The sequence below is a fragment of the Oryza glaberrima genome, chromosome 3 (genome assembly GCF_000147395.1).
Source record: "Oryza glaberrima chromosome 3, OglaRS2, whole genome shotgun sequence".
Classification (NCBI taxonomy): domain Eukaryota; kingdom Viridiplantae; phylum Streptophyta; class Magnoliopsida; order Poales; family Poaceae; genus Oryza; species Oryza glaberrima.
In genome coordinates, this window is record NC_068328.1 from 5109351 (window position 1) to 5247515 (window position 138165).

General features: G+C 45.0%; 16 protein-coding genes and 1 non-coding gene across 23 annotated transcripts in view; 7 read left to right on the forward strand and 10 right to left on the reverse strand.

Annotated features, from left to right (window-relative positions):
* Window positions 1-4272: 4272 nt before the first annotated feature.
* LOC127766544 (calcium-transporting ATPase 2, plasma membrane-type-like) lies at window positions 4273-11198 on the forward strand. The gene is made up of 7 exons (XM_052291617.1): window positions 4273-4772; window positions 6905-6959; window positions 7064-9015; window positions 9100-9258; window positions 9472-9643; window positions 10008-10306; window positions 10538-11198. The coding sequence occupies exons 1-7, from the start codon at window positions 4596-4598 to the stop codon at window positions 10781-10783; spliced, it is 3060 nt and encodes a 1019-aa protein (XP_052147577.1). The 5' UTR covers window positions 4273-4595; the 3' UTR covers window positions 10784-11198.
* Window positions 11199-12461: 1263 nt separating this feature from the next.
* Window positions 12462-15020, reverse strand: LOC127766545 (cyclin-D5-3). The gene is made up of 5 exons (XM_052291618.1): window positions 14296-15020; window positions 14073-14159; window positions 13658-13940; window positions 13446-13579; window positions 12462-13334 (listed from the first exon to the last, which is right to left on the reverse strand). Exons 1-5 carry the CDS (start codon window positions 14623-14625, stop codon window positions 13128-13130), a joined length of 1041 nt encoding a protein of 346 aa, XP_052147578.1. The 5' UTR covers window positions 14626-15020; the 3' UTR covers window positions 12462-13127.
* Window positions 15021-28887: 13867 nt separating this feature from the next.
* On the forward strand, window positions 28888-34227 carry LOC127768981 (formin-like protein 8). Of its 2 annotated transcripts, XR_008016643.1 has the most exons (6): window positions 28888-30500; window positions 30590-30795; window positions 31832-32073; window positions 32175-33342; window positions 33433-33587; window positions 33940-34227. XR_008016643.1 is itself a non-coding variant. In XM_052294654.1 (4 exons), the coding sequence occupies exons 1-4, from the start codon at window positions 29053-29055 to the stop codon at window positions 32955-32957; spliced, it is 2679 nt and encodes an 892-aa protein (XP_052150614.1). In that variant the 5' UTR covers window positions 28888-29052; the 3' UTR covers window positions 32958-33402. The 2 variants fall into 2 exon arrangements, 1 of the variants encoding a protein (XP_052150614.1); XM_052294654.1 differs by lacking the exons at window positions 33433-33587; window positions 33940-34227 and having other exon boundaries at window positions 32175-33402.
* Window positions 33523-39057, reverse strand: LOC127769038 (uncharacterized). The gene is made up of 3 exons (XM_052294737.1): window positions 38440-39057; window positions 33673-33732; window positions 33523-33573 (listed from the first exon to the last, which is right to left on the reverse strand). The coding sequence occupies exons 1-3, from the start codon at window positions 39055-39057 to the stop codon at window positions 33523-33525; spliced, it is 729 nt and encodes a 242-aa protein (XP_052150697.1).
* Window positions 39058-43205: 4148 nt separating this feature from the next.
* Window positions 43206-46769, forward strand: LOC127765934 (uncharacterized). Its single transcript, XM_052290914.1, has one exon. The coding sequence runs from the start codon at window positions 43797-43799 to the stop codon at window positions 46197-46199; it is 2403 nt and encodes an 800-aa protein (XP_052146874.1). The 5' UTR covers window positions 43206-43796; the 3' UTR covers window positions 46200-46769.
* Window positions 46770-55636: 8867 nt separating this feature from the next.
* On the reverse strand, window positions 55637-56348 carry LOC127769067 (uncharacterized). Its single transcript, XM_052294772.1, has 2 exons — window positions 56253-56348; window positions 55637-56161 (listed from the first exon to the last, which is right to left on the reverse strand). The coding sequence occupies exons 1-2, from the start codon at window positions 56279-56281 to the stop codon at window positions 55870-55872; spliced, it is 321 nt and encodes a 106-aa protein (XP_052150732.1). The 5' UTR covers window positions 56282-56348; the 3' UTR covers window positions 55637-55869.
* A 1531-nt stretch (window positions 56349-57879) lies between these two features.
* Window positions 57880-60751, forward strand: LOC127767943 (F-box/LRR-repeat protein 13-like). The gene is made up of 5 exons (XM_052293433.1): window positions 57880-57958; window positions 58033-58406; window positions 58563-59450; window positions 59778-59927; window positions 60046-60751. Exons 2-5 carry the CDS (start codon window positions 58380-58382, stop codon window positions 60412-60414), a joined length of 1434 nt encoding a protein of 477 aa, XP_052149393.1. The 5' UTR covers window positions 57880-57958; window positions 58033-58379; the 3' UTR covers window positions 60415-60751.
* Window positions 60752-60994: 243 nt separating this feature from the next.
* Window positions 60995-61777, reverse strand: LOC127767944 (uncharacterized). Its single transcript, XM_052293434.1, has 2 exons — window positions 61627-61777; window positions 60995-61544 (listed from the first exon to the last, which is right to left on the reverse strand). The coding sequence occupies exons 1-2, from the start codon at window positions 61653-61655 to the stop codon at window positions 61238-61240; spliced, it is 336 nt and encodes a 111-aa protein (XP_052149394.1). The 5' UTR covers window positions 61656-61777; the 3' UTR covers window positions 60995-61237.
* A 1047-nt stretch (window positions 61778-62824) lies between these two features.
* Window positions 62825-68551, reverse strand: LOC127767685 (uncharacterized). The gene is made up of 9 exons (XM_052293098.1): window positions 68115-68551; window positions 67325-67484; window positions 67149-67210; window positions 66943-67037; window positions 66649-66762; window positions 66063-66125; window positions 65875-65972; window positions 65365-65792; window positions 62825-64427 (listed from the first exon to the last, which is right to left on the reverse strand). Exons 1-9 carry the CDS (start codon window positions 68503-68505, stop codon window positions 63061-63063), a joined length of 2778 nt encoding a protein of 925 aa, XP_052149058.1. The 5' UTR covers window positions 68506-68551; the 3' UTR covers window positions 62825-63060.
* A 1647-nt stretch (window positions 68552-70198) lies between these two features.
* TRNAM-CAU (transfer RNA methionine (anticodon CAU)) lies at window positions 70199-70270 on the reverse strand. Its single transcript has one exon. It is a non-coding gene; the product is annotated as a tRNA-Met (tRNA).
* Window positions 70271-70584: 314 nt separating this feature from the next.
* LOC127765808 (uncharacterized) lies at window positions 70585-73653 on the reverse strand. 2 transcript variants are annotated; one of them, XM_052290767.1, is made up of 5 exons: window positions 73399-73653; window positions 72498-72555; window positions 72353-72425; window positions 72192-72257; window positions 70585-71066 (listed from the first exon to the last, which is right to left on the reverse strand). In XM_052290767.1, the coding sequence occupies exons 2-5, from the start codon at window positions 72527-72529 to the stop codon at window positions 70998-71000; spliced, it is 240 nt and encodes a 79-aa protein (XP_052146727.1). In that variant the 5' UTR covers window positions 72530-72555; window positions 73399-73653; the 3' UTR covers window positions 70585-70997. The 2 variants fall into 2 exon arrangements, with proteins under 2 accessions (XP_052146727.1, XP_052146728.1); XM_052290768.1 differs by having other exon boundaries at window positions 72498-72565.
* Window positions 73654-74873: 1220 nt separating this feature from the next.
* Window positions 74874-76399, reverse strand: LOC127768839 (transcription factor RSL2-like). Its single transcript, XM_052294493.1, has 5 exons — window positions 75953-76399; window positions 75571-75867; window positions 75422-75487; window positions 75243-75308; window positions 74874-75131 (listed from the first exon to the last, which is right to left on the reverse strand). Exons 1-5 carry the CDS (start codon window positions 76397-76399, stop codon window positions 75033-75035), a joined length of 975 nt encoding a protein of 324 aa, XP_052150453.1. The 3' UTR covers window positions 74874-75032.
* Window positions 76400-85976: 9577 nt separating this feature from the next.
* On the forward strand, window positions 85977-94681 carry LOC127766579 (DNA repair protein UVH3). Its single transcript, XM_052291661.1, has 14 exons — window positions 85977-86575; window positions 87358-87554; window positions 87634-87769; window positions 87940-88017; window positions 88112-88165; window positions 88351-88535; window positions 88661-90254; window positions 90386-90580; window positions 90703-90788; window positions 91097-91370; window positions 91481-91617; window positions 92128-92212; window positions 92657-93145; window positions 93489-94681. The coding sequence occupies exons 1-14, from the start codon at window positions 86237-86239 to the stop codon at window positions 94050-94052; spliced, it is 4413 nt and encodes a 1470-aa protein (XP_052147621.1). The 5' UTR covers window positions 85977-86236; the 3' UTR covers window positions 94053-94681.
* A 183-nt stretch (window positions 94682-94864) lies between these two features.
* On the forward strand, window positions 94865-99638 carry LOC127766580 (membrane-associated progesterone-binding protein 4). The gene is made up of 8 exons (XM_052291662.1): window positions 94865-95152; window positions 95651-95727; window positions 96032-96103; window positions 96274-96311; window positions 96912-96955; window positions 97605-97651; window positions 97973-98147; window positions 98984-99638. Exons 1-8 carry the CDS (start codon window positions 95063-95065, stop codon window positions 99152-99154), a joined length of 714 nt encoding a protein of 237 aa, XP_052147622.1. The 5' UTR covers window positions 94865-95062; the 3' UTR covers window positions 99155-99638.
* Window positions 99639-106226: 6588 nt separating this feature from the next.
* On the forward strand, window positions 106227-111435 carry LOC127767050 (BTB/POZ domain-containing protein NPY3-like). 5 transcript variants are annotated; one of them, XM_052292259.1, is made up of 6 exons: window positions 106227-106360; window positions 106450-106588; window positions 107358-108235; window positions 108656-108725; window positions 109086-110246; window positions 110475-111435. In XM_052292259.1, exons 3-6 carry the CDS (start codon window positions 108174-108176, stop codon window positions 110997-110999), a joined length of 1818 nt encoding a protein of 605 aa, XP_052148219.1. In that variant the 5' UTR covers window positions 106227-106360; window positions 106450-106588; window positions 107358-108173; the 3' UTR covers window positions 111000-111435. The 5 variants fall into 5 exon arrangements, with proteins under 5 accessions (XP_052148219.1, XP_052148217.1, XP_052148218.1 ...); XM_052292257.1 differs by lacking the exon at window positions 106450-106588; XM_052292258.1 differs by lacking the exon at window positions 106227-106360 and having other exon boundaries at window positions 106393-106588.
* A 3858-nt stretch (window positions 111436-115293) lies between these two features.
* LOC127767428 (probable N-acetyltransferase HLS1) lies at window positions 115294-117360 on the reverse strand. The gene is made up of 3 exons (XM_052292768.1): window positions 116764-117360; window positions 116514-116671; window positions 115294-116385 (listed from the first exon to the last, which is right to left on the reverse strand). The coding sequence occupies exons 1-3, from the start codon at window positions 117046-117048 to the stop codon at window positions 115521-115523; spliced, it is 1308 nt and encodes a 435-aa protein (XP_052148728.1). The 5' UTR covers window positions 117049-117360; the 3' UTR covers window positions 115294-115520.
* A 6415-nt stretch (window positions 117361-123775) lies between these two features.
* Window positions 123776-138165, reverse strand: part of LOC127767427 (QWRF motif-containing protein 2) — an 18008-nt gene continuing 3618 nt past the window's right edge. Inside the window, exons 2-7 of the mRNA XM_052292767.1 lie at window positions 127215-128580; window positions 125440-125559; window positions 125209-125325; window positions 125032-125121; window positions 124355-124462; window positions 123776-124264 (exon numbers count right to left, since the gene is read on the reverse strand). Coding sequence (XP_052148727.1) covers window positions 124196-124264; window positions 124355-124462; window positions 125032-125121; window positions 125209-125325; window positions 125440-125559; window positions 127215-128399 — 1689 coding nt within the window. The 5' untranslated portion in view covers window positions 128400-128580 and the 3' untranslated portion in view covers window positions 123776-124195. The remainder of the gene's footprint in view (window positions 124265-124354; window positions 124463-125031; window positions 125122-125208; window positions 125326-125439; window positions 125560-127214; window positions 128581-138165) is intronic.

Consider the following 138165-nt stretch of genomic DNA (forward strand, 5'->3'; position numbering starts at 1 on the left):
ATGTGGTATTTATAGCTTAATAGTTGGTATAAATTTACATCTTTCATTTTTTTTTCACCCTCTATTTTGCTACATAATTATGTATGCAGTATTGATCCTAAAAGGAAAAAAAGAAAAATAAGAAGTTACGGGGTTCGAACCCTTGACCTCTTGTTATGAGAGGCAGCCCTTCACCACCAGGATAGACCTTCCAGAAGGTTAGGATGTACATGCATACTATTTATACAACTATACCATGGAGGTTAGCGCCAAATTCTTTAACGCTGACATCGCATCGCATGACATGTGATTTACGTGACACGTTGGATCGCATCTCAACGCCAAAGAAAGTGGCGCTAATACGTTGTAGCTCAGCGCCAAGTACGATGGCGCGAGAAAACGGTCTATTTTTGAAATTAGTTTTTGACACGGCTCAATATCAAAATAAGTTTTTTCAAAGGGTCAACTTATCAAAATTACGGTAATTTTTACTAGGCGTATATACTAGTGTGCTATAAGATGTAAATCATGTAATGTACTGTAGCTGCCAGTACAAGCGCTTTTTGAACACTAGCACTGAAACTCCAAAGTGATTAGCTAGCTAGTAAAGCGACTAAAGCGATGTCAGTAAGATCAGTTCTTTTCTGATTAAAACGTAGTAAGGGTTGATTGTGTCCGATTGTACATCGAATTCGACGGTCTGAAGGCTGAAGCGATGCGGAAAGGCTAATCCGCGCGCTGCCGCCGCGCACGCTGGCCCACAAGACCCATGCACGCGCGCTTTTGCGCTTCTCTCTTTTTTTTTAACGCCGCTGTTTCTTTTTTTTCTTTTTTTTCGCCGTATGTTGTTCCTGCCGTACGGATAAAAGAAAAAAAATATAATTAGTTTAGATTAGTTTCCTATTTTTACTAGTGGTTGGTTTACTAGTAATTTTTAAATTTTAACTTTAAATTTTTCAAATTTAGACATGAAAATTTTCAAATCTCGAGTTGAAAGTTTTCAAATCTCAAGGGAGAGAGAGGGAGGAGGAAGAAGGATAGATAGGGTCATAGGGATGACATGTGGGTCCTATAATTTCTTTTTGTGTGAATGACAAATAGGGCCCATGTTTTTAATTCTAATGCTACCTAAGCGCCACGTCAGCACCACAAACCAAGTCAACATCGCCACATCAGCGCCACGTCAGCAAAACCGCCGTTCAAAACCAATGAGGGAGTCAAATTGCACTGGTTTGAATAGTTCGGGGAGTCGTCTTATTTGGTTTTATGGTTGAGGGTCACGGATTAGATTCGGGTCACTTTTAAGGGAGTCAAAGTGGACTTATTCCAATGCACGAAGCACGAACGACTCAAGCCACCGGTTGGTTCGACCGGGCCTCGCTGCGAGGCGCTCGGGTTGGTCCCGGCACACCGTGCGGAGTGGAGGCCCGTCACCGTGATGCGCCGTGCACTTTCCGGCCTTTCCCATCGCAGAGAATGACGGGAAGTCCAGAACACGCAACGTGTGCGCGTGGGGGTGCAGACCATGCAGCGCAGTGGTGGGTGGCCTCGTCGTTTCCACCACCTTCCCCGCGGAGAAGACGCGGTGCACGTTCCTATCAAAAGCGCGGTCCTTCAATACTCCTTCGCATCTCGTCGCCATGACGTTGACCCTGGACCTTGAGAGTCCTGCTAAAACAGGATTGAGATCCTCAACATTTGAGTGCACCGTGACTTTATCACTAACATGTGAATCCGGAGATCATCAGATCCACATGTCAATAATAAAGGCACGGCGCAGTCGACTGCAAAAGATTATGTTCCGCTAAAACACTCCCCGAGGAAAAGGAGACAGGAACTGGTGTACTATGTCGTCATCGACACCTTGTAATTGTTTCCTGATTGTCTCTCGGATTTGCCGTACAGGGTATAGATGCCTGTGGCTGTGTGGTTAGCTCGCCTTGGAGTTTCAAATATAGGCCTTCCTAGGATGAGGAGGGGGAGGGGGAGGCCTGGAGGCCGGCCCCCCTCCGAACACGGTGATGGCTCGATTGAGTCGCCACATGCAGTGGATACAGTCATAGCGTGTTTGGTTACCTGCACATGGGTTGGCTCACAAGGAGCGCGAGTTTGGTTTCTCGCACGGGCTCCTGGACCTGATTCCACTTGTGCAAACCTACCTTCCTAGCTAGGCCCGAGGGAAACACTCGATTTGAGCTTCGCTCGCCATCCTGGCTGGGCGCGTGCACGCGCAGGTGCAGAAGGAGGCGGGGATGCGCGGATGCATGAGGCAGGGAGGGTTGAAGCATCCACTCACCTCCTGCTCACATTTGGTCCTTGAGGCCATGGGGTGAGTGTAGATTCGGGGAGAGGGGCAGTGACCTGCGTGCCACCGGATGACTGGATCTGGCGTGGCTGGGGACGCGAGCATCGAGCGGCGCGGCGGTGGAGGGGAATTGTAGAGTGGACCGCACTGAGTAGTTGACTAGCGACGAGATCTACTAGAGTAGTACCTCCTTAGGCTGACCTCTCCACCTGGCCGTCACCGCACAATGCCTAGATCTAGCAGTTGGTTGGCTACCTTCATCGAGAGCCAAGGGTGTGACGTGGCGGGTGCGTGACGCAGAGACAGAGCTGGACATGTTGCTATGGTTCCACTTCCACCTGATGGATGAGGAGATGGAGACGTGCTGCCTCTCCGTGCATGCCGCCGGCTACCCGACCCCCGTCCTCATCATCACTTAGATATTGTTTAGGCGTTGGGACTGGTGCCAAACCTGTCTAGTGGTGCACTACCTATGCATGCATGCCGCTGGCTGGCTGCCCCCGTCCCCATCATCGCTGAGACGTTGTTAGGGTATCGGGGGCAGTGCCTCTTCTGCATGCGCGACCGCAAGTACCCCAATGGATCCCACCCCAAACACACATTACCGAGTTGCTATGTACCAGCCACCTTCAGCATCGGCAGTGGAATCTGAATTAAGGGCATAGAAAGGGTAGAGACAAACACATAGAGAAGGGGGAGATGGGTGTGTCACTAACATGTTAAGGCCACCACCTTTTTTATTTTTCCTAACTAAAATGTCACATAGGCGGCCACGTAGGATGAACCCGTCATCGAAACCACTTAGGGACGCTAATCGATCTGGTACTCTCCCTATATCTGGTATCGAGGTTCATGAAAGTATTCAAACTCGACGTGTGGACGAGAGATCTAAAATGAACTTATTCCATATGTCGCGGACCTCCCGTTCGGCCGTTTGGTCTGGGCCTACGACCGTGCGGAGGGAGGCACACCACCGCGGGGGAACGACCGGCTCGTTGAACGCACGAGGCACGACACGGAAGAGGAGTGGGTGGGCGCGTCGCGTGGGCGTGGTGGCCTCGTTGTTTCTTTCCGCCTCCCCGCGCCCCGCGGAGAAGACGCGGTGCGCGTTCCTCTCGAGCGCGGTCCCATTTGCGTCAGACGGCGACGTTGACCGCTGGACCTGGATTCCGGCTAAAATACTCCGCGAGGATAAATGGGAATCGGTGCTCTAACCACATTTTCCTGTGTCCTTGTCTCTCTGATTATTTACAGAATAAGTAAGATGCTCGTATGGTTTAGCTTTGCTTTGGAGTTTCCAATTTATGCATTCCCGGGAGTCCTGTCCTGATCTCCTGGACCCTCTCTAGAGAAATGCGAAGTCATTTTCTATGGTAGTTGCACGTTTACGACAACGCGGATTCGAGGACCTCATCCGGCGAGGATTGTAAAATCGTGCCATCGTGGGACCATGTTCTAGTTACTTGAGGCCCCGTTTAGAGGGTTCACCTTTTCCTCTGTTTCGGTAAAAATCAAAAGTTGTTTGCCACGAGAAATAGCGTTCAGCCTTCAACTTATGTGTTCTCTCTCTCTGAAGACTTTATGTGTTCTCTTCAATAATATCCAATGTTAGGCGCGTCCGCACATGAGGCTAGAGAGCCGGTAAGGAATGAATTTTCCGTTGGTTTTTCCAATTTGCACACTTCTACGAAGGCAACACCTCGCGATGACACAATGATGACAATGGCACAAATATTGCCTACAAGAGATGCTCAAGTAATGCTCAAGTCACTGGAAAGTTGAAGGAAACGTTTGGGGCTTTCTCATCCGGCCGTACAAGAGACCAAAAAGACCGAACGTCTCTCCTACGCATGTACGTACGTGCAGCAGAGCTGCATGGAATGTCTTGAAAAGTTGCCCCCCAAGACTCGGTTCGAGTTTTGACCCCTGAATTGCCGGCGCATTGCCAGTAGCGAACGAAATAGGAGAGAGGAGCTGCCCCTGCATGCGCGCGATCATGCATGCACGCATCCCCTCCCGCTGCTGCTCCCTCCTCCTCCTCCTCGCATCCGTCCGGTCACTTCCTAAAAAAACACAGGAAACTACGCAAAAACTCCCATGATTCCGACCAGCCGAACACTTTCCCCACAAAAAAAATTGCGCTGAAGTTGCCGTCAGAGAGTCGCCTTCACGAACGCCATTGTGCGAGTTGACGCGTTTCTTCGCGGAAGAAACCAATGCCCGCGTTGGCTATATAGAAAGGGTTTGGGTTGGCGGTGGGGAGGAGATCGGAGGAGGGGGTCGTTGGATTGGGAAAGGTTGAAGAGGCGCAATGGAGAGCTACCTGAAGGAGAATTTCGGCGGGGTGAAGGCGAAGCACTCGTCGGACGAGGCGCTGGGGCGATGGCGCAGGTTGGTCGGCGTCGTCAAGAACCCCAAGCGGCGGTTCCGCTTCACCGCCAACCTCGACAAGCGATCCGAGGCCGCCGCCATGAAGCGATCCAACCAGGTAACTGCCGCCGCATTCAACGCCGATATATGTTATGTTCGTGTGTTGCATCGGCGTCGTAATTGCCATTGCCATTGCCACCGCTTTTCTTGGCATACTTCGGATGTGTAAACTATCGTAATATATATATATGTATATGTATATATATATATATATATATATGTATATATATATATATGTATATATATATATATGTATATATATATATATATGTATATAATAAATTTGTTTGGCGCTCCATGGTGTCCGGGCACCATGATTGAAATTTACTATATACCCAATTCAAATGAGTATGAAACTTTTTCAAATATTTAGGTATTAACGTTAACTACTTTACTAACTAGTTCAAAGCAAGTTTGAACTGAATTCAAACTTGCTTTTGTTATATTTTGATTCTAGGTATATAGCATCCAAACATATAATTAGTTAGGTATGTAATAATGGATTGTGAAATAAAGTTAAATTTGAGTTGTTTTGTTGCTAGGTATAGGTATGAATCGAATACTTATAACTAGGTATATACTCACAATTTGAAAATTTTGAAAAATTTGGACGAATTTGTGTATTTCATACCATGGTGCCCGGACACCATGGTGCCCCATATGAGTGTCCTATATATATATATATATATATATATATATATATATATATATATATATATATATATATATATATATATAATATTCTGTACATTATATATATATAATGTACTATAAAATTGTCACCATGAAAATCATTACAGGCTGGGGCTGTCAGGCCTTATTAGTTCATCTGTAAATTACTGAGTGTAAGCTGCAATTTTTAGGCCGTTCGATTAGATTTTACTGTTTCAGATGTGAACCTGATTCTGCATTGATCAAGAAAAAAATATTTTTAAAAAAGATGATATTCAAACGTACCTGTTTGACTGTTTAATCTTTATCCAGTTTGAATGTTTCACTGTTATCCATTGAGCTGTTTGTGAAGTTTGTATCTTAAAAAAAAGATCATTTTAACTGAAAACTTAAGATTTTGTTTAGCACCTCCCTTGAACATGGTAAATTTAAAATTTTCCATAACCTCTGGCAAACAAAATTTATAGTGAGTAACATGTTCCTCTGTTACAAACTTACAATAATACAATCCACACTATGTTTCTTCTGGCAAAATCGCAAGTATAAAGTATAAACACGTTACACGTCTGCTGCAAGTCTGCAACACATATACACATGTAAAAGGTGCAGCATTTGTGCAGTACTGAAGCTTCCACAACAGTTTCCAGGACAAAGTTCTGCATCACTTTGTAAAATCAAGTAGTACTAACGCGATTAATTAAGTATTAGCTAATTTTTTTTCCAGTTGGGAACCCCTCCTCCCATGCACGCAAAACGATGCTTGCATTAACACGTGATTAATTAAGTATTAGCTATTTTTTTCTAAAAATGAATCAATTTGATTTTTTTAAGCAACTTTCGTATAGAAACGTTTTACAAAAAAACGCACCGTTTAGCAGTTTGAAAAGCGTGCACGTGGAAAACGAGGAAGAAGTGTTGGGAAAATCGGGTGCCGAACACATTGCAGTTGAGCATAGTGGCCGTATTTAGATTCAAACTTTTTTCTTCAAACTTTCAAATTTTCCATCACATCAAATGTTTGGACACATGCATGAAGCATTAAATGTGGATGAAAAAGAAAACCAACTGCACAGTTTACATGTAAATCGCGAGATGAATCTTTTAAGTTTAATTACGCCATGATTTGATAATGTGGTGCTACAATAAACATTTACTAATGACGAATTAATTAGGCTTAATAGATTCGTCTCACAGTTTACAGACGAAATCTATAATTTATTTTGTTATTAGTCTACATTTAATAATTCAAATGTATGTCCGTATACTTAAAAAAAATTTGGCACATGTATTAAACACAGAAACTCAGCCTGTGTCCTGTGTCAGTGTGCGTGTTGACAAACCTTCAGCCAGCTCGACTATTCATTGTGTGCAATCTGCTGCTAAAACTGCACGTTCTTTGAGCACTGGAAGATTAAACGCCAGCAAACTCATGTTTTTTTCATGAATTTTCATGCAATTGTTCCACTGTAAAATTCACGAGGCTTACCATCAATGCACATTTTTCTGTACCGATTTCAGGAGAAGCTGCGAGTTGCTGTGCTAGTGTCAAAGGCTGCACTTCAGTTCATCCAAGGTATGAACGATACTGATACCAGTTCACAATCACATCCCAGAATGAAATCAACATTTTTTCTCTTTTCCATGGAGCCCAATCATGACATTGGCACGATCCTGCAGGACTTGCTCCGGCGAGCGAGTACACGGTCCCCGACGACGTCAAGGCGGCGGGCTACGGCATCTGCGCCGAGGAGCTGAGCTCCATCGTGGAGAGCCACGACATCAAGAAGCTCAAGTCCCATGGCGGCGTGGAGGCCATCGCGGCGAAGCTGTGCACCTCGCCGGAGGACGGGCTCCCGAAGTCGAGGCGCCGGCAAGCCGTCCGGGAGGAGCTGTTCGGCATCAACAGGTTCGCCGAGACGGAGTCACGCAGCTTCTGGGTGTTCGTCTGGGAGGCGCTCCAGGACATGACGCTGATGATCCTCGCGGCGTGCGCCTTCTTCTCCCTCGTCGTCGGCATCGCCACCGAGGGGTGGCCCAAGGGCGCGCACGACGGGCTCGGCATCGTGGCCAGCATCCTTCTCGTCGTCTTCGTCACGGCGACCAGCGACTACCGGCAGTCGCTGCAGTTCAAGGACCTCGACAAGGAGAAGAAGAAGATCACGGTGCAGGTCTCCCGGAACGGGTACAGGCAGAAGCTGTCCATCTACGACCTCCTCGCCGGCGACATCGTGCACCTCTCCATCGGCGACCAGGTGCCCGCCGATGGCTTGTTCCTGTCCGGATTCTCGCTGCTCATCAACGAGTCGAGCCTGACCGGGGAGAGCGAGCCCGTCGCCGTCAATGCCGAGAACCCGTTCCTCCTGTCGGGGACCAAGGTGCAGGATGGTTCTTGCAAGATGCTCGTCACGACGGTCGGGATGAGGACGCAGTGGGGTAAGCTGATGGCCACGCTGAGCGAGGGCGGCGACGATGAGACGCCGTTGCAGGTGAAGCTCAACGGCGTCGCCACCATCATCGGCAAGATCGGCCTCATCTTCGCAGTCGTCACGTTCGCCGTGCTCACCGAGGGCCTCTTCCGGCGCAAGATCATGGACGCCTCGTACCTGAGCTGGACCGGAGACGACGCGATGGAGCTGCTCGAGTTCTTCGCCATCGCCGTCACCATCGTCGTCGTGGCCGTCCCCGAAGGCCTCCCGCTCGCCGTGACGCTCAGCCTCGCGTTCGCCATGAAGAAGATGATGAACGACAAGGCGCTCGTCCGGCACCTCGCCGCCTGCGAGACCATGGGCTCGGCGACCACCATCTGCAGCGACAAGACCGGCACGCTCACGACCAACCACATGACCGTCGTCAAGGCCTGCATCTGCGGCAACATCAAAGACGTGGAGAGCGCCTCGGACACCAAGAGCTTGTTCTCCGAGCTGCCGGAGTACGCCATGACGCTGCTCTCGCAGTCCATCTTCAACAACACCGGCGGCGACGTCGTCTTCAACAAGAGCGGGAGTCGCGAGATACTTGGCACACCAACCGAGACGGCCATCCTCGAGTTCGGCCTCTCACTCGGCGGCGACTTCCTGGCCGTGCGCAAGGCGAGCACCCTCGTCAAGGTGGAGCCATTCAACTCGGCCAAGAAGAGAATGGGAGTGGTCATCCAGCTCCCCGGAGGAGCAATGCGTGCACACAGCAAGGGCGCGTCAGAGATCATCTTGGCATCTTGCAGCAAGTACCTGAATGATCAAGGCAACGTCGTGCCACTCGACGATGCAACCGTTGCTCACCTGAACGCCACGATCAACAGCTTTGCAAACGAGGCGCTCCGTACCTTGTGCCTTGCCTACGTCGATGTCGGTGACGGGTTCTCGGCGAATGACCAGATTCCTGAAGATGGCTACACCTGCATTGGCATTGTGGGGATCAAAGATCCAGTTCGTCCTGGTGTGAAGGAATCGGTTGCCATCTGCAGGTCGGCAGGGATCATGGTGAGGATGGTCACAGGTGACAACATCAATACAGCGAAGGCGATTGCGCGGGAATGCGGCATTTTGACTGAAGGTGGCATTGCCATTGAAGGACCGGATTTCAGAACCAAGAGTGCAGAGGAACTGAATGAGTTGATACCAAAAATACAAGTAAAGTTTTCGTTGCTTTTGCTGGTCAGTTTAACTGAATTTTCTGGATTTCATTTGCTGATGTGTTCTGGTTTCATGTATCAGGTGATGGCTAGATCTTCACCACTTGACAAGCACACCTTGGTGAAGCATCTCCGGACCACTTTTGATGAAGTTGTTGCGGTTACTGGTGATGGCACAAATGATGCTCCTGCTCTTCATGAAGCTGATATTGGACTTGCAATGGGCATTGCTGGAACTGAGGTGATTTTCCTCAAAGATAGTTGATAGTGTTCCCCTTGCATGAACAATATAATTAATGAATTGCATCACTTCGATTTTTTTTAAAAGTGTATTTTTGTGGCAATTTAGCCGCTAATTTAGTTGTCTTGAGTTGTACTACCATCCATTTCATGCCCTCATAGTTCTATGCCCTTTTTCACTCCCAAAATTTCTCACTGTGCTATCTGTTTGCAGGTGGCAAAAGAAAGTGCTGACGTGATTATTCTTGACGACAACTTCTCCACTATAGTCACTGTTGCTAAATGGGGTCGGTCAGTGTACATTAATATTCAGAAGTTTGTGCAGTTTCAGCTGACAGTCAATGTGGTCGCTCTGATAGTGAACTTCTCCTCAGCTTGCTTGACAGGTACAGCTAAATGTTGATGTTTTTTACCTCATTCTACTGTATAGAATTGATAGTTTCGTTCCGATTAAAATAACCTTTGATGTTGGTTTCTTGTAATAACTGCACTGCTGATACATGTTCATCTTTTATACTTCTCCTTCACCACTGTTCCTAGTCTGCTGCCTACTGTTTCTAAGTTCAAATACTGTTTAGTGTTAGTGCAGCAGAAATTTTTCGTTAGATTTCAAATGAGTGGCAGAAGAGATGTGCTAAAACTTAAAAAAATAAACTAACATAAAATTTATTAATGTGGAAAATCAAGAATTTCCTAGTTTGTTTCATAACTTACTCTTGACTGTTCTTTGTACTTCTGCTTGGCATTCAGGGAGTGCTCCTCTTACTGCTGTCCAACTGCTCTGGGTTAACATGATCATGGACACACTAGGAGCACTGGCATTGGCAACTGAACCTCCAAACGATGAACTGATGAAGAGAACTCCTGTTGGAAGGAAAGGGAACTTCATCAGCAACATTATGTGGAGAAACATCCTGGGACAGGCCTTCTACCAATTCATTGTAATATGGTATCTGCAGACAGAAGGGAAGTGGCTATTTGGACTAAAGGGAGAAAATTCCGATCTAGTCTTGAACACACTCATCTTCAATTGCTTTGTGTTCTGCCAGGTAATTTGAAAGTGCTTGTCACATCTATTTAGTGTCTAAAATAATTCTCTTGCATACATTTTTGCAAAAATAGACCTTAGCTCTTGAATAATATGTTGGCAAATATGTTTTCCAAGGATCAATACTCACATGAATGTAGTACTTCAGCTGTAAAATGATGAATGAAAAATTTCAGACTATATTTTGCCAATATTAGTGTGCAGTTTCATTAAAATTTTCATTGTTGTGCAGGTGTTCAATGAGGTGAGCTCAAGGGAGATGGAGAGGATAAATGTATTTGAAGGCATTCTAGACAACAACGTGTTCGTCGCCGTCCTCGGCAGCACAGTCATCTTCCAGTTCATAATAGTACAGTTCCTGGGTGATTTCGCCAACACGACTCCTCTCACATTGAAGCAGTGGTTCAACTGCATTTTCATCGGTTTCATAGGGATGCCGATCGCTGCTGCGGTCAAGCTGATCCCAGTTGATTTCTAAGTAGGAAAGCAGAACTAATTCAAGAGACGGGACTGAAGTCGGTAGGGATTAGAGACAGTACCATGGGCATAACAAAGTTCTCTTTATGCGCTTGTTTAGATGTGAACCTCTGCCCCCCCTTTTTTTCTTGCAGAGTATGATCCAAGATTGTATGGTGTTTAATGGACTCGTGTAGATCTTTCCTTCACGTCATTTTCCTCATGTTCTTTCCTTGGAATGTTGGAACTTGCAATTGTATATGGATCGCTTGATAAGACATTTGTTTGATTCTACACCCTTGAGTCCTTGACAGGGTGTATGAATTGACTCGTGTAAGTTTCTTCCCTTGTTGCCATCCTACTGTTTTTTTGTGGCCAATCTGGGACTGTAGCAAAGTTACTTGCAATAAAATCAATCGATTTCATTGTACTGGAAACTACAATCTTTGTTCTTTACTCATTGTACTGGAAACTACACTCTGGTTGTCACTAAAACGTGCTTTACTGGACTGCATGTCTGCAGATGCTATCTTTGGTTGTGTCATGATCTGCCATGTTCTCATTCATTCGACATACTCCGTATTACAGTCAGGGAATTTTCAGCATGGTTAGCTGTAGTAGGATTTGTGAAATGCCTCCGCTACCTTCCAAGATCCAAGATATAACGTCACATTTAACTTTGACCACGAATCTCAGTTGCAATCCAAATGCCAGCATCAGCAGATAATATGTACTGGTTGCATGGGCCTGGCAGGCTGTCAGTTACCTTCCTTTTGGCATCCCAGGCTTTTCTCTCTTCACACATCGCATGCAATTGACACACACAATCAACAGGCAGCTTGTGCTTCCATCACTACTGCACCACTTCACCAGTGCCAATACAAAATGCTGCTGACCAGTCAAGCCAGTGACTGGGCATGTTACTGCCCACTATAAAATTCCAACAGCGTCGGCCACCAGTAGCCATGCCCCTGTGAACCGCGGTGAACCCATTTTTTTACCTTGCTGCCAGGCACAAGACAGCCCAACACAACAGATCAGTACATGAAAAAAAAATTTACCATGTCTCTCTCTTTCTCATGTCATGCTTGTGCATCGCTTTTGGGTTTTGACCGCAATGCCAGTTGCCACCGCCCACGACGAGTCACCAGGGGCTAGAGGAATCCAGTGCAAGGGTTGGTCATCCACAGCCATCTGAATCAGATTCAGATCATTCATGGGGAGTTGTTTCTTTGGTCAAAAACTACAAAGATCCAGACCACACAAAACACAGCAGCTCTTGTACTCCACTTTCATCAGAGGTTTTCACAGTGCTACACTACACGCACTGTCTTCTTGGAGGCAGTTAAAAAATTGGAGGGAAAGGGGAAAGAAGCAGATCCACTCACATGCTCCCCAAGATGAGCAATCCATCAGAACCTCGGCAGCTGGTGAGAGGAAGCTGAAGAGTGAAGAAGAGTCTTTCTTTTGGCCTGTTCCACGTGTCCTAGTGGAGTGTACTACTACTGGAGTAGTGATTTGCATTGCATGATGCACAATTCAGAGAGAGCTAAAGAAGGCAGCGTTACAGCTGCTTTCATGCGAGAGAGACAAACCAACAGTGGCAGTCACCTCCAAGAAGGCAAAGAACAGCAAAGCCATTGCTGAGAAATAGCAAGGCAGGGTGATTTGATGACACGGCACAAAGGCAACATCAGAAAGGCACCGAGCAAACGCATTTCTTCCTTTCGTCCCACAGATATCAATAAACAATTCCCAACCACTCATGGTCAGCAATTGCACACGAGACACGAGAGAGTAGAGTGAAGTACAGTGAGAGAGATGGCCCCTGCCCCCTGGCTATCCAACTACTATCAATCAGTTCTTGCAACAAAAATGTACTACCACTGTTTGGCTTTAGCATCAGGAAATTGCTAATGAACCAAAATGGCATGACTCAACAGAGAGTAACAGATAACCATACAGTATCCACAAAAAATGACTTCTACTCAATACTTGGGAATTGGGATTCCCTCTCTGTCTCCACATCTCAGTGAGGACTTCCTCCCTACTTTGAGCAAGAGCTCTTTATCAGTTTTCAGGCCTTTTCCTCTGCTCTTTACACTAGTACCTTTCTGGGCCAGGGAAAGATCTCCACAAAACCAGAATCTTTCCATTGCTAACTAATCAATCAACTGTAACAATTGCATAATCAGAAGAAGAATCAAATGTTGGCCCCTCCATTTGGCCAACCCCCCCTGAACTTGCAAGAGCACTGACTAGGGCTCAGCTGAAACAAAAGAAAAAGGGTGAAAATGATCAACTAAAAATTGCAGAGCTGGACTCCAACCAACATGCTGTCCAGCTCCAGCCTCCAGCTCCTCCCTCTACTGGCGCTGAGGCGAGTGCAACCTTTTCCTCTTCTTGTCCGGGGTTGCCTCCAAGGTGGTGGCATTATTGGCGCCTCCCATGGCGCTGTCCTCCGATCCCCCAATGTGGGCAACAGAGACACCCGAGGAAGCTACCTCCGTCGTCGATTGCATCGACCTGTCCTCTTGAATCATCATCTTGTTGTAGCAGGAATACACATGCCCCTGCAAGAGAACAACAGCGTTGCAGAATTTACTCTCGACATTGTCATTTCTACCAAGAACTTAAACCTAATGGGATGAGATCTCGCAAAAGAGAAAGTTGGGAGTGCTTACGGTGTCTAGTTGCTGCCATAACGAGCCCACGACCGACTTGAGCTCGTCTAGATTAGGCGCCGTCTCCTTGTTCCGAGCGATGAGGATTGCTGCTAGAGCGATCGTTGATGGCTGGTACCCCACCGAGCTAATGACTGCGAGATTGCGGAAATGAAATGAGATTCTTGCGATCCGATTCGGTGAAATGAAAGCAGAGGGGGGGAATGATCGACCTTTGATCGAGGCGAAGATGCATTCGATGGCGCGCAGGACGATCGCCTTCCGCTCGTCGTGCCGGAATTTCGCGGTGAAGCAGTTCAGGTAGGAGAAGGGTGTCTCGGTGATCATCTGCCACTTGAGCGTGGTGAGGACGAGGAGCTCCATCCGCATCAAGGACGCGCAGTCGTACATGTCCAGCTTGAACTCCGGCAGCCGCGGCGGCCGGCGCTCCTCCACCTTCGCCGCCAGCGACAGGCACGCCACCGAGAGGAGCTGCAGCGCCCACTCCTTGTCCCTCTAAAACACCCCCACACACAAACACAAAAAAAATGGCAATACGGAGTCAGGCATTACGTCGAACACGCACTCGGCATCACGACAACAAGAGTGAGGCGGCGCATCAAGGCAAGCAGGGAGGATCGTCATTACATCGACACACCGGCGCGCCAAGAACCGATCGAGATACGTCACCGCGACATACGCCGTCTTCAAGCTGAACCGGAATCCCGCGTTCGTCTGCAACCAGCAAGCGAGGACGAGGAAGCCCCCCCCGAAAACAAGAGTCAATACAAAGATCCGATCTCCGCGAAACCGTGTGGAGAGTAATCTCAGGTCAAGGGGGCGACAAAGAGAGGAGGAGACGCGAAACGACCTTAACAATCCAGCCGACACACCAGGCGCGCGCGTTCTTCATCCACTCCTCCACCATCTCCTCCTCCTCCTCATCCCCACGCTCGCCGCCGCCGCCGCCGCCGGCACACCTCTCCTTGGACAGCATCAGCGCGAGGTACTCATCGTCCCGGTCCATGAGCAACACATGGTCGTCGTCAGCAATGGATAACTCCCAGTCGCCGCCGCTGCCGCCGCCGCCGCCATCGTCGTCGGCGGGGTCGGCGGAGAAGAGGTCGTTGCCATCCTCCCGGCAGATGAGCGTGGACGTGGGCGTCGCGGGCGCGGAGGTGGATGCCGAGGCGTCCCCCATGGTCGGCGTCACAGCCCGCTGCGCATGCAGAAGAAGAAGAAAAAGGAAAGAATCGAGAAAAGGGAGGCAGAAATCCACCGGGACGAAAAGGCGGCGTGCGGGTAGCGGGCGATCGAGGCGGCCGGAACAGAAAGGGATCGATTCCCACCACCTCCTCCGCCGCCTCCGCCTCGTGCCGTGCCTCCCCCCACCACCCGCGCGCGCGTTGAAAGGGGAGGGAAATCTGCAGTTAGAGAGAGAGAGCGAAGGAAAGGGGTGGACTGATTCAGGACTGGATTGGAATAGAGAGAGAGAGAGAGAGAGAGAGAGAGAGAGAGAGGTGTGTGCGTGGGGGAGTGGCCGCGTGGAGGGGTTGGATGGTGGTGGATGGAGAAGGCGACGCGCGCGCGCGGGGTTTCGCGGGAGAAGGGGGAGGGAGAGGTTTTTTTAGACGACGCGCGCGCGCGAGTTGGCGCCTGCCTGCTCTCTGCGGTGCTCGGCTGGCCTGCCTGGCTGGCTGCGTGCGTGCTCGCGTGCGTAGTAGTAGTAGCATACTACTCGTGGTAAAGCTCGTGTCGTGTGATGGCTGCTAGGACTCGGCTCTTCTCTCGTCTCGTCTCACCACATGTACTCCCTCCGTTCCCACAGTATAAGAAATTTTAAATTTTTCTGGTAACTTTTGACCACTCGTCTTATTCAAATTCTTTTTATAAATATAAAAAACGAAAAATTGTGCTTAAAGTTATGTAGATAATAAAATAAGTCACAAATAAAATAAATAATAATTTTAAAAGAATTTAAATAAGACGAGTGATCAAACGTTGCAAGAAAAACTTAAAATCCCTTATAGCTTGGGACAGGGGAGTACTCTGTACGTATGCATGCATCTTATGTGTTTCGCTTCACGGTCTATTTCTACTGTAAGATAAACTGATATATGTAAAAGTTTAGAGGTCCAAAATTGATAAAGAGGGTTTTCCTATAGGGAACGACACGCGAGTGGCGCCTCTCCTCTGCGTTGGCCTAGCCGTCTGCTCGCGTGTGTAGCAATGTACTACTGGTGGTAACGCTCGTGTCGTGTGACGGCCAGGATCTGCTCTCCTCTCGTCTCGTCTTACCGCACATACTTCATACGTTTGTACACATTTTATATGTGTTTTACTCCATGCTCCACACTACTATAAGATCAACCGCCGTGTGACAAGTTTAGATGTCCAAAATTAATAAATATACTTTAAGGTATTTTAGTAACACACGAGTAGCGTCTCTGCGCTGCTCCGCTGGCCTAGTTGCATGCTCCCGTGCGTAATAGCATACTACTGGTGGTAGTGCTCGTGCTGTGTGACAAGCTAGGTCTCGCTCTTCTCTCCTCTCGTCTTACTTTGTACGTATGCACGTGTCTTCTGTGTTTCGGTCCATAGTTCTACTCTACTCTGAGATCAACCGTCATATGTGAGAAGTTTAGAAGTTTAAAATTGATACATATACTTTGAATTATGATGTTATCTTCTATTATGTCGAGTAGCTTAGTCATAAGGTTTATTAAAAAAAATTCTCGGGTTTGCTTAACCTTGACGCTTGTATTGTAACCTTGTCCCTGATGCTGCTAGCTTCGCTAGTCAAGTAATCCACGACGCGCGTCTGTTGCTACCAAACAAGCCTGTACAGTATGGTGTGCAGAATGAGTGAGGGCTTCTAAAATTTTTGTTTAGGTCCACACCAAACCAATTTGTTCAAGTTTTAGAACTTCCTCACTCAATTTCTTTTAAGCTGTCCTTTCTCCTTCGGCGATTATGCTAAAAGCCTGAAATATGTTCGTCTAATAACAAGGTATAGCTAAAGAGAAGAACATTAGATTAATCGCTAGCTACTTTTCTGATGCGGATACATGCCACACCACCCATAATAGGCATCGAGTATAAAGAGCAACGTACAGCGGTGAACTGTACTTTTAATTTTATTTTTACAATATTTAAGGCACCGGCCGGGCCTCTAATTCGTAGATATAGCCATACTACCAACGTGTGATATATACATGACCAAGGTCATGCAAACTACATACATAAAAGTTTTTTACTTATTTGGTCAATCGGACAAAACACATATATGTGCATATCATGGTGGCCACATGTCCACAAATACACACTCTTTAATACACGTTTATATGACAAAGAGACAAAGACTAAGAATAAATGCGTGAATCTTGTCCATCGATTTAAACCTTAATAGTTAATAGGTAAATCGATTGTTTAATTTGCAATGAACCATTATATTGGTATTAATCAAATAATTTCGACGTAGGTGTGATTTTTAAAAATCTCATTAAGAGGATATAAGGGTTCCAAGGTAGTGATTATTCTTATTATCAAACTTTATGTACAAGTACTTTAGGCGTGATTAAAATGGAATCACGTACCAACTTTTGCTAAGGCTGGGTTGTGTCACATATTCTCCAACAAGTTCCTATAGAAAATTTACATGCGAATAGCTTTTGGACTGTAGAACTCAAAAATCAAAATTCATGTTAAAGTTTCTTGTGGGAAACAACTTTTTTTTTTCCTGAATCATATGACCAAATTTCACGAGATCCCGAAACCCTTATCTCATTGTTTCAGAAATGAGCTTGTCAAGGGGAAAGCACCGGTAGTGTGTAGAGTCATTGGAATACATGCGGTGTATTATTAATAAAGTTTAGTTAGAACAAGGACATGTAGTTTGGCCTTCACCTTTTTTTTTAAACGTTTGTTAGTGGAAACATTTACTACCATGTATAGTTATAATTGTGCTGGTGCATACACGTCTTTTGTGTAATGGAAAAAAAAGAAAAAAAATATGAATTATCCTCCTAAACTATAGCGGTCGATCAAATTACCTCCAAAACTCGAATACCAGACATTTTACACCCTTAACTATTAATACCGGACAAATAACCCCCTGAGCACTGTATTGAGTAGTTTTGACTTGAGTTTGCATAAATAGCCGGTAACGTGGCAATCAAGTCAGCAATAAAATTATTTTAAAAAAAAATCAATGGGCCCACTTGTATATCTTTCCTCAAGCCAATCCCTCCCCACTCCCCATTTCAGGTGCAAATCAATGGGCTCTCTCTCTCTCTCTTTGTGTGCACCTGTGGCTAGAGAAGTAGGACAGAGAGGGACCTTGCTCGAAAGGAGGCGGATCAATGCAAGCTCGCCTGGGCACGCAAAGCTGGCTCTCGGAGGTGGTGGGCCAAAGTGAAGCTAGAGCTATGCGGAGGTTGAGCTCGAAACAGCCACCATCCGCTACACCCTCACATGTCGCGGTCACGGTGGTTGGGATGGCAACAACGAGGCGAAAGTTGGGGACGAGGATGGCACACTGGAGATCGGAGGTGGGGATGGCGTAGTGGAGATTGGGGGGGGATAGCGTGGTGAAGATTGGGCACAGGGGTGGGGCAGCGCGGTGAGGCGGAGGTTGGGGGACAGGAATGGCGCACTGGAGATTGGGGGCAGGGATGGCACGGTGGAGATTGGGGGCAAGGGCGACACGACGGAGGTTGGGGGCAAGGGCAGGGCCACACGGTGAGGCGGAGGTTGGGGATGGGGACGGCGCACTAGATATTGGGGGTGGGGATGGTGCGGTAGAGATTGGAGGAAGGGATGGCACAGCAGATGTTGGGGGACGGGGTGGGGCAGCGCGGTGAGGCGGAGGTTGAGGACGGGGATGGCACCGACCATCGGGTGAAGGGAAGAGAGAGCAGCGAGGCAGAGGTTGGGGATGGGGGCAGCACGGTGCAGTGTGGCGGAGGTTGGGGGAGGGGGCAGCAAGGTGGAGGTTAGGGGCTGGGATGGCGTGCCGGCCACCGAGCGGAGGGAGGAGAGGGAGAGGGATAGTAGGGGGAAGGATTAGGCTGTGGGAGAGATGACATTGTTTTTTAATAATTTTATTGCTGATTGGATTGCCATGTTGGTGCCCATGTACGCAAACTCAAGTCATAACTATCTAAATGGGAGGTTAGGGGCTGGGATGGCGTGCCGGCCACCGAGTCGGAGGGAGGAGAGGGAGAGGGAGAGGGAGAGTAGGGGGGAGGGATTAGGCTGTGGGAGAGATGACATTGTTTTTTTTAATAATTTCATTGTTGATTGGATTGCCATGTTAACGCGTATGTACGCAAACTCAAGTCAAAACTGTCCAAAACGGTGTTCATGGAGTTATTCATCCGGTATTAATAGTCGAGGGTGTAAATGGCTGGTATTCGAGTTTACGAGTTTAGGGTAATTCGGTCGACTACTATAGTTCAAGAGGGTAATTCGTACCTTTTAAAAAAAACTACTCCCTCCGTCCCATAATATAAGGGATTTTAAGTTTTTGATTGCAACGTTTGACCACTCGTCTTATTCAATTTTTTTTTTTTGCAAATATAAAAAACGAAAAGTTGTGCTTAAAGTACTATATATAATAAAGTAAGTCACAAATAAAATAAATAATAATTTCAAAAAAAAATCTAATAAAATCCCTACTACCACTTCTCTACAAGAAAATGCCATGCCTTACTTGCTATGTTTGGAATCATTACTGTCTTACTGATCCGATCTTGCCATCCCACTACGAGGGAGCCTACAAAATTGTCACTCATGTGATCGTGCGCAGTCCGGTGTTACAGAAATAATTCAATGAGTAAGGAAATATTTGTATCGATGTGCAGTATATAATAGAGAAATCTTGGAGAGGACCACTGTCCACTGGCCAGATCGCCATTACATGCACGCCATTTGCTGCCTGGATAGAACTTCGCGTGGTTTCTGATTTCTTTGTGGTTTACCCCCGAGCTCGCTAGGACCACAATTCAGTTAGTGAATAGTTGCATATCTCACTTGCTCCAAATTGCAAAAAACAACATGCTGATGTGCAGTCCCCAAGATCTGTTCCAAGCTTATCTAGTTATATATATACTGTATCTCACTAGACTAGAGCAATTAGGCTGTGTTCGGGCATTCTTGTTCCCATCCGGAACAGTAATAATAGAAAACGGCGCAGTCCATTAGCACGTAATTAATTAAGTATTAGCTATTTTTAGAAAGGGTTAATTTGATTTTTTTAAAGTAACTTTCGTATAGAAATTTTTTGCAAAAAAAACACACCGTTTAGCAATTTGAAAAGCGTGCGCGTAGAAAACGAGGGATAGTTGTTGGGAAAAAGGGGTGCCGAATACAACCTTAGTATATATCGATTAAGACCCCCTCTAAACAATGGATTTACATATAAATTTTATAGGATTCAAATTTTAATGGTCTTTTTTCTCTATTTAGCTCTTTGAAACAAAGGATTTGGGCTTTTATATCCTCTAAAATTCCTAAGAAATGACTTAATGCCTATAAATTTTGAAGAAAGTTAGCAAGAGCTTTATTTTTTGAAAAAAAATATTTGAGTCCATCTATGTTATCTGATTTTTTTCTTTTTGTTTTTTATGCGGACTATTCAAATGGTCGTTCATAGATTTTCCGATGTTTTCCACTTATATATTCATATTAAAATTTCGTATTTTTCATGTATATCCTACAAAATTCCTAAGAAATGACTTAATGCCTATAAATTTTGAAGAAAGTTAGCAAAAGCTTCATTTTTTGAAATTTTTTTTAGTCTATCTGTGTTATCTGATTTTTTTTTCTTTTTGTTTTTTATGTGGACTATTCAAAAGGTCGCTCATAGATTTTCCTATGTTTTCCACTTATATATTCATATTAAAATTCCGTATTTTTCATGTTTCTCTGTTTTCTCAATCCTAAGTTTCAAAAAGCCATAAATGTTGTTGGCGATTCTAGCAACCACGCTGCTATGGCTACTTAATTAAGATTAAGAAGAGCGCACAGAGAGTTAGAGCTAGGCTGTGTTTAGTTCCACATCAAAATTAGAGGTTTGAAGAAATTGGAACGATGTGACAGAAAAGTTGGAAGTTTATGTGTGTAGGAAAGTTCGATGCGACGGAAAAGTTAGAAGTTTGAAGAGAAAAGTTAGAATCTAAATAGGGCCCTAATTGCAAATTTGCAATGTAAGTGCTGTACCGCATGCATTATCTAATCTGTCAATCAGATCCTACCCTACACAATACACTATCGGTCTATTTTGGAAACAATGTGTACTAACTTTGTAGAGTTTTAATCCTATAGAAAAATTTTCTACCTAGTCATTTGAAACATAGGGTTGAAGCTTCCTAAATACTATGAAATTCCTCAGAAATATCTCAGTAGAGGTTCAACCTATTAGAAACTTTCATTCTAGTCTGTTATTCTCTTCCGGTTCCTATATTTTTTTTCTATATTCTATTTAAATGGTTATTTCTTATTCCTATGTTATCTTGTTGTGTTTTATAATTTTCTGTTTTGCATATATATTTCTATTAAAATCACGTGTTTTACTATTTCAGTGTTTAATTGCAAATGGGGCTTGCTATATTATGTGATGGTTAATTCAATTACAAAAGAAACTGAAGTACGACTGTACTGCTTGCTAGTTGCAGAGACTTGCAGTCATTGTTCAGTCCGGCATGCACTGATCGATCTGCTACCTGCCCTCACTGATGTATCATGGATCAATCCAAGCACCAAACGGTTACAGTAGTATATGCATCCTATGACCGTCCTGTCAGTAACTAGGGACCATGCATTACTACGGCCAGTTCCCTCCCCCATTTTTCCATCCTAAAACTTAAGTGCACTGCATAAAGCGCATATGGTTCCGGTAAGACTGGTTTCCATAATTCTAACTCCATATATCGTCTTCTCTGTTCAGAGGCTTGCACAAGCTGTGAAGATGTAACCAGTAATCTATCTTATCTATCCGTCTAGTGCACTTGATATTCCTCCAATCTATCTTATCTATCGATCAAGTGCACTTGATATTCCTCCAACCAACCAGACCAGTACTTCTCAAAGAAAATCAACTGACAGTAATAAACGTATATGAACACGCACGCACCTGCAACTCATCAGAAAGTCTGAAGTCAATCCTTGATGATGCGAATATAGTAGTAAATGCAAACCAAACCGAAGAGCCAATTGCCACTCATGCATGCAACTGCAAAAACCTCTGCAAGGTTTTGTTGGGTCATTGGATCTTGCGATGTGTTACTTAACTCCCTACTTGGACAGCAGTTTTTACTTCTAGTGTTCACTCGATCCACTCGGCACGTGGTAATAGTAATACGCGCTTTGTGAAAACCTTTGGAAATTGACGGCCAGTGTGATCAATCACCCTGAAGGAAAACGGGAGAGCAGCCCCCCCTGATTGATCTGAACGAAAAACCTGCAAGGCTGCAGATGGAGACACATGCATGCAGCACCGCGCGGCGCGGAGACGTGCTCGCTACCGATGGATAGGTGGTACGACGTACCAGTGTGTTACTGTGTACATCTCGAGCCACCTGCGTCTTAGTTGGAACTCGTCGTGTACCTGCACTGGACGACAGATCACTCCGGCCGGGGCACCCAGTACTGCAGCGTCACGGCCAGGGATAGCTAGCAGCTAGACCCCCCCGCCCCCCCCCCCCCCCCCCCCCCTCGTAGCGGCCGTGGCTGGCTACGCATTTCTTCGCGTACGGCACCAGCGTGACCAGCTGCGACGACTGGTCCGGATGATTCACGGGGTCACAGGTGGCGCGCGCGCGCCTAGCCGAGAGGCGCACCGCGCACGCACGCCGGAGCTAGTCGGTCACCACGCCGCCGACCGCGGTGTTCGCGAGGGAAGAAGTACGTGTACGTGCGCGACATGACGCGACGCGACGCGCGCGGGCTCGAGCCAAAGCCAAAGCTTTCTCTTGTCGCGCGCGGCGCGGGGAGCGATTCCGAAGAATAATGCTCGGAGCTTAGCATATGCGCGCGGCGTTTTCTGGTACGTGGTAGGATAGGAGGCTCGTGCGATGCCGCCAGAGGCCAGAGATGGCTGCTGATTGATTCGCGAACTTGGCTGTGTGATCAGTTGTGTGAGCTTGTGCTAGTCGACGCGCCAACAGGGTCGTGATGATCTGGGTCTTTGGCGGATTGGGGACTTTGTGGCAATTGGCAGGCGGACAGAGTTGGATTTGGACGATCAATGTCGTCTCGTCGCTGCTTGGTTCAACAGGTACTACACGATTTGGACCTAATCGATCTGAACAATGCCGCTGCTGGCTTCTCGCTTGCTGTCAATTAAGATTGTTTCTTTATTCTAGCTAGGGACGTCAGATGTGTACTGCCTACGTATACTGTAGCAGGATCCGATGAAACTAGCAACCCCCAATTAAGGCCAAAGCCCGATTAAGGCCAGGCAACCAAGGCACAACACGAGTAATTATAGCCGAGGAAGAGTGTGCCGTGCAGGCGTCAACACATGCGGTTGCTTCTCCGATCGCCTGCATGTACGTACGTACGGTCGCTACACCGGTGCATGCACCCCCAAGGTAGTATAGTCAAGGGTATCTACCTGTTGGTTTTGTGCGTACTGTACGCCTGTACGTGGAGCGGCTGCGTGCGCGTGTGGAAGTTAGCGACGGATACGTATCTCGTGTCGTGCGCGCGCCGCCGCGAGACGGGCCGGCCGGATCGTGTACGTGTTCGACAGATCGGTGTTTTCTCACGGACAATGTCAAGTTTTTCGCTGGTTTTTGTACCACGTTTTACCAGCCAGCCAGTACATGTGCGTGAGTTGAATGAAGGTTTCAGTACAGTTTGAAGATGAGGTGCATGAGGATGGCGAGAGTACAGAAGAGGAGAGAATATGCAGTGCGTGTACGCGCTTACTTGAGCCACACGAGCTGCCCATTACATTAACGGATACGACAATGGCCAGAAGGCAATGCTATGTACATGTCGTAGAAAGTACTCCCTCCGTCTCATTATAAGTGCAACCATAAGTTTCTGCGTCTAATTTTAATCGTTCATCTTATTTGAAATTTTTTTATAATTAGTATTTTTATTGTTATGAGATGATAAAACATAAATAGTACTTTACTCGTGACTTATGTTTTTAAATTTTTTTCAAAAATTTTTTAAATAAGATGGACGGTCAAAGTTGGGCGCGGAAAACCATGGCTGCACTTATAATGGGACGGAGGTAGTAGAAAACATGTCACTGCCAGGCTTAAATGGGTACTGTACTAGTGAAGTAGTGATTCTCGCGATTGGGTGTTCAGCGTTCACGCGTTCTGATTGCGCCGATTAGTCCATATCGATGCAATCATGTGCAGTATCGTGCACTACCAGGAGAAAGGCCCAGCCCAGCATTGCTTGGAGAGTCCGCCTCGGCCCAGTTTCTTCTAATTTTGTGAAACGAATGGGTTGGGCTTTGCATTTACATTTGGAATAAGTTCACTTGAGGTCCCTCTATTTATCGCCCAGTTCGATTTTTCGTCGCTAGACCGCAAAACCGGGTACGACCCGTCCCCCAACTTACGAAAACCGGGCACACGAGGTCCTTCAGTGATTTTGAAGACAGTTTTGGCTGACGTGTCGCCTACGTGGTTTATTTGACTAGGTCTCCGTCCCACGTGGCATTGACGTGGCGCTTACGTGGCAATTATATCTCAAAAAAATAATAAAAACCATGGGCCCACCTATCAGCTACGCACAAAAAAAAATTAAAAATAGTGAGACCCACGTGGGCCCACATATCATTCCCTTTCCTACTAGCTCTCCCAGAGCGGCGCCGGCGGGAACTCCGCGGCGCGCCGCCCCGCTCCAGCACCAGCACGCGGCCGCTGCTAGGACCGGCCAGCGTCACGGTGAGCAGGCACCCGCCGTAGGGGAGCCATGGGGAGCTAGAGCGGGCACCCGTCGTGCTGCCCGTCGTCTTCGTCATGTCCCCCTCGAGGAGGGGACCGACCTCGCCGCTGCCGTTGCGCACGAGGGCTCCAGCTTCTACGTCCTTGCCGGCCTCCGCCGTGAGCGCCACGGCCACCGCTCTTGCCGTCCTCCACCACGAGCGCACACGACGACGGTGGTGGAGGCGGGTTGCGGCGGAGAGCTTGTGCTGCTCCCTCCTCTCCCGCCGCCGACGCCATCGCGCACCGCTCCCTCTTCTCCCGCCGACGGCCATCAGGGAGAAGGGCGGCTGATGGCTAGGCGAGCTCCCTGGCCTACCGGCGACCACTCTTCTCCATCTCCGCCGCCGTCGTCATCGCTGGCCGCATCCCCCAGCGCAAGAAAGATGAAGAGGGGAGAAGGGGAGAGAGGAAGCAGAAGAGGAGGGTGAGTTAGACTGACATGTGGGCCCACGTGGGCCTTGCTATTTTTAAATTATTCTTTTGTGTGTAGCTGACAGGTGGGTCCACGGTTTTTTTAAGATATAATTGCTACGTAAGCGTCACGTTAATGCCACGTGAGACGGAGAACTAGTCAAACAAGTCACGTAGGCGCCACGTCAGCCAAAACCGTCGAGGGACCTCGTCTACCCGGTTTTCATAAGTTGGGGATGGGTCATACCCGGTTTTACGGTCTAAGGGACGAATATCGGACTGGGCGACCAATAGAGACACCCAAAACGAACTTATTCCTTTACAATTTGGTAACAACCTGCCGAAGGGCCAAGGGCCAACCAAGACAAAGTTATTCTACACAATCAGATGGCCCAAACTTCTCGTCTGTTGAATTTGCTGGACTGATCTAAAAAATAGTACTAAACGACAACGAGGACAAGGAGCTGGAGCTTCAGGACGTCATTCTCATTGGGGGCACGCTTTGGAGTATGTTTGGGCGCATAAACTGGTTAATAGGAGCAGAATTTCGAAGCAAAGGCATACTGATAGAAAGTTCAGAAATGAAAAGATTGCCTCAAAGCATCGTACCTGAAGATAACCTGAGGCATCATCCATCCCACATACTCATACTACTGCATGAACACCAAGCAACGCATCGAAACACGTGGCTTAAATGCAAGGACCAGAAAGACAATATGACATGGCATCAAGCAGCGATTACTCCGTTGAGGCTCACCGATCTACTGTCCACATACGCATAAATGTGTCAGAGCGTCAGGTCGGTTCTTGGATGGCATAATAAACGCGTGGAATTAGCGAGATTGCGACGTATATACAGTAGTCATACTAGTAGCACGGCCGATCCACAGGATCGAGCTGCAGGCACAGGCTGCCACAGTGCCACGGTATCGTCAGTCATGCTGCACTGTTGATAGTACAAGTAGTAGTACTCCTGGCCACCGACATTTCTGCACTGTCTCCTTTCTGGGACTAATGCAAATGGGAATTGTGGAATTGGCATCTACTAGCTGGTATTTCGTGTAGGCAGAAATAATGCATATTGCTCCTAACCACCTCTTTAGTACTCCGGAGTACATCGGATGAACCAACAAAACTAGGATTCTTTTGAATCACACGAATTTTGTAAAAAAGAAAGACTTGGAAAGAAAATCACATTTCAAAATGGGTTCAGTCAGTCAGATGATCGTTTTAGATTGATGCCAAAACATACCCTATAAATTTATCGGTAGCTCAGATCATAAATGTGATAGTTTGATTTGATGTCAACTACTCCTATTTGGTAATGCCTATGCTTTATTTGACACAATCTTTAGGTGGTGTTTGGATCTAGGGACTTAACTTTAGTCTCTGTATTTAGATACTAATTTAGAGTATTAAATATAGACTACTTACAAAACTAATTACATGAATGAAAGCTAATTCGCGAGACAAATTTTTTAAGCCTAATTAATTCATAATTAGATAATGTTTACTGTAGCATCACATAGGCTAATCATGGATTAATTAGGCTCAATAGTTCGTCTCGCAAATTAGTCCAAGATTATGGATGGGTTTTATTAATAGTCTACGTTTAATATTTTTAATTAGTGTCCAAACATCCGATGTGATAATGACTTAAAAGTTTTAGTCCCATCTAAATAGGGTCTTAGAACTTTATTCACTCTATTATAAGATTTGGCTCAATATTGTTAACAAACCAAACATTGACAACAAAACTTTACCCCTATCAACGATTTGGTAGTGCAAAATTTTACTGCCAATATACTGGAATTTGGAAGGGTTGAGAACCAATGGACTATAAAGACATTAATTAATTAGATCTCCCTTGAAGTGTGGTTTATAAAACACATGAATTAAAGAGTTTGTGTTTGGAAGATATGTAGGAAATGAAATATAGAAATTTAGAAGACATTGTTTTTTTATGAGTGTGTGCGCGAGAGAGAATGCATGGGGCTTCTCATATAAAAATAAAAGCATGAAGTATGAATTCGTTTAGTTTGGTATGAGAAGCAAATTGTTAGTTTTTTTTGTCAATCATATTCCTTCGTTTCAAAGAAAAAAAAGACGTGGATATTAGGGAATGGCTTAATCATATTCCTTCGTTTCAAATAAAATGATAGGATTTTTTTTCCCAAACAATTGAGATCCACCAAACTTGTGTTGAAATCACTTCAATCCAAATGAGTCCTAAGATCTCCGATCACATATCTCCCTACAAGGATTTACAAAACTAACGAGAACCTGTTGGTTTTCATGAGAACTAGATTTCTTGGTCCAGCTCGAGGACACAAACTACTCGGTTTAGCAGAAGTTTTTTTTATAAAATAATCAAATTAATTTTAATTTTTGACAAAAAGATGGTTGTGTTTCACCTGTAGCCAAAATTTTTAAAACACACTGGACCAGGTTTTGTGAATGGTTTGTTTATGTGAACTCCACCCCCTTTTGTTCTGTGGTACCATCGTGAGAAACGGTGTACACGTTGATATTTATATACATGTCCATAAGTTCGGGCTACCAATTAACTCATGCCAACTTTCCAATTGAGGACATTGTTCAGGGTCCAGGGTAGCAGCCAGCCGGTGCTTGCTAAACGCATTTCCCAAGTTTATCACTAGCTAGACTAGTACAGAAGCGGGATTAACCGGACCTACCCGTGTCTCCTCCTCAGCACGCACACCTATTCGCCTAGCCAGACACGCGCGACCAATTGCGCCCGATCGATGGCCCGCGGACCGCGGAGAGGAGAGAGAGCACGAGACCACCACCACGCGGGACCTGCCGCGCAGCGTGTCATTGCCCACGTTTCCACGCCTGAAAAATCCCCCTCCGTTTTCTAATTCTACCGGTAAATCCCCCTGCACGATCTCACTCACATTCTCACCACCACCACCACCACGCAAGTGGAAGGAAGTACTCCTACACAACCTGCGCGCGCGGCGCCGGCAACCAAACCGGTCGTGCCGTGGCGTAGCCGCGGTGCGCGCGGGACGACCGAGCGCCGCTCCGGGATCGGGGCCGCTTTGCACGTGACGGCGCGAGCCAAGGCAAAGCAGATGCTTGACGTGCGGATTAGAGTATACAAAACCATCCATCCATTCCATCCATCTACCCGCAAGAGGACTGGAAAGCGGACAAAAGAGAAGCCGAAGGCCAAGCGACCAGCAGACCATGCTACACGTGGGACCCAACATGGGAAAACAAAATACTCCTCTATGAAATTATATTCTCCTCTTCCTAATGTAGTACTGCGTGATGATTCAGTACATACGGTACGCAGGAGACATGCAGCCCCCACAGTAAAACGCTTTCGACTAAAGCTAATCGAGCACTAACAAAGGAGGAAAAAAAATAAAGATTGGTATTTGAAGATCCAATCCCAGCAAGAGAAAGATACAGATTGTTAATGGTTCTGTAAAGAGAGAAAAGAAGCAGGTACTAAGCAACCCCAGGGCAGCATCCAACGACGGATTGCTTTGTGCATTGTCAATCAGTACATCCTCTTTAAATAAAAATGTACTAGTAATAAATCAGTACATTGCGCGCGCGACCCAAACACGGTAGGAAAGGCCCAGGCTTTAACCGGGAAGCCCCACATGTCAGTGAACGCAACCTGATTAGTTTAAGCCACCGGAATGCTGTTCGGCGACACTGATGTTCACATCAACTGGCTGGTTGGTACGCAAAGTATAGGATTCCAGTTCAGAATGTGTCTTGTGTGGAATATTTTCTTTCCTTCGCTGAGCACCAACCTACCACAACCTAATTGTTTAACTCATTAATTTCTCCAGAGGCAACAGGACTACATGATATCTTTATACCATCTAAGTTTTTTACACTACCAGCTACATAATGTTGAGTTTTTTTTAAAGAAGAAAAATAAAGGTCCATCTAATCTAAAGTATGGTTTCTTGGTGAGTGAGTGACTGAGTGGGTACCTACAAATAAAAAGAGGAGGAAATGCTGCGAAAGAGAGGGGAAAAGAGGGAAAAGAAGCAAAACGGAAAGCAGATTCCCATGCCACGTGTGAGGGAGACCGTTGATCTCCAACGATGGATTGCATATGGTACAACTCCGAAACCGAAAAATGGCGGCTTTCTTCCTCTCTCCCCTCCCTCCCCTTCGCTCACTCTCTCTCACTCTAGAAAGCAGCAGCAGCAGCTGCAGCTGCCTTGGTTGGCTCGATTTTAATTTTTTGTTTTTCTTTTCTTCTGCTGTCAATGCCTCCCGCCATCGCGCGATTCGTCGCGATCGCGGCGGTGTTGCTGTGTGGCCATGTCGCGGTGGCCGCTGAGTCCGGCGGTGTCGGCGGCGGCAGTGCGAGGAGGGTGCTGCATCAGCCGCTCTTCCCCATTGAGTGGACTCCTCCACCATCGCCGCCGCCGCCGCCTGCACCGGATTTTACCTCCGACCCCAGCACTCCGCCGGCGCCTGACGCGCCTTCCGGCGACTTCTTCCCTCCGGCGCCACCGACCACGACGACGCCGACGAGCCCCGGAACGACTCCCTCCCCGACCACCGTCGCCGCCGACGTCTCGAAAACTCCGTCGGGGTCCGGCTCGGGACACCACGGAGGCGGCCCTACGAAGGCGACCATAGTCGCTGCCGGGGCGGGCGCGGCTGCCGCCGTCGCGCTGCTCGGCTTCGCCTGCGCGTTCCTGATCACCGGCCGCGCCCGCCGCCGCGGCGACTCGCAGAAGCTGCTCGGCCCCGACCGTGCCGGCGCGCATCGCAGCGCCGCCACCTCCGCCGCCGACTTCCTCTACGTCGGCACGGTGGAGCCCACCACCCCCGCGCGCCACCACGGGCCCACCACCGCCGATCTCGTGGGGTCCCCGTACCGCAAGCTGCGCAGCGAGCGGGCGCGGCGCGGGGTGAGCCGCGACGAGGACGCCGACCACCCGAGCCCGGAGCTCCGCCCGCTCCCGCCGCTGCGGCGCGCCGCAACGCTGGGCTCCTCCGACGAGGACGGGTACTACACGCCGCGGCAGCTCTCCGGGGGCTCCGGTGGGGGCGGCGCCGCCGAGGCCTGGAGCTCGGCGAGCGCGTCCAGCCCGCCCACCACCACCACGGCCTCACGCCGCAGCCTCCCCAGCATGACCAGCGACTTCTTCCCCCCGGTCGCTGCCATCGCCGCGCCACCCGCCCCGCCCCCCGCGCGCTCCCGCCGCACGCCCCCGCGCACGCGCTTCTCCACGGGCTCCACCCCCGACACCAAACAGGTGACCTCGCCGTCACCGCGGCCGGTGCAACCCTCCAATGCACCCCCACCTCCACCTCCACCGCCACCTCCCCCACCACCACCGCCACCGCCGAAGTTGAATACAGCGCCGAAACCACCTCCACCACCACCACCACCACCATCCGTGCCGTCAAACAACAATCTCCCAAAGCCGGCGGAGCCGCCGGCCGTGCCGACATCGAGGCGCCGGTTGCTCAAGCCTCTGCCACCCGAAGGGCCGCGCATTGCCATGCCGATGCCGATCACCGCGGCGACGACGGTGGACAACAACGGGAGCACGTCAATGCGGGAAGGGGACAACGCCGCCGCCGACGACGGGGGCAGCGGCGAGCCCCGGCCGAAGCTGAAGCCGCTGCACTGGGACAAGGTGCGGGCGACCTCCGACCGCGCCATGGTCTGGGACCAGCTGAAGTCAAGCTCATTCCAGTTGAGATTTGGTCCACACTACTGAATGCCGTGATTGCTACAGGTTTGGTCTTTGAATTACGCGTGTGACGTTGAGGCGTTCCTTTCAGGTTGGACGAGGACATGATCGAGGCGTTGTTCATGAACAACTCGACGCCGGCCGCGCCGCCGAGAGAGGTCGGGAGGAAAGCCGCCGGAGTGCCGTCGTTCCGGCAGGAGGAGAGGGTGCTCGACCCCAAGAAGGCGCAGAACATCGCCATCCTGCTGCGCGCGTTGAATGTCACGCGTGAGGAGGTCTCGGATGCACTGTTGGATGGTGAGTACTTAGTTCAGTTTACTGCTTTTGACATTGCATTGTTAATTCAGCGTACCACGATAGAATCATCATTTCATTTTTGTTGGTAATAGTAGTCGCTATCTGATTTGATATAGTGTTTGATTAGCTTCCATCGTTCTATAACTGAAGAAGACTTTTACTGTTTGCAAAAAGCGACCTTAAATTGGCTTAGTTGTGTTTGTTTAGCACATTTGTTGCTTTGGTAGGATGTTTTATTCAGATTTTGTTGCTCGGTCCGTACTTTCGATGATATTTTGTTTTGTTTTCTTGGTGGCATGCCCGTTTGATAGTGCTAGGTACTTAGGAGCTGTTGAATTAACAGAAAAAGTCAGGTCTTGATAATAAAGACCTCAACAGAACTTACAGTGACTTGGAAGTTTGAAACATCCATCATATGTTACATTGAACATTATTTTTCTTTATGTCGTTGTCGAGGTAATAGTAATACTACTCTCTATACAGTATACAGCTGCAAAATTTATCGAGTTAATAATATTGACAGCATCAACGGCAGTCTAGAAAACTATCAGTTATCTTGGTTGTGCCTGTTTTAAATTCGAATTGCACAACTTTTCCTTTGGAAACAAAACAAATTGGAAAACTAAACTTGTTGTGTTTCGTGAATCCTAAGTTCTCTCAAGCCATCGGTGTTTTTCTCATTGTTATCATATTTCATCTTTTCTAAGCAATCACATTCTTAAAAACTACACTGTCTGAACCAAAATCTTCCTCATCCTCAGAAGTCAGAACAATATATGAACTACTCCCTCCGTTTCACAATGTAAGCCATTCTAGCATTTCCCACATTCATATTGATGTTAATGAATCTATATATATATCTATCTAGATTTATTGGTATCAATATGAATGTGGGAAATGCTAGAATGACTTACATTGTGAAACGGAGGTAGTAGTTTTTTTCATTGCGGCATACTGTAAATCTGTAATTTAGTATGCCATCTCTACATGAGGGTGTCCAGTGAATATGTGTAATTTCTATTGTTCTTTTGAGCAGGCAATGCTGAATGCCTGGGGAGTGAACTTTTGGAAACATTAGTCAAGATGGCTCCTACTAAAGAGGAAGAACTGAAACTACGAGACTACAGTGGTGACTTATCGAAACTTGGTTCTGCCGAGCGCTTTCTAAAGGCTGTGTTGGATATACCTTTTGCCTTCAAAAGAGTTGATGCAATGCTATACCGAGCCAATTTTGAGACTGAAATAAATTACCTAAGAAACTCTTTTGAAACTCTGGAGGTATGCTAAGTCTTTTAGTTTGCCATGTTGAATATCATCACCATTTTCAACTATTAAACCTACAATTAGCTGACATTTCTTGTCATGTTTTTACTTTTTAGGCTGCTTGTGAAGATCTTAGAGGCAGTAGGTTGTTCCTAAAACTCCTTGAAGCAGTGCTGAGAACCGGAAACCGGATGAATGTTGGGACAAATAGGGGTGAGGCTAAAGCCTTCAAGCTTGATACTCTCCTGAAACTAGCAGATGTCAAGGGCACTGATGGTAAAACCACATTGCTCCATTTTGTCGTCCAAGAAATTATTCGGTCAGAAGACGCAAAATCTGAAAAAGAAAGTGCCATGATTAGTAGCTCTAAAGATGACCGTAAGCATGGTCTCAAGGTTGTATCTGGGCTCAGCAGCGAGCTTGGAAACGTCAAGAAAGCGGCTACCATGGACTTCGATGTGCTTCATGGTTATGTCAATAAGCTAGAAACAGGTCTTGAAAAGATCAAGTCGGTCTTGCAACTTGAGAAAAAATGCACTCAAGGCCAGCGATTCTTTATGTCAATGCAAGACTTTCTGAAGGAAGCTGAAAGGGAGATAGAGAGAGTCAGAGGTGAGGAGAGGAGAGCTTTGGGGAGAGTGAAGGACATCACTGAGTACTTCCATGGCGACACCGCGAAAGAGGAAGCGCATCCTCTGAGGATATTCATGGTGGTGAGGGACTTCCTGTCAACGTTGGATCAAGTTTGCAGGGAGGTTGGCCGGATGCAGCAGGACAGAACAGTCATTGGTGGATCGGCTAGGTCATTCCGCATCTCAGCAACATCCTCATTGCCAGTTCTAAGTCTCTATGGCCAACGGAGAGAAAACAACTCCGATGATGATAGTTCATCGTCATAGGGTAAGAAGGATAAGGAACATACTGAATTTTGGAATGAACATAGACGCACAAACTTTTACAGCTTATAGCAGATGCAGCAAATGCTACATTGCTGCTACAATGACGATGACAAAGGAAGCACATGTGTACCGTGGGGAACACCATGTTTAGGAGAGATCAGGGGTTTATACACTTGGATCATGTGGAAATTCTTTTGTACAAAAGAATAATAATTATAACAAAGCTCTTTTTGTTGAGTAATTTGCAATCAGCAGGCTGAGAAAAGAGTCTCACTTCAGTAGTATCTTGCAGTTGCTTGCAAGATAACTGCAATCTTCTTATGTAATTATTATATTCATCTAGTTTGCCAACTAGTAACTATAACCTGGAGACCATTCACAGATGGTAATCTTTAGTCTGTGCCCATAATCTATTGTTGTCTTAAAAAAATGAAGCAACTTATATTCAGGCCTTCTCTGCACTTCCCTCTTTCAGATTTGTTGGCCATATGCTGGGAGCCTGGGACAATAGCAAATCTCTCTCATTTTTCGACAATACTCAGTGGATGAATGCCTTACATCAACATCACAAGTACTGCATAACATGGGCTGCAATGGCCATCCTTCCAGATATCTTCTAGCAAAGCAAAGGTAAAAAAGAAAAAGTAAACCATCACTATGTTTGTGATGGATGTAAAGTAGCAGTCGAGTGAATAATAACTGCCAGCAAAGCGACCATCATAATCTGCTCCATCGCCAGCGCCCAGCCTTCTTCGTCGCTGTCACGGCCTTTGCTCTGCAATGTACAGGAGATAGTAGATAATAAGTGATGAATCGAGCATGCCATCTTTGCGTAGAGGTAAAGAAAGCAATGTGGGTCAGCATCCATCCAGCATAGCTACAGAGAAAGTATCCATCTGACCATTTTTCCCCTCTTCTCGTGAGAATGATTCCAGGCCTCATGATCGACTTTGATGAGTCCCTCTCGTATTCTTGTCTGCAGATGAACAGAGGCTCTACATCTGGGAGAGAAAACAAAGGAAGCATGCCATTCTGCAACATAGGGAAGCAATGGGCAATGGGAAAAAGAAGGCTTGATGGGTCCATTTCGAATGGTGGTGCCATGATAACCTACCCTTTGAAGTAGTAATATTTTAGTTGTATATGTGGGTGTAATGGATTGGAGGGGATTTACATACTTGCGCTCATTGAGGAAAGTAGTTTGATGCTTGAGTATTTGACTACTTGGTGTGTTCTTTTCAAAGGATTAGAATGGTGGATAAATTCACTCGTTTCTCGAGTTACTAAATGGCATGATTTTTTTATTTAAATTTATTAAATATCGATTTAAGTTATATTTTAACTTTACAATATTTAATTTGATCTATGTGTTAGGCCGTGAGGAGTAATTTAGTAAGGGCTATAGCCACTAACAAACTATCCGACCCAACCCATAACACCGCAGCTAAACATAATAGGAATAAGTTCACTTGAGGATTCTTATCTTGTTATCGAGTTTTAAAATCGTCCCTGAACCAGAATACCAGATATAACACATCCATAATCTTATAAAATCAGGTTATATTGGGTCCCAAGACAATATTGAGGTGACTTTGGATGACGTGGCGCTAGAAGAAAAATAAAAACCCATGTGAGACTTGTATGTCAGTGAAACAATATAGTATTCTTCTTATTTCTCTCCCCATCCTTCGGGTCTCGAGTCTCGGCGGCGACAGATGTGGCAGCGGCGTGCGGGGTGAGGAGATGGCGGCCGGCGTGCGGCGTGCCTAACGACGGCGGCGAAGGAGGCTCAACAGTTGGCGGAGGCACGCCGCATGCAAACCGAGCATCGACGTCGCTCGCTCTTCCCGCGGCGGAGTGGAAAGGACCGTGACCAACAGGGAGAGGAGCGGCTTCCACGGCGGATTGGAAGGCCTCCTAGTCTCCTCCTATGGCGTGCTCGGTGGCAGCCGAACTAAGGAGATGGCAAAGCCCATGCCACGCACAGCGGCGAGGAGGACGTACGTGCCCATGGCGGAGACGCTGAACCGCATCGTGGATTGGTTGCCAGACTATGACACGAAGGGGAAGAAGTGGAGGCGGAGGACGAGCGTAAGTTATTTTAGAAGACAGAGATCCCTATAAGGATTGTGAAGCAATGGACAATCCAATTTATCTTTTACTACCTCCGTTTCAGGTTATAAGACGTTTTGACTTTGGTCAAAGTCAAACTGCTTCAAGTTTGACTAAGTTTGTACAAAAATAATAGCATTTTCAACCCAAGACAAATTTATTATGAAAATGGGAGCGAATTTTCTAGGATTTAATGGCTTTGTGCTTTCAGTGGTAGGTGACGTACCCGTCTACAGCGAGGCGTCTGTGGTGACTTCATTAATCTCTCCAGGATAGATTTGCCAGCCCAGTCTTCGAAGATGGCAAGATGCTCATAGGGGTATGGTTTGCGTGTATGTTGTGAGTATCTGCGTTGTACCATGTAATTAAAAAAATATTAATTTAATAAAACTAATTTAATATTATAAATATTACTATATTTGTCTATAAACTTGAATTTGAAGCACAATGATGTGAAAATCTATGTCTCGGGAATAATGATGAGAAAAGCACAATGGTGAAGCAACTCAAAGCTGGGATCAATCGCCCTGTTGAAATAATTTTCCGCTAACAAAGAATGGATTCTTTGCTATTGGGTACACTGTAAAACAGATTCTCGCGCCCTGTAAAAATGATGATTTTTATTTTTCATTCGATGTGTAATGGGCTAGTCTGGTACCTTGATTGGGTACAGTTATCATTGGCATAGACGTCACCCAACATGTTCTTCACTGCTGATTTGTCGTAATTCTGAAATCTGACTTTCTGAACATTAGCCGATCTCCCTGATGCACCATGATATACCACCTACGTTTTAGCAGAACTCGTTAGATCATCATCCTGGTTTTGCCAAATCACAAGCACAACGCGTCCTGAATTTATTGCAAATACTTTGCAACATCACAGCCAGATGATATCAGATACTCCCTTCGTATTTTAATGTATGACACCATTGACTTTTTAACTAACGTTTGACCATTCGTCTTATTCAAAATTTTTATGCAAATACAAAAATGCTTATGTCATGCTTAAAGAACATTTCATGATAAATCAAATCACAATAAAATAAATGATAATTACATAAATTTTTTAAATAAGACGAAATGTCAAATGTTTGTTAAAAAGTCAACGGCGTCATACATTAAAATACGGAGGGAGTAGTTTGCATCATCAACATCACAATCAGATATAAGGAGTATTGTAAGCCCAGTAGTGTTAACTTTGCGATATTTTTGTCTCGTTTTTTGTCACTAATAACCTGACTTATTACCCAAGTTTACAGTGTTTATGGACCATTGTGTTAGGCCTTGATCGAGGAGTAATTTAGCGAGGGCGACAGCCACTAGCAAACTATCCGGCCCAGCCCATTAGACCGCAATTCCAGGGACTCGGGGACAAGTTGAGGGATAGAAAGTTAACTTATTCCAAACCGTAATACTCGCACGGGCTTTAACGCTGTTTGGGCCACGGCCCAAACATATCCCCTGGTGGGTGCGACTGCCACGGTGCCACCCATTTCAGCAGCAACTCCGGCGATCGATGCCGGTTGCCCTAGCCGCCGCCGCCGTCGCCCGCTGTAATTTCCCTCTCCATCCTGGCTCTACGTTCGCCGGATCGATGCTCTAGCGGCTTAGCGGACAGGTATTAGTTCGTTTTTTTTTTGTCCTTTCCTGGGCGTGTTTTAAATTCATCTTTTGCTGCTGGTTTTCATTTTTTAGAATATATGCATCGATGCTCTCTGCGAGTTCTGCAAGAAAACACAAGAGAGAAGAAGCAACGATCTTCTTCTGTGATTCAAAGCGATAGAAGTCAATGGAATCTCCCTTCTTTTCTTGGTTTCCGAGGATAAATTTCATAGGTTTTCATAAGCGACTGCATGCAAAGAGCTTAGTGGATTTCTTTAATATATCTCGTAGTCTGTCATGTTGCCTCACAAAACTCTTTCTATCTACGACAATGTTTTTTGAAGCAGATCTGTGTCAACTACTAATCAGCTGTGACCAGTTGCAGCAACTAATTCTGCATCTTTGTAAACTTCGGGATTCGTCAAAGCTGAAGTTGGATATGCCAAATTCAAAACTCCGCCTCGTTGAACTCTATTCGTGCAGTATCAAGACTGTAGAGTTTCTCTGCCTCCCTAAACTAGAGCATCTATTATGTGAATCTTGGTTCTTTTCAGTTGCCCCTTTATCTTTTGGTGTGATTCCATGTCTTGAGGGGTTAAAGCTTGTTTGTGCTGCGTATAGTAATCAATCAGGGTTCAAATTGACTGATCTTATGTGCGGTGCTTCAAATGTAAAGGATCTTACTTTGGATTTCCAAGGAGAGGAGGCAAGTTATTTTATTACATGCAAAATCATCGTATTTACTGTCATGTGGTGGTGGCTGATAGCCACATGTTTATATGCAATTTAGACTGAAACTGAAATAGCATTTTAAAAGCACCTTTTATGTGATTAGATGTTGATGGCAACTACTGTTTAACTTCTTTCTCTTGATCAAATTTCAAATATGTAATACATGCTCTCAGATTATCTTTTAGAGTATGTTTGTGTTATTACTATCGCGACTAGGGTTATTGAGTACATAATGATTGGACTGATTAAGAGATTTTTGTGCTTACAATTAATTCCTTGTTTATTTTGTTAATTTTGCATAGATTTGGATTAAATTTCAAGGAAAAGAACTACGCACCGCCTTGAACAAGATAACAAAGTTGCTTCTGCATGGCATCTATGTGAAATTTTTTGAACGACTCGCACGAGACGGTGCGAAGTTCTATTGATAGAGCAGGAAAAAAAAGTAAGATTACAACCCTAAAGAGTCGTAACCAGGAAAAGAAAAAAATACCACCACCCACATGACGACATCGCCAACACACACGCTCAGGAGAAGGCTAGTACCGGATCGGCCGCCGCTAAGCGTGGCCGACCGCCAGTAGACCAACAAAGGCACGGCTGGCGCACCGATGCTCCACCACCGCACAAGCTTTGCCGATATGTGGGACCCCTGCACCGGCGTCCCCCGCCGGCCAGCCTTCGTGCGCCGAAAACCGCGCCGCACCCACCGGCAGCTCCTCCTCATACCTAGGTCGCCTCCTCCACCGCCGGCCGCGCCTCTCTGCGCCAAGCTGGCCTCCTCCAACGGACGCGCCTCTCGCGCCAATTCGGCCTCCCTCCATCGGCCGCGCCTCTCGCGCCCAGCCGGCCTCCATCTCCGCCGCCCGCGCCTCTCGCGCCCAGCCGGCCTCCGCTGCCATCGGCTGCACTTCTCTGCGCCAAGCCGGTTTCCGACCCCTCCACCGAACGATGCCGCGCCGGCCAGCTACAGCCATCTCCCACGCCCTCGGTTAGTCAACCGAGGCCGCCATGCCTCCGGTGACCGCAAACACGGTCACCACCACCACAGCCTTGGTTGCTGAACACCCAGCCACCTCGCCCCCGACTCCTTCCCCGCCGCCGACGTCGCCACTGCCTCCAGAGTCATAGCCGCCGTCGCCACTGCCACCGACGCCAACCGCCGCCTCTGCAAATCGCTGCTCCGCCGTCGCCCTCCACCACCGAACAGCTAGCAGCCCGACGCCATGTCTTCCGCCGCCGTTGCCAGATGACACGGCAGCCACCACAGCCGTCACCGCCGTCGCCAACTGCCGTCGGCCAACTACCGCCGCTACCGTCGCCACACCGTCGCCGCCGTCGCCGACTGCTCCCATCCTCCAGATCCAGCCGAGAGGCGCGGATCTGGGGGCACCGCTGCCGTCGCCGCTAGGCATCGAGCCGCCGGCCACAGCAGCTGCTCCTCCGAGCCTGCCGCTGCTGCCCGCGCTTGCTCCGCCATCACGCCTGACGCCGCCGCCCGGCCGCCCGTGCCTGCGCCACCGTCGCGTCTGCCACCGCCTGTCGCGGCCGCCAGCGCCCACGCCTCGCCGACGCCGTGCCCGCGCCTCCGCGACCGGATCCAGCTGCGAGCGCGCCAGATCCGATGGTGGCGACGCCGGATCCGCCGCCATGCGCCTCGATGCCGGCGCCGCTCCGGTCGGCCACCGCCTTTGCGTCCACCCGCGCCAAGAGCTCGGGAGATGGCCGCCGCGAGCCCCGCCGCCGCCATCCTCGCGAGCCGCCGGCTTTGCCGGCCGCTCGCTCAGGCGACGGCAAGGCAGAGGAAGGGGCGGGGAAGGGCGGCGGCGGCGGCTAGGGTTCCGCCGCCCAAGTCGCCCGACGCGGGGGGCGACGCGGGGCCAGGAGAGAGTTCCCTCACGGGACATTCATTCATGAGAAAAAAAATCTATGTGAAATTTAATCTCCTATGGACATTGGTTCTACTTGAATCTGCACCATCTGTTAAGATTTTTGGTGTCAAGGTACCTTATATCTTTTTTCATTGTTTATTTATCATGATTTGATTTCAGCTATGTTCTCATTCAAGTCTTTTTGATGATAAGTATGCATGACGTCAAATATTTAATTCTTCTCCTGTCTTGAATTTAGGTGTGGAACCATTCATGTGACCAGGATACTGTGGACAGAGAAATATTTTCTGAAAGAAGAAATGATTTGTGGGATGTTGCACAGTTGGATAGCTCGGTACATTATAATCAGCTAGAGAAGTTAAATTTTGGTGGGTTCAATCCAACAATAAAAGAACACTTGGATTTGGTAAGAACTGTCATTGAGCGTGCTCCCAAATTAAAGTCAGTTTTTTTGGAAGATAGAGAACCCTGTAAAGGCTGTGAAGCAATGGACAACCCAATTTATCCTTCAACAATATCCATGTTTCCACAAAATGAAGATGAGAAAAGCACAGTGGCGAAGCAACTCAAAGCTGGGACCTCTCGCCCTGTTGAAATAATCTTTTGCTAATAAAACATGGATTATTTGTTATAGGGTACGGAGTACGAAAATGCTTTATACTTTCCCATGATGCACTTGAACGACATGCATGGCTGCGTGAGCAAGCGCGGCCACTCTGGGCTGGACCGATTTTGGGTCCAACAAAAATAGTTTTTCATTTTTTCAACTTATAGTTTTTCATTTTTGTATACCAAATGTTTATGTGTATAAAGTTTCTATGCAAAAATTTTATGTGTATAAAGTTTTTATATGGAAAGTTTGTGTATAAAGTTTCTATATGAAAAGTTTGTGTATAAATTTTTAAGTTGATTTTTTTAGTTTTGCATAATGATTCTGGGTGGAATTTTTTTATTCATGCATAGTATTACAGTGTAAACTTTTTAATTCCATATAACAGTGTTTTTTATGTAGAGTATTTATCACTAGAAGTTCTAATCTAGTTCTATATTAGATATATATAGAGTTTCATGGTGGGCTTGGTGTGCACAATGAACATGGGCATAGGCGATTGTGTGGGTTCTAGGAGTGTGACGGGCTGCGTGCTAGGAGTCCCCTACGGAGTACTTGTAAAACATATCCTCGCACCCTTTAAAATGATGATTTTTATTTCTATGATGTTTCATGTGCTTGTCTACTACATTGATGATTGGTCACAGGCCATAATAATTATAAATTTTGACTTGTGTCTGAACTTATTTCCCCGGTAGCCCATTAGCCGGTCTTCCTGAATCCACAGCAATAATCTGATCGATGATCTGAATCAAACATGACTCTTGTTTCTCTCATAGCCCATTAGCTGGTCTACCTGCATCCACCGCAATAATCTGCTTGATAATCTGAATCAAACAGGGCACATGTTGCCTTGATTTACCTTATAAACTTGCACTTCGTTTACAGTTTAAATTTGGCTTGAGAGAGAGCTTATCTTGAGGTTCTGTACAGATTTTTTGTGATACTACATATGCCAAAAAACTCGTGTCTTGAGACTCTGCACAGATATGTCCATGCATTGTATTCCCAAAATCGACGTCGAGGCACCTTGTTTAAGCCATGGCACAATATTTTCCAGGACTATGATTACCCAAAATTTTGACAAACTAACCCTTTTAAAAGAATTGTATTTTAAAAAATGAATCGTGCCAAAAACTAATTGAAGAAATGAATCGTTGGCTTGATGGTGCTTAACTATAACGTTTTAGCGCTACAAATATAGGCACTGAATGGCACGGTTCATTATTAAAAATAACTTTTTATAAGGATCATTGTGGCAAAATTTCAGCTAAGACTACCTTTGTCACTACAAGATTCATGCTGTCATAGTTTCATGCAGGGCGGATCCAGGAACAAAAAATTGGAGGGGCTCAGTTACACAGTATCTTCAATCTCTAGCCGTTTAGGAACCTTTACTTTATCATTCATGGTGAAAAAATCGAGGGGGGAGTGCTCCCAGGAGTATCCATAGATCTTGTGGGTGCAGGGGGGACCACGTTGGATCCGTCCCTGGTTTCATGTCAATATGCCATGCTTTCAGCTATGCACAATCCAAAGTTCCAAACTTCTGAGGGGTAACGTCCGCAAATTTGTATCACAACTAAGCTTGCCACCATAGCAAACTGAAATCTAGCTAGTACACTCAATAAAAGTACTTATCTACTTCGTACTTTGCATTTCACAAGAATTATGATCAATAGTGATAATACAGTCAAACAATGACACATTACTGATGATGTTAATGTATGCTCAGTTACAGAGAGACGACCGCAATCCCCCCCCCCCCCCCCTCTTCTCTCCTCTTTCTTCTTGAACTCAAACTGCTGCGTTTTGGCACTCACAAACCAAGACTCGCAAGTCGCAAGAGCTACATAGCTAAGAATATTAACGCGAGGGCAGTTTACTACCGCGTACAATGATTTTTGTTTGCAATTTGGTTGCTGGGTCATTCTTGGCATCTGGATTCTCCATGTTTTCTTCATCAGAGCTTATGTTGTCACATTGGCCACTGCTTGCAGCACCTCACGGGCCTCTGCCAAAGCAGCAGTAGTCTGGACCAATCCTAGAGCATCTTAAGTTCTATCAGCTGGGCTGACAAAGTATGAACCTGGGAGGAACATATGTGCACAAGAACCTAACCAAATAAAATAATATTCAGCAAGGTCCCAAATGTGTGACAGCATGAGGGATTAATAATAAAAAAATCTCGGGCACAAAATATATTCCACCAAATACATGAACATGAAAAATAATTGAAAAAGAGCTAAATGTACCTGAAATTGCATATCGACGAACCAAGGGACTTCCATGCTAAAGGAGATTCTAGCCTGTGCTGATACCTGGGGTATCAGCCAATCTAACAAGAGCCACGGTTCAGAATTTCAGAATGACAAATTAACCGAAGGAACAAGGATCAAATAACAATCTCTTCAGGCTTCACTAGTTGGAAACAAGTGGGTTTAATTCCCTAATGTATTCTTCATCACTAGGATTCTATTCAACATTTCAGGTGCTAATTCCAGTAAAATAGTGTTTAAAAGGCTTATGATAATTCATCTGATAAGAAAGTGTTTTCTAGTTTCTGACTAAAGATGGAAGCTCTTGAAGGAATATTTTGATATCATAGATAAGAATGGGCATTAACTTCGTAAGTTTTGTATTGGATTAGGTATCTAAGTAGATATCAGTAAAGTGAAGTATGCCACCACTGAACCTGCAAGTCCCAGTTTAAGTTTTGGTTTAGCAGACTTCACAACTCTTCAGAAGCATGCAGGAGTACGAATTCAATGCATTGATGCTTGCTAATATCAAGAAAAGGAGGAACTCATCACTCACTAGAGATCAGTTTCCATAAAATTAATGCGATTTAATTTTCACGTAATCTGAGAAATGTGAAGATTACCAAACAAAAGAATCTGATGCAAAACAACAAAAGAATATGTGATAGTGTGAAGTCTTACATGCTCACATATTCATAATGCACATTTATGCAGTGTGAAGATTTTTCCATGATGAGTTCTGCGGGCTTTGATTTAGCACACATTCCTTCCTTACACACTGATGACAAAGATTCCATATATGTGTTCAGCTTCTGATTCATGGCAATTTAGCCATAATCTGGGGAAACGAGATCATCACCGATGTGCTCAATAAGAATACTTGCAGGTTGGACCAGGTTAAATTGCTTCGAGAGAAGTCAGGTTGACTGCGTGAGAGTGCCGTCGGCCACCTCGGCCGCGGCGGCCATCCCTGTGCCGGAGGCCATCCAACTTCAACCATGTCTCGCTTTGGGGCGCAATCTTGGAGCGAAGTGGTCCGCAAAGAGCCGACACGGACGGCACATCCCAAGCAGCTCGAGGACGCGGAGGGTCACTGGACTGAGGTCCGGCGCAAGGGCAGACAGCATTCATGGCGGTCCAGCGACCACCAATCTTCCACCCACCAGCGGCCGGCATTGAAGGCGTCAAAACCCGTTCCTCGCTGGCTACAAGGGCGGTGTTTCAAGTGCCTAGGTCTAGGCCATCAGAAGACAACTTGCTTCAGGCAGACACGGTGCTACAACTGTTGGTTCACCGGCCATCTCGCTCGCAGCTGTCCGAGCAGCCATCCGGCCGAAAGGGAGCGCGACAAGGGGAAGGGAAGGGAGGAGCCAAAGCCTGCTGGCGGGGTGACTGTCAAGGCGGCGGCGAGGCCCCAGCAGGCGCGTGTGACGCTCCCTGCCGCTGCGGGGCGTCGGGTGATCCTCGCGCGCGCGGCGGGCGACGGACCGGCGAGGGAGGCGGCGGGTGCTGTCAGGAAGGCAGCGCCGGCGGAGGAGACGAGGTCGACGCCGACTGCATCGCAGGCCACTGCCGCGACCGCCGTGCACGCCGACCGCGACGCAGGACAACCTGCCGCGGTCACCGACATGGCTGGTTTCCAGATCTGCGTGCAGCAGCCTTCGTACCTCAGGAAGGAGTGTCGCACGGGGGATCCGGATCTGCGTCCCGGGAGAGGTCATTGCACGATCTCGTGGACGCCGAGGATGGTGGAGAACGAGACCATGCTGGAGAGGAAGGGCCTCCTCGCCTCGGTACTGGGCACACAACCGCACGTCTCCCCTCAGGAGATGGTCGAGGTGGTGGTGAACTGCGGCGTCCTCCCGTCCAACTTCCGTGTCGAGGTCACCACCCCAGAAGACTACCTCATCATGTTCCGCAACACTAGGGATCGTGACTGGGTGCTGAGCCGATCCAAGGAGGTCTTCTGCAAGGAGGCGGCCATCTCCTTCAAGCGATGGGATAGGCGGTTGCAGGCGGATAGCACCAAGATGCAGTTCTTCACCAAGTTATCGCTGGAGGGGCTGCCGCAGCACGCCTGGGAAGAGGAAGCGGTCGCTCAGATCGTGCGCGAACTCAGGGGTGAGCTGGTGGAGATGGTCACGCCGGCGGACGCTAGGGTGCTCACGTTATTTGCGTGGCTCTCCAACCCTAGCATGGTGCCGTCGGTGCTGGAGGTGGAAATCCCAGAGCGGGCGGCCGGCGGGCCGCCACGCTGGGAGAGGTTCCTAGGTCGCACTTCGATCCCCAGAGCGCCGCTCTACAAGAAATCCCTAACTTATGCGCTCATCGTGCACATCGAGGAGATCATCAACCCCACGCTACTCCACTACACCTCCTACATGGGTTCCGATGATGATGACAACGGCGACGTGCCGCGGCGCGTGACCTTCTCCTGTTGGGCGGGTCGAACAGACGGCACAGGCCCCTGGTCGTCTGAACAAGGCGGCGGTCGTTCTTTCGGTTGTGCATCTGGGGCTGCGGGCGGCCTTCCAGGGCGCGTCTGGTCCACGACGGATCGGATTGCCGCCAAACCGGCGGAGGCAGTGAGGGTAGACGAAGTCGTGGTGGCGGGGCTGGCGCAGGGGACGGGGATCGATGTTGGGGATGGTGGACTGGCGGCGGCGGACACTGCGGCGAGCGACATTGCGACGAGAGACCCTGTGCAGATGAGGCCAGGTTCCCTGGAACTGACTGGTGGTGGTGGAGGGATCTGGTTCTCGCCACAGTTGTTGCCGCGGACGCAAGCGGACTCGCGGCTGGGAGACGAGTCCGTGCCGGCGACATGTCAAACTGCTGGAGATGCGCCGGAGGCTGCTCTTTTGCTGGCTGCTCAATCAAACATGGCAGATGACTCTTGGGGCCTTCCGACGGTGGTGATCCCAGGAGGAAGCCCTATTTCGCTTTCCATGGAGGAGCACGAAGGCGGTGGCGTCGCTGTGTCGCAGACCTCGCCGGCGGCACCGGTGACTGAGGGGGGGCACGGAGTCGGTGTTCAACCACCTGCTGACGAGGCGAATGGGGAGCCAACGGGGATGGATCCATCTGTGGTTTCAGTGGACGCGGTGCAGGGCGCGCCACACGAGGAGCCTGTCATGAGCGGCATAGGCATGCAACCTGCGTCTGCACCTGCCGGTCTGTGTTCACATTGGTCTGCAGCACTGGGCGCTGTAGCCAAGAAGCTACAGTTTGAAGATCTTGTCAAGGATACGCAGGAGAATGGGGCTGCATTAATGGCGGTCTCGGCGGTGCTGGAGGATGGGGAGCCGGAGAGCGTTGGCGGGAACGCTGAACGGGCGATGCCGCTTGAAGAACTGAATCCTCCGTGTAAGGAGTCGTCGGCTTCTGGGCCAGAACGTGCCCTGGGCCCGGACGCTGACCAGGGACAAAACGGCCCGTGGCCAGGAGGCGATAGCGGGCCGGCTGAGCTGGCCTCTCGGCCGCTAGCTGGGCCGCAAGACCTGGTGCAGACTGGGTCACCATTGGAAGCTACTTCGACTGGCCCGCTACTGGTTGCTGGGCTGCCGCTGGTCTACGGAAGACGGCGGGATGGGCCGCCGCAGCCTGCGCACGCGGATGAGCGACTACAGGACTTCCTCGACTCGATCTCAGCAACGCCGCCAGCCTCGGTCCTGGGCGTGCGGCCACCTGCATCTGTTCCGACCACAAGCACGCGCAGCAATCGTTGCAACGTCATCCCGCCGGACTTCACTCCTTGGCGGAGCCCGAGGTTCCAACAGCAGGGCTCGGGGGCGCAGCGCCACACCATCACTAAGGCGAAGGCGGTGAACATGAAGAAGCTGGGGATTATTCAAGAGGAAGAGGAGGCGACGGAGGACTCGGTGAAGAAGTACCTGAATCTATTCGAAAAACCGCTCTCTACACAACACGTGGAGGCCCTGGCGACATTGCTTGATGTGGACATAGCTGCCCAGCCTCTCGAGCTCACTGATTGCAGCGAGGGAGTCGCCGCCGTAGCTTCGCCAGCCTGACGGTAGTGCTCGAAGTTTCAGAAGAGGTGCAGCTGTTCCACTAGTGTTTCATGTCTACATCCTCTAATTGTTTTAGTCTTTTGTGTTGGAATGTAAGGGGGCTGAATGATGCTGACAAAAGAGCCCTTGTTAGAGAGTCGGTTGTGTCGAGTGGTGTTTCTGTTGCATGTTTTCAGGAGTCCAAATTAGAGGAAGTGGATGCATCTATTGTCGTCGAGACTTGTGGTGCTGCTTTTGATAGTTTTGTTGCTCTTCCGGCAGAGCAAACCAGAGGTGGAGTCATAGTTGCTTGGAACGGAACCATGTTCCGTGGTGTTTCTGCTCACCAAGGGCGCTGGTCGATTACAGTCAAGCTTGACTGGATCCTTGGTGACAGATCATGGTTCCTAACCTCGGTGTATGGGCCTCAACTTGATGCAGAAAAGCTGTTGTTCCTGGATGAGTTGATTGAAGTAAGAAATTGCTGCCAAGGCCAGTGGATGGTTACGGGTGATTTCAACTTGATTGCGGCCGCTGCCGACAAGAACAACAATCGAATCAATCAAAGAATGATGAATGCCTTTAGAAACAAGCTGAACGAGCTCGAATTAAGGGTTATGTACCTGTTTGGCCGGCGGTACACGTGGAGCAATGAGCAACAGCGCCCCACCTTGGAGAAGCTTGATAGAGTGCTTGTCACCACACAGTGGGAGGAATCCTTTCCTGAAGCACATTTGCAGGCGTTAAGCTCCTCTGGCTCGGACCACTGTCCTCGGCTTCTGACATGCGGAGACACTGGGGCAAAAACAAGAAGGTTTAGATTCGAATCTTACTGGACGAAAATTGAAGGGTTCGCTGACGTGGTCCAGGAAAGTTGGGATCAGGCTGTTGATTTGGATGATCCCTACCTGGTTCTTCATGTGAAATTGGCTAGGTTATGCAAGCAGCTCTCAAAATGGGGTCAGCGGAAGATAAGGAAATTCAGACTTCAAATGCAGATTGCCAATGAGATAATTCTGAGATTTGACATCGCACAAGAGTCACGGCTTCTGTCGGATGATGAAAGGTACCTTCGTGCCGCCTGTAAAGGTCGATGTTTAGCACTAGCTTCTCTAGAGAGAATCAGATTGCGACAAAGGGCTAGAATCAGAAGTCTGAGGGAAGGGGATGCAGGAACTGCATTCTTTCATTTGAAGATAAAGGCGAGAAGGAGGAAGCTTCTCATTCCAATCCTTGAGCATGATGGCAAGATTGCCACCACCCAGCATAACATGCAAAGTTTGGCACGAGAATACTTTGCTGCAGTGATGTGCCCTGAGTGCAGTGACACGAAGTTGCTGCAATTTCACCATATTCAGATGGCAACAACTGATCTCTCCAGCCTCGACAGTCCTTTCACTGAAGATGAGATTTGGTCGGCTATCCGTGCTTTGCCTAATGAAAAGTCGCCAGGGCCGGATGGTTATACAGGCTTGTTTTACCAAAGATGTTGGGAGATAATTAAACCTGAATTGATCAGCGCTCTTGCTAAATTCTGTACCGGTAACAGTCAGAACTTGGAGAAACTGAATTCGGCAATTGTCACGCTAATAGCGAAGAAGGACAGTCCTACCCTCCTCAAGGATTATAGGCCAATTAGTTTGATTCATAGTTTCTCTAAGATAGCTGCGAAGATTATGGCGCAGCGGTTAGCACCGAAGCTGAATGTCCTCATTCCATCCTCCCAAACTGCTTTTATCAAGGGACGCTGCATACATGAGAACTTTGTCTTCGTCAAAGGATTGGTACAACAATTTCACAGACAAAGGAAGGCTATGATGTTGCTGAAATTAGACATCTCGAAAGCTTTCGACACTGTCTCCTGGGGTTTTCTTATGTCGATGTTACAGTTCAGAGGCTTTGGTCCACTTTGGAGAAGATGGGTCTCGGCGGTTTTTCTCACTGCAGAAACAAGAATATTGATAAATGGTGTTCTGTCAGACACAATCAAGCCGGCGAGGGGGTTGAGGCAGGGTGACCCACTGTCGCCGCTGCTCTTTGTTATAGTAATGGATGCCTTGCAAGCTATTGTTTCCCAGGCAAGGATGGCAAGACTGCTCTCGCCCCTCAACGTACGATAGAATTTGCCACCAATTTCAGTTTATGCCGACGATGCGGTTCTGTTTTTCCGCCCTACAGCTGAAGAAGCTCGAGTCATCAAGGGTATCCTGGAGTTACTCGGGGCTGCCACAGGTCTCAAAACCAATTTCTCCAAAAGCGCAATCACTCCAATCCAATGTGACGAGCAGCAGTATGTGCAAGTTGAATCCATTCTCTCCTGCCGAGTGGAAAAGTTCCCAATCACTTATCTTGGACTCCCTCTCTCCACTAGGAAACCGACGAAGGCCGAGATCCAGCCGATCCTTGATAGGCTGGCAAAGAAGGTAGCCGGTTGGAAGCCGAAAATGCTGTCTATTGATGGGCGACTGTCACGCCCCGAACTAGTCCCGAGTGGAACTAGCCCGTGACGCTCCAAATTAACCTGTTAATCGATACCAGTCCCAGGAAACAGTGCTGGTATCACAGGAAGACAGAATATCACAGCAACAGAGGTCTCTTTATTATAGAGTAGGAGTACAGTCATGTTGGGCTACGGACAGATCCCGAGCTCACAACTGCATTTCAAAAGGGAAGCGGAAGCCAAGAATTGGACCAAACATCACAGGCGCGACTTGGGAACTAGGCCGAAACCCTAAAACTCATCGTATCCGGCTTGCTCCTGGAAGAACTCCTCGTCAGCGGGATCCGCTTCATCTTCTTCAGCAACTGGGGGGGGGGGATTATGTATATAGGGCAAGGGTGAGTACGGGAGTACTCAGCAAGCCATGGGAAATAAGTGTTTAATGCAGGCTTCAAAGGAAAGGCTGTTGTTTTTGCAATTGATTTTTATTTAAACTCCTTTTTGAAACAGCTAAGTGAGTGCTTCTCAAACGACACGGATGAGACAGTGCGTCGTGTCCGGTCAGAGTATGTGCAATGTATCAGTCTTTTGAATTGATCAAGTTTGGCACCCGGCCAACAGCTTTCAAACGGCCACTCGGGCCTGGCTGATCCCATCAGCCGCAGATTTTCCAAGCATCAAACCCATTCCTCATCAGCAAATTTCACAAGGCAGTAGTCAAACAAAACTACGCTAGGAATCACCTCACATCCGCCCATGACCGTGGGCACGGCTGTTCGAACAGTTTAATAACCTCTGCAAAGGGGGTACACTTTACCCACACGACATTACTAACCCGGATCATCCAGCCCATGCAGAACGGCCATGACTAGAGACCTTAAGGCTTTCATGACAAGGCATTTCGAAAGCTGACACAGGTTCACCATATGCCAACGAGATGGGTCCCAGACCAACACCAGATTAGGTCCCAGACCATACTGTGTCAGGAAGCCCAGGGGTCCTCCCCGACACCACCCCGGCGAATCCATATGTCTCTTGGCATCAAGGCTCCCCTGATTAGCTAATTTCTCAGCCAGGGGTGTCCCATTGCACCCATGTGGTCGTACTTGCCTTATGTTCGGATGAAATTCCAAGGAAACGGTCCTTAAGTGCAAGAGCGGGAAACCGTACACCCGGTACGTTCCCCGGTCCGTGATTTTGGAAATTCATTTAGTTCGCAAGCACCGACCCAGGTGTCGGGTTTTTCAAGTCTTTTGTAAAACCCAAGTTTTACTCATCATTGGATATTTTAAATTTGAGGGGAGGTGTTCCGATGCCCGTGCCCGAAGGCCCATGCATCGAAGCACCACAGTCGACAAAGGAGGTTTAAGTGTTCAATAAATCAAGGAGGGTAATTGCAGCAATTAGGGTTGGGGGCCGGCAGGCTATCTCGCGAGCCGCGGCCGAATTACTTGTGTAAATCCTATTCATGCAAAATTTGCGGAAAGAAATACTTAGATTTAAATTATTGGTGCAAGATGATCAAAGGTGACTTGCCTTGCTCGAGATCTTGAGCCTGATCCTCGAAATCCTCGCACTGCGGGTCTTCGGGCACCGAAACTACACGCGAAACGGGACAACTCAACAAACGGCGAAAATAAAGCCCTATTATTGACCTCTAAGCATGCCATTAGATAGATCTCGAGATTTGAGGAATTTTGGAAGTTGAACGGAGTCAAACGGACTTACGGTTGGGAAGATATTGAATTTCTAAGATTATTGGATTTTTGATCTAAAGGAAAAGGATTTATTTAAACCCTTTTTTTTTGAAAAAGAAAAGAAAAGAAAAGAAGGAGGGGGGGGAATTAGACTTTCCTCGGGCGGCTAGGGCGCGGCCCGAGAGAAAGGGGCGGCTCGGCCAAGCTTAATGGGCCGGCCGGCCCAAGAAGGCGGCCCATGGCGCGTGCGGGCGGGGAAGGGAGAGAGAGCCGGTGGGCCGGGTCCATTCCGCGTGGTCCCGAGTGGGACCCGCTTGTCAGCGACTCGGCTCACCGTGAGCGAGGTGCACGCGGCGCGTGCTAGGGTTCGGGGAGAGAGACGCGGTGCACGCGCGTGGTTCACGGCGGACGCGGATGCGGCGGGCCCACGCGCAGCCTCACGGCTCACGGTGGACCGCGTGCGCGAGCGGGGCCGGAGGGAGCGGCTGACTGGGGTCGGCTCGACCCAGTCTTGGCCGAGCTGGCGCCGACGTGGCGCCTACGTGGCTGCCACGTGGGCCGGCGGGAGGTAGACGACGACGTCGGCCGAAACGGACGGCGGACGACGGCGGCGAGCGGCGGAGCGTACCACGGCGATATAGGCGAAAGCGAGCACTCCGGGAGGTTGCACGGGACGAGAGGAGACGAGCCAACGGCTTGGATTTGCCGGGGGATGCTCGACGGCGGCGGATTGCGGCGGCGGCAACCGGCGGCGAGGGAAGGGGGAAACGGCGACGAGGTCACGAGGGGTCGATTCCCGGCGGTGAGAGCATCTACGCGGCTACGGGAATCCGTTGCTAGTGTCGGATTGGGCGGAGCTATGCCGAGCGAGGCCGGCGACGAGCGGGTGCTACGGAGCACGGGCGGCGACGGCGGCGAGCACACAGCGGGCGGCGGCAACGGTCGGGGCAGCGCCAGCTAGCTACGGGGAGGCTACTCGTGCTACTATCCGAGTCTAAGAGGAGGAGATGGAACGAGAAGGGAGAACGGAGGGAGACACTACCGTGCGGGGAAGAGGGCGCAGTGACGAGAACCGACGGCGCGGGAGCGATCTCTCCGGCCTCGGGCCGGGGAAGAGGAAGAAGAGGGCGCGCCCGGAGTCCCCTTCCGCGTCCTTGCTCGTGCCGGCTCCTCCAGCACATGTGACGGCGGCGGTCGGCGAGAGAGACGGCAATGGCGCGGGCGGAAAACGGGGAAGATTGGGAGGGAAAAAGGAAGGGAGGGCGCCTGGGTTTATAGGGCGGCGATGTCGGTTTGGGGGAGGGGAACCGACATTGGACGGTCAAGCCAGCGAGCTGGCGCTCCGGCTAGCGGCCAAATCGGCGACAGGGAGGAGGGGAATGACGCCGGCGGAGGAAGAGAAAGAAAGAAAAAGGAAGGGAGAAAGGGAGCTTGTCCCTTGCCACTTTGGGAAAAGGAGGAGGGAGCGGGGGCGACGCGGCAGAGGGGGGGGGGCTCTGCCTCCGTCCCTTGGAGGCACGCGCGGGGAGTGGCGGGGCCGAGTCGATGACGACGGCGATGACGGCGGAGGCGGCTTGGAGCGGAGCGGCGACACGGACGGCAGGCGCGGCAGAGGCTGACGGCGGCGGCGACCAGGCGGTCGGCCACCACGGCGCGCGCGCGCGCGGGAAGCAACGGCGCGCAGCGACGATTTGGCGGCGTCGGCGGGAACGGCAGCGGGAAGCGGGAGGGAGGGCTCGGCTCCGCGCGGCTCGCGCGCACGCGCGTGCAGCGCTCTGGCAGAGCGGGGAGAGGGAGAGAGAGAGAGAGAGCCGGGGAGGGAGGGGGAGATGGGCCGAGAGGGATTCGGCCCATCGAACCCTAGGGAGGCGAATTAGACTTTTGCGGAGGGATTTGATTTGGGAAGGATTTGGATTCGGGATTGAACTCGACGATGGCTCGGGGATTTGAGATCTGAGATGGCACGGGCACTAGACAACAAGCAAAGAAACGGATTTCGCAAATAGGATTTTTATGAGCTAGTTTTTCCGCTAGGCGCCACGACGGAACGGGCGCTACAGCGACTGTGCTTGATCAAGTCGGTCCTAATGGCGCTGCCGGTGCACTACATGACAGTCCTGCAGCTACCGCGATGGGCGATTAAGGACATCGAGCGGAAGTGCCGCGGGTTTCTTTGGAAAGGACAGGAAGAGATCAGCGGCGGGCATTGCCTAGTTTCGTGGCGAAAGGTTTGCTCACCCATCGAGAAAGGGGGACTTGGTGTCAAAGATCTTAATTTGTTCGGTCAAGCTCTCCGGTTGAAATGGCTTGCAAAATCCTTGGAGCAGAAGGATAGACCCTGGACCTTAGCAACTTTCCGTCCTGGAAGCGATGTGGAAGAGATCTTTCGATCCGTTGCTGAGCACATCATTGGTGACGGGGTGAACACACAGTTTTGGACAGACAATTGGACAGGGAAAGGTTGCTTCGCCTGGAGGTGGCCGGTGTTGTTTTCTCATGTGAGCCATGCCAAGCTAACAGTAGCTGATGCCCTGATTGTTAACAGATGGGTTCGCCAATTACAAGGTGCCTTGTCCAATGAAGCTCTGGGTGAATTCTTCCAACTTTGGGATGAAGTTCACGACGTGTCACTGCAGCAGATGGCTGACACGATCAAATGGAAGTTGACTGTTGATGGTAATTTCTCAGTGGCCTCGGCGTATGATCTATTTTTCATAGCGACAGAGGACTGTTCCTACGGGGACACGCAGTGGCACTCCAGGGTGCCGTCGCGTGTTCGCTTCTTCATGTGGATTGCACTCAAGGGCCGCTGTCTCACGGCGGACAACCTGGCAAAGAGAAAATGGCCGCATGACGCCATTTGCTCCCTATGCCAGCGCGAGAACGAAGACTGCCATCATTTGCTTGTGTCCTGTGATTATACGGCGGCGGTTTGGTGCAAGCTGAGACGTTGGTGCAACATTAGCATTGCAATCCCTGCGGAAGATGGCATGCCGCTTGCAGATTGGTGGATCGCGACAAGACGACGTTTTCAGAACACGTATAGGACGGATTTCGATAGTCTGTTCATGCTAATTTGTTGGCTTATCTGGAAAGAGCGAAATACAAGGATCTTTCAACACATCGCCAAGTCGGTTGACCGGCTAGCGGATGACATCAACGAGGAAATCGCAATTTGGAGGGCAGCAGGGATTTTCTCCCAGGCTAGCGAGTAATCCCGATGAGAGGCCGGACCTGCCCTATTTTTTCCTTTTCTTTCCGGGCTTGAGTTTGCTTGAGACCGGCGCGACATCCTTTATGTCATTGTAATTAAAACTTTATTTCCCTCAATCTTAATGAAATTGGCCGGCCTACCTTTGGCCGTCCCGGCAAAAAGAATACTTGCAGGTTGCTGCAACAAACAACATTATAGATAAGAACAAGATCATCGGCAAAACTTATTTGCCATTTTGCCCCAGTCTGCCCATCCCCCATATTTCATAGATGCCAACATGGTTAAAAGGCACTTGCTACACTCAGACACTCAGGGCATTAACTTGGTTTAGTTTAGGATGTAATGCTAAATTTACTGGACTTACACCTGCTTCCAACTGATCCATCTCACAAATTATAAAGGTGTTGCTACCTTTTATCCTCAATGAATTATGGTACTACAAACAAGCTAAATATCATCAGAAACTGGAAGTAATTACTAAATTGCCTGACAGATCATCATAAGTAGTAGCTACTTTTGTTGCAGAACGGCGTTCAACTCTTGCATTCATCTGCAGAACAAAGGACTAGAAGTAAGTAGTAGTTGCTAGCACAAAGAAGCTACTCTATTGAGCCCCTTAAAATTTCTTGTTATATCATTTTCTTTTCGGTGCAAGCTAGATGGACTAAAATTAAATACAAATAAGTAATTTTCATGGCATTACTGTTCCCGACATTGCTTTCCTATACGTCCAGGCAAAGCTTGAGCAATGGTTAACCATTTCTTCGGTCCAAGTTTGTTTACCATCTGAACAATGATCTCATCTTCCTGAAAAGGGGAACATGTCATTGTGAGTATAAGATGACTAACCAATATTATATAAGAAATGAAAATAAATGGACTAGCATGCTTACTTCTTTGGACCATGGCCCTTTGACCAATTCAGGGTGTAGAACCTTTTAATTGCCACCTGTGCAAGCATTGTACATCGGTTCTATCCGCAAGCTGGAAAATTAGAAGGTCCTCTGTCAAAGCTTGGATTTTTAACAATATACAGGAACCTCATCAACAGGGTAGGAAAAAGAATGCCAGAGAAGCATGACTAGAGTGTAAGCTAATGAAACAGCACAATGCTTTACTGTACATGAGTTGTGATAGCATCAAAGAGGGGAAAAAAATGCTTGCGTGGCTTAAGATATCCTACTGCACTGAAGTACTAAACAATTGTAGCGCAAGGTGGGCTTGAGAACAATATGGTAAAAATGTATTATATATCAAGTATAATATTGTGAAATATTACTCCTGTTACAACCTGACATGTATTGACATATAACTGTATGTAATCACAAAGCTAATGTGTAAAAATTAAAAAAAAATCCAAGGGAGTCCAACATATGCATGGTAGGCTATATAAAATGCAGTGATATAGATACCAAAGGTCACACTTTTGAAGGTGCTCCCCCTATGTTATTTCATCTCTCAAAAAAAAATCAGTAAAATGATATATGAATTGGACTTTAGAAGGCTATTTTGTTTATATTTTCCAGCATACAAAAAACAACCGCAACAAAGTTGAAGAAAAACAAAAAATATGACAGCTAAAAGATAGTAGAAATACTATGATAAAGAGTAAGGACAAAGTATGCCAAATTGAACCAATGCACTAATAGAACCAATGCATCCCATTGTATGTCTGAACAGCTCTGAAACGCACCTAACTTTTTCCCAATTCTTCCCATTGCATGTCTGAATAGCTCTGGACAATATGGCAGCCTCCATTGATCAGCTAAAAGCTAAAACAAATGGTATGGTTTCCACTCTCCATTTGTTTCTACGACACGACCTACATTTTAGCTGAAATGGAGACCAGCTGCAGACCACGTTCAATGACTTCAATCAGCTAATCAATGAAGACAATCAATTATATAATTGTGAGCATTGTTCAATCTATCCATGTCATCCTGATTTTGCCAAATAACAAGCACAATCAGATATCCAGACAAAAGATCAAAACTTTTGCCAAATCAGAAGCACAATCAGAGTCCAAAGATCAAACTTTTGCCAGATCACAAGCACAATCAGAGACCAAAGATCAAACTTTTCCCAAATCACAAGCACAATCATATATCCAGTAGATAGGAAATGCATCACGAAGGTTCATCGCAAATACTTCGCAACATTCATCCATTGGTAGCCTGGGACAGTTAGTAGTACGATCTAAGCCTCGTACCTTCTAATTAAGCAACACTAGACGATAGATAGCATAATAGCATCCCTAAGCAAACATTGACTATAGGCATCAGTGATCAGTGGAGTTGGCCGTTGACGTAGTGGCGGTGGGGGTCATCGGCGCGGACACGGTCATGGAGTCGCGGGCGAGGTCGTCGACGCGGCGGGGGCGGGGGCGGTCGATGGGGCGAGGGCGGCGCCGATCGTCGCAGGGGCGGGCGGCGGCGGGGCGTCGTCGGCGGCTGGCGTGTCGGCGGGCATCTTCGCCTTGACCTTGTCGAAGATCTTAGCCATCGCAGCCTCCTCCTTCTCGGAGAACACGACGACCTCATCATCGCCCTCGTCGTCGCTCGCGATCCCGGCCTGGATGCGCTTCTTCTTGTCATCGCGGATGATCTTGCGATGCGGTTTTCCCTGGACGCCACTGAAACGATCGAAACGCAACAAGGGTTAGCAGCCCGCGAAACCAGATGAGATCTAGAGCGCTCGCGCGCGCGCGCGCGAAGCCTTCTTACCGACTCTCGGCGCTCCGGGACCACTCCATCGCGACTCCGGCGGCGGCGGCGGCGGAAGAATGGAGGCGGCGCGGTCGGGACTTGCACACTGCTCACTGCTCTCCGTGTCTCCCTGCTCGGACTCGCAACTCGAGGTCGTATATATAGCCATCGTATTGGGCCGGCCCATAACCCCTGGGCTGGAAATGTTCGTATGGGCCACACTAGGCCCAAATTTTGGGCCCATGAGGCGATAGAAAAGCAGCCCAACCGCGAGTTCGCCGGCGACATCTGCTTCCCCGAGGATCGACTCCGGCGAGTAACCATCTTTCTCCTCCCGTTGTACTCCCTCCGTCCCATAAGTGCAATCATAAGTTTCCATGTCCAACTTTTGATCGTCCGTCTTATTTAAGTATTTTTGTTGTTATGGGATGATAAAATATGAATAATATTTACTTGTGACTTATGTTTTTAAATTTTTTCAAAAATTTTTCAAATAAAACACACGGTCAAAGTTGGGTGCGGAAAACCGTGGCTGCACTTAAAATGTAACGGAGGGAGTAATAAAGGATCGAGTTATCCGCATCCGTATTCCTAAGCTTTAACAGATTCACGTATCCCTGAGAAAAATTGCTTATAACCATCCTGGTTTTTGAACAAAATCGACTATCCTTGAAGGTCACACTAACACTTGCACTATCACAGAGATGGGTGTAGTGCGCAAGCACCATTGCAGAGCAGCTACTCCAAGTCTCCGAACACTACTACTTGCCCCTCCAGAATTGTAACAGCTGGAGTACGTAGATAAGGGAGAAGTGAATTGTAAATGGTCCACTCAAGTATTCAAATCCCATTAGTATGTAGATAATTGAGAACTGAAAAATAAATGGTCGGAGGTTTCAGCAGTTCCACAAAACATCCGTGATTAAAATGTGATTAGATATTGATGCTCCACAAAACTACCTGTCGGCAATCAATATTCTTTAAAATATTATGGGTGTTTGTTTGTTTGTTGCCCGAGTAAATAAACCCAATACTGTCCTTACGTATATTTATATTTGAAGTATATACTTTCAGTAATACTCGCACTAGGAGTGGAAACGACGGCTCGGCTTGTAGTGGTTCGCAACAAAATTAGGCTTGGCTTAGCTTGGCTCGGCTCGGTTAGGGAAACAAGCTAAAACTTGAGTCCAGATTTTGTATAGTTAAGGGACCCACGTGGGACCCATATATCAGGTGTCCACGTGGGAAACAAGCCGGCCGCCGCTCAGCCCCGCAAAGAGGAGAGGAAAAAGAAGTGAAAAAAAAAAGAAAGGGAAAGAGAGAGGGTGACGTGGAGAACTGATTTGTGGGTCCTCCGCTGACTCAGCCGTCACGTAGACTAAAACCGGGGTCAAAACCACCAAAGGACCTCGGGTTACCGGTTTTGCATAGTTAAGAGACCCCGTATATCTGTTTTACGGTTTGAGGATATTTTCGTATCCCGATGACAAGTTGAGGGACCTTCGGTGTACTTTTTCCAACCGTAATATTCGCACGGGCTTTAACTCCGTTTAGGCCACGGCCCAAAACTATCCCCGGATGGGTGCGACTGCAACCTATTTCAGCAGCAACTCCGGTGTCCGGTGTTCGATGCCGGTTGCCCTAGCCGCCGCCGCCGCCGTCGCCGTCCTCTCTCTCCTGTTTCCTCGTTCGTAGGATCGATGATCTAGTGGCTTTGCGGACAGGTAGTTCGTATTTTTATCGTCCTTTCCTGGGCGTGTTTTAAATTCATCTTTTGCTGCTGGTTTTCACTTTTCAGAATATGCATCGATGCTCTCTGCGGGTTCTCAAGAAAATACAGGAGAAAAGAAGCATTGATCTTCTTCTGTGATCGAAGTGATAGAAATCAATGGAATATCCCTTGTTTTCTTGGTTTCTGAGGGTAAATTTCCTTGTTTTTCCAAGGATAAACCGATTCGACATAAGTTAATTACCAAGTCGGTTTTTCAATTTCAGTATGAATCCAATTCGAGCATATACAAGTAAGTGCCCTAATTCGAATCAGGCTCTGAGGCTGGTGAAATTCCCTTTATAAATAAGCTCGACAATAACACTGATCTCATATTTGCATACCATCCGAGTGGAAAAGCCCCATTGTCAGTAGTCATGCAGTCCAATAGCATCCAAAGCTATGTAAGTCTCTTTCCCTCTCTCTGTTAGTAATTTTTGTTAGTAGTTTTTCCAGTGTAAATAAACCTCATACCATCCTTTATATGTTTAGTCTTTCTTGTAAAATTAAGAGAACATTTTAAACTTCAGTTTAAATGATTGAGCACTTTATTGGTGTAGGACCAAGGTAGATTCAACCAATTGCCGGATCATATCTTACTCTCTATCCTAGAAAGAGTTGATATGCGCACAGTTCTAAGGACCAGTGTCCTGTCGACACGGTGGAAGCACCTGCCTCTTTTGCTCTCTGATGTCGACTTAGATGCAGATGAATTCATCCACCAAAATTCCTCAATGTCGGCCGATGAAGCGATGGCTGTTCTAGTTAAATTGATGAGCAGTTTATTTGGTTCTCCTCGGAGCGAATCTATCATTAAAAAGCTAAACCTCAGGTTCTGCTTGCCCACTGATTTGGAGACATCATTAGATTATTTGTTTAACATCGGTGAGCTAGTTTGCAATGCTATTGACAGTGGTAAAGTAAAGAGCGTGGAGCTTGCTATCACAACTGAGAAGCGGAGTGTAGATTGCACGTCTAGTGATATGCTGCTGCATGCAAAGAGCTTAGTGGAATTTTTTAATATATCTCGTAGTCTGTCATGTTGCCTCACGAAACTCCTCCTGTGTACGGCAAGGTTTTCTGAACAAGATCTGCATCAACTAATAATCAGCTGTGATCAGCTGCAGCATCTAACTCTCTATTATTGTGAACTTCGGGATTCATCAACATTGAAGCTGGATATGCCGAATTCAAAACTCCGCTTCGTTGAACTCAACTCGTGCTATGTCAAGACCGTAGAGTTTCTCTGCCTACCTAAACTAGAGCAGCTATACTGTGACTCATGGCGCTTATCAGGGGCTCCCCTATCTTTTGGTGTAGTTCCTTGCCTTGAGGAACTACGCCTTGTTTGTGCGACGTCACGTATCCAGTCGGGGTTCAAATTGACTGATCTTCTTCATGGTACTGCAAATGTACAGGATATTGCTTTGGATTTCCAAGGAGAGGTGGTAAGTAATTTACTAATTTAATTACATGGAAAGTCATCTTTATTAATGTCATATGGTGGTGGCTGTTGGCTACATGTTGCTATGAAATTTGCACTGAAACTGAAAGAGCATTTTAAAAGCTTTTTTTTTGTGTGATTTGATCTTAATGGCAGGTATTGTTTGATCCTTTTTTTCCCCGACCAAATCTCAAATACTCAGATTATCTTTTAGAGTAGCATTGTGCCGTTACTATTGGCACCAGGGTTATTGAGTACACAAGTGTTGGCCTGATTAAGAGCTTTTTGTGCATAGAAATAATTCCTTGTTTATTTTGTTAATTTTACCTAGATTTGGATTACACCTGAAGGAAAAAAGCTACGCTCCGCCTTGAACAAGATAACAAAGTTATTTCTGCATGGGATCTATGTGAAATTTGATCTCCTATGGACATTGGTTCTCCTTGAATCCGCACCATCCGTTAAGGTTTTTGGTGTCAAGGTTATGCTGTCATTTTTCTTGTTTTTTTATCATGATTTGGTTTCAGCTATGTTCTCATTCAAGTCTTTCTGATGATTAGTACGCATGATGTCAAATGTTTTCTTATATCTGAATGTAGGTGTGGAACCATGCATGTGACGAGGGTACTGAGAATAGAAAACAATTGTCTGAAAGAAGAAATGATTTGTGGGATGCTGCACAGTTGGATGGCTCGATACATTATTTGCAACTAGAGAGGTTAGAATTTGGTGGATTCAACCAAATAATAAGAGAACACTTGGATTTCATAAGAGCTATCATTGAGCGTGCTCCGAACTTAAAGTCAGTTATTTTAGAAGACAGAGATCCCTGTGAAGACTGTGAAGCAATGGACAACCCAATTTATCCTTCAATATCCATGTTTCCACAGAATAATGATGAAAAGATCACAATTGTGAAGCAACTCAAAGCCGGGATGAATCGCCCTGTTGAAATAATTTTCTGCTAACAAAGAATGTATTTCTATGCTATTGTGTTCCTGTAAAAATGATGATTTTTTTTTTCGTTATGCGTAATGGGCTAGTCAGATACCTAGCTTGATTGGTAAAGTTATCATTGGCATAGACCACTGAGCATGTTCTACTGTTCTTCAGTGCTGAACTGGTCGTGATAGTAGTTCATTAGCCGATGAACTTCTCACGTAGTAGTAGTTCATTAGCCGATCTCCCTGATGTACAATGATACCAAGTTGCAGAACCCTTTCAATAAATTATATAATTGTGAGCATCGTTCAGAATCTGTATATACCATCCTGGTTTTGCCAAATCACAAGCAGATACTATGCAAATACTTTACAACATCACAACCAGATATGCAACTTCGCAAATCGCAACATCAACATAACAATCAGATAGGTACTTAGCAACCTAACGATCAGAAATCAATCTGATATAGATTGGAAATGCATCGCGAAACCAGATACTATATCACAATCAGAAATCTGATATAGACAGGAAATGCATCACAAAACAGATATATCAGATACTTGGCAACATCAGCATCACAATCAGGTATATCACTTGGCAACATCATCACAACCAGATATCTGTCATAGATAGGAAATTCATCGCAAATTGTACTTCGCAGCATCCATGGATCGATAACCTGGGATAGTTAGTACGGTAGTTCCTAAGCAACGGTAGCTCCTAAGCAACATAAGACTAGCATCCCTAAGCAAAATTAGACAATAGCTGATCGCATCAGTGGAGATGGGGATTCACGCAGTGGCGATGGCGGTGGTCATGGAGTCGCGGGCGAGGCCGTCGACGGGGTCACGGGCCGGGGGCGATCGCGTCGGGGGCGTCGGTGGGGACGGGGGCGATCGCGGCGGGGACGTCGGCGGGGACGGGGGCGATCGCGGCGGGGACGACGGCGGGGGCGGGGGCGATCGCGGCGGAGGCGGCAGCCTTCTTGGCCATGGCTCTCGCGTGGATCCTGTTCATGGCGGCCTCTTCCTTCTCTGAGAAGGGGACGTCCTCGCGATCCACGTCGCCCTCATCGTCGCTTGGGATCCCGGCCTTGATCCGCGTCGCGTCCTTGTGCGAGCTGTCATTCCGGTACGGCTTCCCTCCGACGCCACTGAAACGAATCGAAACGAAACAAGGGTTAGAAGCCTGCGAAACCAGATGAGATCTAGAGCGCGCGCGCGAGGCCTTCTTACCGGGTCTTTGGGCTCGCCCACCGCCCCATCGCGACTCCGGAGGTGGACGACGGCAGCGGCAGCGGGCGCCGCGGAGATTTTAGGTTTAGACTTTAGAGGAATGGAGGCGGCGCTGTCGGGACACCAGTACACTACTGCTCTCTGTTCTCACACGGGCCAGCACCTCGAGGAGACGAGGTCTTACTATATATATACTCTTGCTATTGGGCCGGCCTGTGGTCCGGCCTTTGAACAGGTCCCGGCCCATTAGTTTGTTCCCTGTGATATTTTGCGTGATCGTTGCGGTTGAATTTAAATTGATTTATGCATACCAGAAAAATCCGTCACGTGATTATATTAGTACTAGCTAGTTTGCAACGATATTGAATTATTGCTAGTGGTAAAGTGAAGAGTGTGGAGAGATTTTGATATGCTGATTGCTGTTGGCACTATACTTGTATGTGCTGCAAACATGTGATCAGCCATGATTCATGGCAACAGGATTTCCAAGGCGATGCATGCATCATGCCACCATTACTTTGGACTTATTTTCAGAGCCCTGAGTGATGATGGTGTTCTAAGAGATGAAAAATAGTGGACGATTTGTTAGAACGTAACTCTCCTGTGTCATCAGATATATTCAGACACAATGGCGCCGGCTCATCACAGCCACTAATTTTTCTCCCTTTCACGTTTGAACCTGAAAGGTCGCTATTCACCGGCTCACAGCTGCTCCATCGGTGTTGAAGTGGCCGCTGGAGGTGGCGACGCCGACGACGACGTTGAAATGAGGTTTAGGATTTGGGCTAGCTGCAGCTGGTACCGACGACAATGTGCGTACTTCTTTGGCTGAGATCCCTCCGGTGACCGATGCCGGCCGATACCCGATTCGATTGCCCTGGCCGCGCGCGGCCGCTATTGAAAACCGATACGTCACGTCACCTAACACGTGGGGTACACCGTACACCCAGAAAACCGATGCACTGTCCGTCTATATGGCGGATGCGGGCACACGGTGCGCGGCGACCTTAGCGGAGGGTTTTTCCGGCAGAACGTCGCACTGCTTCTGCGGCGTCTGGGGTACCGCGTAGCTATATAGGCTGGCCCATCTGGATCATTAGCACAGCATCAGTCACATGGCTTCGAGTACCTTTAGCACCGGGCCTCTTAGCTGACGCAAATGATTAATGATTTATAACTATTCTTCACCACAAGAAACTAGAGCAACACAGATTTAACTTTCATTTATGAGATTCAAACTTTGTATTCTGTCCGAAGCTACAAGAAATATGATCATCAATAGTTTGATTCCACATGCTATGGGTAAAATATACGAGTAGTAATCATAAGGATGCTTCAAGGCATCGTATGCTTTGGCCGAGTCTAGACCACGTCAAAAAAAATACTGTCACATTTACAGTTCCCGCAATGAAAAACGATGGTGAAAACCATCAACTAAAGCCCTGTCAATCCTTGCATATGCTTCTTCATCGCACGGTCTCTCCGGTGATGGTTATCCCGGCCACCACCTCTCCTTCCACCTCTGCCTCCACGAGGTGCAGGCCCTCCTCGAGCGAAGCCCTGTGCTGCATCTGGATCTTCATGGTCCTCCGCTGGATGGTCATGGTTCCTGCCTCCTCTTGTTGCGCCACGGCCAAATCCACGTTGGCCATTCGGGTTCTCGTTTGCCTCTGGCTGGTTGCCGTGATTTCTGCCCCCTCTTCTTCCACCACGGCCAAATCCTGGTGGCCCGTTTGGGTTCTCGCCCTCCGGCGGTGGGTCGCCGTGACCCCTTCCACCTCTTCTGCCATGATCGCCACGGGGATATGAGCCTCCTCTGCCTATGTTGGAGCCTCCTCTGCCGAAGTTGTTTGCATTGCTACCCTCCTCTTCCTCCATGTCTCTGTGTTGTTGCCTGTTGGGAACTCCAAGAGGTACATTTCCACCACGGCCAAGACCATGAATGGTATCTTTCTGAACATTGCGCAGGACAGCCGCTTCTCGGGCACTAGATACAGCAACTGAACCAGCAACCTTGTAGCTGTAGTTCTTCCCGTCCTTAACATAAAACTGTGTCTTCTTTTGTGAGCTCCACCGTGGGCCCTGTGAGGAACTCTCGGCATCATTGGCACCATCAGTTTCCTCATAACTTGATTCTACCACACTGAAGCCAAGATCATCGAACGAGTCATCATACTCATCATCATATTCATACTGGGATTCAAGCACAGCTGATCTAACAGCATCTTTTGCTTTCTGTGAGTCTAGAGTTGCAGAGTCAGGCACGTCGTCATTGGTCTTCCTTGTAAATCTACCTTGCGGGACTGATGGTACAGATGAGGATGGTCCCTGGGATGCTGATGGAACTGAAGAAGATGAAGAATGTTCAACGTAGCGATGCATCTCAGTATTAACCTTATGGGGTTTGTTCATAATTTGAGGCTCAGTCTCCACAAGTATTCCTTTGCCCTTATCTTTCCCAACAGTGGCTGCAGGCTTTAGCTGCGGCATCTCTTCTAATGAAGTATCCAGAGCTAGAAGATCTTGATGGAGGGTTCCATCTAAAATCCTTTGGATAACTTCCTCTGGGTTCTGGTTGTAGGCTTCCAGGCATGCAGCGAGGAAACCCTTCCCATAATCAGGAAAGAGGTCCCTTATTTGAGTAATCTTGGACTCAGTGATGGCAGTATCCTCATTCTTCTGTTGTAGTTCACCACCATAGGAAGAGACAGGCAAATCAGGCACACTATTCCAAGATGTCAGGGTAGATCCACACAAGCGTGCAATGAACTGGAACTGCTCATCATCCATGTGTATCCATCCTGTTTACGATTGGAGGAACATATTGAATACATCAACCAAAGGTTTTGGCATCAATATAAAACTATGACACAATCAATAAACTTGAGATAACAAGAAAATACAGCATATATGTCAACAGAATAATGCTGACAGTTTAGCAAACTCTTTCAGTCTTCACAACAGAATCTAGCCAAAACAGAAAAAGTGATGTCTTATGAACACAACTCAAAAGTGCCAGAATGATCAAACGCGAGCAGAAATAAAATCAAATGTAGGGTAATACGGGAATATTATTGGTGAACTTTATGAGAACAAAACAACAGAAGCTAGAGCATCTTTTCCTTTTACTAGCCAAAAGTCCATGCGTTGCAACGGAAAACAAATTGAGTTTCTAGTTAAGTCAATTAAGCACATAGTTAATCCAAGTAGTACTTTTATGATTTTCCTTATTGAACAAGTAGGTGATTCAAAATTTGGGGAGAACCAGCAGTGAAATAGGAGAAGACTTGTTGGAGGGTGATGTAATAGCATAGATTGTGGGACCCAAATGTCAGTGGTAAGGATGGTGTGGCAGAACAGACACCACCACGTATACATTTTAAGTAGTATAGATATAAATATAGATAAGATTCTGTTTTGGCTCTTTCTCTTTCCATTCATTGAGATCAATATGCTGGATCAAGCTGGAAGTTTTAAGCTTTCTAAGAACCACTCATGCATAGATGGCGAGAGCAGGCATAGTAACAGAATATAGAATCATAGGCAATTCAGTACATATATGTATAATAATTGTATGACAACTTCTGAATAAAGTTCCTAGATCGTATATGTTGTTTATGGATGAAAAACTAAAGAGACAATTTTGGCTGAAATAATAATAGTGGGATACTAAGGTTGTGTGGAATTTTACAAACATGAAAATAACCAAGCATTTAATTGAGATTTTTTATCATTTACCTTTCTTTCGAATATCTCCAATCCGGTTCATCAACTTGAACTCCTTTTCAAGAGCTTGGAGGAATGTCTTTCCAGGATGATCTTGTGAAAATGTGGCTTCTGTATTGATATCCTTGAGTGTTTCAATTATGATGTCACCCCTGATCATAGGATCTTCGACTTTAGCTGGAAACATCTTTGTACAAGCTTCAACATCACGCTCCACAAGTTGATCGTTCAAATAGCAGAACTCCAATAATCTCCATCCGAAACTGACAGTTCTCCTTGACAGCATCCTTATACCAAGAACTATGTCACTCAGTATAATGTCAGATGCAGTCTCTCCATTGCTTTGGGAACTGGACATAACTTGAAACCCATGAAGCAAAGATGGCAACAATGAGTCATACAATCTTGGAAGAGTGTTCAGTAGTTCCTCAACTCCATAGCTGCAAATTAAGTGGTAGATAAGCATCATTGCCTATTAAGGGAACAGCGAACAAATATTGTGTTGGATGAGTAGAAGCGCACCTCGTCTCAAAAGAGGTACAAAATAATAAAGCAGCAGGTTGATAAGCATCGACAAAGGCATCCAGAGTGACAATTGCATCGTTTACAAAATCCAACACCTGAAGGAAGTTGGATTTACAACAATATAGAAAAATCAGATGAAAGGACAGCAGACATATCATAAACTATGCAGTATAGGTAAAACTTGCCTCTGAGAAATCTTTCTGAAGTTGGGTATATCCACTATCATTCGGTCCAGATGAAGTGAGCGCCTAAAATGAATTTATTATGGTTAAGTTCTTTTTATGCATAGTTCTCCAAGATCTTCTGTAAACTACTAAACTGTCATCAGATCAGGAAGGTGTGAAACTACAAGATCAAGTTTATATCAATATCATAGGTCCTCAACTTTTAATCGTGGTGGGAAAACATACTTCAAACTCAATTTAGGATAAAAAAGAAACAGAGACAAATTAATAGTAAACATCATAATCGTCACTTTCTATCTAACCTACCAAGCAATGTATCATGGTTGTTGAAAGGAACTGGGAAGAAAGTATTTGAAACAATAACAGATATAACAAGTAATAACAAGTATATTCGTCAATAGCACAAATGAATAACCTGAATCCTTTGCAGAAAACGATAAAAGTTTTAGCATATGCGATTAGGACTACAGACTAAAGTGCAAACAGCTGTTATAATGATATCATATGGATGTTCATACCAGATAAAGGAACACAGAATCCTATAACAGCTATGTGCAGTGATTTATGAAGAAGATCACAAAATAACCTGTAATGATTTCATGCACCTCTCCTGCATTGTGTGGAAAATGCCCAGGAATTGGGGAAGGACAATATTAATGCCATCCAGAATATTTGGCTGGACATTGATAGCGTTTTCAACCTAAAGATACAGAAAATGTGCACTTGTTATTAATAAAATTATAAAAGTATTCATGCCAATTAATAGAAAAAGGTTATCTGAGACTAAGGGAATGAATTAGAATTTGCATTTAAGTTAGCATCTGTGTGCAAAATGAAAAGGAGAAAAACAACAACAATAATAAACACTTCAGGAACCAACCAGTGAACTTGTCAATTTGCAATTGTCATGCCCATAAATAGCACAAATGTCCAACAACTTGGGTAAATCAAGCAATCTTTTCTTCTGCAGGAGGGCTACAACCGAACAACGTGAATATAGTATATTTGAACCAATGGTCACTATCCATTCTGCTCTAAAAAAAAGGTAAACTCAAACAGTGATCATATGAGTAGTTCTAATCTTACCTGCATGCTCCTTCATGCTAAGGGATTCACCCCTGAATGCTCCAGGATCCTTGTTTGAAGATCTACCACCCAAACAAGAGCCATATCATGACAAATCTCATGTGAATCTGAACAGTGTGCATTATCTTATGAAAAATATGTATACAAGAAAGATAGCGAAATGGTATAAATCTCACATGCGGTACAGGACCATAAAGACTCGACGGCAAAGCTCAAGCTCCCCGACAACTAAGCCAGCAACTGTTCCTTTGGGTGCACGATGAGGCAAGTCATACCACCGATGCCTGAATTGTAGGTAACTGTCCAGGAACTCATGCAGGGAAGTATTCTGTGCCACTGGGAAAAGGTAACGATAAGCATTAGGAAACCATTGGTAAAGTTCAAATGCACGCAGATTTATTCATAAGTTAAATTCTAGGAGTGAAACAATGGATAATCACAGATCTACTCGCTCAATTATTGTTCAGGCTTAGTTTGCATAAGAAAAAATGCCAAATTCCTCTGATTGTAGGGTAGTTATTCCTGTCAATCTGAAGGGACTGGGATTAATTCCTTCCCATTAAAACTATTTCAAAGGATCATAGGTCATGATAGTGATAAGAATATGATTGCATAGGCTTTGGTTTTCTGCAACTATTAGCCACTTCAACTGCAAATGTAGTAATAAATTTAACTGCACGCATTTTATCTTGCGCTTAAAAGTGCAAACTGACATTTGAACAAGCATCCACTAGAATTTTACACATAATCCGTAGCCTTAGATAATCACAGAGACCGAAGCATCAGAAGATGCATTCAACAAACACAATTGAAGCAAACAAGCAGTAAACACCGAACATTAAGTGGTTAACTAGTTATCGCTTCCAAGCTTTCAGCTCTGATTTCCCAATCCCAAAATAACAATTCACGCCTTCCAGCTACACGGTTTCATGAGCACAGTAATGCACAAGCGAGCGTTTCGGTTACCCTGGCGCCAGAACTCGCGGGGCTTAGCGCGGAGGAGCGCGGCGAGGGCATCGTTGAGGAGGTCGACGACGGCCTGCGACTCCTGGGCGTCGGGCCCGCCGAGCCCGGCCGCGACCACCTCGTCGTGCGGCAGGTACGCCACGAACCCATCGGCCTCTCCGCCCACCCTGCCGGCGCCAGATGCAGACGGGGAAGCCGATGATCGGAGGGCGGTGGTGAGCGTCGGCGGGGGCGAGGGTTTAGGTGCGGCGGGCTTGGGGACGTAGCGCTGCTGCGGCTGCGGCTGCGGCTGCTGCTGCTGCTGGCCGTGGTGGTGCCTCGGGGCGGCGTTGTTGTGGCGGCGGTGGTTGTAGGAGGGTTTGGATTGCTGCGGCGGCGGCGCGGACGACATGGCTGGATCGGGGGGAGGAGGGAGAAGGAGAAGCCGTCACGGCGTTTCAGGACAGGGAGGGGAGTAGGCTTTGTAGATTCCGGAGGGGTTTCCCGGAATTTTGGGGGGACCCAAGGTTTCTTGTGACAATGTACAATATTTAAATTGCCATGTGACAATTTCCACCTTTAAAAATTGTAAAAATTGGAAGGGGCGTATTTCGATCATTTTTGTTTTTTTTTTCATCTCAAGCTCTTCATATGATTTGGTTTATAGTTTGTATTTTGTCTGTTCACCCTGTCGGGTAGAAAATCAAAATACTAAGCCATGTTTTATGAAAGAGTGCATATCTGAATATTAGTAGGAGCAGTACTACTGATATTTAGGCTAAATGTGCTCTAAGACACTCAAATTTTATAGCCTTTGTCGTAGAATATCCAAAGAACGTGCATTTGTTGCATTACAAATTTGTACTTTTCGCTTTGTTGGACTCTATTAAGGGAGTGAGAATGGACTAGGTCTGGTTTGGTTCAAACAAAGTTATCTTACAAGCCGATTGACACAAGGGCAAAATTGTAACTTTTCTCTTGGTGTAGGTCTGATCCGAACTAGATCTGGTTGGGTTAAAAAGAAACATGCACCATAGGTAAAAAGTTGTCTTTTTTGAAAGTTTTTCTCTCCATTTAGATCCAATATGATAAAATAATACGTTCAGCATCTACTAGCTAATTACCATGTTTTTAGTGGTGTCATGTCATAAATACACATTCTTTGGATGTTATATAACAAATACCATAAACTGAGGATCCTTTTTTGCCTGATATTTATGGCGGATTGAGGATACCTCAGCTACTAGTAAGGTTTCTTATGATGGAACCTGCTAATCTAAGTTTAAGTTCTAATTTTAGCACGAATATTTGTATTTACAGCTACTACATCCGTTTCAAAATGTAGCAACCTAGGATGGGATGAGACACATCTAAGACTATGAATCTGGACATGAGACATGTCCGGAAGGAGTAATTATTTTCACTGGTAGCGATATACATGTTAACAGCGAGTCTATGATGTGCTTGTATTTATAGCTAATTATTTTTAGTGGTGGACAACGTACCATATTACTTGTGGTCACTTCGTCGAACTCAAAATTTGTAGGTATATACGAGACACCAGTGGTGACCGGTAACCTCGTCAATCTTAACATATGACTAACTCAATCTTCAAAAGTATTCATTAGAACCAAATGTACACGTGTGTATTCATAAGAGTGAGCTTATATGTCTGTGATGTTTTCATCGAGCTCAAGATATACGGACTAATTTTTTGGAGGTGCTCATGAGATAGGTTAAGTGCGTATGCAGTAAGAACAAATTCGATAAATGAATGATAAATCAGCAAAAATTAATTATCAAAAAAAGACACTAATATTACTACGCCATTTGGTGAGATTGTGGTTGCATAGAGCTAGCATAGACGATTAAGAAGCAATAATTCAAAAAAAGATGAATAAATAAAATAAAATTAGACGATTTTATGAGATTGTGGTTGCATAGAGCTAGAGTAGACGATTAAGAAGCAATAATTCAAAAAACCATGAATAAATAAAATAAAATTAGACGATTAAGAAGAAATAATTCAAAAAAGATGAATAAATCAATTCAAAAAAGATGAATAAATAAAATAAAATTAGACGATTAAGAAGTCAAAAATTAAATATCAGAGCCAGGTTTCGATCCTGGGACCTGTGGGTTATGGGCCCACCACGCTTCCGCTGCGCCACTCTGATGGTGTTGTTTAGGATGTTAAACTTTTCTTATTTAAACAATGCTCTATAACTAATCATTCGGCTAAGAACACTAACTCATTCATTATTAGGTATAAGAACACTTAACTCATCCATTCTCGAACACTAACTCATCATTCTCAGTATAAGAACTTCACTAATCATTCGGTATTCAGATATAATATAAGAACTTTCTATCTCAGATTTTTGCCGTTTGTCAACTGAGCACAGCCTGCGATGTGTAACAATCGAATGCTATATATCTCCCATAAATGCTCGAAGAAAAGCGAAAAAGTACAAGGACGATATTACAGTGCTTTGGTATGTTAAGCATTTTTTTATACAAAAAGTCAGACTTCATAAGAATACAAGTCCGCGTAATTTATAACTCAGATAGCAAAACATCGGGAACAACTAGCACTACAGCAAAACTAATACTATGAAAATATAGAAATCTCAGATGAAAAATACACTTCTGATTCTAGCCAGCTGTTGGCTCCTCACATAACAATTCGATTCAAGGGTTCAATTGTTCGTTTTGCATTGCTCTGGCCTCTGGAGCACACTTAACATCTATAGTTAGAACACATTATCTACTGTAAATCCATCACTTGGAAATTCCAAGGTGTGGGGATATAGGATGTCGTGGAGATAGTAACCATCTGATTCTTCAGCTCAACTCGTTAATTGCATCAAGATGAGTATCGTATCAATATTCACAGTTTACATCCTACGGTTCAAGCTCTTTGTTTTCCTGAGTTGATTTCCCAGTTTTCTGCGCTTGACTTTCTTTCTTGCGCTGCATCGATAATTAGAGAGAAAAAAATATGAGGCAAAGCAGAACTCAATTGAGGTAATTTGATCTAGCCTAAGCTCTATGTGCAGAAGTTAGAAAACGGAGAACATAAGCCACATAAACAAATAACAATGGCAAAATTGGTTCTAGAGCATCCAAAGTTCATGTGTTTTAATTTTAAAGCACCGAAAGTTAATGTTCACTTTAATAGCACCGAAAAGTTCCCTCCGCATTCCCGCTCTTAGCACTCCTGTTTCTTTGGGTGAGAGATGGGGTTCCAGCTGCTTGATTTAGTTGATCTGAAGATGTGTTCGGCTATTTCAGTTGAAAGGAGGATAGGGTTGGAATTTCAGGTGCTTGAATGAGTCAATTTCGGTCAAAACTGACGTCACATGCAAGAAAAGAAACGGGGGTGCTAAGAGTGGGAACGGAGGGAACTTTTCGGTGCTATTAAAGTGAACCTGTAACTTTCGGTGCTATAAAACAAAAACATGTAAACTTACGATGCTCTAGAACCAATTCTGCCAATAATTTAATAAAAGATCCCATGGATTCAGTTCATGCAGCACAGAGAGCTAAAAGGGCCTCAGGTGTTGTTTTATCAAATATATATATATGATTAATTCTGGTTTAAAAAACTGTGGTTTAGTTCTTGAAGTCACAGGCACACAGTGGAAACCTATCTACCGCTGTCGCCATCTCCTCAATATCAGCAATCTAATGGATGAATTTAGATATCTCCTCAATATTAGTAAATGCTTATCATTAGTAAAACATGACAAACTCTTACAAAGAACTGCTATTCTGCCAGTCATGTATCAACCAAAAAAGAAAGGTACAAGAATTTTAAGCAATAGAGACATTAATAACTGCAACCAGTTAATAACAGCAAGAGATTCAGCACTCAATAACAAGACAGATTAATCTCCCATCATCTTTCAATTAGTTCTTTTTTTCTCTTGCATCTATAATGAACTACAGCATTTGGTTCATGGTGAAATATCAACAGATCACTTAATGGAAGAATAATGATGAGGTCAGCAGCTCCAAGAGAATATTTAGGGGAAAATAGCATCAGAAGTGTAACATTTCATTTTCAAAGTATTAGCATGTCGGTGAGCGGCATACCTTCGGAAGAAGTCCTTCTGCAGACATCAGCTCATATAACTTGCGCATGATTGTTTCTTCTTCCACCTGTACAGACCAACATTTTCAAAGTATTACTATCTAAAAAGTTACTTCCAAGACATAGTGACGCCTCATACTCCAATACTCCATATAAAGCTCACCTGAACTTTATGCAACTCGTGGGACATTGCTCGGTAAGTTTCCATTAGGGCTTGATTTTGCTTGTCCAAATGCCTGCAGATCCCTTGTAAGTAGTGTAATGAACTAAAATCCTCAAGAATTAAGGGACGGAAAAGAAATTCTTACTTGGACATTTCAGCTGAATGCTTTGGTTCCATTCTCACCAACAGCCTGATACCAGTTCCTGCAAATTGCTTTACATTTTAAAAATCATTTAAAAGCAAGCTAGAAAGTTGACCGTTATTTTATATTAATTGAGGAATTCTGAGTTCACGCCTTGAGGGTGCAGTGAGGATGGAATCGTACTGCTACATTATGATCTCATTCAAAAAAAAATGAAACAAATATATGCAATTGTATTTGTTTCTTACGCATAGGAGAGCTGCCCTGGTACCCTAGGATGCAAGGCTCAATTCAGCAATGAACGACACATGAATGACATGATTATTTGATTTGACATCTAAAAACATTGCACGTATAGTCCGATGTCATCTTGTCATTCTGGTTTTCTAGAATCAAGACACATTTTGTTCTCTCTTTATAGGAAATTTAAAAGAACTAAGAAATAGCTAAGATGAAAAAAAAAAACAACATGTAATCAAATGGACATGGCAGGCTGCTATTTGACATGGCTATATTTCAACGGAACACAAAGCTCGTTGAGGTGCTAGAGAACAGTTTACATACTACACGGGCCCAGTAAATTTTCGTGGGGGCATGGACACATCACGAGTTATTAACACCACTGTTCATAAATCATAGTATTATAGTATTATTTTGAGAATATCATGCGTCCAAAATATCCTATAGGCACAGTTGCAATACAATCTGCAGGGGCAACGGCGGGACTAACATGGGGGCAATGGGGTTGAGATGAACCCTAAATAACAGGAATCGGCGTATGAAGGGCATGGGCTAATTGGAGGGAAACTGGGGGAAAAAAGATCGATCTCCTATCTACGCGACGCTGACTCATGAAGTGGGCGCCGAGGAGGGAGGAGGGATACGAGAGAAGAACCACTAATACCTTAGTTCGATTCGAGCAGCGATGGAGGCCGGCCGTGCGCGCGAGGAGGCCGCACGGGGTGGAAGCCTGAAGCAGGCTAGGGCGCGGTCAGGAAGAAGAGGGGACCGTGCTCACCGCGCCGCCGATCTGCTCGCCGGCCGCGGACACGATGAGGCGAGGCGGAGCAGGTGCACGACGGCGCGGAGCGGGGCGGCGGCGTTGGAGCTCTGGCTCACCGTGCTCAAAAGTCAAGACAGGCAGGAGGTCGATTGTGGGGCGGGGCCGTGCAGCGCTCTGCTACCGCCTGCCTGTGGGTCATATGCACAGGCCCATGAGGCTGGAAGGAAGAAATTTTTCATCTCGGAAAAAGTTCACCTGAGGTCCCTTTTCTTGACGTCGAGTTTTAAAACCGTTCCTGAACTGAAATACCAAGATACAATGTATGTCACATTTGGTCCCAAGCTAGTATTACTCTATGATTTTGGTGACGTGGCGGTTGAATCAGTGTTGGGCCCACGTGAGCGTCACATGTCAGTCATCAATTTTCTTCCACCTCTCTCGACTCTCTTCTCATATCAACCCAAACCTCTAGGGCAGCCAACAATGGGTGGGGAGAAGGGTGCCGGCCGGCGGGGACAAGCTCGACGGCGGAGACTGCCGGCTAGTGTGGCTCCCAACAGCCGGGAGTGCTTGTGTCATGTACCTGACTGCGCACCCAACTGCAACTGCAATGTATTCACCTGCACACACGGGGGCTGGGGCTTCTGCCACGTCATGCTGCCCAAGCTCCTATTCCCCAAACTCAGAGCCATCTCCACTGAGCTGCTCAAAAGCCGATTTGTTCAGGTGTCCTCGAGCTTTGTCTCTCCCCCGCGGAGGCGCACGCACAGCTCCATCGCATCATCTTCGAGGTCAACTCCATTTACTCCATGCTGTGGTCGCGTCATCCTCAACGCTTCCGCCCTTCTTCCCGCCACCCGCCACCGTCAAGCATCTCGCCGGTCGCCAGCCTTCTCCCACTCATTGCTGGCCGTCACCGTCAGGCTTCTACTTGGCGTCGCCGCCCAACGGCCGCTACTCTTCTCCCCTCCTGTTGTCGGATGCCCCAGAGGTTTGGGTTGAGATGGAAAGAGAGAGAAGATAAATGGAATAAGACTCAGCCGCCACATCACCAAAACCGAGGAGTAATATTGCCTTCGAACCTAATATGATCTGATTTTATAAGATTAGATATGTGTTATGTCTGGTATTTCGGTTTAGGGATGATTTTGAAACTTGATGACAAGATAAGAGACCTCACGACTTTTTCCTTTCATCTCTCTCGTTGCTTTTCTTTTAAGAATAGTAAACCGACTAGCGAAGGTGTTCTGCCAATTTCTCAGTAGTTTTCACATTCCGTTGCCCAAAAATAAGTTCTTCCATGGCAGGATCTGCTGTACGAGGAGGCAAGGAGCGAAATGGTAAAAAAGAACTCGATCAATGAGGTATATAATTAAGGTTGGCCATCCTTTGGGAATGAATCAAATGGATTCAGGATGGAAAAATGTACTGTATCAACAGAAGTAGAAGAAAAAAAAAAATCTGTATTTCTGCGCCAGCTGCAAAGAACCATAGCTTGAGCTAGCGTCCGTGGGGCCATGGCTGGAGTACGTGGATCATTGCTGCTGCGGTGGAGAGATCTTGAGGTCGAGCCCGACGTTGACCCCGTTGTACGCGATCGGCGCGAACATCCACATATCATCCGAGCTCAGAAGCTGCGCAAAACGATGAATCCCATTGCTTTAGCTTATGGAAGATTAGAGACCAACGCGCGAATTGAAGCAAAACTTGGGCTCTTGGATTCGAATCAGGGGTCTTATGGTTACCTTGATTTGGAGCTGCAAGAACTTGACGTAGTGAACTGCTTCTTCAAGCATCGTGCTGATGTCCACCTGAAAAAAATAACAAGTCCTCGCATGATCAGAGCAATTCAGTATCGTGGAGGCTTTTGTGGAGTATTGTGATTGATGCGGTTTTGGAATCAGATGGTTTTTAAGTAACTTACCTTGGTTCCATTTGGGATAAGATTCTGCAGTATCTTTAGCCGTTCATTGATCCTTTCTCTCCTCTTCTGTTCAAGCAAGACAGTTAAAAAAAATTCAGATTCAGATGAGCAACAAAAATGTGCAGCAACTCGCGCATAGTTCTACCTACCCTGGCATAGAGGCTTTGCGGATCGGTCGCCGCCCCGCGCCCGGCCCTCGCCTTCGCGCCGCCGTGCCCGGTCGCCGGCGATGACAACGACGACTTCTTGGACGCCGAGCTCACGTTGCTGCACGAAGTCATCTCCAGCGACAGCGAGTCGTCATCAGAGAGGTAGTTGGTGCTCGAGCTCTGCACATTGCCGCCGTCGCCGCCGCCATTGCTCTCCTTCTGGTTGCTGCTCCGGCTGCACGCGCCCTTCTGCGCCTTCTTTGACTGCGCGTTCTTATTACCCTTCTTCTGCACCACCTGATGCACACATCGTCAGGAATCTTAATCCGATTATTACGAAAGATTAATCAGTTCATTAATTGTACATTTTTTTTGTACTTACTGTTGCTGCCGTGGAGCGCGCCTTCTTCCTCGCGACGTTGTCCGTGGAGCTCTCATCCTTGTGATCCTCAACCTTCCTCTTGCACGCCGGTGTCATCTTGGTGGCGGCGGCGGCGGCGGCGGCGCTGCTCCCAGCGCCGCCAGCATCGCCGCCGTTCTGGTCCTCGAACTCGAGGTTCAGGTCCACCATGAAGCTCGGGTCGGCCACCAGCTGCTCCTCCGGCACGAAGAAGTCGCCGCCGGCCACCATCGCGCCGCCGTCGTAGCACCCGTAATGCTGCTGCTGCTGCATGTAGCAGTATGGCGCCGAGCCGTAGTACTGGTCGGCCGCATCGTGCGCCGGCCAGTACATCGCCGGCGGCGCCGCCGCCGCCGGCTGCTGCTGCTCCTGGTCATTGCCGAAGTACTGCACGCCGAGCAGCTGCGCCATCGCCTCCGAGTCCTCCATTGCGACTGACGGATCGAACGAGTGCCAGCTCGCCTCCGAGGACTCCATCATCTCCAATGGCGAAGAAATCTGTAACAAAATATGATCTCGTAGATGGCCATACCTGTCCTAGTATTTATAGAGCAGGGGCACTATTTTTTTTTCATCAGTTCAGGAACAGAATGTTCGAGCGTACAATTCTGACCATTCATAATTTAATTCGAAACATTTTGGGAAAACTACTTCACAGTTGGCGATGCCAGACAGCTAACAAAAACCGCTGAAATTCGTGCAAAGACGAATAGAAAAAACACAAGGCCGCGAATCGCACATAAAAAACACCATTTCGTCCGTGCAATGAGGGCGATTGAATTTGGGGTGCAATGAGTGAGAGACTAAGCTAATGATTAGGTGACTTACATACTAGAGTAATGAGCAGAGCTGGTCTTATTATGTCAGTGATTTGTGTTGGATGGTAGGACTGTAGTTGGAAGAAAAGAAATAAGAGAAAAAAAATGGTCGTGAAGGAGTTGGCAAGATCGTGGGGAAGAGTTTCATGTCATGTCATCATAATTTCAGAGTGAAAATAAATGTGTTTGTTTCAAATCATGGATTCTGATCTTTTGCCTCCCTATATAGGAACTTCAGATAATGCTAACTAACAACGAATAATTTTGTGTTTTTTGTTTGTGGGCTAAAGTCGGAGGGACAGGGAAGCTGGTTTGCTAGTGATTGGTGAAAAATATTTGGATTAACTTATGATCCGTGCGCATTCGCTTGTTAGTCGCCTAGATCACGTCGATGCATTATCAGTTCTCCTGCCGGCGAGAAGTGATATCTTTGAAGCTAGCGAAACTGTATTGTTCCAGTTGTTAAAAAAACGTCGAGAGAATATATATGATAAAACAAAATAATGTATTAAATGTATTAGGATTTGTCATGACAAAACAAAATGACATTGTTTGTCATGGAGATATCACTACACTTTCATAAAAGTACAACAGAGAAGAGTGTACAAAATCGTGCAGAAGTATATTTACATGTTGCCAATAGATATTGGTGGTGATTCCTTACATTCCAAACTCCAAATAGTACATGCATTGTTTTTTTTAGAAACTCTTATAATTTGCTCTGTTGAAACTCTAATTACAAAATATAGTAATTATCATTAATCTTATTGTATTTCATAATAATTAGCAATAAAACAGATTAATTGTCCTAATAAACACTAACTAGCTGGGTGGCCCGCGCAATTGCGTGGCTAGCACCCAAACAAAATCATATATTTTCCAGTCTGATTTTACTTAAAATTTATTAAATAGCTATCTCGTTGTCTTAAGACTTTGAAAGACAAAACCTTATCATCCACATATTTCTAATTATATAGCTTTTAAAAGTCACACCAGCTGCTACCCCTTACTTCTGTCATATCCTTCTTTATTTACTTACTCGATTTATCACTATTTTTATTCATTCTCTTTGAAACCTTTAAAAATTGGATCTTATAGTTTTAAAGTTTATTGTCTCGTTGGGTTTCATTTTTATAATTTCTAGAAGTCCCGTCAAACACTGTCATTATACTCCTCTACAACCCGCCCACTGTCTTTTCTCTTTATTGTCATTGTGATTTTAAAAATCAAACATAATTATCGTTCGGGTTCCGCCAAACCGTTAGCGGCTTTGCCATTGTACTCCTTTATGGCTCGCCCGCTGCCTCCATTCTTTATTATCATTGAGATTTTAAAATCGAACATAGTTATTATTGGGTTTTTTTTTACTTTTTAGAAGTTCCAAACCTTTAAAAATTGGACCTCGTAGTTTTTAGAGTTTATTGTCTCGTTGGGTTTCATTTTTTTTAATTTTTAGAAGTCCCGTTAAACGATGCCACTATACTCCTCTACGGCCCATATGCCGCCTACTCTTTATTGTCATTGGGATTCTAAAAATCGAGCATAACTATCGTTGGAATTTATTTTTTATTTTCTAGAAGTCCCGCCAACCGTCGGTGGCTTTGCAGCTATACTCCTATACACCCCGCCCGCTGCTTCACCTTTTTATTGTCATTGAGATTTTAAAAATCGAATATGATTATCAATGAAGTTCACTTTTTAACTTTCTAGAAGTCCCAGCAACCGCCCTGCCCATTTGCTTCACGGCCTGCATGTCGTCTCTCCTTTTAATCGTTATTAGGATTCTATTTTGTGTTTTATTAACGGTTTTTATATATCGTATCAGCCGTCACCACTCTACTCTTTTATAGGTCTATTACTTAATATATCTCGTCATGTGTTTTAGATGGACTTTTCTTTATAAATTGTATTCCTAGTTAAAATCTTTTTTTCTTTTTCTTATTTCAGAATTTATTTTTTTTTCAAATTTTAATTAATATCGCATAGTGTTCTTTTAATATTTTTATTTTTTAAAAAAAATTCAGTTTTTTTAAAATTGTATTTCTACTTAAACTCTCTTTTAATTTTGTCTAATTTTGGATATTATTTTATTTTTTATTCTAAATTTTAATTAATCTCGTATAGGGTTCTTATGTGAATTCTTCTTTCAATATTTCTTATTTTTTAATTCCGAATTTCAGTTAATTTTAAATTGTTTTCCTACTTGAATTCTTCTTTTCTTTTTGCTAATTTTGGATTTTACTTTTATTTTTATTTTGAATATTAATTAATCTCGTATTGGATTCTTATATGGACTCTTCTCTCAATATTCCTTATTTTTAATTCCGAATTTTAATTATTTTTAAATTGTATTCCTACTTGGACTCTCCTTTTTCTTTTCTAATTTCAGATTTTATTTTATTTTTATTCTGAATTTTGATTAATCTCCTATTGGGTTCTTATATGGACTCTTATTTCAATATTGCTTATTTTTAATTCCGAATTTCAGCTATTTTTAAATTGTATTTCTGCTTGGACTCTCCTTTTCTTTTTCTCCGATTAATGTGGGAATTTTTAGCCACCACAGCGAACGTGGTGCCTCCTTTCAAATTTGTTTTAATAATATAATAGATCTTGAAATGAAAATTATTAATTAACGAAAAAACTAACTATGACTAATCATTTGCGTTGACAAAAGTGGATGGTCTCATCAATCAATTTAGATGGGGGCTCATCCAACATCTTAAGAGAATATATATTCTCTTCAGTGTCCATCCCATCCCATCCACTCTCGCCCATGAAACAAAAACATGTAAAAATGGGATGATTATCTTTCATCTATTTTCATCTCTTCAACCAAATAGACTCTTAATGGACCAAAAGCTTCAATTTTTTTCTCTTCAAAAGGCATTCATAGGTCTGGAGACTCCTAGCCTCTTGGGTGGCCTATCAGCAGTTGGACCCAAACCAATGGGAGCCTTGCCTCGATGTCCAAGCCTGCTGGGAGATAGTTGCTAACAAAAAGGAGGTACCCAAGAAAGGCATGCGTAGCTTAATCTTGTTGGTTATCTGAGAAATCTCGACAGAGAGGAACCGGCAAGTCTTCGAGCACAAGAAGATAGCGACACCTGGCCTCGTGGTGAAAATAAAGGAGGAAGCAAGAACATAGACCCTGGCAGGAGCAAAAAAAGCTCCAGGAGCTCCTTCCAACCTCGGATAGATTTGTATAGATTTTTTTCATTCTTATGCCTAGGAGTTGTATTTTTCTCCTTTTATATTTAATGAAATAGCATAACCTCGTGCCGATTCCTTTTAAAAAACAAGAATAAAGGAAAACAAAATATATGGGGATATTTTCATTTTCTTCAGAAACTAAGCTGTCAGATATTGTATACTTCATATAGTTATTCAGACTATATGTCCTTAGAAACCACATTGTAGTCGCTGAGTTTCTAATTTTAAATTATTTATACAATTTTATATATGTAGGCTCGGAGCCAAATTTTATTTTTTGAAAAAAAAACTTGCAGCAAATTCGCATTGCATCCCCAAACCGAAATATATATATTTTTTATTTTGTTCCTTGCAAAGAAAAAAAAGAAAAGATTAATTTGTTGAAAGAGATGGAGAATAGTTAGAGAGAAGAAACATGAACAGAGCCGTACCAGATATATTCAAATTAGAGCCACGTTATAACCACGTCCAACAAACCAAAACTAAAAACAATCAGAGAGAAAATCGAAGCCATATGTTTGGTCTCCTTCCATCAATAATTAATATTCTAGCGGGGTATACAGTACCGAAAAGAAAATTAGCTCCACCATGCTCGGTTGCACTTGCACACGAGTGCAGAACCGCCAGATCGAAAGCTAGCGAACGTATGCTGCTGCGATGGCAAACGGCCGTAGTACACTAGCCTAGCAGGCTAGCACTACTACTCTACTAGGCGTGCCACGGCCTTTGCTACATTTTTCTACCCTGGTGCACACGACGTATCAGGTAGTACCCTGGTGTTGTTCAGATTCCAACTTTTTTTTTCAAATTTCCAATTTTTTTTATCACATCAAACTTTCCTACACACAAACTTTCAACTTTTCCGTCACATCGTTCAAATTTCTTCAAACTTCCAATTTTAACATGGAACTAAACACAACCGTAATAGAATTTGTGATATGATTTGAATCTTTAGTTGTTTAAGCCCTACTAACTACTTCATCCGTTCTAAAATATGGTATGGCTCATTCATGTATTCAGGGGCTATTTGGATGGAGGCTAACTTTACCACAGTATAACTTTATTTACCATAAGCCCATAACTGTGTCAAGCCATACAAAGTGTTTGTTGGCCACAACCATGGTAAATTTTGGCTAGAAAATAAAAATATGACGCGTGGACCATTGTGCTAATAAAGTGTAGCTTAACTCAACTATGGCACTCAACCAGCCACTAGCCTAAGAAATTGTGGCGTGTCTAAGGTTTGGTGTAGTAAACTGCGGCCACTACCCAAACAACCTCTCACTCTTTTTATTACGCACAACCACACAGGTGAAGTGGGGGAACCTAGGCCTTATTCGTTTTGAAGGATTACTAAAGGAAATCTCAATTCCTTTGGAATAAGCACTATTCATGCCTTTGGTTTGTAGGATTCAAAGGAAAATTTTCCATAGGAATACTATGCCAATCCTCCAAAAATCCTCCAAAATGTACTAATTCCATAGGAATGAAAATATCTACTCTATTCTCTTTTGTTTAGCTCAGTGTAGGAAAAATTCCTGTGTTCCAATCCTTTATTTTGCACGTGCGTTCTTACATTATTTCTACGTTTTTCCTATGATTTGAAAGCCTAGGATTGTGGACTCTTTGTTCACTAGTGGTACTATGGCTATGTTCTTTATAGATGATTCGACATATATATTATGGATATTTTTTGTATGATTAGAAGAATGAATTTAAGCTAGAGTAATGCAGATGACCAGTGTGTTGGAGTGTATGTGTGTCCACCTGCGTTCGAACCCTATCAGAGGTCGTCGCATGTGTTCACCTCTCTTATTCTTTTTTTTTATATATATATTCACCTCTCTTCTTATTACCATTTATATGGAAACTCCTCTTTTCATATTTAGATTTTTTTTTATAGGGGTGAGTTACCTATTCTATACTCCCTCTGTACCATACTATAAGCGATATTGAGTGGATGTGACATGAATATGAACACGGAGTGAATATAAATTTAAAAATAGTAGAACTAGTTATTCGAGTAATGTCGATATGATTTTTTTTTTGAGAAATCGTAATTTGATATCTGTGGTACACCTATTCACAAGTCCGTAAGTTAAAAATAACAGGGCCTAATAAGAGACGATGCACTTAAGTACTTAACAAGTTAACATGCATAACGTTAGGGTATTTTGATTTTCTCATCGTGCAGCTTGGCGCACGAAGTTGAGCCCTGAGCCTGCTTAGTCGATCGGTCTACGTCCATCGGTCCATGACAGACAACAGTGTTGTCTGGTTGACTGCTCATGCACTTGGACGCCACCACCATCATGTGCACCCCGATGCTCAAACCAGTACGCCACCAATCACCATCATTTGCTTGCAAGAAAACGACCTCTATATCCAGTCAAGAACACGTACTCTTTTTCATTACAAGAGTCACAACCGATTAGCAAGCGTATAGAAGTTTTGTTGTCACTTGGTCGATCGACAGGTGTCCACAGGATGAGAACACACATGACATATAGTTTATGCTTTCCATTAATTGCTAAGCGTGTGAGTTAGTGGTGCATTAGTGGAGTTAAGTTTTTTTTTTTTTTTGAGAAAGAGTTAAGTATTACTAGTTAAGTGATGGATCTAGAACAGCAAATTAAACATGTCTTTTGACGACTTGCATTTGAGCAGAAAGTGAAATGATAGTCAGGATTCCGGCAAAACACAGGAATAATTAAGAGAATATGAGTTAAAGAAAAGGAGTCCGATCGGATGATTAGCTAACAGATACCTTCGCTCTTTGGACATAATTCGATATCCAAATGTTGCCGTAATGCAAATTGCTAACTATGTTTTGTCAGGCCAATCAGTGTGTCCACGCATGATATTCTTCTTCTTCAACAGCAATCGTTCTCGAAAAAAAATACTACTTCCCAGTGCGAATATTCAGTGAATTGTTCCGGCCATGACTTCCTTTTTTTTTGATCAACTTGCATGCGGAGGACACGTAAATTTGATTTCCGTATCAAATCTGTTTAGACCATTGTACTGTCTACAGCTACTCTGTTGAGTAAGAAGACTGAGGTTGTGTCCAAACTTCAGTCCTTTTTCATCTCATCAACCTGTCATACACATACAATTTTTCAGTCACACCATCTCTAATTTTAATCAAAATTCAAACTTTGCGCTGAACTAAACACAACCTGAGGTATTTTGTGCAGCCAAGCAATGCATTGCAGGAGTTTCAAACTCTAAACTCTATTTAGGTTGCGTTCGAGATGAGGGGTTGGGAAACCTCTTTCCCGGCATGCAAAACAAAATACATATTATTACATGATTAATTAAGTATTAACTATTTTTTTAAAAAATAATTAATATGTTTTTTTAAAACAACATTTATATAGAAACTTTTTGCAAAGCAGTTTGAAAAGTGTGCGTGCGGAAAACGAGAGAGGTGAGTTAGGAAAATTGGGGGAAGAACACAACACAAGGGGTACAGCTATTTAGCGCACTTGCATTCTCAGCTTATAGTTTTTTTTCTAAAGACTTTCATCTGCAAAACTTTCATCCAAAAAAACTTTATCTCAAAATTTTCATAAAAAAACATTCAACGAAGAACTTTTATATGAAAACTTTCATATGAAAAAAGTGTGCGTTTGAAACACATGTGCTCTAAATAGAGTTTAGAGTTTGAAATAACTGGAATTGCTAACCAGGGTGGTAACAGCTTAGCTGCAAATTGTTTTTATGATCCTGCAAACTATCAACTTAGCATATTTCAAGTCTACATAACCAAACACTTTCAGCAAAAGTACTTACCAGTTACCAGCTAATCAAATGCGTTGGGAAAATATTGATAGACAATATACTTATTTTGAACGCATGTATATCAGGCCCAAAGTTAAAAAAAAAGGAAGATAAGTAGAGCATCATGTCTTGAAAAGCTGTGAGTCGTTACACCAGTTCCACAGATATATTCAGTAACTCGGTCAAGAAAGAACAACACGCTTTAAAGTTCTGTTTGATGTCTTGAACTGAATAGTCTACTGTTGATCTGGCAAAAGAAATCAACCGGAACCTTAAACAAGCTGGATGCTAAAGAGAAAAGAAAGTAAGACATGAGCTATCTCAATATTCTCAAGCAGTTCAAAACAGACTTAAAATCTTCATACAGATTATACGAATGCAGATCTACAGCTAGTGTATTGTTCCCTTTCTCATTGAAATGAATAATAGTTGACATTGTTAGTCCTGCCACCCGGGGAAATGTTTGGCTTAAGAGAAATATACTCTATAACATCGAACTGTTTGGACCAGTATACTTTTTTTTGTCAGGATTACCGAAGGAGATCATCAAATGTAATTAAGATAGAGGAAAAAAATATTTACAAGAAAGTTTTTCATCGACAGCGAGCTGTCGAGAAAGGATGTGCACCAAAGCACACGCTCCGACACCACACGCCAACCACACAGACACAAGCTACAGAGAGGAGAGCTGAACGCCAAACCGGCCACCGCTATGCGAGACCGGTCGCCGCCGGGTATACAACAACACCATAGAAAGGATACTCCGAAAACAACGCCTTCACGAAGGTTGCGACGCTAAAAGACGCTGTCGTCGCCCGTCCAAAGAAATTGGACACGGTTTTCACCTAGAGATCCTCGTCGAGGGAGGAAGGTTCCTCGACAACGCCCCCAAGAGGGTTACTGCGCCAAAAGGCGTAGCCGCTGCCGGCCCAATAAAGCACTAGGCTAGGTTTCACCTGAGACCCTCTTCACCCCGTCGCTGTGGTCCGTCGCCCGCCAACTCTGATACCTCCAACCAAACATCAGTAGCGCGTGGCCTTCACCGCACCGGACTACCGGAGTTTGGACCAGTATACTTATCTTATTGTCAGGGCCCCAATTGGTTTTACATTTCGGCTAATAATCCTATACAATATAATATAATTTTAGATACACATTGTTAAGACTAAGTTTACATACACAGCCATACTTGAACAAAATGTTCCTGTGGGAAGTAAATTAGTGTCAAGAAAAATACAATGTAGAAATGCAACATCTCAACCTAGCTCATACAGATTAGACACTAGACTATACTCTATAGTGCAACAGCTACTGTTTCATAGAAAAGGTACATCCCCAAATAGAAATTTCACCGTGAAAGAACTTCCCTTGGCTATTGGAAGGAATCATTCCTCACCTGAGAGGCTGAGAGACTCAGACTAACATACATAAAACAATGTTAATTGACACTACTAGCATCGAAGTCAACTAATTAACTAGCACAAAGTCAGCTAATTATAACATCACCCGATCTTAGATTAGCAAAGATGTGTTAACTAAAAGAGAGACCGTCTTATATAATTGAAGAAGAAAGTGCTCTATCATAGATCCAACTAGTAGGACAAAAGCATATCATTCAACAAGGGTGCAGGACCATAAGTACTCGAAAACATGGGTTGGATATTTGCATCCCTACAAAACCCTTTTTCCAGAAATCCTAACCTATTCGGTTCCTAAAGACAAAATGAGAACTACTCCCTCCTTCCCTAAATGTTTGATGCCGTTGACTTTTCTAGACATGTTTGACCGTTCGTCTTATTCAAAAACTTTTGTGAAATATGTAAAACTATATGTATATATAAAAATATATTTAACAATGAATCAAATGATAGGAAAATAATTAATAATTACTTAAATTTTTTGAATAAGACGAGCGGTCAAACATGTTTAAAAAAGTCAACGGCGTCAAACATTTAGGGATGGAGGGAGTATATAGCAGGGTAGTTTAATCAATTTCAGATATGAAAAGGGTAATTTCAGGAAATTGTTTATAGAAGTCTAGAGATTATCTTTTTTCGTTTCCTGAAAAAGAAAAGCAGAAAGAGTATCAAGTTTCAGTTGTGATTTGCTAGTTCTGAGCAATAGCATTGGTTTCTCGTTAGGTTCAGATATATATATAAGCATTGTGCGGTTGTTCTCCAATCGACTTGGGCCAACTACCTGAGCGGCCCAAAATCCTTAATTGAGCCCATTACCCACATGGGCCGTAGCCCAGACTGGAATAACGCGAACCGCCATTCGGCCATCGATTGACCTTTTCTTCTCCAAAATGAGGGAAAAAAAAACCTGCGTGTAATCGCAACTCCATCCGGCTCATCGGCGAGTCGGCGTCGCGTCACTCCCGTGCTCCGGCGACGGCGGAGGAGGAGGCGGAGCGGTCGCCGGAAGCCGTCCCAGCGGCGGCGGGGGGGAGATGGGAGTGCACGGGCTGTGGGAGCTGCTGGCTCCCGTGGGGCGGCGCGTGTCGGTGGAGACCCTGGCGGGGAAGCGGCTGGCGGTGGACGCGAGCATCTGGATGGTGCAGTTCATGCGGGCGATGCGGGACGACAAGGGCGACATGATCCGCGACGCCCACCTCCTCGGGTTCCTCCGCCGAATCTGCAAGCTCCTCTTCCTCCGCGCGCGCCCGGTCTTCGTCTTCGACGGCGCCACCCCGGCCCTCAAGCGGCGCACCCTCGCTGCCCGCCGCCGCCACCGCGACGCCGCCCAGGCCAAGGTCCGGAAGACCGCCGAGAAGCTCCTGCTCTCCCATGTACGTGGCCTCTCTCCCCCCATTCCTCTTATTGGCGCAGCGTATTTTAGGTATCCTCCCAATTGATACTGTAGGGATGATGGCTGATTTGTAGGAAATTTTATTCCTAATCCAGTACTAGTAGTGAGTGATGACCAGAGAATTTGCACTATACACTCTATTTTAGTACCAGTACAACACTACAATGACAACCAAATATGCTATGATCATGTGAACAAGAGAATGATCTACCCAAGGCCCATGTATTACTTCTCTGGGGAAAAACTACTACTGATTTCTGAAGGATGATGCCTTGCATTTCTAGGGGAAAAAACGTGTCATAAACATGTTTCTCAGGGTTAATTTACATTCCCCACAAAAAAAATTACAAGCAAAGGGTGCAATTTATCCCACCAGCTTCTTTTGTATTGGACTCTACCCTTGTGATCATCCTGTTATTTGATTGATCTCTTTCCACTGGAATTCCACTATTCAGTTTCTTCAGGAACTGGGAGATTTCCCTAGGTCCCAAATGTGTCCTAACCACCCAAAAGTGTTTGTAGTGGACATAAAGGAGAGTTGTTTAGGCTATTAAATTTGTTCTGATATTTTCTCTTAATTTCCTCTAGTTTCTTTTCCCGAGTAGTCCACACTCCATTACCATACATATATCATATTGAAAAAAAAAATTCAAATGACCATTCATTTAGCAATGATGGTATGGCATTTTAATTTTACTAGTATTTTAAGTTTGTTGGAAAGGCAAAATCAATATCTTTATGGTTTTGGGCATGTGGTTCCAGCTCAAGGCTAGGAAGCTTGAAGAATTGGCAGCTCAAATCAAGAGTGACAGGGCTAAGCATGACAATAAAGGCAAGCAAGTTGAGAGCAGTAAAATGGGAGAAATTGAGAAAATAAATGGAGAGCAAAAGAAAAACAACGATGGAGAAAACAGCGGGGGGATTGTAGCACCAATCGACCAGGAGAAACTGGATGAACTGTGTGTGCCTCCCTATAGCTTCCACATACTTCTTCCTTGTTAAGATCATTAAGTTGATGTTTTTATTGCATGTTTTAAGGCTGGCCGCATCACTTGCTGCAGAGGAAGAGGCAAATTTGACTGGCAAAGGAAAACAGTATACTGTAAGTGTTCCATTGCAAGAAGCAGCTGACATTAGTGAGGATGATGACGAGGATGATGGAGAGATGATCTTTGTAAGTATCTGGTTTTTATTTGCTTGATGAAAACTGAGTGTGCCATCTAAGTTTTTCTTATTATTCAGTTTCACATAACATGGTCCCTATCTTTTTTTAGTGCACCCACTGCTTTTTTTTTTAATTTATTAGTTGATTAAAAGGTAGTGGTTTTTGTAATCCGATTGCAGCCTATGACAACAGGTGATATTGATCCTGCAGTATTAGCTTCACTCCCTCCATCAATGCAGTTGGATCTTCTTGTTCAGGTAAAGAGGATGAACTACTGGTTCTCATGTTTCTCCTTGGTACCTTAAACTGTATGCAACCAGAGACTAATTTAAGAGAATATGTTTGGTTTAGATGAGGGAGAGAGTGATGGCTGAAAACAGGCAGAAGTACCAGAAAATTAAAAAGGTAATAGACATTATTCTTTGGATTATCAGCATGGTCCAACATATCACTAATGTTACTATATCTTACTAGAAGTATTATAATTCTATGAATACAACCTTTTTATATAATTTTATTTACATAAACTGTGCCATTTTCAGTAGTTAGGTGTGGCATGTATGACCTTGTGATGATTTGACTCATTGCAGGAACCTGCAAAATTCTCAGAGCTCCAAATACAGTCGTACCTGAAAACTGTTGCTTTCAGGCGAGAGATAGATGAAGTTCAGAGGGGTGCTGCAGGCAGGGGTGTTGGAGGCGTCCAAACATCAAAAATAGCATCTGAAGCTAACAGAGAGTTCATTTTCTCATCATCATTCACTGGTGATAAACAGTAAGTACTAGTCTTCACATATAGTCATTTGTTAACTTTGTGCATGTGAGTGTGCATCACATTCGGTCGCTGTACTTGTTAAAATTCCAACCCATATAGATATTGATGATACTTATCTGGATCAGGACATTAGCACAAAGAGGCGGAAAGGAGCATATTGTCGATAGCATTAAATCAATGAGGGAAATCAATCCTGCTGTCTTCAAATCCAATCCCACTAGTAGTTCTAGCTCAATTAAGCCTAACAACAGTGAGCCTTTGGGGAGTTTTGGACCTGATGTTGAGACATATCGTGATGAGAGAGGAAGGATTAGAGTAAGTAGGGTCAAAGCAATGGGAATTCGTATGACTCGTGATATTCAAAGGAATTTGGATTTTATCAAAGAGCATGAACAGGTCAGAAACAGGGGGCATGACTCTGTAGTTGAAGGATTAGCTAACAATGAAGAGCCTCCAGATTTTCCAGAACATCTTTTTGAAGGTAATGGGCTGCGGAGTTCTCTTCATCTCAGCGAAGATTATGATGAAACTGCTAGCGATAACCATCACACATCATCACTAGTAGGATCTGACAAAATTTCTGAGGGTGATTATCATGGAAGCAAAGAAACAATAGAGATATCCTTTGCTGACGATCAAACAGAAGTGAAGGACAATGATGACCAAATTTTCTTGCATTTAGCTTCTGGAGCTTCATCCAACTTATTCACTACAGAACAGACTGATGGCTCTGATTGCATTACAAAAGAAGGCGTACTTGAAGGTGAAACACCTCCTATTCTAGTTGATGAGAAGGATCACCAAGCATCACTGATGGACAATTTCTGTACTGATGATGAGATAGAGTGGGAAGAAGGTGGTTGTGATGTTCCTGGAGGTCCTTCCAGTAATGAAAACGATCAATCTAAAGTACCGAAAGGAGATCTAGAAGAAGATGCCCTTGTTCAGGAAGCTATAAGGAGAAGTTTAGAGGATTTTAAGAAGCAAGAACATGAAAATGTGACCACTGAAGATTTACAGGCATCTTTTGAAGACAAACATTTGCAATCTTATGATGATGTTCCTAAGCCAGCTGGAGCTGCAGGAAAGACAGCTGATAAAATTGGGAAGGAAATAAATTCTGAAGAGAATGATATAGTGCATGGATCACTTGTAGTTGATGGACGAGAAAACGAGAATCAGACTCAACCCGAGAATAGTGATGGGCATGCCGATATGAAGAGAGCTTATTTGTTGGATCCTCTCCCTCCATGTAATATGACCGCCAGTACTAGTGCTGCAAAATCACCTGAGGGCTCAGAAGTTCAGCACCACAATTCAATGTTACATTCAATCAGAACTCCCGAGTGGCCTAAGAACGATAGCGATAAAGTTATGACGCAATACAGTTTGAATTCTGATAATTCAAAGTGCAAAATAGATGATTCTTGTACTGGAGAAACCTCGAGGTCACTCCAAAATGACCTTTTGATGGATGAACTGGTTCCTGACACTGCTGTACAAAAAGAAAATATGATCCAGAGAACTACGGACTTATCCACATCTGAGATAAACTATACGAAACTGAACGATAATGTTGGTATATATAGTGTGTCAGCTAGTAATCTAGAAAAGGAATTATCTCTTCTGAGACAGGAACAAGAATATCTCGGAAATGAAAGGCGGAAGCTTGAAAGCCACGCAGAGTCTGTCAGCAGTGAGATGTTTGCTGAATGCCAGGTTTGAATACAATCACCTTTTCCCTTTGAGTTGAGGCAAGGTTTACCTCAGAATTGAGATTTAGTGGAAGTTTGAAGTAAATGGTTTTAGCAGTACAAAATGTTAACATATGTATGTCTTGTATTATACAGGAATTGCTTCAAATGTTTGGCTTGCCATATATAATTGCACCTATGGAAGCTGAAGCTCAGTGTGCATACATGGAAATGACTAACCTTGTCGATGGAGTTGTTACTGATGATTCAGATGTTTTCCTGTTTGGTGCAAGGAATGTTTATAAGAACATATTTGACGATAGGAAATATGTTGAAACATACTTAATGAAGGTCAATTTTCTTTCTGCTTTCAATTTTACTCTCATTTTTATTTCATTGCCAGCTGAAGCAATGGGAAGTCCATGTCCTTGCTGGACCATGTTTCCACAGCTAATATTGTAATACATTTTCAGGACATTGAGTCTGAGCTTGGTCTAACAAGAGAACAATTAATACGTATGGCAATGCTTCTTGGGAGTGACTACACTGAAGGAATTAGGTGATATGCTAACAAGAATATGTATCCTGTAACTTTTATTGCAGTTTGTATAAAAATAAGATCAGAACTTCATTTTTCTTGTTGAGTTGCATTTTTCGTTGAAAGGAAATATGAACTGAAAAACTTGCTGTTCCAGAGATCAAGTGCATGCTCTGTTTTGTTGGACAAATTTGTTATGTATACAGTCATTAAGAATACAGAGCATTGTACTTTAATTATGCCATCTCAATTTCTTATTTTGAAGGGGGGAAAATGCCATTTCAGTTTCTGTTTTGTCCAGTGTATTTATTTATATACTGATTATGCAGTGGCATTGGCATTGTGAATGCTATTGAAGTTGCACACGCATTTCCTGAGGAAGATGGGCTCCAAAAGTTCAGGGAGTGGGTTGAATCACCAGATCCAACTTTACTGGGAAAACTTGGTATGGAAAGTGGTAGCAGCTCAAAGAAAAAAAAGTCTGGCAGAAATCATTCAGACGGAAAGGGAAACAGCCTTGAGCCTGAATACACTAAAGGTTCTGATGACAGCCAATCTTCTAATGAGACCCAACGCATCAAGGAAATATTTATGAGTAAGCATGTAAGTATGTTGTCTTTATAGACTGAATTGTCAATTGCTGTAATTGCATGGTGATTATAGATACTGCTTTACTAATATTTCTTTTGCACTTGTTATCATTTATTTATCAGAGGAATGTGAGCAAGAACTGGTATATTCCTTCTACTTTTCCTAGTGAAGCAGTCATAAACGCATATATTTCCCCACAAGTTGATGATTCAACAGAACCATTTTCCTGGGGAAGACCAGATTCAGGCTTACTGCGCAAGTAAGCTTTCTTGAATAACCTTATGTTCTCATGGATGCGAGCAAACAATAAAAGATACCGTTCATTTCATTTCCCTGCACTTTTTTGTATTGAATCAGTTTTTAAGAGCAGCAATGTTTTTCTTGCTGGAAAGTGGTGGACAATGTAGTCCAACATACTGGCAGTGGCATTAACCGCTCAAAAACCTAAAATATATCCGATATGCCAGCACCAGCTTGTTTCTGGTAGGTGTTCAGACTGGTACCGTGGAGCGCAAAACCCTAGACAAGTTTTACCAGAAAGCAGAGTGTTCTGTTACTTTTAGCTGCCTGATATGTTATAATCAATTTGTTTTTATGATGTGGAATGTGCTTTTTAGCTCCTTATCATTACCTTGACAATTTGTTCTGATCTTTTTCTTCACAAGTTAGTTCTGTTTCAAAACTAAGGATTATGATTATGAAAAAACACACATGCTCTATTTCTTTTCTTTGGCGCAACAACAGAAGATCTAATGTTGAGTTCCTTCAGGTTATGTTGGGAAAGGTTTGGGTGGAGCAAGGAAAAGGCTGATGAACTGCTAATTCCTGTTTTGAGAGAGTATAATAAGCACGAGGTTAGTCTCTGGAAGACTGTCACTATTATTTATCCTATTATAGAATGGTTTGATGTGATAATATGTTTATGGATACCATTGAATTCTGTTCCCTAAAAAAATGAGTTACTAGTAAGTTAGTTTTACGGTTTGAGAACATCAATTGTTAAGATGTCAGCATTTCACCTCTATTTTACATTTTTTTCGGATCGGCTGGTGCTGGTTTGCCATGTTCTGCAACATTTGCATTTTAGGCATCTGTAAAAAGCAAGTTTTTGACAATTCGTTTCATTGTCTTTAAGTTATTTTCATTTAGGAAATCGCTGCCTTTTGAAAATAGAATAGGCATGCTTTTCTGCTTGGATTTCATTTAACTAAGAGTGATTTAACCGGAATGTCAGCAATCCAAAGTCTGCAAAATTGGGTTATTTAAATTTTACAGTTTCATGTGTCACACACATGCAGACTCAACTACGCATGGAGGCGTTTTACTCATTCAATGAGAGATTTGCAAAAATTCGTAGCAAAAGGATTAAGAAAGCTATCAAGGGTATTACAGGGAAAAGCTTTCTAGAGACAGATGAACTTGATCATGATAGTCCCAGTACTAGTAATACCAGCAAGAAGAAAGAGAGAACCTCCTCTGGTCGTGGTAGGGCTAAAGGGCAAAGAACCAAAGATGTTGGGCCTGGTAACACAGGAAATCAGGACTATGACATTGCTGATAGCTTAGTAGATGCAGGTGAACATACTACAGAAAAAAGCACGTCCAGTAAGAAAAGAACTGCAAACTCCTCTGGTGGTTCAAGAGGCAAAGGAAGAAGAAGCATGAATGCTGCACATGTGATAATTGGAAATGGGGAAGATTCTGATGTCTCTAATTTAGCATCTGATGAGGATTCCCATATTAGACATACCAACGACTATGAATCAGAGGGATTGACATTACGCAGGGTAAGTGCTCCTTATGGTTTTCTGCACTTCTTATTGTATGGTTCTTTCTCATGTTCTCTTTGATGCTGTTATTGAAGGTCTCCGTACTGTAATATTGCCCACTAATTTGATGTGATCTAAACCTTTCTGGCCTAGAAAATTAGCTTCCATTTATTGCTAGCTGTTTAGCATATGCTTGTAGTCCTCAAAATATCACACATGCTTGTCTTTGAGAATCAATTCTTTTTTGAAGTAAAGAATCAGAATTGTTTATGCATTTCTTCTGATCTGCACATGAAGAGCAGTAATATTTGCACTGGAGAGTAACATTATTATTTTTTTCATGCTGATGTTGTTTCTGCAGTCAAATAGGAAGCGTAAGCAGGTCACATACGCGGAAGATGGTCAGGAAGCTGATGATAATGATGTTTCCATACATCAAATCGATGAAAATCAGGGCCAAGGTTCTTTGGAGGAGGACATGTGTCACATGGCTGGACTTGACACACAATCTAATCTGCTCCATCAGGATACGAGTGAATTAAACATCGATCAAACGCATACAGATCCCTCTGATATGAACGAAGATCCTTCGGGCTTTGAGTTACCCGAGGATTGCCATACGGACACTGCACCAAAAGACTATCTCTTCACCGGTGGTGGATTCTGCATGGAAGAGGGTGACGAGCAAGATACGGGAGTGGATCAATCTGGTGCAGAAATGGAGCATGAAACACGTGATGCCTGTGAGGGTATTGACGAGGTTTCTGAAAGTCAAAGCGGTAAAAGCATGAGCTATTCGGCGACTGGAGAGGGCACAGAGAATGCAAATACAGAGGCCCGAGGGGCGTCTTCATCGCAGGGACGCAATGCAAGCCGTGGTTCAGGTGCCGTGCCGAAGCTTACAAAGCGTAGGAGAAAATCATGACTCATTTGCAGCGGATCATGCCTCGCACATCATGCCGTTTTGTTCAACTGGGCAAGGTCACGTTTCGATTTGTTCGGCAGCCAATGAGTTGCGGGCTTGCGGCGTTGTCGTCTGTAGGCCAAGTCTGAAGACTGAACAAAATGCAGGTCGGCATTCTGCACACCGTTTTCAGGCTTTTTCAGGTTTCTGTCCATTGTTTTTCTAGGACAGTTATCGTATATCGGTGTAAACTGATTGAAGTGAACATTTAAACCTGACGTGATTCCTTGCATCAGGGTGTATGTGTAACGCAGGCTTACCAACAAAAGCAATGCACCCGATGAAAATACTGATAAAATTGAAATACACCAAAAAAAACTGACAATTGTTCTCTATCTGAATATGTTTATTTTTCATCAATAATTTAACGGTACTACTGTATTTTCATCGAACTAACAATCTAAAAGTGTTTTGATTAGTACGTCAGTACAAAATACAAGTCAATGTTGAAGAAGTTCGATTATACAGTAATACTATCTTTGTTTTTTTTTAATAAATGATGTTGTTGACTTTTAAAATAACGTATGGCCGTTCATCCTATTAAAAAATTAGTGCAAACATGCTAAGTATAACTCACATTTAAAGTTTTTTAATGATACAATAAGTCAAAATAAAATAAATAACATTGATATAAATTGTTTGAATAAAACTAATGGTGAAACATTATACTATTAAAAATTAACGGTATCATCTATTATTAAAAAAACGGAGCGAGTACGTCAGAATAAAAATTAAAGTGCACTACTGTCGCGTGGATCCCGGGCCCGGCCCACTGGCCCAGTCAACTAATCCTCCCGCTCCGCTGCCTTCGCGGGCCGTCCCCTTCCACTCCGACGAGCTCCCGTAAACCAACTCGACGGTCGCCGCCCTCGCCGTTGCCGTCGTGTCTCAGGCCCTCGAGGGTTCGTCAGTCTAGTACTGTGTGAGCGGTGAGGTGGCGGCGGCTGGTGGATCTCACGGGAGCCTGAGGTATGGTGCTTGGCGCTCGCCTCCTCCTGGGCCTCGCCCTCCTCGCCGCGCTGCTCGCCGTCGTCCTCCAGCTCTACCGCCTCAGGAAGCCGGTGCGTTCTCTACTTCTACTTCTCCCGAAATTTTCCACTGGCTTACCTGTGAGTTTGAGGTTAGATATTGCGTGTTTTTTGTTATCTAATGTGTGGAAGCTGCCTTTGTGCTTGCAACTGATCCGGAATTCTGGATCCGAAATCGCCCGCAAAATCAGCTGGTTGCTAGTTGCTATTAGTACTAGATGTTCCCAGTTGCAACTTCGCAGATTTCTGGTGAAATTAATGATATGCCCCGTAAGGCTGTAACTGTATGGTGTATGCTGGACTTTACTGCTGCTACATATTTAGATTTACTACTACCTTCGTCCCAAAATATAATAATTTTTTACTATGAATCTGGACATATCCAGATTCATAGCTAAAAATGCTTATATTTTAGGACGGAGGGAGTATCTGTTTTAGGCTTTTGGCTATGTTCCTTTTGATATTGTGAATCGTAAAATTTGATCGTATAGTGAGCACTATTTTCTCTTCTTCATGTGTTATACTCGGCAGAGGTTGTGGACCAAGGAAGAGTTAGCAGTGTACAATGGAACGGACGAGAGCTTGCCCATACTACTTGGGATTTTGGGGTATTCACACTTATCTCACGTATGCCTGCAATTCTATTAACACAAATTATACTAGTATTGTAGTGGCTTCAAGTGGCAATCATGATGCGAAGTTTGTCCTCTGTTGTTTGTGGATTGTAATACCTATATCCATATCATAGAAACTTATTGTGTTCAGTTGTAAATGCAAATTCTTATAAGCCCGTTCGCTGTTTTTAAGTTTTGTTATGCATTATGGATTCACTTAGTTGTTCTCTGTTGTATTTTCCATTCCACTGCATGGACTATTTACAAACTTATTTTTCCCTTTTGTTTGATAATGCAGCTCGGTGTTTGATGTCACAAAAGGGAAGTCGAATTATGGTCCTGGAGGTGGTTATCATCACTTCGCTGGCAGGTTATTATCTTTCAAGGCCTTTGGAATTCTCACAAGGAGCAATGCAATAGCAATGCTTTAGGATAATTCTCAAAAGGAGTTAACATTTACTAGCAGTATTAAGCCTTGTTAGGATAATTCCAGAGAACTTATCTCATCTTGCTGATACTAAAACAGCATTTCCATAACAGGGATGCATCACGTGCATTTGTTTCTGGGAATTTTACAGGTAAATCTGCTATCTTATTGCTTTTGGCTTGCATAGTAATAGGTTTACATAGTTGATGTTCATTTACATTACCCACAAGCCACACTCTATATCATTATGATATCCACTGTTTATTGCACAGTATTAGGAATAAATTACACTGGCTGTGTTGATCATTTTAGCTAAATTTAGGACACCTAGATCTTTATCGAATAATAAATGTTTACTGCAGACATCATAAAACATTGCTTCCTAGCAAAGCATCAACAACATACATCTACATATGAAAACAGAAGTAGGTAGCACATGGGTATTGGGTACATTTAAGATTGATTTGTGTCGAAGCTGTAAATGGGGCTTGGATACATAAAATGCAGTTGGTCAGGTGCGATGAAGAGTAGGATACATAACTTTGACTGGTTTATTTTCATTGTTGAAGTTCTTGGAAGCTCGCCAAATTTCAATTTCTGCCAGAAATTGATGTAATAGGATCTGCATCCACATCTTTCCCTTCAAGTATGTTCATAATTTTATTGAGGGTAGTCGAGATGTGAAGTCGTCATGGCTATAGAAGTTCATATGGACTTACATTAGAATATCCTCTTTTTTCTAATTCAACAGGTGATGGTTTGACAGATTCTTTACAGGGCTTATCTAGCATGGAGGTACGACAAGAGAACACAGTTCTCATAGTTTATTTATATTTATAAGTCTTGTAGAATCTATAAGAAAAATTGTAAAGTTTACAGCTAGATGGTCAAGAATAAATTGTTGAGAGAAGACCATACATAAAAGGCTCAAGCATAGGAATATTGTGAATTTCAATTAGTTTGGTCTCTTGCTCCTCGTACCAGCTACCAACATTTTTATAATTTGGAAGTTCATATAGTAACTAAATCTTCATCTTATGTAGTCATGTCACTAGTGTGCCTAGCTTGCATCACGATCTGTAGAAAATGTTTACATTGATATAGTGATCAGCATAACACTGTAAACAGTTGAAGAGGTCATTAGCATATTGATCTCATGTATATTTAAATAACTAATGGAAACCTTAAACTTACTACCTCCATCCCATAATATAAGTGGGACGGTGGGAGTAGTAAACTGAAGATAACACATCTTGTAGTTATGAGCCACTTCTGCAGCTTATATTTGAACATATGTTGGAGGTTGCTCTGTTATGAGCCACTTCTGTAGCTTAAAAGCCCAATCTTTTTTTTCCTGTTTCCTTGTTGCTGAATTTTTCATAATCAGTATTATGCCTGTGTGTTCTCTAAAAAAGGTATTATTGGTTTTGTAACTTCCTTTCAGGTAAACAGCATTGTTGACTGGAGAAAATTTTACTTCGAGAGATACATGTGAGCTGCTTTTTCTTCATTGATTTGTCAAGTTACTTCCATTTCATTTGATTACTTGTCAATATGAGGACTTCATGTAGGACATCTTCATGCTCTTGAATCTTGATGTTATTTCTCCTGATGTGATCTCTCTATCCTGATGAATGCTTTAAATTTCCCGTGTTTTTAAATCATGTTTATGTGGTATTCTTCATGTTAGAGCGCAAGGTCCTATATGCTATGTGAAACTCGCTAAAGTTATCATGCAAATTGTGGATCGTGTAAAAGAAAACCTTGCTAGATGATGTCTTACCATAATATTTCTGTGAACCTGTAATGCAGATTCGCTGGTAAAATCGTTGGACGCTACTACGACGATGAAGGCAACCCTACAAAATATCTCAAGGGTATAGAGATGAAGGCAAAGAGAGGTGCTCAGCTTCTTGAGAAACAGAAGAGTGAAGAAGCTAAAATACCCAGCTGTAATTCGAAATGGAGCCAGCAAGAGGGTGGTGAAGTAAGTACCCTCATATCGATTTTCGCGAAAAGAAAATTTTTGGGTGTCACATCGGATGTTTGACTGGATGTCGGAAGGGGTTTTCGGATACGAATGAAAAAACTAATTTCATAACTCGCCTGGAAACCGCGAGACGAATCTTTTGAGCCTAATTAATCCATCATTAGCACATGTAGGTTATTGTAGCACTTATGGCTAATCATGGACTAATTAGGCTCAAAAGATTCGTCTCGCGATTTCCTCCCTAACTGTGCAATTAATTTTTGTTTTTATCTATATTTAATGCTTCATACATGTGTACGAAGATTCGATATGATGTTTTTTGGAAATTTTCGCGAATTAAACAGGGCCTTAATGAAAGTCCGGAATGGAGTAACTATTTTCTCTTGAGCAAAGCAATAATGTAGCACTAACTTGATGCGACTTGTTGAGATTGCTCGAAAACCAGAGCCTTTGGGGTGCTGTTTTCTGATCTTTCCCCTGCACTTTTGTCCTTGCCTACCTACTGTAGGAATCATATCTTTGATGGGTGCTTGGCAGTGGTATTCCAGCCTCTGAGATAGCATCATAGCAGTATATACTCTCTATACCTAAGGACTACGGCTTTCCTGGGGGTGTGCTATGCCCGTAAGGCCTTAAATTTGTTGATGCTTGACATCCATAGATCGAGTTGAACTAATATTTGTCTATTTTGTTAGTACTTCTTAAAAAAAAAGAGAGTATATTTTATGGTTACTCCTCGTTCTAGAGACTGAAGTCTGAACTCTAGACAAAGCATTTTGGCTTAACAAATTTGCCTAATGTGAAACCTTCTTTAAAACTCTGCTATGTGTTAGGTTTGGTGCGAAACAGGCTATCCAAGATTAGTCAGAAGACCAGGTGACATAGCTCTGACGGGGCAAGTTAGCCAGCGGTGTGCCTGTTACAAGGAGGAGGAGTTGGACAAGGCTGGCCTGGTTGTGTACGAAGGGTGTGATTATTTGTCTACATCTTGCAAAGTGAGTTAGGATATGTACATCTCCTTCTCTTGCCCATGTAGTTGTCTACGGCTGCCCACTGCTTATCTGCAAGGCTGCTAATGGTAATCATACACGAAAAGCCCCAGTATGGGCAGTATACATCATGATCATCGATTTTGCAAGTAGTGGATCGATCTATGTCTGAATTTCTGGATATACAGAGCAATCGTTTTGCTTCTGAATTGAAGATACGCAATTGATAGGAAGACTACTCACCATCAAACCATATGATGGCAATACAGTACTGCCATGCTTTATACATGTAGCGCTGCGAAATGCAGAGGCCGCCCATGATATTCATAGCCGTGGGGGCCTGGGGGGCCTGGGGGGCCTTGGCTATCGATTGATCAACGCTAGCGGCTAGCTTGACGATGCAGTCAAGGAGGCCTTGGCTATCGATTGATCTGCTGTTTGGTCTTCATGATCCTTGCACCTCGAGTTCTTGAGAGGACTGCTCAGGAGTTATTAAAGTCTGAAGAAGTATCCCACGACAGATTCAGATTTGGCTCACGTGAGCAAGAAATCAACTAACCACAATGCCCGCAAGTCCTACCGAAATCTCATCTTGAACGATCGTGTTGAATCAAATACGGGATTTATAATTGATCATGTTGAGTAGAACTACATCTTTTGTTTTGCATCTCCTTACTTATTTCCCAAGCAAGTCTTTGGTAGGGCTCCGATTTCTAAATTTGAAGCATTCTGAACCCAACTCTATCTCTTTAGTATATTTCGTTCAGTTCGCTTCACTCTTTTCAAATGAAATTGAAACTGTTTGGCTAGCATTTTTAACTCCAGAAAAGTTTAGAGTTGAAGTTACAGCTACGCCCAACAAACCCACTCCCTCCGTCCTATAATATAAGGGATTTTGAGTTTTTTTTCATTGTTTAACCACTTGTCTTATTCAAAAAATTTAGAATTATTATTTAATTTTGTGACTTACTTTATTATCTAAAGTATTTTAAGCACAACTTTTCGTTTTTTATATTTGCACAAATTTTTTGAATAAGACGAATGATCAAACAATATAAATAAAAACTTAAAATCCATTATATTTTGGAATGAAGGGAGTAGAATTTAGAGTCCTGGCGCACAAGCCTTTCTTCTTCCATTACCACCAAGCACCTCTCCCTCTCTCTCGTTATTGCAGGTGGTGGCAACCAGTACTACCAACTCGCCTACCGAAATTATTCGGCTGGGTGTGCATCAACCCATCGTCCCATCCGCGCTTTTCTCCGAGCGAAGCACGCATGATGCGTCACGCCACCATGGGCAGAACCCGCGGAAGCGAAGCGTAGCTAGCATATGGCAGCGCGCCTCCTCTGCTCCGCGATCATCTCACCCGCCACCGCTTTCCTCCGTTTCCTCAGATCACACACACCACGTCGCAGGCCCCTGTTTTTTTGTGTGCGCGCAAGGGCCATGATACCCGATGCCGATGCCTCGCTTGCCGCCGCGAAAGGCGCGACGCGATGTGATGTGATGATCCCTCGCGTCGCGTCCATCCAGCGTCCACAGGGAGATCTGAGAACTCCCATCCCGACGCTCCTCTGGTCGGTACGGCCCCCGCCCCCCGGCTCTGCTCTCGCCGAGACAGCAAATCAGAGCAATTTGGCATTGGGCTGTGCCTGTCACACTGCCACGACTGGGCTGCATCTGCTTGTGTGTGTCTGTGGTGTGCATGATTCTCCCGTGCAAGAAAACATATGGATCCACTCAGGGTTGTTGCCAAACTTTCAATGCGCACTAGAAGTACTCCCCCGGTCGTCAGATTCGGATACCTGAGCATGATGCGATTCGGATCCACCCAGTGGAAAGAGAAAGAAAAGGCAAGGCGCCGTGTTGGCATTATTCGTCCTCTGCGATCCGGCTCCCGTCGAAAAATCAACCAAACTCTCGATGTTAAGGAGGAAAAAGTAGTTTCTGAGGCTTCCGAACTCTGGTGTTGATGACGGTTGGCGCGAAAATGTTCCGTGAGCTGGAACACATCGACGCCGGGCCCTCCGATAAACATGCTCTTATAGTAACATTTGGCCTGACAACAAGTTCTGATCGGGCAACCGAAAGTTTTGATATATGAACACGGATCATCTGCAGTATTGCATCTACAATAGAAAGTGGTTGATAGTATCGCAGACAATCTCCACTAATGATATACCTAGAACCAATAAAAAACCCATTATTAACGAGTTATGCCTTGTCTACGGTATTTGTAGAGTATGGAGATCGTTAGTATCAGGACATACGCGAGATTACGATAAAAATAGATGGGTGACAAGGATTTTTATACAAGTTTGGACACCCCCCCTAACTAGCAGGTAATAGTCATACTCCTATTGGCCGAAGCCAATTGCAGCAAAAGAGACTTCACTATTTGTCTAACTATTTGAATCTATTTGTATCGAACTATCATCCGATCCAATTGTACAACAAGCTTACAACTAATCGTCCACAGCCCCATCAACATCAACGATCAAAAGCGTTCATGCTAAGCACTAGCATCGGATCCTCCAGTTGATTCTGTACCAAACCATCGACTATCGGCTATCGGCTAACACATGCTTTTGACACACTCGAGACTTGAGCTTGCAATTGTCATCAACGTTCATGTCTCCAACTCTCCAACAGCCGATCGTCCACCGTGTCAGTTAGTCGTTGCTACATCGACATATTGTCAGTTACAGAATCAAACTGACTGGCACGCCTGCACCTCATTAAGATCTATAATCCAGCACTAAATCTTAGTCGATCTCCGAGGCCTCAATGCTGGCATGATTGACACACATCTAGTACGTCAAGCGGAAAATTTTGCGTCAACACATTGAAGTAACAAAAACCATTGAGAAAATAGGTGAAATGCGCAAGGGCATAAATGATATTATTTTTCTTTAGTTAGCACCGCTATATATGTTATCTTCACGAAATAAGGTTACATCTAATCTTACCTGACCTTAGTTTATTTGGTGTAAAAGTTGATTATTTTGGAACATGTGAAATGTTTCTTGATCTAAGAGCAGGTACAATAGTATGTTATAAGTCAGCTATAAACATATTTTGAAGAGATAAAGGAAGAGAGAGAAGAGCAGCGGGTTACAGATTTGTAGTCAGCTGTAGTACGGACTCCACGACGTAATGTGTGTATGATAGATAGGACCAGATATTAATAGTATAGTTATATGAATTGACTATTATATTAGATATAGATGATTTAAAGCTAGTAGTTGGCCATAATATTGAACTTGCTCCGATGTTTTGATGTTCCTTATCAAACTCACAAGTGCCAAAATTTGATGACATGTCCCAAGAAGAGCCAGGATCTTGTCAAACACGCATGATTGACACCACGGAGATCCAGCACGTCCGGGCTAACGTCGGTCTCCAGCACGTACTAGTAGTAGTCCTCCACCAGCTTCGCAGCAGCAGCGACGACGTCATGGGCACGCCCTGGACGGCAACCAACAGGAGAGGAGCCTCCGCGCGGTGGACCGCCACGAAAACACACCGTAATTCCTCCTCACCTCCTCTGCATGCGTGCGAGTGGACGGACGGACGGAGAGCTCGTTTCACCCGCCTACGGCTACGTACGGGAAAAGGGGGAGGGAAAAAGCAGTGGTGGAATATGTGTGTGCGGCCTGGTGAAAATGCCCTGCTTCGTGAAGCGCAACATCATCATAGGTTGTCGCGGGCAGAGCGAGCAAGGGCACGCCTCAAAAGACTGGCACCCGAGGGCTATCATGAGGTTACCGCCCACGCGCTCACGCTACGCAGTAAATCCCCACCCTAGCTACGGACGTAACGGACCCCCCCCCCCCCCCCACTGCCATCATCCGCCGTCCATCCCTCTCTACGACGGCTACCACTGTACCAGGCTACCACGAGCACTGGCACGGTAGACGGTAGAAGTAGTAGTAGCCGTGTAGGAAGCGCTAGCTGTTGAAGCTGAAACCCCGGCCAATTTCGTGTGTTACCCAAAGAAAATGTTACTTACTACCTCTCAGAAGATCAATACAAGACTATAAACCAACTCTAAACATATTTTAAAAAGATAAAAAAAAAGAGAAGAGTAGCGGGCTACAAATCTGTAGCCAGCTGCAACACGGACTCCAAAATATAACGTGTGTGTGATAGGTGAGACTAGGTATTAATAATATAGTAAGTAACTATTATATGAATTGGCTATTACTCCTACATTGGCTCTAGATGATTTGGAGTTAGTAGTTGGCTGTACTATTAGACTTGCTCTTATGTAGCAATTTAGGATGTGTTCAGAACCCAAGGTCCCTAACCCCTTTCTATCGTATTTTGCACGTACGCTTTTCAAACTGCTAAATGGTGCGTTTTTTGCAAAAAAAAAATTATATACGAAAGTTGCTTAAAAAATCATATTGATCCATTTTTTTAAAAAAAAAGTTTAGCTAATACTTAATTAATCGCGCGCTAATAGACCACTCCGTTTTCCGCGCACACTGTTGCGGATGGGAACGAGGTAGTGCGAACATAGCCTTAGAATGGGATGAGACCCAACCTAAAACTACAAATCTGGATTTTTATGTCTCATGTACAAATTCGTAGTCGGTTGCTACATTATGGGACGAAGGGAGTAGCGTGTTAGACAGAGCGTGACATGTCCCAATTTAATACTCTCTCCGTCCCATAAAAATCCAACTTATTATCAGATGCGACATATAACTAACATATGTCACATCTGGTCCTAATTTGTTTTTTATGGGAAATGTATTACAGGCGCTCCTCTGTTCCATAAAAAAGTTAACATGAGGTATTGAATGTGACACATATACAGATTTATTATATTAGCAATAGTCACATTTAATTTTAGGGGTTTTTTTTTACTTGAGGGAGTATACCCACAGCTTCACCGCGATGTACGCCCCGCCAGCTCACGGCATCGTGTCGCGCCCAAAGGCCAAAGCGCGCGGCCGTCCAAGCCGCGGGTGGCGCACGGCACGGGTCGTCGTCTTCTCGTCGCTGGCGACGCGCGTGCGGAGGCGAGACGGCGGCCGCTAGGCGGCTCGGCGACGGCGGATAAAGAATAGGGGAAGAGAGGGCGAGGGCGGCGGGGCGCATGGGTAGCAAAACTCGAAAAGGCGGGATAGCTTTATCGATCGGAGGCGCAGATTATTAGCCATGCGAGCCCCTGGTTTTATGCGATCGATCTGGGACCAGAGGACCAGCTTATGTGTGTAAGCTTGTACTGCTACGTACTTACTACCGTTTTCTAATAACACAGCTTCCTTTTCCCCACTTGTTCAATTATGTGTGTCAAATCTCTTCATCCAAAATAACTTAACCTCAAATCCTATCATAGGTTATACGGAGAGAGTAGAAAGTAGGAGTCAGGGGCGTCCCGGCCAAATCGAGTCCCCGTGCGAAATATTAAAATGGGTCCTAGTAGCCTAGTAAAATTTTTATAGTAAAATTAAAAATGGGCGTGACGATTAACCGATCATCAGCGATGAAGCAGAAGCGGAGGCCGGAGGGAACTGGGGAGAAGAGACGAAGCGGCTGCGGCATCGGGACTTCGGCGATACGCGACGACGCAGACTCTTGGACGGGAGTACGATGGAAGATGGATCGATTCACCTTATGCAGCGTTTTGGGCCTTGTGTTTGCTACTATTTAGACTGTAAATTAACAAAATTAAAGCCTCTAATATTATTATATATAGGGCATACTTAATATTTTATGGGTCCTTAAAATTTGGGGGCCCTATTCGGTCGCACGGCCCGCACGGGCCCCCGGAACGCCCCTGTAGGAGTATATGTCTAAGCCTATCCCAAATATCATATCGAGCTCAACACTAAGAGCATGTTTGGAGGGGTTTCTGGCAACTGTAACTTCTCCTACAATCAGAAACTTCCCAAACAGTTCAACTTTTTGTTTATTTTTTGAGAAACTGTAGTTGTAGATTCATAAAATGAATTAGAAGCTAAAAACACAGCTTTTTTTAATTCTCAGAATCTACTTCATCCTTCCAAAAATCTTAGACCTATTTCATTATTTGGTTTTTCAAAAAATCTTAAGTCTTATTTGTAGTTACTATGTGCTAAATTAAATTGTTGATCAAAAACGAGAAGTCATTCTAATACTTATTGGTTGCATGCCCATTATTTTTGCCACATGATGTATGAGTTAATTGTTTTTTGGTATTGATGAAAAAAAAATAGGTCTCAGATTTTTATAAGGAGGGAGTACTTCCTTTGTCCCTAAAAAACAAACGAATGTGACATATTGAGACTGTCCAGATTCATTGTACTATAATTTGTTACATCCAGTCTTAAATTTGTTTTCTATAGGACCAAGGGAGTAACTACCTAGCTGCTGCTTATCTTAATCTTGAGCTTCCTCAAACAGCCAGCCTCTTAACTTGAGTTCATTTTGATAGTTCAGCTAGAGGAGTTGGCGGCTTTAAAAAAAAGAAACAAATCATTAGCACATAATTAATTAGATTAGATATTGACAATTATAACATTACGAATATATTTCACTTTTCTTACAAAACTATATAAACTATCTTATAATTTATAAAGCATACCGTTTAGCTGTTAGGAAAATATGCTAATAGAAAACGAGAAAATTACCGTGACTTCCTCTTTCCAACTCAGCCTTAGGCCCAAGATCGGTCCAATTCGAGCAGAACCGACCGGGTTCAGGCCGGGTTTCCGTCAGTTACCCGGCCCAAGCCCGAAGAGGACGAGGACGAGCGCACGCACGCACGGACACGGAGGCTGCAGCTGGAAAGACGGACAGGTAGGCCCACCCCATCACCCCCCATACTGTGCCATAAACATTACGCTGCGCGCGTACCTAAAAAAGCAGCAGAGAGGAAGAAGAAAAAAAGAGTTTGGGCTGAAAAAGGCATCGAGAGCCACGCACCGGCAGCACGTCGCCGGCCATCCGTCCTACTACCACCACCAGCAACAGCAGCAGCAGAGGCAGGCTGGACCGCGGCGAGAGAGCTTTCTATTCCCCTCTCGAAATCGGCAGCGAAAGACGACGTCGTCCTCGTCCCACCCGCGCCCGCATAAACGCTACAGTGGTGGTGGCACCCTGCACCGCCCAACGAACGCCAAAAGCAGGCTGCTCATTTCAAAGGCGGAGGAGGAGGAGGAGAGGAGACAGGAAAGCCTTCCATCCAACCATCGCTGCCCCCTTGCCCCTTCTTGGCCTCTTGCGGTGAGCCTCTAGCTTACTCCTCCTCCCAATCTCTCTCTCTCTCTCTCTTTCTTGTTCTAGCCTGGTCGACTCGTCCTACCTCACTGCAGCAACACTACTGGCATTGCGAGGGTGGCGTGGTGAGCTTTGTGTGGGCACTCGAGGAGGCACGCTGGCCCGGCTTCCTGACTCCTGGGTGCTGCGGCCATTGGAGGAGGACGGAGTACACCACCCTGCAAGGCCACTGAGGTTAATTGCCACACCGTCTTTTCTCACAAGCATGCACGCTTGACAAAGCTGAAGTGAGCGATAAAGAGAGAGAGAGACATGCACATGTGCAAGCACACGGCGGATGGATGGATGGATGCGCACACTTGCGTGGCTGCATCCGGGAGGAGGAGGAGGCTGGAGGCGCCACTCGTCTTCCTGACCAGTTCTTGGGTTGAGATTGAGGAGGAAGAGTAGAGGAGAGGGGTGGGTCTCACTGCTCCTCTTTCCCCGGTCATGGCTGATGCTGCCCTTTAGCTTTGCCTTTGTTCGTGTGCGCCTTGTTGCGTACCCTGTTTTGTTGCCTTCCCCGTGTTAGCTATAAAATCTCGATGCCTCCTCTTCCCACATGCTTCCTCTCCCTCATGGCTGTCACATTGTGGCCGCGCTTGCTGTGTGCTCTTCGTTTTTAATTCTCCCCCTCTTTCTTTTCTTTTCTTTTTTAAATTTCTCTAGATCATCACATCTCACCGTATATACTTTCTATTTCGCATCCTCTCGTGTCATCGCGATCTCAGGCTCCGGCACAAAAACTGTGAGATCTTGGCACATTGGTAGTAAAAGATTCCCCACACAAGCACGCACGCACGGAGCCAGAGCTTGAGAGAGAGCAAGTGGCCGTTCTTGGTCTCTCCATTGCCTCCCACACCTTGCATTATAAAAGATGCTCGGTGTCTCCTGCTCCAATGCGTGATAAAGAAAAAATATATACTGACCCTTGTGTGTTTTGCCGTTGTTGTTGTTGCTGCAGAGATTTGTAGTAGAGAGATCACCTGCTTGGGGAACAGTGTTGGTGGAGAGGAATGTGGACTCGTTGTTTATGAGAGAGCGGTGCTGCATTGGACACAAGATCTTGCGTGATTCTTGGTTAATTAAAACAAAGTTGGGCGAGGTGGAAGAAGGGAATTATACTAATCGCCTCTCAGATCAGCAAGGACAGGCAGCAATTAACAGGTAGCAGCAGGAGGAGGTGGGGTTGTGTCAGCTTTGTGCTTTGTGGGTGTTGTCCCTCCTGGCTCCTTGCCTCCCTCTCTCTCTCTCTCTCTCTCTCTCTCTCTCTCTCTTCATATAGGAGTAGTTTACTTCCATTGAGGTGCTTGTGCTCCTCACCATTCTTGCCTCATTGCCTACGATAGCAGCAGCATCAGCCCGCATAAGTAGGTTCAGCTTGGAGTGTGCTTGAAGCAGCAGTTTGAGTGCTGTGCTGCTGTTGCTGTTACTGGCTTGCTGCTAGCCGCATCAGGGCCTGCTACTATCTCGTAGTCTGTTCTTGTTTTCCGTTGTACGAACGATCTCCCGGGCACGTTGCAATATTCGGTCGCCGTCTCAGCCGCAGCCACCAGCAGGGTGCAGCAAGTTGTTCTGCTCCTTGTACTTGTTTGCTCCTGGGTACTAGTTGCTGTTCATCTTGTGTAGACAAATATGGGCTAGTAGTGGAGTTGTTGCATTGGTTGCAGCGTTGTTGTTGTGTTAGTGGTGGTGGTGGTGGTTTGTGTGTTTGGGCGTCGATCAGGAGAGATAAGATTTAAGATCAGCGCGTGTGCGTCTGTTCTTTGCCTGTTTCAAGATGAAATTCATGAAGCTTGGATCGAACCCGGATACTTTTCAGGATGATGGCAATGAAGTCAGGTGATTGTTCGTCTTGTCTTGTTCAGTTCCTTTGCCTTGTTCTTGTACATGATCTTAACTTGTCAACTGTTCTCTTTTTTGGGGGTTTACCTGGTAGTAGTTTTCATCAGTTCTTACTCTTCTCTGAGTGTACTACTGTTGAACGTCTGAATATGTCCAAGAAATGTGTAATACATCCTGTTTGGTATGATCTTGAATAACTTACAAAATGCAGATGTTAAATAACAGAGAAATATTCTCCTGTTTGGTTTAGTACTGTAGTTATAGAAACTATATTTCTCGATCCCATTATATAGGCCCATTTATTCCAAATAGCCTAGATGCTAGATGCACAAAATCTACTGTTCATTTAGGCACAGGCTGCTTGTTCTTTTCTCGTTTCCTGACTTATCACTTACCAGAACTGTTCCATCTTTGCAGCATTGTGGCAACTGAATTAGTGAGCGATGTCACTGTTCGCATAGGGACTACAAAGTTTTACCTTCACAAGGTAAAAATGTCCTTCCTTTCCATTCATGCAGCTTTTTTTTTTCAGAGAAATGCCTTCATAAAACTTATTGCAATAGTAATTTCTTGTGGTTCAGAAGATAATGGCCTCATGTAAGGTTTGATATTTGCTTGCTGGCATATTCTCTTCTCTAAATGCTAAACCACTTATAACTAGAGCAAATGCTTCCATTTTTTCTTCTTTTGTGGTTTATCTGTTTATTGAAACCTTAAGTAATATTTTAACTTTATGCTACTTTTTTTTCCTTGTTCTTTCAATGTTTAATATATACTTTTCTGAGCGATGTCACTGTTATAAGTTTATGCTACTTTAACTTTATGCTTCCATTTTCCACCCGTGCAGTTCCCACTTCTGTCCAAGTGCGCTCGCTTTCAGAAGATGATCCCAACTACTGGTGATGAAAACATTGAGATTCACATCCATGATATTCCTGGTGGCGCCAAGGCTTTTGAGATCTGTGCCAAGTTTTGTTATGGTATGATTGTCACGCTCAATGCCTACAATGTCATTGCAGCCCGCTGCGCTGCAGAGTACTTGGAGATGCATGAAACTGTCGACAAGGGTAATCTCATCTACAAGATTGAGGTCTTCCTCAGCTCAAGCATTTTCCGGAGTTGGAAGGACTCTATCATTGTTCTTGGTACTACAAAGGCTCACTTGCCTTGGTCAGAGGATCTTAAGCTGGTTAGCCACTGCATTGACTCCATTGCTTCGAAAGCCTCCACTGACACCTCCAAGGTTGAGTGGTCATATTCATACAATCGCAAGAAGCTCCCAACTGAGAATGGCCTTGATTTGGAATGGAATGGAGTCAAGAAGCAGCAGTTTGTGCCGCATGATTGGTGGGTCGAGGATCTCGCAGATCTTGACATTGATTCATACAAGCAAGTCATAACAGCAATCAAGACCAAGGGTATGGTGCCCAAGGATGTGATTGGGGAGGCAATCAAGGCTTACACATACAAGAAGCTCCCTTCCTTAAGTAAGGTTTCAATGGTCCATGGCGACGCAAAAGTTCGGGCCATGCTAGTTACCATCACATGCTTGTTGCCATCAGAGAAAGGATCAGTTTCATGCAGCTTCCTCTTAAAGCTACTGAAAGCAACAAATTTGCTAAAATGTGGAGAGCTCTGCAGGAAAGAGCTTATGAAGCGTATTGGACGGCAACTAGATGAAGCGTCCGTGTCGGATCTTCTGATTCCTACAGTGGATGGGGAGACCACAGTTTATGACATTGACATGATACTCAGTATAGTGGAAGAATTTGTCAGGCAAGACAGTAAGAATGCTCAGAAACATAATGGTGGTGAAGTGGACAGTCATGTCCAAGCACCTAGTGCATCCATGATCAAAGTGGCTAAAGTGGTTGATGGGTATCTTGCTGAGGTTGCAAAAGATCCAAATACACCCATTTTGAAGTTCATTCATCTAGCCGAGACAATGTCGATAAATTCAAGGCCAGTTCATGATGGGCTATACCGCGCCATCGACATGTATCTGAAGGTACTCTTGCAAATTTCAACTTCCAATCAAAAATGCACTACTCATAGGACATGTTCACAAGCACACTGAATATCTAGCACATAGTCCTAATGCATTTCAGCTCGTGACATTTTTGCTTCAACTCACGAATTTATTCATATGCATTGCTCATATAAATTCTTCTGTATTTATGGTTGTACAAAATTTGTTTTTAAGTATAACATCTGTTTATTTTTCTTAAATGAGCAGGAGCACCCAAGCTTGGGAAAGAATGAGAAGAAGAAGCTGTGCAGCCTCATGGACTGCAAGAAACTCTCACCGGACGCGTGTGCTCACGCGGTGCAGAACGAGCGGCTGCCACTGAGGACCGTGGTGCAGGTGCTGTACCACGAGCAGACGAGGGCTTCTGCGGCGGTCACCATCCGAGCCGACAGCATCTGCGTCGGCTCGTACGAGAGCTCGAGGTCAGGCGCCACCACCAACACGGAGGACGAGTGGGACGGCGTCATGGCCGTGGAAGACCTCAGCCTGTCCACCAAGACCACCACCAAGCTAGACGGCGCAGCCAATAGCCATTGCAGCAACGGCAAGGCGACGAAAGGCGGCGCGTCGACGCCGAAGAAGGCGGCTCACCGGAAGACGACGACGGTGCCAACCGGCAAAGGGCAGTCCGGTGAGCGCAGCAGCTCGGACTCGTCGGACAGTGCGATCTTGCAGAAGCTGGAGCTTCCCAAGAGGACCCCCTCCAGGAGCACGAAGCCGGCTGCTGTGTAGCGTTAGCTTCCTGCATGAATTCTCAGTGGATTCGTAAGGATCGTTAGGTTCTTAGCTGCTGCTTCTTTTCTCTCTTTCTTCATGAATGTTGCATAGAAGCAAGAACTAATGGTTTACACGTCTGCTGGTAGGGATGTTATAATGTGAGGTCTGCTTTTAGGTGATCTTGTTAGTAGCATTGTAGGCTTGCCATGAAACCTATGAAAATGTTGGTTGCTACTTTGAGGTTTTATGCCATACTCAGAAGTTAGTAGCTGTTATGAAAAAAGTTTAGAACTTTGTTAGAACTTGGAAGCATAATTCATCTGCTGCTAGCCTGTTTATACTGGTATAGTGGTATGATCTCAGTTCAGATCGTGCAAGGTCTTGTGTAATTTGTAATTAGACAATGCTGTCCTGAGCCAAGAATAACAGAGCTGCGGACCAAATAGGGATATCTTGTTGAAAGGTAGCTAGTGATGTTCAGTGTTGTCGCAACTGGGCTCAATAGGCATTTTGCAGCCATTGTTACCTGAGCGACTTGGGCCTTTTTAGTATTTGGATTATATCTCTAAAAACGAAGTATTTGGATTGTAGTAGTACGTAATACTAGTATCAGCTATGTCAAGCGCATATCGTTGTAGAGAGTTAAAATTAGTGCTCCTTCGTTAAAAAAAAAAAAAGAAACAGTACTCTGAATATGTACACACTTTTGTAAGAAGCATAATGTATAATCCTGTGAACGCATATGCAGGAAAGGAACTATTTTTAAAGTGTGTTTTATTGAACATAGACAATTACATCAAGATGATAGTATAACTATACAGAGAATATTTTTAGCCTATGTATTGCAGGAAATCAGCTAATGTTTTTTATACTTATCAAGGAATCTCACGCACGACAAACTGCTCAAGGAAAGACCTGAAGTCGATGATCATCCTGATCGCCTAGGAATTATGATGTGAATGGAATGCCATATTTTTTAATTTTTTTAATACATCTTTCTCTTTTTTTAAAGAAAATTCATAACCATTCGAGTGAATAGTTTTCCAGAAGTTAGAGGCTAGTAGCAAACAATTAATGCAAATTAAATTATCTCTATCCCTAATATACCATTTAGCATTCAATAGTAGATTTTTTAAGATAATGGAATAGAATATCTCGGCTTTGCAGCAACCAATAGTAGATACTCACTAGTTTGAGAATTAACGTGGATACTGTACCTCCCCAACACAGTAAAAGATCATATCCATTGAATTGCTTTTCTGATCCATGTAGGACCGGCTAACAGATTTGACTCGGACCATGATCCATAGGCTCACCTCGTCCTTCTTGCTTGCAAATCACTTCATCGTGCATGCAAATCACGTTGTCTGGCTTGCACTTGCAGATCACCTGCTGGGACCCGTTGACGCTTCTCGTTTCGCATCGCATGTCTTCGTGGAATTACGACTGCGCGTTAGAACTGCATGCATTTTCAACCATTCAATTTTATGATCAATGGTCCAGATCAATCACTACAGTGTTCACTATATAGTACTCTAAACAATATTTTATGGTACAGTACTTTTGCTACAGTAGACAAGCTAATCCTTACCGTCAGATTTAGATCCAAAGTAGCAGCTTCGCCTGTTTAAGTTGCAGTCCATACTACTACTCGTCTTCCTGGTCCGTCCATCACCTAACCTGTTCAAATGGCTGTTCCAAATGGGTAGGACTGGTACACATACGGTTTCCCTTCTCTTTCAATGGTGGAATATATGTCCGGTCGGTGGCTCGGTGCACATCATCACGGAGGTGAAATTAATTCATTCTACAAATAGGTCAATGACACTTGCACCTAGGACCTATGTATAAATTTTTAATTACAAGTATGTTCTTTCTATTACAGCTAGGTCATTTTTGAAAGAAAAATAAATAGGCCATCGTTTATGATATTGGTATCGCCGTCCTTCACATTAATGATTTAGCTTTTATTGGGATTAGAGGGATGGGACCGCAGTACCAATAATGTTGGTGCCGTGAAAAAAATTATTTATAGAATAAAATTTTTAGAGGTTTACTTGTAGAATATGTTTTTTAAAAGGATGGAAAAATCCAGACACACCCCTGACGGCTGATTTGACCAGCTACGCGTGCAAAGGATCCATGCCCAAGAAATCAGTACTACAGTAGGTCAAAGGAGGTCAAAGGAGTGTGATATGCCTGCAACGACTGACTGACACAACCCATACCCTGCACAATCATAGTACCGCATCTCATCACATCGAAAGCTCCGCCGCAATCCAGGTCCTGTTCAGAACAACAGGAGGTTAAAGAATTGTGCCTCCGTTCAAGTTCCGTACCATCAACCATCACGTACTCCGTCGAAATCGTGTCGTGCCAGGCGAAGAAGCACAAACGAGCTACTACCTCCGTATAGAAATGTAGATATTTCTAGCACAATACTTTATTTTTAAATGAAGCTATTTTTCTACCTACCTTCTCCTATCAACTAATCATAACCATTCTTTTTCACCTACTTTCTCTTTTCAACCAATTACACACCTTCTTCAATAATTATCACCTACTTTTTTAATACCTATGTCAATCTTAAAAATGCTTACATTTTAGAACAGACGAAGTATCAATCGATCTGAACTTTGCTTGTCGTCGGATTATCCAGGGCCCGTCCTTCTCATCGGCGGCGATTTTGTCTACTCCTTGTCGACCGGCGAGAGCATGGCGAGACGACGTGCCCCCAAATCTGCAATGACCAATGAGCTTTCGGTTTATCTCACCCTGGCATGCATGATGCATCCATACATGCCTCGGTCTTGGGCTCTTGGCCATTTGGATCAACTCACCAACAGCCAAATGCTGAAACTACGACAGTTCAAGTAATAGCAGATGCTAGCTAATGGCCTGTTGCCTAGTACTCCCTTCATCTCATAAAAAACCAATATAGTACTGATGTGACACATTCTAATAGTATGAATTTAGACATATGTTTACCTAGATTTATTGTAATAGAATGTGTCACATCTAGTTCTAGATTTTTTTTTTTTTACGATGGAGGGAGTAGACTGAACGGACATATGGTCATATATCCTGTGAAAATGCAGGGGTCGAATGGTGCAAAGCGTAGGCTAGCTGCATGAGCTTTGTTGATTCTTCCTTATCCACTCAATCTGGGTACACACGTACTTAACTTAGCCACCTAATATAGTGCAACACCCAATTTGTGTGTGTCCAATGAGTAAGTACCAATGTGATAGCCACCTAAGGGAGTAGTAGTAAAGCGTAACACAAACATCAATTCGTGCGTGCAATCAGTGATGCGAACATGATCAGATTGCAAGTCAACGAGGTTGGATAATCTGCTTTGTCTGCTGAGAAATGTAAGAGTAGTACTGATATGAAGAAATGAGCTCATTTTAATCCTGAGATTCTTAACAGGACTATTTCGTTGCACCTGTCATCATTGTCGCTCGATCTGATATGTAGCCGAATGCAACGGACAAATTGAATAATTATACCACGAGAATTCCAATCATTGTGCTTCATGTACTACAGTTATTACCAGTACCCCGATCGATTGGCTTTCCCTGTTACAGTACGTCGCTGCAAAGCGACGACGAGTCGACGACATTATTCATTGCACCATTTGAAAAAAAAAAAAACATTCGCCTCTGCGTAAACGAAGCAGCTAGCGGTGCCGGTGCAGAGCCACTGCACATCTGCAATTCTGCATGAGTCGAACACTACTAGCTCACATGGACTCGTACAACACGCGGCACTGCACAGTGGTCTCGCACAGTACACACCGAGCATATTGCCTGCCTGCCGGTCAAAAGAGCGGAACAGAAGCTTGGATTGGAATCGTCAGAACGAAAACCCCATCATCAGACATCAGCAAATGCATCACGCACGCATGCATCGCTGATGCTGGTCATTCGACCATTGTTGCACAGTGCAGAAACTCGAACGGCATGGCGAACATGAGCCATCAGCATGTACTCTACAGTACAGGATAATCAGTTGATCACTTGTTCTAGCAACATCAGTAATTTGGCTGTATTTTTTATGATTATTAATGTTACTGTGTACTGTGTAAAGGTGAAGAAGATGTTAGTGCCTGATTTTCTACTATTGACACCGCAACATTTTGGCAAAATGGCAAGTTAGATGTTTTAGTAAAGTGCTTGATTTGATACGAAGGTTTGGTAAGGTTATAGAGCCCCACCACACAATCTCTGCATTTCCATGTTAGAGCTCGGGCGGGCCACGTATTCTGTCAGCCGTCACGGCACAAATCATTACGGATAGCAGCATCAACAAGATAAGAGCTCTCGATATTGCTATCGATTCCGGCTTTTTTCCGATTATAATTAGGGCAGTGTATCCTACAAAAACTCGATCGCCTCCCAAAACGAACCGTGTAAAAGGCTCACCTAAACCAAAGGAGAAAAATACCGAGATGCAGAAGAGAAAAAAGAAAAGGGTTTAGATCGTACGGTCTAGCTACACTCTTGACTCTGGTCGCCGCTGATTTTTTTTTACTTACACTTCTCTGGGGTCAACGAAGATGGAGAGGCCAGGAGGTGACCTGGCCCAATCCCAGCCGTCCGATTCGCCGACGCGGCCCAGCCGCTTCATGCACCACAGGTCCTCGGTGCACGAGAGGCGGCGCCAGTGCGGGATGCGGCGGCGGAGCGGGTCGCAGGCCGCCACCTCGACGGCCACGGCGGCCGCCCTGCCGCGCGCCATGTTGACGAACGTCGCGAACAGCGCCTCGGCGGCCACCGCGGCGTCGGGGCCGTCGCCGCCGAGGCCGTACACGAACCACCCGGAGAACGGGCGGAAGAAGTCCGGCACGGACGGGACGCGCATCCACCTCGCCGCGCGGTCCAGCGCGCGCGTCGCGGCCGCCGCGGCGCGGCGAAGGCGCGACGCGCCGCGCAGCTCGAGGCGGAACACGCCCCCGCAGTCCCAGAGGCTCGCCAGCGCCCACGACGCCGGCGGGGACGCCAGGAAGCGCTCGGCCCCGCGCCACTCGCCGTGGCGCCACCTCCCGTCGTCGTCGATGACGGCGAGGAACGTGCCGATGGAGAGCTGGTTCCCCAGCACGGCGCCGATGTCGGCGGGGAAGAACTCGACGTGCGCGAACCTGCCGTCGTACAGCCGCTCGGCGTCGCGGGCGCCGAGGCGGAACACGGCCGCGCGGCGCGGGACGCGGCGGCGGTGCGCGTGCACGGGGTGCACCAGCAGCGACGGCGTCCGGAACTTGGAGTAGCCGCACCGCACCGTGAACAGCCGCAGCGACGCCTCGTTGGACTTGTCGGTGGCCATGTACGCGTACTCGGCTCCCATCCGCTCGAACCACGCCTCCATCCGCCGCACCATCCGCAGCGCCAACCCCATCCTCCTGCACACACAGCCAGGAAAACCCCCCGAGCGAATCACGCGCCATTTCCCTTTCCCGAAACGATACGCCACGCCACGCGACGCCGCGCCTCCGCGGACACAAGAAACGACCAAGTCCGCTGCTGTTACCTGTGGCTCGGCGCGACGCGGAGTCCGAGAATGTAGCCGACGCTGGCGACGGCGGGGGCGCCCGGGCAGCTCTTGCCGGTGGCGACCGACTTCACGGTGCCTCTGATGATGCCGACGATGATCCGTCCGCCGGTGGCGCCCGACGTCGTCTCAGCTACCTTTCCATCCCAAGACACAACACACACTACAAAATGAAAACACAACCACCAAAACAGCGTACGTACTGACACGATATGATCGTAGTACGTACCAACATGAGGTAGTCAGGGGAGTGGCGAATGCGGGCGACGGGATCGCCGAGCAGGTCGGCGTGGAGCGACATGCCGCCGGTCGGGCCGACGTCGCACTCCCGGTCGACGGCCTCCGTGCCGGCGCGGTCTCTCGATGGGTCGTACTCCCGGATGATGATCACCACCCCTTCCTCCTCCTCTTCATCTCTCATCATGGCATATATCCGATCGATCGATCGATCAATCTCGCAACCGTATCGATCTCTCTCTCTCTCTCTCTCTCTCTCGACTCTGCTGCTCTGCATAGGAATGTAGCATATATATACAGGCACCCGGCTGCAGTGGGGTTCCGGCCTTCTATTTTCTCGCAGGGATAACAATAAAACTGAGAGATTTTTTAAAAAAGTTGTAACGCACGGACGTAATCACGCAGATATCGCGCGAATGCACTTCCTTCTCTGAGCCCTCTCTCTCTCCCCTGAATCATGTGGGCGCGGTTGACGGGAGAGGGAAAGTGCGCGCATATACGCGCGGGCGCATATGATCGGCCATGTATGCAAGTTGCAGCAACATCGATCGATCGATCAATTCATTCAATTGGCAAGAAGCATATGAAGAGCAGAGGTGGCAGCAGAAAAAGGAGAGGCCGAGATCGATCCAACCGTTAATTCGGCGGCCGTTTGGCTTTGTGATTCCTTCTCAAGATTTTATCTGCGTGGCGTTATTCAGCTAAATTTTATCCATGTCAATATCTCTTATGTTCTCCGTTGCTGTAATAGTGTTGCCCATGATCTTGCTAAAATGGGCGCTAGTTAGGACCCGGGTCAATCCATCGTTTGGGTCGACCTCTCCCAGAATTTGTAAATACCTATGTGGTTCGTGATATCACTAAACCTGCTGGGTGAATAAAAAGGCATCGATAAAGTTCAAAAAAAAAAAGATTTTATCTGCGTGGCGTTATCCATCCACGACTCCATCCAAAAAAAACAGTTATTATTGGTTCAATTTAATTATGGGTTGTGCGATGAATTAACTTGCGTCGGCTGGGAGTGGAGCGTATGATTGGAGTGGTGGGGAGAAATTAACTGCGTGCATGCATGCACCACAGCACCACTGGATCTTTTCTTTTGCTGTGGATTGAGGCTTAAAAATCCTGCCACGATGAAGCTCTTTTGCTTAGCTTTTAATTACCCTGTTAACATGATTGGGTTTGTGAATCCACCTGTGAAAAAGATCGATAATTGTTTGCGGTGATCAGACAAAAGGTCGGCCACTGGTGGCGTTACAAAGATTTGCAACACTAACCGTGGTCGGTTTTACCATGACGTTTCCGTTGCAGAGGGAATGGATTTCCGAGTCAGTCAAAAATCAAAAGCGGCAGTGCGATCTCTCTCCTAGGGGAGATAGGGCCCACCCAGGCGCCCAACTCTCCAATAGTTAAGCTTATCCGGCAAAGTTAGAATACAGTAACAGCATTTTAGCAAACTGTTCGAGCTAGCGTTCTTCTCAACTTGTGGATCGATCCATCCATTTTGCATGGGATTAATCTATCCTTTTCTGCGTCAATTTGTGCCGATACAAACACGGTTATTAGTTAGGCGATACAACTTGTCGGATGAAGGGAGCCAAGTGGGGAAACATTTCCCTATTTTTCTGTTCTATCCTAAATGGAGCGTGAATTTCTCAATCGAAAGGATTATGGACAGTATAAAGCCACGCCTAATTCTAATTGGATAGTTTGATCCCTGACCACTGCACAATTTTCTAAGAGAGCTCGAGGAGATGCCCCGGATACATCTCTCACACTCATGCCAAATGCACATGCGTGCCTTGTGCTGTGTTGTGCAATGCACCCGGCCCTATATGCGTTTCAGATCGAGAGTTATCGAGAGACCAAAAGCTTCGCGGAACAGGGGGCGAGCTACCATGACATTTTGCCCTAAACCTGCACGTATTCATTCGCACTTATCTAGCATTCTACACCTTAACAAAGTCTAATATCATTGATCTGAACCTTAGCAGTACTGCTCACTGACATGTGGACCTGAGAGGCTGTTGGACCCATATATCAATGAGCGGTACTGCAGACGATCTGTATCCCACATACTGATGCAGTAACTAGGGCACTAGGTGTACAAGCTAATATATATGCACAAATCTTTCGGTGACACAGAAACACCGGAGCTCCAATGAGGCCATGACCGAAAAGTAGTAAAGCAGTAGTGTAGAAATCTTGCTCAAATAATTCCCTGAAAAGCGATCCTGTCTGTAAGTGGATGAGCATAGATGTGACTAGATCGATCACCAGAAATGCACCGTTGAACAGTAGTCGAAAACAAACCGCATCGTACGTCCTCCTTGTCACGACGACATGCCTACGGCCTCTACTGTTCGATAGGAGTATATCGCGCCCTCCCTAGCTACGGGCTACCACTCGCGAAAGGACATGTGAGGCGAGCGAGGCAAGCGCCGCGCATGCACGAATCTGATGCCGACGTACGCGCGCTCGGGCGCTCGCTCGGCTCCGCGCCACGGGAGTACGGGACACCCGGCCCCCCAGCAGTTAACGGCAACAGCATCCGCCCCCGCGACCGCGTATCCGCGCCGAAAACGACGTGCCGCCGCGCGCTCGGTGATCTCTCGTCGTTTCCTGGTTGGGCGCCCAGCCGGGCGGCGCGTGTCATCGGCGGCTCATGATCACAAGGCGGGGCGTGTACGCGTCAGTCGCCCGACTCGAGCGCGCGAGACGCGAAACAGCTGGTGGTTACCTGGGACGTAACGACGCGACGTACGGCGGAGGCACGGCGCGCGGGGGTGGGTTTTGTTGTGGGTGGGGGGGTGTGTGTGGCCAATCGTTTCGGTGGCGCGCGTCGTTTTTTCCGCCGTACAAACCAGGGGAAAAGGCCCCACTTTACACAGTGGAAAGGCGAGCCGTGTCTGATAGCGTGGAGCGGTTTTTGGCGACGACGGTGGTGTGTGATTTCAATTTCGCGGTCCGGTCACGTGAAATGACCCACACCTGAGAGCTTGGCTTTAGCACGGATCCGCAACCCGATCGATCATGCGGTTTGAGTCCATAACCCCTTTGTTTGTGCGTCCCGGATTGGGCATAGGAGCTTGTACTACAAACGACAAGCCAAGCTACGTAACCTGATCTCGATCGGTAACATGAGGTAAAAACCGATGTGGTAAACTGATCATCAGACAGCCCGCCGCCGGTGCATTAACCGTCGAGGGGTGCAATCAAGAAGATGCACCGTACATGACACAGGAACTGACGGGGAGGTATGGAGAGGCGGCGGCGCAGTAGGCCACCACCAGTTGCCCCCCCCCCCCCCCCCCCTATACATGCATGGGCCCCAACTGCTGGGAATGTACCAGTACAGTATTCTTATCGATCTTGACCGACAATGCTACAGCAAAATCAGTCAATCATCACCACGCTTGACACCCCAACTTTTGGTACTATAGTAGTGCCACTACACCTGTTCGGCCCAAGTGCACGTACGTGGCTGCTCTCTCCGTTGAAATGAAAGGTGAGATCAAGTTTCTCAGACAGTTGACCCAAGATATTACTAGTACTGTACTGCTATACTCGATAGTGGTAGCTATAGCTGCTAGCTGCTGGTGGTACGTGGACGTAGTTGTCACGAGCATGTCCACCAGAGAAATTATGCTTGCCATGACAGGAGGGGAAGCCCAAAGCCCCGCATGCACAGCGCAGGCTTCCGTGTTGTACATTCTGACGGTGACACGGCCGATCGAGCCGTGAGAAAGCCAACGCCGGCTCACTCAGCTTGCTCTCTCCGGCCGGGCCGCGCGTGTCGCCGTCGACAAGAGGTATGGAGGCGCGAGAGCTGATTGATATCAGAAGCAACAAGCGCAAGCGATGTAATCAGAGGCGCCGCCACCTCAAAAGAGAAAAACAGTGCCGTGACGAGCGCACAGAGACGAAACAGCAGAGATCGACACAAACACACACAGAGAGAGGATAGAAGCAGCGATCAGAGTCGTGGCGAAGTTGAACATGCATCCGCACGCCCGCACGCATGCGCCTAGCTAGCTTGGGCAGGTGCATCCTTGCCAAAGATGGTCCCAGGCAGCAAGCAAGATGGATACAACGGCTCATGCGCATGTCTCCAACTCTCGCCATGCCGGCTTTGGCACATAGCGAGCTAGAGATACTGATCGACACACAGAGACTGACCCACAGGCACCTGGCTAGCTAGATCAAGTAAATGCACGCCCGTATACGTAGGGGACCAATGGTGCCAAACTCGATCTCTCGCAAAACGCTGCAGTGTGTCAAAGCTGATTGGAATGTCAGCTGTCAAGTCCTGGATGCATGCACCTTCATATGGGCAATGCGGCCACGCACGGATCGTGAAAGCGTACAATCGTGGGAGCCACACGGGGGGATATCTATCTCCAAGCAAGTGTACTTCCATCTTCCATGTGCTGTTTGCTACTACTAGTACTAGCCAGTTCATTGTTGTTTCTATATCGACTTTGCGTTCATTTGTATTTGTATCGTACTCACTGTGTTCATATTCGGATTCGGATTCTTCCAGCAACAGAGATATGCGTGATTGTGACAGGTTATATATGGTCGTTTAATTGCCGTTTGGAGGGCATCGATTATCACCATGGTCAGTCGCTTGAGGCTAACTTGCAACGGGTTTGTTCAGATGAGAGGAAAGCAGGGTAGGCACGAGCTCAACCGGGTCGATCGACCATGCAAGCATGCAAACCGCTTCCAACGCTTTCCAGGTGTCGTCTCCGTCATCAGTTCGTTGCAGCAACAGAAATAACAGAACACGTTGCTTTGGACGAAGTAACTGCTGCGGTTCAGTACTCCCAATGGAGCTGCTCTGATATTTCCAAATGGCATATTGTGATGGGCTGATGGCATATTGGCAGGTACACCATGCTGTTGCCGTTGTGTTACTTGCTCCATCCTCGGGACAAAAGGGAGGTGTGGCTCAAAGCCAAAACAGTTCAGCTGAATTTTCTTCAGAAACAGCTCAGCTCAACTGACGGAAGCAAGACAAGATCGTAATAAAGACAACGGACAGGCAGATATTTGAGATGGCGAGTCGCCGAATGGACTGGGATGCCAATTTTCTGGAGCGTCGATGCTCTGGTCTACTGATTGAGCGATTGTAATGATGATCAAGCTAATGCATTACGACTAGATCAGAAAAAAAATGTTCAGTCTACAGGTACTTCCAGTATAATTCTTGACATGAACTTCAGATCAAATCTTTGAATGCTTCTTTTGGACAAATTGTTAGAATGTAGGATAGGTGGGTCAAAAAAGTGCACACAACGCAAGGCCACGTTTTTGTAGTCCAGGTCTCGCTGTAAGTCTTCCTTTCTCAATTTTGAATGCTTTTTAAAGGAGTTTGAGAGTGGTGAAGTCTACTCGAATCAGAATCTACTCTATGCATAGACATTGTGCAGTCTACTCGAATCAAAGTCTACTATATGCACAGACATTCGGTCGTTGGCATGGAGACCTGTCTGATACTCTGATCTCACAGTCCAGAAATGTTTACGAGGATTGCTGAAGTGCTGAACACTTGAGTGAAAGGAGGAAAAACTTGAAGGCAGAAAGAGTGGACTTGCGCGGTTGCTACGGCAATATGTAATGCCGTCCACCAGAAAAATACCACTTGGGAAGGAAGACTCGGGACCGTGGATTTGTTTTTCTAGAGGAACCTGAAACTTTGTAGGTTTGGATTGTGAAAACGGTGAACCTAGCTGAAGATGTAAAGCTAATGCCTGCTGGCAAGCAAACTTGACAATGCCAGAATTCAGGGGGACTGCAGCCATCCCAGATCGAGCTGAAGACGTTGAAGCTCAAGGCCTAGACCATCCAAACCGGGCTAACTCATTCTGTTGGCCCAACCCAACTACTGAGTTGTGACGCAGCGTCGGTGTGTGGCCGCTGCATGCAGAGCCCACAAATCTGCACCGGCGGCTGTGGCACATGCACACGCCACATCCCGGATTCCCAGTATCCCAACCGCTGTCCCGCCGCCGCCAGCGACGGCCTCCTACCAGACGCACCGGGGGGACGGTGGCCTGCGCCAACGAGAGCACGAGGGGGTGCTGCGCGCTGGTCGGCTCGCCTGTTCGCCTCGTGGTGTTCCCGTCGCTCTCAACCGGAGGCACCCAGGCGGTTGGTGGATGCAGGCGGCTGCTGCTGCGGCGCCTGCGTCATCCGTACGTGGGCATGCAAAACGGGGGCGCCCTGACTTGACGGTGGCGGGTTGGTTTCCGCGACATGTACCATCGCCGATGATGTGACGATGCGCCAACCAAAACCTCTCGCTCTCCCACAGAACCAGGGCCTTCCATTTACGGTACGTGTAATCTTCTCATCTCCTCGGATTTTTCTTTAAAAGCTTTTTTTTAAACATTTTTTTATTTTAATTTTAAAAATAAACCCTTCCAAATTTTATTTTCAAAATCTGAACCTTACCACGTCAGTCTATCTAGCGTGACAAAACAACATTGATACACCATCTACAGCGGACGTGACATTTTTATCATGCGATGCCCAGACCGATGTGACCAAATAACAATCACGCCAGCGCCAGCAAGATCGGTGTAACTAAATAACACCAGTGTAACAATATTGTTTTGCCACTCCAGCTCAGTTGATATGGCCAAAAAGTTCGACCGATATGGCCAAAAAGTTCGGATCTAAAATAAATTTTAGAATGGTTTATTTTTAAAATTAAAAAAGTTTTAAAAAAAAAAATCTCCTCGCCCTCACGCCGCCAACCAAGTCTAAACTCTGCATTGCATGTCTCAAAATGAAATTTTGGATTTCAGTGTAGTTCAATATGTAGGTGAATTGTGTGTTCTAGGGACTTCTCGGAATCCCCAAAACTAAGGACCAATACACGTCGCACAAGGCACGACTCAACAACAGCAATCACAACAAGGTTTAGTGCGCTACGAATTAGTTCCAGGATGAGCATGAGACATACATATACCGTCTGTATACTGCCCCGGAGCAAGTTAGAATGAACAACTTGCATGTTAATTTGCCATGAAAACACCCGTATCAAACTAACAACTGTTTCCATTCCAGAATACAAAACACCAATCATCAACACGCGAGGCACGCAACACAGCAAAGCTAGGCACGCAAACGACAAGCTTTTTTCATATCTACACAAAGCTCATCCTTGGTCAACACTAGGTTCTCTGTATACATCCACTGCAGCAACTGTTGCAGGTAAAAGGGGCCATTTCTATGGTGATATGCACTCAAAAAATTACATGAATCAGCTACACTCGGTGAGATCAAAGCAGATTAGGACACACTTCACACCCAACAAATGGTTACAGCTTTTATTACCTGTAGCACAGTCTCCAGTGTGAAAAGATGAGGCCGTGTGATGTTAGTTGACCACCAATGTGGCAAGACAAACTGATCTACACCCGTGTCTGGCTCTGCTTTTGCTTTCGTTGTAGCATATGAGCTTGCAAGCTACACTGTTTAACCTGTTTTTCAAATATATAATTAACACAATGAGCCAAACAACAATATACAAGGGTACAATCAAATAAAAGTATCACAGAAATTCTCCATACATGTATTGCTGCGACCATGGACAAGAGATCTCTTGATTGATCCAACAACATTTGTTCTTGTGTTGCAAGTTTGGCAAGCTCAGACACCACAGAGCTTGTTCCTTCCACCTGAAGACCAATAAAACATGATTCAGAGGTTGCCACAGCAAATACGCCATGAATTACATGAAATGCATGCCCATGTAAGAGTCGCCTCATTGTCCAAGGCCTTACAAATCAAGTAATGTTCACATAACAGGCAAACACCTGCAGTACACCTAGCTTATGTTTACAGACAAATCGCGGTTCTGGTTAGCCAGCTTATATTCAATGCAGTGATTCAAGTTCGATATAAACATAAAAAATAGGCATGTTTTCCTTGGGATTCTAGGATTCCAACTTTCCATAAACCTGTAAATACCTCAATAGATTTGAATGCACGCTGGATCAAATATATCATTCATGAAAGATTTGCAGTTGTTAGCTGTCCACTCAGGTAATTGGCCACAAGGAAATTGTCTTATCTCTCAGATTTTATAGCTACAAAAATATATATGCCGGAAGAGTACACAACCATGTATGACCATAGCTACCCATCAGGATGGACCTAAAGAATCTACGTACTTTGCAATTTAGATATGAAAATTACATTCTTGATAAAAGAGAAATCAAGGAGAAGAAGGATAGGACATATGCACCTTAGACAACAAAGTACACATTGAGGATGCCATTGTGTGCATCACGTCCACCGCTGAGTTAACAGCTTCCTTCACACCTTGGGCATCAGCCTGCTCAGAGAGAAACATTAAAACTATCCAAAGGGGTATATCAAATCATATCAGATAACTATATTGTATTATGAAAAAAATCCTAACCTTCGCACCACCAACAACTGGAAGACGGAGAGTACTAGCCTTCAGTGCTTCGATTGCTGCTGACAAAGCACTTGAATGATGTTTTTCAATATGAGACCACTCGTCTAGATAGTATATCTGAACATGTCAAATAGAAGCACTTAGATACAATCAACTTTGCCAGAAATGCTACCAAATCCTAGTGCAAACTGCATAAATAGCTAAAACAATAATAGATATAATCTCTTTTACCTGTCTTCTAAGAATAGCGAACAGTTTGAGCTTTTGTTTTAGAAGCTGGAGTTTGCTCCTTTTAGAACTGACATTGTCTCGTAATTTTGATATTTCCTTCCATGCACTGTGCAGAGTTTTCTGAAAAATAGTGAAATAAGCAACATTAGTTAGAATAGTAGCTCAACCCTTTTTAGATTTTCATTCTATGGAGCATACAGCTCAATGTATTAAGTGTCAGAACAAATACATTTGAAAACAAATGGTTTATTCCAATGTACACAGCTATCAAAGAAAAATAACAAAACAGTGCACCTTCACATAAATCCATATCTGGAATCTAAAACAATACATTTGATTCAAAGGCATTGCCAAATTGGAACCAAAGATGGAGAAATGTAAAATTTGGTATCTAGGCTGTGTCTCTCATTAACCAAAGGCAGTACAAGGACCTAGGTGATATATCCCAGATGACTTTATTGACCAAGAAATAATTTCAATCAAGTTATCAGCCGCTAATAGTGCAATAAAGTTGACAAGTCACTAGACTACGATTTACGAGTTAAGTCATCTAAATCCTGACACTGCCAACATCCCTAGCAACATCGCGCCAGTATCCTTTTGTAACCTAACAGTACAGAAACAAAGGGGTATGGGTCCAACCATTCACACTAATACTAAAAGAAGCCTCCTTGGGCAAATCTGCCATAACATTTCTTTGAAATGTAAGGCCTGGTTTAGTTCCCAACTTTTTCTTCAAACTTCAAATTTTTCCATCACATCAAAACTTTCCTACACACACAAACTTCCAACTTTTCCGTCAAATCGTTCCAATTTCAATCAAACTTCCAATTTTGGCATGAACTAAACACACCCTAAAGCTACTGAATGCGATTGAAATGCGCTACAGCACTGGTTGTTTGAAGTGGTACATACAGAAAAAAATGGTTTAAATAAAATAATCAAGACATGACTGCAGACGTGAAAATATCTTACAGTTTCAGTATATTTGATGTGAACCAAGTAATTAAAGGACTACTGAAATTTATCTATATACAATATAGAGTAGATTCTCTCGTAATATGACACCCAAATGCCCATTTGCCCACCAAACTAAGTCCACTACAAGCACTGAACCCCACAGTGCTATTTTTATTAATACGCTTCATGGGACTTCTGAATGGATCATAAACAATCGATAGGTATGGGTTGAAGGTGAATATTCAAAACTCAATTCTTCAAAATCAGGGAGCAAGTGATTAGCAGCTCCATTGGTTCTCCTTTAGTCAAGATTTGCATGCAACGCTTGCAGCATAACACACCCTAGTTTACAATGCAACTATCGTGAGGACTAGTAAATAAGCAGCTAACCAGTCCCAACCTTTTTAGTAGTCTACAAATACCAACTTACTTATCAGGCTTCTACAGTCATCAAAGACTAATATCTCACAATAAAAATGGAACTTTTGTATTCTTTCCTCGTCTGCGAGATATAACAAATACTATGACCTCAGTAATCATATTGATCAAGCACCCCCATTGAGTTGTAAATTGTTCTGAATTCAAACAAATAATGAAACAGAATGTGCAGTTGCTGATTACAGATACCCCAGAGGCCCAAATGTACCCCCACACATTTGCATTTAGGAAGTGAAATAAACACAATAATAAAAGTGAAACTAGTAGAACATTAATTATTTTATACATAGAGTGGATAATTGGATACTATGAGTAACCAACAGTAAGAGGATTTTGGAATGTTATAACTTAAAACCAGATAGGTCAACATAATTTACCTCAGCATTGAAGCTCTGCACCAGGAGAGCTGCATCTGTCCGAGCATTGATGCATCGCCACTGCAAATGTCGATTATCGAGCAGCCGCAGCCTGTGTGCCTCCTCAATTCTGTTCTCCCCCTTTTTCGCCCTCCTCACCTCTGCAGCAAAGCTGATGATAGATGGCGCATTTGCCGGCGCCTGCATTGTGTGACCATTGGGTGATGCCTCCCCACTCCGCCCTCTTGCTGGGCTCGCCATGCCCCTGCTTCCGCGGCTTGGAGATGGAGAGCGGCCAGGCAGTCTCGGTGACATTTGACTGTCTGAGAACGATCTCCTGCCAGAGGATGATGGTAGCGGTAGCCCTGGTTCTGGAAGCCGGCGAAGGCGGCTGTTGGTCTCCTGCCAGAACCTCGCCGGCACGCTGATGCCGCGGCGTGGGGGATCACCGGCCCCCGAGTTGCTGCCGGATGAAACGCTGTCGGTGTCGGAGGATGCAGAGAGGTCGTGGGCCGCGGCGGCGGCGGCGGCCGGGTCCGAAGGGGAGAGGGATGTGGTGGAGTCGAACGCCATGGAGCGGCGGAGCAGGTGGACGGCAGCCAGGATGGAGTCCTTGCGGTCCAGGCTGCAGTCGAGGCTGCGGGCGAGGGGGTCCGACGCCTTGGGCTTCGCCGCCGGCCATCGGTGCTGCGGCCGCGTGTTCTCGGCCTCGGGCACCGACGACACGCTCTTCCGCCGCTCCGGCGTGGGCCCGCGCCGCCCGCCTGGGGACGACGGCGACGCCGCCCGCGGCGCGCGCGACGTCTGGTAGAAGAAGGACTCCCCCTGGAACGACACCGAGAGGCTCCGCATCGTGGTCGCCGTCAAGCCCCCCGAAGCCACCGCCACCGCCGCCGCCGCCGCCGCGGGGGCCGGGGTGGGCGACGTCGAGTGCTGCGGCGGGGGGGTGGACGACCTCGCGCGCTGCGCGGAGAGCGAGCGGCGGTTCGACGACGGCGCGGACGACGACGACGTCGACGACGACGACGAGGTGGAGGAGGTCGGCGACGCGGCCGCCGACAGGTAGCGAGACGAGACCGGCTTGCTGGAGCGCGCGGGGCGGCGCGCGGCGGGGGCGGAGTTGGGCTTGTCGAGGGCCGGCGTGAGCGGCGGGCGCGCGGGGTGCGCCGGATCTGGCGCGGTAGCCGCTGCCGCAGCAGCCACCATGCCGCTGCCGCGGCCGTCCAAGGAAGGAGGCACAGTGGGGAGGAGATCTAGCTACCCGCTGCCCTCCCGCGGCAATGCAGGTCCCCTCGGCTCCAGATTCGCCGCCCCCGCTCCCACTCCGGCTGCTGCTGCGGCGGCGGCGTCGGTGGCGAGCGGCCTCCGGATCGACGCGCGCGGCCGCCTGCGAGGAGGAAGAGGAGGAAGACGAGCAGCAGCAGCAGCAAAACTGGGTGAGTGGTTGATGGATGCGGAGAAGCAAGCAGAGTACTAGAGTGAAGTGGGGGATTTTTCTGCGTCTTTTTTTCTCTTCCAATGTTTTTTTTTATTTTTTTTGGGGCCTTTTGCTGTTGTTTTTACTTCTATTCTACTCGTTTTGTAATGGTAAAGGCTATACGTACTAACTTTTTCTTACTAAATTCTTACTAACACTGATATGTCATACTATAAATGTATCTAGATTTTTTTTTAACTTCTATCTACTTAAATCAAACGGTTGAGATGATGATTGTTAGTAAAAGTTTAGTAAGAAAAATTTAGGACGCGTAGCATTGCTCTTTTGTAATCTGCCTTTGGCTTTGTGTTGTGTTGTGCAGCTCTGCCGCTGATTCTTCCAGCCAGGTTGTGTGTGTGGGTGTGGCCTCCTTCTGGTTAGTGTGGCTGTCAAGCTGTCCCAGAGGAGAGAAGAGTGCCTTTTTCTTTCTCTTTGATCTTTCTAAAGTGATGCTGTTAATTAGAACATTTTACAGTATCAACCATGGGGAAATAATCCTTCTGTTTTACAATTCGATAAATTTAGTTAAGCGCAGGAATTAGACAGGAGTAGGTTACATGTTTGTCTTAAAAAAAAGTCAGCAGAAGCTACTCTATCTAAATTTATGATGTACGTCTTTTTCTTAAAATTACACGGGACAACGCAGAAACTCACAATGCACGCACACTCACCCCAATAAACACACGAGTATTGAAATGGGAGAAGATAACCAGGGTAAAACTATCTAAGACCGTTAATTTTACACGTCTTGTATTATCTAAGACCGTTAATTTTACACGTCTTGTATTATCTAAGTACACGCCTTGAATTTCAAAATGTGGGGAATGTAAATGTGATTTTTTTCCCCTCAAAATAGATTCCAACATTTGCCTCATTGGATTGACATGGAAAATAATACTGTAACTGAAGATTTAAGAAGTGGGTGATATGAATTTATGGTTTTGTTTTATGTATTCCCGTTGGTAGCTAAGGTTTAATGGAAAAAAAACAAATATGGGAAATTAAATTTTCTCAAGAAGTAAAAGGTGATTGGTCGTGTCAATTTGTTACTTGGGTTGGACAATGACATTTGTGCGGACGGTTGAAGCAAGGTGGCCAGTATAAGATTCCATATATGATGATGATTCAATGGTAGCGTTTTTACTTGAAAAAAAAAACTTGGTAAATGCAATAGCGTGATGAGAAATGGGAGCCAGGAGTGAAGTGCAAGGGTGATAAATAATAGGAAATTGGAATACATGTTTTCTCAACTTATAAAATATATATTGTATTTGAAATAGATAAATCAAACGTGAAGAAGAAAACGATCAATAAGGGACAAATTTTGGTGTTGGAAAGCCAAGTACTGGCTGAGAAGATTTGGGTAGGTTAGCTAGACTGAATATGTCTAGTAGTACTTCCTTTAGTTTAGGATGTTAGCGAACGAATCGAAGGACATTTTGTCCTGTTTATATTGTTTAGTAATTGGGTGTTTGTGCGTGTAACTTGCGGGAGGATTAGGCACACGTACCGGATTGTTTTTTGCTTTTTTAACTTTATCTTGTTCTTCAATGAAATGATGTACTCCTAATTCATTTCCAAGCTTAAAGAAGTTGAGTTGCCAAAATGCTATAGTACAATCCGTGCTGCCTTCATTTAATATGGATAATAATACATGACCTAGATCTCAAATTTTGTAGAAAAGTTAAGATACATAATTCTCCATTATGGAATTAATAAACATTTTTACTGTATTGGCTATATATGCTTGACTTGATTTCCTACCTCGTATCTACAAACAAATAGCCATCCTGCTTTGTTTGATTGCTACATGGAAAAAAAAAAAGAAAATAAGAAAACATAATAGTGTTTTTTCTAGGTAACAAAAAGTTAATTGAATGCGTGACAGGGCGATATTGATGCAAACAGGAAGGCAACGTTGTTATAAACGCGGACACCAATCACACCAAAGAAAAAAAATTATCAAAATGCTCTGCATTGTTTTGTTAGTTTTTTTTTCTTTTTTTGGTTGCTGAAAGAGAAAGTGAGAAACACCTGAAAACTTTGAGCCACGATGGTTACGCACCTTATGAATTTGACTAAGATCATCAGCTAATCAAAAGTAAAAGTAGTGGACATATAGATTTTTTTCAACTAGAGATATTTACGCTTGAATTAATATTGATGGAGGAGATAACACGAGTTCACTTCAAGGCTTGAACCGCATGTTATGTGGCCCGGTTGTGAACTCGTGTGATGGCTACTTATGATCTTCGTTGTTGGGACTGATTTAGTTTTCTTCAGTTAAACGTCACAATTATTGATTTTTATCACACCTTTGATTAAACCTAAAAAATATAGCAACAATATGGATGCCCCACCAGAACAACTCTTTAGTAGAAAAGTTCAGTGTAAATGGCTCGACGTATAAAAATTGACATGAGCAGTTTCTCCGAAAAGGATTACTTAAACAATACTAGCAAGAAACGTATAGTTTAATTTTTTTCTCTTTTGATAAATAGAAAGAGTGATGGATAGCACACAAAAGGTAAACAGGGGAAAGTTGTTTCCTTTCGCTAAAAGAAAGGTACCATCTCCAATTTCTTGTTGGACTTTCTGTACTAAATCTCCAATTTCCTAAATGGTTGTACCAAGAAGTAAGAACACACCTTAAATAACAAGTCTTTTGAAATATGATTGCTTATGTGACCCATTAGAAAGATCAATCAAGAAAGTCTGAATATTACCACTAAACTAATTAGTTGGTTTCTTTGTGATACCAAAACTGTAAAGTGATATAATCATTCGTGTCTATAATGATGAGAACTTTACTACATGTATGAGTAAAGAAAATAAAATCAAATAATTTGACCTCAAAACTTAATTGTTTATATTTGTGGAGAATAATTGTCTAGTTTTCCGATGAAGGGAAAATTGCAGGATCTGGCCAAACACATAAAGTTGGATGACCGTGTATACTTATACTTCTTAGTCTAAAAATGCTAAGAAACATCTATTTATTTTTATATTGAAAATCATGTTTATTATTTAAAAAAATATGTTGAATACGTTGTAAAACATTGACTACCAAACATTTTTAGGGTACAAATTAATACAGAAGAATAGAGGGAGTGATAATCTATAAAAAACAGTTGAGGTACTCCTTTTCCACTTGCTAATGGATCAATTAGCACAGCACACAAACTACCACCTTCACATATTTGATTAATTAATGTCATTTTCTTCCTTTTTCTCTGGTTTAGGTAAACAGTGCCTTTTTAACCACTGCTAGCTGAGAACTGCATGTACTTTGAACATCTGGCTAGCTTTGTTCCCATCTCCCCTAACCCCTCCGTTATGACTCACATCATCATGTTAACTATAGTATTTTTCGCTAAGTAGTCCTTCTCACAACGATGTTGTGGCCTCGCCTTTCTTCTCCTATAAATCGCATTGTTTGCTTGACATCTAACCTTCCTAATTTGTTTACTTGATGCTCTAATTTGTTTTCCGTCCTGTCAGGTTCAGGAGCCACTGCAGGGCCTAGTAAAACATGCCAATTGGGAAAGAGGCCTCTTCATCAAGTGACAATAATTCTCAAGCCCTAAAAAAGGCAGCCATATATTATTCAGAAGGATATTTTCCTGACATGGCTGGACTCATTTAAAATTTTATGGCGTGCCCAAAAAATGTTAGCTAAAAAATAACACCATTTAGTATTTACACAAGTGCGGGACAAAATTCAATTCCTTTGTTCCAAACTATGCCCCGGTGCTTCTATGTACTTCCTCCGGTCATAGATATAGGATGGTTAGAATAAGATTTTATCAAACTTTTAATTTTTTCATAATTAGAACATTCTTTAAACGTTTAGTTTAAAATCATAAAAAAGAAGACATCAATAGATATTTGTCTCGATAAGTGCTATCATAATATAATAAGAAAAATATATTTTACAAACCTATATTCTAATATATAAAGTTGATTGTCTGAATTTCAATATTTCGATCTAATCTTGTATTAAGCACCAAACATTTATGACCTGAGTATCTAAAGCATATATATTTTCTCGATGAAGAGAGATGTATAACTGTCGGTTGTTTAATTAGTTGTGTCCGGTATATTATTGCATCAATGTAGGCACACTAGTTCTCTGACAGATGTTATTTTAAGGTTCAGAGAGGAGAACAAGCAAGCACACTCGTCATTTGGGGAACCACAACATCACAAGGCCGTCTCGTAAACGAAAACAATATGCTATGGGAACCTAATTGCCAATCACATGTCAATTTCTTTGCCAAACTATCGAGTCTATATGATCTTGAAATTGGTCGCCCCATAATATATTGGAGCTCATCACATGGCCACTGGACAAGTGCGTGAGGCAACTTTTAATTAATTAGTGTGTGACTTGTTAAGTAACACGGGCTAATTAATTGGCAAAAAAAACAAGTCCCTAATTGGATTTGATTGATCATTTGAACAGTGGTCACCGTACGTACATACATCCTGTACATCTCTGTGTGTGCCATGGTCAGAACAGTACGTGCTTATAATTAGCAAACACTATAAATACGTCACATGCATAGAAGCAGTACTCATGCTCCAAGTTAATCAGATGGGTAGTTAGACAAGCATAGCTCACCAAACTTGGCAATACCATGGAGAAAATATACATGATCGGTAGCTCAGCTGTGCTAAGTAGCAGAGCTATCTCATCAGTCATGTTCAAGCAACCGCCCCAACTAAATGGCGCCAATACTAATTAAACATCCGTCCTTAGTATCGGTGTCATCCGGGACAGTAGAGTATACAAACGTAAACGGATATATAATGTGTTCTTGTTTCAAGAAAAAGTCATTATCTAAAAAAAAATCTGTATTTGGAAGTATTTTTTGTATGACACTAATTTTGTGGTTGCTGATAATATATTATAAAATAAAGTAGTGTTCAAAGTGGTACATTGTAATTGCGTAAAAACCTTATACGTCTGACATGACCATATAATTAGTTGATTGTCTTTTCCTCGTTAATCACGGCTAGTTGTATTGTATGTCAAAGTCAATATATGACAAAAGAAAAGTGTTAGTAGTATTTCACAGATTAAGAACTGAGCAGGTAAGTATTTTTTGCTTTGTACATAAGCTAGCTAACCATGTGTCCATGACGATAACAATCTTTTTAATTCGTCTGTATATAATATGGGGTTGCTTGAACCACTAAAGTTGCTTAGCTTAGTCTGCAGCGACTGTAAAATTAAGTACACTGCACTGTACACTTTGTAGAGTTGCTGTACGTGTAATCAGTGATGCTGTGCATTTGTCAAGTCATAAATAAACCATGCATGATCACCGGAAAGCAAAGCTAATTGCGTTAGTACGCAAATTTAATCGGTCCCTACTTGCACGCACCACCTACGCATGAAGCTACATGTCACGTCGATAAAAATGTTAGTATATTGCTCATGGCTAGCAGCTACGTCGCCTAAATCACCAATTAAATGTTGATAGATACAGAGAATTTACGTCTGAGTACTCAGTCGAGCCAGATCGGAATTAATGAATTTGTTGAATATATGGATCGACCGGGTGAATGTGCCAAACAACCTGAGAGGGAAGTTCAACTGGCCATACATGTATGTGCCACCACCGGTCCAACCATAAGTACCAAACCACTCCATTCTCTATATTTTTTTTGTTTATTTTTCAAAAGAATCTCATTTCACAGTGTTTCCGTTTTAACAAATCCCATACTGATCGCATTTCGTCACATGTTCACCTTTTGCCTACGAGGGTTTTAGGTAGGAATGGGAACGGTAACGTCTTTTTCGAAAGCGAATCTCGGTCAATCAAAAATTGAACATATTTACTTTTTTATTTTTACAAATGATCATATTTATCAGTTTAACGTCAATGACAATACAATACTAAGGGGAATTAGAAAAGGAAATCCAAGTTTATATATGGCTAGAATTGTATCACTTTTATGGAAACGATGCTTGATCTATCGGGCATGACTTTCAGGTGCAAACAGCTGTTATGTTAAAATTCCTATAGACTCTGGTTGTTGTGTTCGTCCAGCCGAAATCTATTAGACTACTACTCCTAGTGCTGCCTGCCTGCCTACTGACCGTGAAACCCACAGGCTCCCGTGGGCGAGGCTGTAAAGCGACAGCGGCCAACCAAGCCACCGGGGTCCGGAGCACACCATCTCACATTCTCACCGTCCTCCCCTCTCGCAACGCACTTTGCACAGCGATCCGCTGATGCGAACGCTGCAGTAGTTGTACACCCTCTGGTCTGGTCCCTCGGCCTCGGTCTCTCGCTGTGGATAAGAAAGAAAGAAAAAAGAAAGAAAGAAAGCTGGTGTGAAGTGGTGCTGCCTGCAGCCTGCCCTGTAAAGGGTAAGGTGGCATTAAGGTGGTGTTTGGTTGGAGGGACTAAAGTCACTTTAGTCTCTCTTACAAAAGTATAAGTCTCTAGTAGAGACTTATATTTTTGTGAGAGGGACTAAATTTAGTCCCTAGTTTCCAAACACCCCCTAAGAATCATCTTCTTTCGAGGCACACACTGCCAGGATGGGAATGGATGGATCAGTATCCATCTGCAGGCTTCAGGCACAGCCTGAAATGAACGGGATTGATTGGCCCATGCCAATGCCAGCCACGCTAGCACGATCCCTTGGCAGCAGTGGCGTTTCGGCGTTGCATTCAGGGGACCAAACCAACCAACCAACCAACGAAACGAAGAGCCGCGGGTGAACATGCCGCGCCGCGGACATCTCATCTCGCTCGCCAGCGTTGGCACGCCGCACGCTGGCCATCGAGGCAGGCAACGGCCGCATGCGCGGTGCAGCGAAGAGATCTAGAAACGGAAGGCGCGCATGGTCTCGATCGGATCGATCGGGCCGGCCGCTAGGCGCTAGCACGGCCTGGACCACGCACGGCACCGGCCGGCCTCCATCCTCCACACCTCACACTTGACCGGATATGATATTGCCTGCAACCTTGCCGTTTTCTCCTGTACGTACTCTCTGTCGTATCCGCCACCATCGGTGCTTGCTATATCTGGCCCTCCTTTCTGTCGCAGGTGCCTCGGCATGGCTTCTCCTGGATGCTTCATCTAGTACCTCCATCTCAAAATAAACCACCTTACGAAGTAAGCGTAACTTAATTGGTTATTTTTTTAAAACCAATCCATCCATATTCAAGTCTAAGACTTGACACATATACTCGTATTTATAGTTAATTATTCTTTCAGTGGTTGGTGACATATCCATCGACAGCGAGACGTTCGTGGTGACTTCGTCGATCTTAAAATATGCTAGTCCATGCACCTGTGATGACTTCGTCGATCTCAAGATATGTCAGCCTAGTCTTTCGGAGGTCTTCATAGGGGTAGGGTGTGCGTTTATATGGGTGAGTGCGTCTATATTTGTGGTGTGTTTCTAACAAAAAAATTATCCTTAGATAGATATTTTACAGTACAACAAATCTAGAAAAGAAAACCCCGCAAGCAGTAACGTTCATGAGCATTTTGAAACCACATGAAGGATCAACATGGCTCGACCTTATTGGACACTAAAAAGATCGTAGCCCCTCCTAACACACGAGCAAAGAAAAAAAACGATGGATCTTTTCAGAAAATTGAACATTTGATCCCCTCCTAACACACGAGCGAAAAGTCGGTTGATTTTTTTTCTTCAGAAAACTGAACATTTGGTTTCTGTATGAACAGTGCGAAAACACTGACCCGTTAACCTATTGGCCTGCTGAGTCTCTGTCGGGGCAGCAGTGCAGAAGCAGAACATAATGACAATGAACATGATTTGTCATCTTTGTTTCACTAATTATGGATCCATGTAGGCAGAGCCCAGTTTTTGGCCAAGTACAGTGAACCAATAGTCCACTGACAAATGGGGGGTGCTTAATTAGAAGCAAGATACTCCAAGAAAGATTCCATCCTCCCATGCATGGATGGAGCCATGCAATGTACGGAGTCATAAACATTTACATATTCCCCCAGATTTTGGACTAGAACGGATTTACAAATCCACCCCAATCATCAGCACTGTTTGGTTATCTTTGAGTTCAATTTGACTAGAGATGGTGTGTGATGATGTCAATAAGAGGCACGAGATCAGACAAGGGAAGCATCAGTAATCAGACGCCCATGATGATTGTACATGTTTCTGTCTACTGCTCAGGGTTCCAATCCCGTCATGCACATGTGTAACATGTGGAATTGCTAAAATTACTCCTATTTGTAAAGTACTCCTACATCTACATGCAGCGTAAGATAATGTCGCTAGTGTACAAAAGATACTCGATCCACTGTGGCTTTTGTTTGTGCTCTGCATGGAAATTAGTAGAGCTTGTGTCAAATTTTAGAGCCAAATTTGCCCCTCAACAGATTACCTTGCGTCCTTGCCAATGGCACGCAGGACTCTGAATCAGTAACGAGTGGTTTAGCATGGCAAATCATCAAATCCCCGACCTAAGTGCATGGCCAATATTTCTCCTAAATTCCTCCCAAACCTAAAAGTAGAGGGTTTTAGGTGAAAAAAAAAATTGTTCCAATTGATCCTTAGTAGCATGACCAACACCCTCCTTAATCTAATAACTAGCATGGTGGCCCGCGCAGATTGTGCCGCTAGTATCATTACATTTTCTCTCATATAATAGCATATATGTTTTCTCATTATATTATTAAAATATATTAAATGACAACATAATTTTAAATTTTGCAATAACTTTACGAAACTACTAATGTATAATATTTATATTGTATTTTATATATGTGTTAGTTATTAATTATTTTTAATATCAAATTTTAGTTATTTGTAAATTATATATATATATATTCTTATATGGACTCTAGACTTGTCTTTTAATATTTATTTTTTTAATTCTAAATTTTTATTATTTCTAATTGTATTTCTATGTGGACTCTAAACTCATCTTTCAATATTCTTTAATTTTTAATTTCAAATTTCAATTACTTCTAAATTATATTCCTATATTGACTTTAAACTCTTCTTCCCATTTTTTTCTTAATTTCGAATTTAAGTTATTTGTAAATTGTATTTTTATACGGACTCTAAACACTACTTTTCATTTTATTATATTTATTCTGATTTAAGTTAGTTTTAAATTCCTACATGGAGTCTATAATCTACTTCTAATATTCCTTATTTTTAAATTCCGAATTTCTTTTTTTTCTCAATTGTATTTCTATATGGACTCTATACTCTACTTCTAATATTCCTTATTTTTAATTTCGAATTTCTATTATTTCCTAATTGTATTTCTATATGAACTCTATACTCTACTTCTAATATTCCTTATTTTTAATTCTAAATTTCAGTTATTTTCTAATTGTATTTCCATATGGACTCTAGTCTACTCTTCTAATATTCCTTATTTTTTTAATTTCGAATTTCAACTATTTCTAAATTGTATTTTTATATGGACTCTAGTCTCCTCTTCTAATATTCATTATTTTTTAATTCTGAATT

Bases quoted from the DNA above. Each gene is read 5' to 3' on its own strand.
- LOC127766544 (XM_052291617.1), top strand. From the start codon at position 4,596: ATGGAGAGCTACCTGAAGGAGAATTTCGGCGGGGTGAAGGCGAAGCAC. The intron at 6,960-7,063 runs GTATGAACGATA...ACGATCCTGCAG, and splicing joins TGCACTTCAGTTCATCCAAG to GACTTGCTCCGGCGAGCGAG. The intron at 9,644-10,007 runs GTACAGCTAAAT...CTTGGCATTCAG, and splicing joins CTCCTCAGCTTGCTTGACAG to GGAGTGCTCCTCTTACTGCT.
- LOC127766545 (XM_052291618.1), bottom strand. From the start codon at position 14,625: ATGGGGGACGCCTCGGCATCCACCTCCGCGCCCGCGACGCCCACGTCC. The intron at 13,580-13,657 runs GTCGATCATTCC...GCAATCTCGCAG, and splicing joins CATCTTCGCCTCGATCAAAG to TCATTAGCTCGGTGGGGTAC. The intron at 13,335-13,445 runs GTAAGCACTCCC...GTTCTCTTGCAG, and splicing joins TATGGCAGCAACTAGACACC to GGGCATGTGTATTCCTGCTA.
- LOC127768981 (XM_052294654.1), top strand. From the start codon at position 29,053: ATGCCTCCCGCCATCGCGCGATTCGTCGCGATCGCGGCGGTGTTGCTG. The intron at 30,796-31,831 runs GTGAGTACTTAG...TCTTTTGAGCAG, and splicing joins CTCGGATGCACTGTTGGATG to GCAATGCTGAATGCCTGGGG. The intron at 32,074-32,174 runs GTATGCTAAGTC...TTTACTTTTTAG, and splicing joins ACTCTTTTGAAACTCTGGAG to GCTGCTTGTGAAGATCTTAG.
- LOC127769038 (XM_052294737.1), bottom strand. From the start codon at position 39,057: ATGGCGGCGGATCCGGCGTCGCCACCATCGGATCTGGCGCGCTCGCAG. The intron at 33,733-38,439 runs GTGTTTGCGGTC...TGTACATTGCAG, and splicing joins AGGCTGTGGTGGTGGTGACC to AGCAAAGGCCGTGACAGCGA. The intron at 33,574-33,672 runs GTCGCTTTGCTG...TTGCTTTGCTAG, and splicing joins CGATGGAGCAGATTATGATG to AAGATATCTGGAAGGATGGC.
- LOC127765934 (XM_052290914.1), top strand. From the start codon at position 43,797: ATGGCTGGTTTCCAGATCTGCGTGCAGCAGCCTTCGTACCTCAGGAAG.
- LOC127769067 (XM_052294772.1), bottom strand. From the start codon at position 56,281: ATGGAGTGGTCCCGGAGCGCCGAGAGTCG. The intron at 56,162-56,252 runs GTAAGAAGGCTT...CGATCGTTTCAG, and splicing joins TCCCGGAGCGCCGAGAGTCG to TGGCGTCCAGGGAAAACCGC.
- LOC127767943 (XM_052293433.1), top strand. From the start codon at position 58,380: ATGCAGTCCAATAGCATCCAAAGCTAT. The intron at 58,407-58,562 runs GTAAGTCTCTTT...TTATTGGTGTAG, and splicing joins CCAATAGCATCCAAAGCTAT to GACCAAGGTAGATTCAACCA. The intron at 59,928-60,045 runs GTTATGCTGTCA...ATCTGAATGTAG, and splicing joins TTAAGGTTTTTGGTGTCAAG to GTGTGGAACCATGCATGTGA.
- LOC127767944 (XM_052293434.1), bottom strand. From the start codon at position 61,655: ATGGGGCGGTGGGCGAGCCCAAAGACCCG. The intron at 61,545-61,626 runs GTAAGAAGGCCT...GATTCGTTTCAG, and splicing joins TGGGCGAGCCCAAAGACCCG to TGGCGTCGGAGGGAAGCCGT.
- LOC127767685 (XM_052293098.1), bottom strand. From the start codon at position 68,505: ATGTCGTCCGCGCCGCCGCCGCAGCAATCCAAACCCTCCTACAACCAC. The intron at 67,485-68,114 runs GTAACCGAAACG...ACCTTTTCCCAG, and splicing joins CCGCGAGTTCTGGCGCCAGG to TGGCACAGAATACTTCCCTG. The intron at 65,973-66,062 runs GCAAGTTTTACC...AACTTCCTTCAG, and splicing joins TTCAGAAAGATTTCTCAGAG to GTGTTGGATTTTGTAAACGA.
- LOC127765808 (XM_052290767.1), bottom strand. From the start codon at position 72,529: ATGGAACCAAAGCATTCAGCTGAAATGTCCAA. The intron at 72,258-72,352 runs GTGAGCTTTATA...TGGTCTGTACAG, and splicing joins ACGAGTTGCATAAAGTTCAG to GTGGAAGAAGAAACAATCAT. The intron at 71,067-72,191 runs GTATGCCGCTCA...TTATCGATGCAG, and splicing joins CAGAAGGACTTCTTCCGAAG to CGCAAGAAAGAAAGTCAAGC.
- LOC127768839 (XM_052294493.1), bottom strand. From the start codon at position 76,399: ATGGAGGACTCGGAGGCGATGGCGCAGCTGCTCGGCGTGCAGTACTTC. The intron at 75,309-75,421 runs GTAAGTTACTTA...TATTTTTTTCAG, and splicing joins TTATCCCAAATGGAACCAAG to GTGGACATCAGCACGATGCT. The intron at 75,132-75,242 runs GTAACCATAAGA...CGTTTTGCGCAG, and splicing joins TCTTGCAGCTCCAAATCAAG to CTTCTGAGCTCGGATGATAT.
- LOC127766579 (XM_052291661.1), top strand. From the start codon at position 86,237: ATGGGAGTGCACGGGCTGTGGGAGCTGCTGGCTCCCGTGGGGCGGCGC. The intron at 86,576-87,357 runs GTACGTGGCCTC...ATGTGGTTCCAG, and splicing joins AGAAGCTCCTGCTCTCCCAT to CTCAAGGCTAGGAAGCTTGA. The intron at 91,371-91,480 runs GTAAGTATGTTG...TTTATTTATCAG, and splicing joins AAATATTTATGAGTAAGCAT to AGGAATGTGAGCAAGAACTG.
- LOC127766580 (XM_052291662.1), top strand. From the start codon at position 95,063: ATGGTGCTTGGCGCTCGCCTCCTCCTGGGCCTCGCCCTCCTCGCCGCG. The intron at 96,312-96,911 runs GTAAATCTGCTA...CTAATTCAACAG, and splicing joins TGTTTCTGGGAATTTTACAG to GTGATGGTTTGACAGATTCT. The intron at 98,148-98,983 runs GTAAGTACCCTC...GCTATGTGTTAG, and splicing joins GCCAGCAAGAGGGTGGTGAA to GTTTGGTGCGAAACAGGCTA.
- LOC127767050 (XM_052292259.1), top strand. From the start codon at position 108,174: ATGAAATTCATGAAGCTTGGATCGAACCCGGATACTTTTCAGGATGAT. The intron at 108,236-108,655 runs GTGATTGTTCGT...CCATCTTTGCAG, and splicing joins GATGATGGCAATGAAGTCAG to CATTGTGGCAACTGAATTAG. The intron at 108,726-109,085 runs GTAAAAATGTCC...CCACCCGTGCAG, and splicing joins CAAAGTTTTACCTTCACAAG to TTCCCACTTCTGTCCAAGTG.
- LOC127767428 (XM_052292768.1), bottom strand. From the start codon at position 117,048: ATGCAGAGCAGCAGAGTCGAGAGAGAGAGAGAGAGAGAGAGAGATCGA. The intron at 116,672-116,763 runs GTACGTACTACG...TGGGATGGAAAG, and splicing joins CCCCTGACTACCTCATGTTG to GTAGCTGAGACGACGTCGGG. The intron at 116,386-116,513 runs GTAACAGCAGCG...CTGTGTGTGCAG, and splicing joins CGCGTCGCGCCGAGCCACAG to GAGGATGGGGTTGGCGCTGC.